The sequence below is a fragment of the Rhinopithecus roxellana genome, chromosome 8 (assembly GCF_007565055.1).
Source record: "Rhinopithecus roxellana isolate Shanxi Qingling chromosome 8, ASM756505v1, whole genome shotgun sequence".
Lineage (NCBI taxonomy): Eukaryota > Metazoa > Chordata > Mammalia > Primates > Cercopithecidae > Rhinopithecus > Rhinopithecus roxellana.
In genome coordinates, this window is record NC_044556.1 from 75,995,245 (window position 1) to 76,117,478 (window position 122,234).

Genomic DNA, 122,234 nt, shown 5'->3' on the forward strand with positions numbered 1-122,234 from the left:
GACCTGAATACACACATAATAGGCAGGGTAGGTTTCCCGGGCTTGTGCATTCACACAGGACCCCATACTCAGAAGGTACTCGGCTTAATGCTCTGCTGTTGCCATGTTGAAATTCCTAATAACTTTTGAACAAGAAGTCCTGCATTTTTATTTTGCTCTGGCACCCACAAATTGCTTAACTGTTCCTGGTAATAGGATTATATTAGGCCATTTTTACAGTGCTATAAAGAAATACCTGACATTGGGTAATTTATACAGAAAAGAAGTATAATCTTGCTCATGGTTCTGCAGGCTGTACAGGAAGCATGCTGCCGGTATCTGCTCGGCTTCTGGTGAGGCTTTAGGAAGCGTTTGCTCATGGGGGAGGCAAAACAGGAGCAGCACAGCACATGGTGAGAGAGGGAGCAAGAGAAGGGGTGAGGGGAGGCCCCAGATCTCATGTGAACTGAGAAATAACTCATTTAGCCCCCAGGGGATGGTGCTAAACCATTCATGATGGATGTCCCCACGACCCAATCACCTCCCACCAGGCCCCACCCTCAACGTTGTGAAACACATTTCAGCATGAGATTTGGAGGGGACAAACATCCAAACCAAATCAAGGATATTAAACTGCACTTTCTGGGGTTTAGAGGTCCTAAAGACAGAACAAACTGATAGGTGCCAGGCATCCACATCCTACCGCAAGATGCTGAACCACATGTACAGGGCTGTAGAAAGACACCATGGAGCTGGTCCCAGCAACAGCCCCGTGGGAATCTGTCCAGGCCAAATGAGGGAGGGAGAGAATCATCAGTGGCTGCAGAGCTCTCTGTGTCAGAGAGATGTCCCTGTGTTGTGGTCCCCTCCACTTGTCCCAGGGGACGGTAGACATCACTTTTTCCTCACTTTAAGCCAAGTAAGAGAAGGAACTTCCAGAAAGTCACTCAACAAGCTTGCCCTTTGTCTCAGATTTCTTCTGACCACAGGACACAGGTGTGCCTCCTGTGTCTAAATGCAGGGCCTCCACCTAGAGGGCCACCCAGAGGGGACTATGACCACAGAGCAGGGCAGATAGCCAGAAGTCATAGGCTTGTGGGTGGTGGCCACCAAAGGCCAGCAGAAGAACATGCAGTTCTCATAAGGAGAGAACGACAGCCATATATGTTAAAAATATATCTGGTAGGCAAAAAAGAGGCAGCCTTGGTCATCTGCCATGCCCAGAAAGCACCAAGGGCAGATCACAACTGTCTCATTCACCTCTCCTCTCCCCACTCTACCCAACCCTGCAGAGACTCCCAAACAGAAGCTTTGAACAGGGGAAGGGGTAGAGCAAAGCAAAAGACCCCAACCGTGCCCCCCTCCTCCATGACAGACTCCAAGCCCAGCTAGGAGAAAGGAGAAGGTTTCAACTGGGCATTGGACTGGACTGGATGTATAAGTTTAGACTAAGCGGGGCTTTTTATTATCCAGGAGAGATTATGAAAGCTACTATACATGAGATTGTGCCTGAGATTTCATCAAGGATCAGAGATATCCATGGAGAAGGTATGAAGAGGCAGTGAGAGAAAGAATAAACTTTGTTTCTGCTTGCACCCCATCACATTTAAGTCATCCAGGAAGCTGGCCATATATGTGGTTCAACTACGAATTGTCCTTATGCCTGTTGCCAAGCAGACATATTCACAGTACTGCTCATCTGTGCTTATATGGTGGCATTTGGTTGTTTCTGTTTCTATGGAAAAGTGACTAGTGTGAAGAATTTTGCAACCTCTGGTCCAGACAGGTACCCAGCAAGCAGAACGGGATTCTTGTGTTTCAGGGCTCCTCGTCTTTTGCACATGAAAGATACACTGATATGTTCTTACTGTTTAGCATCTCTCTTTTACATTCCATGCAAACCACAGCCCTTCTATCAGCGAATCATCACTGGTGTCCTGAAAGGGTCCTTGTTTATAATTGTGAATATTTTTGTATTTTAATGATAAATTATCATTTAATGTTATCGTCGGTGGCATCATTTGGACGGTGTTGTCTAAATCTACAGTGAGGAGTGACTGAGTGAGTGAGTGTCAGATGTTGCCTCAGCCCTTATACATGTGCTCAGATAGCATCATTTTAAACATCTGTATTGGAGCACAGGGGAACCATGCTCTGGATGGACCAGGATAGCACAGGGTAAGTGTTAGCTAAATAGTGGGTAAGATTATGATGACATTTTCATCTTCCATACCTTGGGGCAACATCGGCTTTCCCAATGGCTGAGTTCTGCCATTTCTATATTGATTCCGTTCCATGTTCACAGTGGCATTTTCTGACCTGACCCCTAATTCTGGCAGAGTTCAAAGCTCGTGACTCCCCAAACAGTGACTATGCTCACCACTCCCTCTCCTTTGACTTCCTTCTCTTTCTACAGCTCCAAATGCATTGAAGGGCTCAAGGCTGGTGTCTGGGGAGCCTGGAGGAGCTGTCACCATCCACTGCCGTTATGCCCCCTCATCTGTCAACAGGCACCAAAGGAAGTACTGGTGCCGTCTGGGGCCCCCAAGATGGATCTGCCAGACCATTGTGTCCACCAACCACTACACTCACCATCGCTATCGTGACCGTGTGGCTCTCACAGACTTTCCAGAGAGAGGCCTGTTTGTGGTGAGGCTGTCCCAACTGTCCCCGGATGACATTGGATGCTACCTCTGCGGCATTGGAAGTGAAAACGCCATGCTGTTCTTAAGCATGAATCTGACCATCTCTGCAGGTATGAGCTGATGGCTGATGGGTCAAGCTTGGTGAAGCACATTCTAGGAAGGAGGAAGTGCGAGAGAAGGCTCAGAGACCTAGAAGGGCTTGAAACATTAGGGAAGTGACAATGAAAAGCTGGGGCAAGGCAAAGACTTTAAGAAGTAGGCTTTCATTTCAGAAGAAGGCGACCTTCAAAAGAAAGGGAGATTTTAGGAAAAACTTCCCCCAGTGAATGCATGTACACTCTCCCACCCGAATCCCCCAAATGTCATGAAATATATATTTGGAGATGGCTCCAAGAATGGGATAATGTGGCTTCTTAGGATCCTGATAACTACATGTTCAGAAATGCAGAGAAGCGGCAGCACTGCAGAGGAGGTGTGACAGGCAGGACAGAAGAATTGCAACTGGGCTGTCCCTCACACAGACTCTTGCTGAGCCCCTCAGCAGGCCTCTGACAGATCCCAGGCCTAGGCCCTCTGTGGCAGGTTCTGGTTGTTGATCCCAAGTCAGGCACCCAGAGCATAGGAAGGGCATCCAGGCTGTGAAAGGCCACTTGGCAGAGGAGACAGCATGACAGGAGGCAGCCTGAGAGCAGGTTAATTCTATTAGATGCTGTTCTCCAGCCGCCTGCTGCAACGGGCTGCTCTGCTAGAACTGCAGTGTTTCTTTTGTCTTTTTTGAAGACCAATACCTGCTGGGAGGTGGGCCTCTGGAGAAAGCAGCTTGGGGGTTCAAGACAGCTGGATAGAAAATATGTGGGCATGGGTAAAGGAAATAGGAATATAACATGTCAGTGTCTGCCACAGACTAGAGAATGTCTGCCACAGACTGGATAATGAAAAATTTTCCTATTTTTAATTTTATCCAAACTATTGGTCAAAGACTGCATCTCTTAGTGAGGTTGCATTCCACTTAGCAGACATTTGAAACCTGGTGTCCTTTGCCAAAACCAGTAGGCCGCCTGCCAGCCTTCCCATGTGGCCTCCCTCTGCTGTCCACACAGGTCCCTCCAGCACCCTCCCCACAGCCACTTCAGCTGTTGGGGAGCTCACCATGAGATCCTATGGAACAGCATTTCCAGTGGCCAACAGATGGACCCCAGGAACCACCCAGACCTCAGGACAGGGGACAGCATGGGACACAGTTGCTTCAACTCCAGGAACCAGCATGACCACAGCTTCAGCTGAAGGAAGACAAACCCCAGGAGCAACCAGGCTAGCAGCTCCAGGGACAGGCAGCTGGGCGGAGGGTTCCGTCACAGTACCAGCTCCCATTCCAGAGAGTCCAGCTTCAAAAAGCAGAAGCATGTCCAATACAACAGAAGGTGTTTGGGGGGGCACCAGAAGCTCAGTGACAAACAGGGCGAGAGCCAGCAAGGACAGGAGGGAGATGACAACTACCAAGGCTGATAGGCCAAGGGAGGACACAGAGGGGGTCAGGATCACTCTTGATGCAGCCAAAAATGTCCTAGGAACCATTAGACCACCAGCTCTGGTCTCAGAAACTCTGGCCTGGGGAATCCTCCCACGAGCAACGCCAGTTTCTAAGCAACAATCTCTGGGCTACGTTGGAGAAACAACTCTAGCTGTAGGCGTGTGGACCTTGGGAACTCCAGCTGCAGGTGTGTGGACCAGCATAGAGGCAGCATCTGGGGAAGGAAGTGCTGCAGGGGACCTAGATGCTGCCACTGGAGACGGAGGTCCCCAAGCAACGCTGAGCCAGGCCCCGGCAGTAGGACCCTGGAGGCCCCCTGGAAAGGAGTCCTCTGTGAAGAGGTAACCCCCAGGCACTTTCTCCCAGTGGGGGCCCCACATTTGTCTCATCCCTGGCATGCAAGGGAGGCCCCTCTCCCTCTGCTCACTTCTCTCCCTTTGTACCCACAAGACAGTGACATACACATCAGATGCCCTCCCTCACTCAAGGGGCCTTGCTATGAGAACACTCCCTGAGTATTTCCATGTGGTTTTCAAGTGATATTTAAATGACAGAAAGACAATATTTAGGCTGGAATCTTCATTAGGATTTTCTGTTTTTAAAGATGAAGAATAGAAACTCTGTTTTTAAAGATGAAGATGCACTGAAGCATTTTTCTTCCTTCCTTCCTTTCCACAAGGAAAGGTTGTGGCAGAGCCCATTGCTGAGGCTGGAGTCACTGACTACCACTTCTTTCTCACTGGGAGGCATTGCAGGGTCCACACACAGATGGGTGGAAGCGGGAAAGGATTCGGGCTTGGAAGCCTGAAGACAGAGATTCTAGTCCCAGTTCTGCCACTAACCTGCCATGGGAACCAGGGCTGCCCACTTGCTTTGGCCTCAGCTCTCCCACCTGTAAAATGAGGACGTGGGCAAATGGTCTTTAATCTTCTGCCCAGCTCCAACCTCCTCTCTCCTGTGCTCTTTCCATCCCCGCTCTAGTGCTTTTCCTGAAGATGAAAGCAACTCTCGGACCCTGGCTCCTGTCTCTACCATGCTGGCCCTGTTTATGCTTATGGCTCTGGTTCTATTGCAAAGGAAGCTCCGGAGAAGGAGGACCTGTGAGTTCAGTAGCCTCAAGGCTAGACAGAAGAGTTCTGGTTCCCACCTGACACCCTCAAGGCTGGGTAGGGGTAGAGTCCTGCCAGGACTTTTCAGTGTAGAAGAGCTAAATTCTAGCCTGAGCCATTTAACCACTCTTGGCCTTGGTTTCTTTTCTTTCTTTCTTCTTTCTCTTTCTTTCTTTCTTTCTTTCTTTCTTTCTTTCTTTCTTTCTTTCTTTCTTTCTTTCTTTCTTTCTTTCTTTCTTTCTTTCTTTCTTTCTTTCCTTTCTTCCCTTCCTTCCTTCCTTCTTTTCTTTTTTTTTCTTTTCTTTTCTTTTTTTTTTTGACAGAGTCTTGTTCTGTCATCCAGGCTGGAGTGCAATGGTGCAATCTCGGCTCACTACAACCTCTGTCTCCCAGATTCAAGCAATTCTCCTGCCTCAGCCTCCCAAGTGGCTAGGATTATAGGCGTGTACCATCATGCCTGGCTAATTTTTGTATTTTTAGTAGAGATGGGGTTTCACTGTATTGGCCAGAATGGTGTTGAACTCCTGACATCAAGTGATTCTCGCCTCCCAAATTGCTGGGATTATAGGCGTGAGCCACCCTGCCCAAACTGCCTTGGTTTTTAATCAATAAAATCAGAAATTTTCTCTGTACTTATGTGTCAATGGCATCCCAGAGCATAAGGAGAAGTTCCTGGAGGATTACAAAGGCTGTGATGCCTATGTTAACCATAAGCCTCATAAGCAACCCTCACAGCAGAGAGCAGGAGTGCAGGGCCCAGACCTGGGATCAAACCTCGTATTTTCCCCCTTCTGCAAGGCCCTGCTAAGATTCTCTGAGAGCAATGTGCCCAGGTTTAAGTACTCTTACAGTGACGGCTCTGTGATATGTAGACCTAGTAAAGAAAGGGCAAGATTTTCTGTCAGCAAGTGGAGGAGGCTAAGGTTCTCAGACCCAGGTCCCAAAGTCCAAGCCCTATCAGGGGCTAGGCTGGCTTAACTTAACCAACTAGGGCTCCATTGCTACTGTGTCGGAAAGTTCTTGAAAACTTGCAGTGGGTGGGAATGGTTCTTAGGAAATCAAAGTCAGTGCTGTCCTTACCCAGAAGCCTCACAGTCTGCTCTGTGTCTCTGCAGCTCAGGAGGCAGAAAGGGTCACCCTAATTCAGATGACACATTTTCTGGAAGTGAACCTCCAACCAGACCAGCTGCCCCATGTGGAAAGAAAGATGCTCCAGGATGACTCTCTTCCTGCTGAGGCCAGCCTGACTGCCCCAGAGAGGAATCCAGGACCCTGAGGGACAGAAAGATGAACTGCTCAGTTACCATGGGAGGAGGACCAAGATGGAAGGCCTTCAGGACCCCAGCCTCTTTCCATCATCCTTCCTCCACCTGTGGGAAGAGAAGCTGATGAAGCCGGGGCTCCACCCACGGAAGAAAGGCTGGCTATCCTTGGGCCCAAGAAAGTCAAGCATTATCCACGTCCAAAGGTTACAAGACGACTCAAAGGAGACTTCAAGAAAGTTGTATGAAACATTGGAAGAGGTCACCTAGGAAAAGCGTGAAATTTCCATTCCTGAATGTTTGAAAATAGAAGAGGCTTCCAATCAGTGTGGAAAGTGACAAATCCTCTATCATCACTCCCAGCCCTCGCTGGGGGACCCTTTTCTGACTATTGTTAGCACTCAGCCTCCCACTCACATTTAATTATATTTAAGTGTACCAACCTTGCCTTCTCAAGTAGATTCTAAGCTCCTTTAGGGCAGTAATTGCTTTTTACCTGTCTTGTGATGTCCTCCAGAGAACTTCCAACTCAGTAGGACCCCAATAAATACCTGTGGCCTCTGGGCACCCTGCCCCTGCAAGAGCTCTGGGTCCCCCTGGGCTTCTGTCCCTCCTTTTCGGAGTCCCCTAGATGACCCCACAGGCAGCTGGTTTCTACACTGAGACCAAAAGGGCAAAACACCCATTCTTCACATCATCCCGCCCCATTTGGACCCAGGCTCATTTGGACCCGTAGACCTTTTGACCTGGCCAAGATTTTTTGGGATTTTCCTACATTCATGGAGGAGCAGGGTATTTTCAGTAGATTCTCGCCTTCTTCATAAAGCCCCTCTTGTTCGGCTGCTTATAAATCCTCGATATGGAGGACTGTTGGTGAAGCTGGAAGATGGTTCTTGGGGGTGAGGTGGGAGACAAAAGAGAGGAATTTTATGTGGATTCTGCCTTGTAACTACATCAGCTCATGCCTGTCAGGGAACTTAGGCTCCACCCTTGGCCCCACTGCCTTTCCAGGAATCACATCCACTCTTTTCTTTTGCCAGATCCACTGGCAAACTGTCTGGGCTCCATTATTGGATGGAACAGCCTGAGCAGTGGAGGCAGAAAGGAAAGATAGGCTCCAATATCGAGCTGAGAATTACCAGGTAGGCATTTCCAGAAGGCTTAGCCCTGCCTTCTAAGCTGTCAGCAGCACAGAAATCCTTCAGTAATACCTCTTCATATCTGGTTCTGACACAGACATTGTACCAAGAAAATCAAGGAGATGCAGCTTTCATGGCTTGTAAGAGAAACCTGTTGTTTTGGATAAGTAGGGAAGTTGCACACATCTAACCACATGGAATCACAGAATTTCAAAGCTAACAGATCTTTAGAGATTAACTAGTCTAAAGCCCTCATTCTAGAAGAGAGGGACATGAGGCCCAGCAGGGTTAAGTACAGGTGGGGGGCGCTTGTTTAAAGTCACCCAGTTAACCCAGTTAGTTATAGCACTGTGAGGACTAGCAAAGAGAACTCGTGACCATGGTTCAGAGCCTTTTTCACTTCACCATTGCTGAGCATTGTACCAAAGCAAAACTCACTGTCAAAAATCAAGGATACTACAGTCATCCCTTGAGACTATTTTCCTGTTCACTTTCTCGATGACCTGCCCCAAAAAATCCTGTAACAGAGATAGGACAGACATCATGGATCCCATTCAATCAATGAGGGAGCAGGCTCTGCAAGGTGTGTACTTCAGCAAAGGCCACGCAGAGCAGCCCACCTTCACAGCTATGTTCTGGATCACTGTGCCCCTTGCTTGGATTTATGGTCTAGGCATCTGGTCAGGTCCTTTCCTGTGTAAAGCTCGAAAGGCTTGCTTCTTTCTCTCTCTCTCTTAGGCTCGTGCATGGAAGGTTTCATGATCATTTCCAGGAATTGGTTCTCATTTGTGGCAGGGATGGGCCCAGTACCCAGACTGTTTCTAATGCTAGATTCTCAGGATGTGAAAAGGTGTTCTGAGGAAAAGGAGGTTTGGTAGATTAATGAAGTTTTGGAAATGCTGGGAAACCACAAACATTCTTCTATGCAGGATCTTTTGGACCCTTTGCTACATGAAGGTGTATTGTGGAACACCTTGGGCTTTCACTCCTCGGGGTGGGGACAGTATGTGTGTTTCCCAGATGTGTTGGATTATTGTGTTTCATTGAAGCAGTCTCACGGGGCTGGAGTTCCTCACATCACTGTTTGGGGAAGCCTGATGCACTAAACCAGGGGTTGGCCATGTCTTCAGTAAAGGGCCACATGGTAAATATTTTAGGCTTTGCAGCCCGTACAGTCTCTGTGGCAGCTACTCGGTTCTGCCATTGCAGCACAAAAGCAGCCAGGCAATCCAGAAACAAATGACCACAGTTGTGTTCCAACAAAACTTTATTTCCCAAAACAGGAGGGAGGCTGGATTTGGCCCTTGAGCCAGAATCTGCTAATCCCCGCACTAAGCCATGAAATTGTATAGGACTGTCTTGTTCCCACTGGGATCTGGAGATCAGATCCTATTCTTCCTCAAGGGCTTCCCTGACCACCTTTCTCTAGGACCTCTCCTTCCTCGGAATGGCTCTAATACTTTCACTGTGGAATTTAGCAGCTAGAATGTTCTGTCTGACTACCCCATCTTGGGGGAAGAAGAGGAGAGAGGAGACCATCAGCCCAGCAAGAGTGTTGGCCACATGGCTAGAGCCAGGAGCGTTTCTAGCAGGGAGGCCATTATAGGGAAAGTCAAGCCCCACCAGTGGTGGAGCTGGTAGGAGTTCAAAAGGCCAGAGCAGATCCAGATTAGATTCCCAGGGCCAACAGTTTGTAGGGGGCAGAGATAAGATCTGAGTAAGAACTTTCAGGGAAAGAAGCGGGGAAGCCCCAAGTGTTTACAGCTCTCCTTTATGGGCTAACTGATCCATGGAGTAGGCAGGAGTGTTGATTTAAAGGGCCAGAGACAAAACTGGCAGAGGAGAGTATTGTCAGTGCTTTTGTTTTTCATCTTATACCTCCGGCTAGCACGACTGAGATGAGGGGCAGGCAAACATCAAGAATCAGGGAAGCCTCCCTGGGGATTTCTAACCTAGACTCTAATTGAGGATGCAGGGAGAACATTGATATTCACAAGATCAAGCAGATTCTCACGTTAGGGAGCAATTCTGCAGTTCTCCTCACCCTGTTACTTACTAAGGCTGCTACTGCTTGTTAATGTGTTTCTGCACAGCGGGCACTATCCCAGGTGTTTTCACACTGTGTATCGCAGTTACGGCAACATTTCTGTAAGGTGGGTGTGATCATTCCCGTTTCACAGATGGGAAAACTGAGGACCAGATAAATTAAGTTACACTACTCAGGAAAGGGCACGCTGGGACTTCATGCAAAGCAGCCCATCTCCACAGCTTCATTCTCGATCTCTGTGGTGTCCCCTGCCTTCCCCCTTGCTTGGATGTATAGTCTGAGTATCTGGTCAGGTCCTTTCCTGTGTAAAGCTCTAAAGGCTTGCTTATTTCTTTCTCTCTCCCTCTCTTTCTCTTTTTTAGGCTCGTGCATGGAAGGTTTCATAATCATTTCCAGGAATTGGTTCTCTTTAGTCACCTAACTAGTTTATTACAATCCCGGCCTAATGAGGCACTATAAAAAAGTTCAGAGAGCCAGAACTAGAGCTAAAAATCCAGGCACCAGCCCTGAGGTCCTTGCTGGCATATGTATAAAAGGAGCTCAGATCTTTATTTGCGGGGATGTCTATCTGTCTCAGGTTACTTAGGGCAAATGCCTGACTCTCAGCCAACTTCTCAGAGCTCTCTGCTAACATGTTGGAGGTTTCTTCCTCTCCAGTAGCCCACTGTGGTCTGACACATAAAAAGTCAGTTTAATAACAGCCTCAGTCAGACCCTAGAGGAAGATACCGCACAGAGAGACCCATAGCGCACTTCAGCCAAAGAGACACAGGTTATTTGATTGTGCTCCCCTGGTACAGATACCCCAGAGCTGAAAGCATGACTAACGAGGAATGGAGAATGGAGATTCTACTCAGAAAGAAACAAACTCTGCATTCAGGGTGCAGTGCCACCAAGCCCTTCATTTTTCATACGGTGACACAGCTTGGCTCACAGGTGCTGGCCTTTCCGAGCCTGCCTGCTTCCTTCGCTGTCAGCAGGAGGATGAGCTGTCATCCTACTGCCTGCTCTCTAATGGGCCAGATGAAAGCCATGTGGGCAGCAGAGAACCCCATGCTGCACCTCTAGAGGCATGTGGAGATCACCGGTGCCAATGCCCCCAGCCTGCAGGCCTCCTGGATGCATTGCATCAAAGACTGTTTGCCTCCTGGATGCCTTGCATCAAAGACATTGATTGAAGCCAGGCACCGTGGCTCATGCCTGTAATCCCAGCAGTGTGGGACCCCGAGGCAGGAGGATCACTTGATGCCAGGAGTTAGAAACCAGCCTGGACAACATAGTGAGACCTCATCTCTACAAACAGCAACAACAAAAAGACACACATTTGCTGAATAGGATCTGAACTCTTCTATGTTCTGCCTCTGCCAACCTCTGGCCTTATTCCCACTCCTCACTTATTTGCTACCTCTATCCAGATCTACCAGTTCTGCTGTGAGCATAGAGGGTCAAACAAAGGCCACTTCTTTCCCTGAGTGGCAAAATTCTGGCTTCCTAACGTTGAGTACTTTAGAGAAGAGGAAGAAAGCTAGGACTATTGTATCCAAAGGTTTTTTCAGAATGCTTTAATGTGTCTGAAGATATTGCGTTTCATTTCAGACAAGAGTTCAAGAAAAAAAATTCAGAATGTGGCTTCTTTAGGGCCTGGCATGGGAAGATCAGACTGATTAGTAAATGCAACTAATCTAAACATTTTATGGGGCCAGCACTTTCCTTCCCTACCTCTGCTAGTGGAGTACAGACAACTACAAATTAATTACAATATACATCACCAAAAAGAGACAGACTCCCATTCTACAGATGGGGACATTGAGGCTCAGATGAACACAGGCTGCAGGGATTACAGGGGCTATTTTTCCAATCGCTGCCTGCCAGGCAAGCCTTGGGCTGAGAGCCAGGCTCAGACCAGGAACAAGGAAACAGCCAAGTCTTCCGGAGGACCCCAGTGGCTTATGAGAGGGGCTGGGCCCTGTCACCTGACACTCCACCTATTGACTTTGGATGCCTACTCTAAAAATCTTCCTCCTTCCGCTCCTCCCTAGCCAGGGTGTGGAGGTAAGAGCACACAGGACAATGGTTCGGTAACCTCAAAAAATGTTTGCTCATATGTCCCTGCCTCTCAGAAACAAAGAATCAAAGCTCTTTGGAGTGTAGGGACTAGGCCCAAAGAAGAATTGAGAGAGCTTTTGGACCATGGCTGACTTTCCATTTCCAGGGCCTTTTTCTTTTCTTTTCTTTTCTTTTTTTATTATTTTTATTTATTTATTTAATTTTGAGACAGACTCTCGCTCCCTCACCCAGGCTGGAGTGCAGTGGCACAGTCTTGGCTCACTGCAACCTCCACCTCCAGGGTTCAAGCAGTCCTCCTACCTCAGCCACCTGAGTAGCTGGGATTACAGGCGCACGCCAGCATGGCTGGCTAACTTTTGTATTTTTAGTAGAGTATTTTTCACCGTGTTGGCCAGGCTGGTCTCTAACTCTCGGCCTCAAGTGATCCGCCTCCCTTGGCCTCCTGAAGTGCTGGGATTACAGGTGCGGGCCACCACGTCCAGCCTCCAGGGCCTTTTATGTTCCACTTCACTCCCCACTCCCCAGGGCAGGCTCCTCAGGGCTGGACACGGCAATCTCAGGGGGCTCTTACCACAGTTTCCACCTTCACTCCTTCACCAGCCAAAATGAGAAAGGGTATCAACAACCTCCCCACGCTGGGAGCCCCAGAAGAAATGTTGTTTTCACTCTCTGACTGGGAGGCACCTGAGCTAGGAAAACAGGTGAAGGATGGAACATCAGGGCAGTGACACAGGGAGGCAGGTGGTCAAGGAGAAGGAGGTGCTTCAGTGTGTTCACAGAAGAAAGTGAAAAGATTTGAGCATCGCATGCATACATTTGGCCAGTAAGTCACCTCTCCAACACCAACTGAAGACTAGAGCTGCTAATCTGACAGCAGCCTTCCTTCCCTCTTCACGTCCCTGCACCCCACCACCTAGCTTGCCATCCTTTGACTTCCCTGATTAAGGTTGTTCTTAGAATTGACATAACGCTGCCCATTTGTAGATGCCATGTGCCCTGAGCTCCTTAGGAAGGACCCTAGGAAGCCCCTAGAGAATCACCAATAGTCAGGGTCTTTCTAATGAACTCTTCCCTCTCCCACCTGCTCCTTAACAGGGAGACTCACTGGGGGAAAGGTTTAGGCCTTTGAACATAAATCTGGGCTCAGAAACTCCCAAAAAACATGCCTAAATGCAGCCAACCAGAACATTCAAGTTCCAGCTCCCCTAGTGGGATTTCAAGTAGCAGCCTCACAAGGAAGCATGTTGCCAGCCAGCAGCATTGCCAACTGCGTAATAAGGGCAGTGGTCCCAACCCAATGCTCTTCTCCCCCAGCCCAAAAGGAAGAACTGAAACAGGAAGAACAAACGCTGTGCTCGTGCCACTGAGTGACAGCTAGGGTCAGCGAACTCCATATCACTATCTGCTAATGGGAATAGATGGCATGAATAATTCCAAACAGCCAGTATCCTTTAAAAGTGGGGAGAGTCTATTTAGCTTTGGCAGATTCAGTTCCAATTTTATTCTTCAGTGGTTGATTCTAAAATAACTATATTTTAGGCTTGATGAGGAATGCTGGATTGCAGGGCTGGCTGGCCTGAGATTAAACATTGACTCCAGACAGGGGTTAAACATTGACTCAGCTGAAGATCTGTACACAGGAGCAGAGAGTTGGCAGTAAACAGCATTTCCTCTGTTCCTCTTATCTCATTTTTATGGCAAAAGCCACACTCAGAGGAACCGTCCATGCAGAGGGATGCCCACTGATTAGTGGAGAGTGAAGAAGGGCTATCTAGCCTCCCTTTCTCTGTTGGTGATTGTGTCAACTCATGGTCATGGAGCATCAAGCTAATGACAGTCTGAAGGGTTGGATTTGTGTGAGCCTGTGGGCTTGATAATCTCCAGTATTCTCTGGCTAAACCAAGGGTGTAAATGGACATCCCTTGCTGTCTGTAGAAATATCATCCGACAGCAAAAGTTTTGGGAAGTGGAGGAAAATGCTTTCTGGAAAACCTTGATTCTAAACCCATCTATGCAATGACCTCCTGTGCAAACTGGGGCAAGTCATTTTCACTTTTCTGTTCTTGGTCCTTCATCATTCAGTGGATAATCACTCTAGTTACTCCACCATGTACTGGTACATGCTCCCAGTAGTCTCCAAAACTGTCTTAGCAGACGGTGTCAGACATGTATGCATGTACACACACACACACACACACACACACACACTTGCCTTTTGCTGTCCCATTTATTTGATGCTGAATCATAAGCACCTATTAGATGCTAGTCACTGAACATATTATAGCTAATCTTTTTTTAGATTTGTATTTTGGGGAGATAGGGTCTTGCTCTGTCACCCAGGCTGGAGAGCAATGGTGCAACCATAGCTCATTTCAGACTGCAACTCCTGGGTTCAAGCAATCCTTCCACCTCAGCCTCCCAAGTAGCTGGGACCACAGGGGAGTGCCACCACACCAGGCTAATTTTTTTGTTTTTGTAGAGATAATGTCTTGCTATCTGACCCAGGCTAGTCTCTAACTCTTGATCTCAAGTGATCCTCCCACCTTGGCCTCCCAAAGTGCTGGGACTAGAGGTGTGAACCACTGAGACTGGCGCATACTTAATCTTTATTACATACTTATACAGTAAGTATAATTTTCCCCAGAGACATGAAACAATTTGTTCAAGGTCCCTTGGCTGGCAGGTGGTAAGACTTGGATGTGAACCCAGGGCAGTCGAGGTCCAGAGCCCCTGCTCTTTCCCCAAGGCTACACAGGCTCTCCATGCTTGCTACCTCCTGGCTTGTGTTGTTCCTTGACAGTGTTGTTCCTTGACAGTGTTGCATGTGAGTGATGACTCCTCAATTGGACTACTTGCCCTTGGGGAACAGGGGTGCATGCTCCTGCATGTCTCAAATCTCCCTGGACCTTGAGCTGGTCATGGTCAATAGGCCGAGAAATAACCCCCCACCCCCCACTCCCCAAGGTTTGTCTATGTCTCAATCTGTGGAGCCTAGAAATGTAACATTTGGGAAAGAGTCTTTGAAGATGTGATTAAGTTCAGGATTTTGAGATGAGGACATCACCCTGGATTAGCTGGGTGGACCCTAAATGCTATCCATATAACAGAGAAACAGAGAGATATTTGAGACGTACACAGAAGCCAATGTGACTATGAAGGCAGAGGTTGGAGTGACACAGCTACGTGCCAAAGAACACTAAGGATGTCAGCCACAGCCAGAAGCTAGAAGAGCCAAGCAATGGATTATCCTCTGGAGCCTGGAGGATGGCCCTGCTGGCACCTTGATTTCAGGCTTCTGGTCTCCAGAAGAGAAAGAGCACACATTTCTGTTGTCTTAAGCCACTAAAGTTGTGTTAATTTGTTATAGCAGCTGTTGGAAACTAATACAGTGCTCAACCAAAACACAGAATCCTAGAACTGAAAGAGCCTGGGGAAGCATTTGGCACTGTCCTCTGATGAAACAAACAATCCTGCAGACTTATAGGATGAAGTGATCTGGCAAAGGTCACTCAGCAATTAGAGACAGAATCGGGAACAAAACAAAGGTGTTCCACAGTGACTTATGCTGAGTCCCAGAGTCAGGAAAGTCCAATGAGAAGCTGTTCTTCTGCTGGTGTATTTTCTTGTATGATTACTTTAAAAGAAGTGGGGAGGGTTGAGCAGATGAAGTGTTGTAAGTTTGGAAAGCATAATCACTGCTGTTATCATCATTATTACTGATTTGGGCAACAGACTCTCTTGGCCTGTTCCTTCTCCCACAGGGCTGGGAAATAGCACTATTTTAGGGCCACTGGGTTCCAGATGGGGAAACTACAGTGTGAGAGGGGAAGCGAGTGAGTCCAATCACACCACCGGCGTGTGGCTGAGCCCAAAGTAGGACGTAGGATTTTGACTCCCTGCCTTTTCCCGGGGCTCTACTTCTCATTTTCCCCTTTCTGTAAACTGGATCAGTACGATCAGTGGGCTCCAGGTGTGTGTGTGTGTGTGTGTGTGTGTGTGTGTGTGTGTGTGTGTGTGTCTGACATTGGTCAGCTAAGACAGTTTTGGAGACTATTGAAAACATGCAGCAGTGCATGATCTAGTAAATTACCCACTGTCATGAAATAGTAAAGCAGGGAAGGATATCTGCAACCTGCCCTCCACCCCCACCAAGGCAGCATGAGAAGCAATGATTTAATGAGTGTTCTCCCCTTCCTCCCTGCAAGCCTTCACTCGTCAAATTTCTATGCTAGTGTTCTGTGAACCTGCCTTGACTTCTACTCCAGCCAGGACAACTGGATGCAACTTATTTCTTGCTTTGGGAAGGAAGAAACAAACCCTACAAATATTTTCACTACTGAGTTCAAATGGAGAGAGGTGTAAACCGGGAACCCTTTAAAGGGAGTTATAATCTGACAGAACTAGGCTTGTCTCATCACTGGACCTGTACATCTTGTCTCCCCTCACATCCTCCCCCTAGACATTAACCCCAGAACTGGGGAGGAGAAAGACTGCTGACGATTAAGAAGGAGAGCTTAGTTACTGATGTGTCTTGGTGCTCTCCCAGACACCACCATGGGGCAGAGTCCAGGCTACAGTAGGGGAGAGGGGATTAACCATGATAGAGATATCCAGATGGCCTTGGAAATTCCAGATTGAGGGGCCTTCACCTTTGCCCATCCTGTATAGAACTTTGGTGGTCCACAGTCTTGCTGCTATCCATTGCACCCCCAATTGTATGGGAACACTGGTACACGGGAGGCCACAAGAGTGTTGAGGAAAATGCACCTCTGTTGCACAGGATCTCCCAAAGGCCTCAGGAGCCTGCGATCTGACAAGCTCACCCTGCACCCACAAGGAGAGTAAAGAGAGGCTGAGGGCCTGGAAGACCCACCCCAGGGAGCTCAGAGCATGCACTAGGAAGGCACAGTATGGACCACAGAGCCCTCAGGATGAGCAGGGACAAAGCCTACTGACCAAGCAGGGCAAGTCACATCTCAGTAGACAAAACGATTTCCTTCTGGAGCCCAAGGCCAGCAAAGCATCGTGACAAGGCAAGACCAAAATAATGGGCCACCCCCTTTCACTGCCTCAGCAGTAACATTGACCACCCCCTCACCCAAGACCATTCTCCCCAGACTGGACCCCAGAGGAGAGAAGGGAGACAAAAAGGAAGGGAACTCCATAATGAGGCTAAATTTTAAATCTGGAGTGAAGTGACTGAGAGATCATTGAATTGGGCTGAGCTTGCCTAGAAGTGACTAAGTAACTTGTTTTCTTTTATCGGATTATGGGTTTAGGGTTTGAAATTAAGCTACATCTGGAAGCCATCATCCTCAGCAAACTAACACAGAACAGAAAACCAAACACCACATGTTCTCACTCATAAGTGGGAGCTGAACAATGAGAACACAGGGACACAGGGAGGGAAACATCACACACCGGGGCTTGTGGTAGGGGTCGGGGGAGGGAGATCATCAGGACCAATAGCTAATGCATGTGGGGCTTAATACCTAGGTGATGGGTTAATGGGTGCAGCAAACCACCACGGCACACGTTTATCTGTGTAACAAACCTGCACGTTCTGCACACGTATCCCGGAACCTAAAATAAAATAAAAAAAGAAAATCCAAATGTGCAAACCACAAAAAAAGAAAGAAATTAAGCTACATAAAGAAGTTATGGGTTGTTTTGCTTGCCATTGAAATCTGTGATTGTGTGTTAATACCCACAAGTGAGTCAGTGGTTAGCTAAAATAAGACCCAGGGCTCTGGCTGCCTTGTGTTTCTCCAGGGCTCTAGTTCTCTATTTTTCCTTCCCCTTCTGGTGTTTGGCCTGTAGGACTCTGTAGTGAGAGCCTGGGTCAGCCCTGCACAGGTAGAATGGGGGAGCATTTCAGTGGGGGTTTGCAGTGAGGGGTCGGGGGGCATACGTGTGTGTGTTGGGGAGTGGGCTTCACTTTTGTCACAGGACTGCCACGATCATTTGGGGAACACTCCGGAGTCCCAACCAGGTCATGTCTTGGCAGCCCCCATGGACTGACTGAGATAGGGAAGGAGGTGCTACTTCAACTCAGCAGGTCGGCACCCTCCTTGCTACGTAGCCAAGCCCGGGTCCTAACAAGACTCTGAGGTCAGCCATGTTCAGGGGAGCCCAGAAGCAGTGAGAGTCTTTCATGACTCCGGGGAGAGAAACAGGAAGGGCCACAGTCCTGCCAGCTCCTGGACCTCTGGGACTGGTAAAAGGGGCTTGGCAGGAGGTGTGTAAAGGGCATTTTTAGTCCAGGCTAAGTAACCTAGGGAGTTGGAGGGGGTTCCCGAGCAACTGGGGATATGAGACCAAGGATTATGAGAGCCACTCCTGCCACCTGTGCCCCATCAGATGATGTCAACTTCAAATCAAGCATTGGGCCGGGTTTTTTGTAGCTAATATCTGGCTATATCCTCTACCTGTAGATTTGATAATACCATCCTTCTTTTCCAGATGAAAAGAAATAGGAAGGTGACTTGCCTAAGGTCTTGCAGCTACAAAGTGACAGAACAGCATCTTCACACTTGACATTCTGTCCCTCATCCTGAAGCTGCAATGATGGAGGATTCCCAAGTAATCGAGTCTCCCCAAGGTCAAAGGAAACCAAATGGAGCCAGCCAGGAAAGCTAAAATGAAAGGAAAGCAAGGGAGCTGTGAAAGTCACGTGACCCTGGCTGGCCACGGTGCCTGTGGGAGAGTGGCCCTTTAAGAGCCCAGGTGTGGGTCAAACACTGAGCAGAGTTTCAGTTTTGGCAGCAGCGTCCAGTGCCCTGTCAGTAGCTCCTAGAGAGGCAGGGGTTACCAACTGGCCAGCAGGCTGTGTCCCTGAAATCAGATCAACGGGAGAGAAGGAAGTGGCTAAAAGTAAGTGTTACTGCTCTGGGATCCCCAGACGGGATGCTATCTGGAAAGGGCTCGGGACGATGGCTCAGGCAACCCCCTCCATTCCCAACTCCCAGTCTCCCAGATAGTGGGGTGAGAAGGACAAGGAGGCAGACTGTGTGACTGTGTGTGGGTGGGGAGTAAGCGTGCATATCCCAGTGGGATAAGTAGGGATACAAGTGTGTGCAAGCCCCCCATCCTTTTCTGAGAAATATCAGCAGGTGGGAAGGGACCGCTGTGGTCAGCATATGTAGCTCTACTCTTTCAGCTTGGTCTGTGCCTGGGTTTCCTAACTCCTCACAGTTGATTAACTGTGTGGCCTTAGGCAAACCACCTAACCTCTCTGATCCTCAGTTTCTTAATCTGTAAAACAAAGACAGAAATAACACCTATCATTCAGGGTCAATGTGGGTTCAAATGAGAAAATACGTGTGAAATAGCTTTGTCACCTCTAGAATGAAATAGGAATTGTTTCATATTTTTCAGTTTAGTTTAATTAATCAAGGATGTATTGAACACCAGACAGACCTGGGATTAGATAATGCGCATAAAGTATGGCACCTAGCAAGTCCTCTTCCAGTCTTTGAGGTTTCCCGCTTGTGGCTTTCTGGCAAAGGCATGTTCAGCTCCTTTTTCTGGGCTTCCAAGAACCCCTGAAATCCTTTCCAATTCCACCTCGCTTTGCTCTAGCAGATTCCTGCCATGAGACACAAGTGTGTGTCATCACATCATCCTGCCCTTCCTAGAGGTAGAAAAAATGAGGTCCTCACGGAGTCACTGAGTGAGGTAGGGCTGAGCCCCACAGGCAGCATACTCAACTCCTGCTGCTCCTCCTGGCTCTGCAGCCAGCAGATCTCAGACATGGACTCCCCTCCCTTTGCCCATCCTGACAGCATCCCAAGCCAGCAGTGAGACCATCCGGCACAAGGGCAGCAGCTGGTCAAGCTCTGTCCCCGACCCCCAGTTTCCTTTGTGCAACTGCCATGGTGTCTGGGGCCATTGAAGCTGCTCCTATTTTGTGCCATCACTTTCCCCCTTCACTAGGAGAATTACAGATCCTTTAACATCTGGAGAGGAGATGCCAATTTCAGGGGTTTAGGGGTCTGGTGCCTGGACATAGGTCTTCCCAGAGTCAGACCTGGAATTCTCTCTCCATCCTTCTCTCTGCCCCTGGATGTGCTAATGTAACAGAAAGAACACTGAGCCAGGAGTCAGGAAAGCAACTCTCTCTGCCTATCTCCTAGTGCCTCTAGACCTCTGTGGCTTTAGGTGATAAAAAGTGGAGTCACACAGGCTTCCATTTAGTAAACCCACTTGCCCTGGGCTTTCACAGCTTCATCTCATTCTCCCCTGATACAAACGAGGAGGTAGGCAGGGCTGGTTTTGTGATACCATTCCCTAGTTGAGGAAACCAAGACAGCATGAGTCTATGTGAGTGGTGTAAAGTCACCAGCAAGTTTGAACAATGAGGTTTTGGTACAGCCATTTTGATATGGTCATGAGGACATTTTGATGTCACCTACAAAGCAAACTATCCAACTTTAAAAAAATAATACCTATGCATTGTGCTCAGCAGAGACCTTCATCTATGTCTCGCCCTCTCTCTGGAGGGGCTGGGGCTGGGGTCCCAATGCCACTGGCATCGACACAGTATGGTGGAGTGGAAAGAGGCTTTGGTGTCAACATGCCTGGTTATACACATGGTTATGTAACATATCCTACACATGGTAGGTGCTAAATAAATAGCAGCTAATATTTTACAGGAAGAAATTTCTCTGTTGACACCTACCTCTGGGTCCAGGTGTCTCTTCATTTTTTAATTTTTTGGAGTCTTGCTCTGTCACCCAGGCTGGAATGCAGTGGTGTGATCTCAGCTCACTGCAGCCTCCACCTCCTGGGTTCAAGCAATTCTCCTGCCTCAGCCTCCCAAGTAGCTGGGATTACAGACCCGTGCCACCACACCCAGCTAATTTTTACACTTTTAGTAGAGACAGGGTTTTACCATGTTGGCCAGGCTGGTCTTGAACTCCTGACCTCGTGATCCGCCCACCTCGGCCTCCCAAAGTGCTGGGATTACAGGCGTGAGCCACCACGCCCGGCCCCAGGTGTCTCTTTATAAGAACTGCCTTTTCTGTGAAAGGCAGAGAGGAAAGAACTGAACAAATTCTCTTCTCTAAGATTGGACATCCTGTTCCTTCCTCTCTCCACTGCTTCCTCTCAACAGCAAGACCCTCCAAGCTACAGCAGAGTGGCTAAGGGCCTATGCTCTTGATCCAGAATCCCATCTAAGTCACTTACCAACTGTGCAACCTTGGGCAAATGTTTCACCTCTCCGTGTCTCAATTATCTCACTCATGAAATGGGGGTGCCCATTTTGTCCTATCTCCTAGGGTGGCTGTAAAAATGAAACACATTAACACATGTAAAGCACCTGGAAAGGACTCAGTGTACGTTCTTCTAGCCTAGCCCATAGTGTTTGTCTCCTCTCTTATCCACATGGGTCCAACCTAAGTAGCTCACTCTCTGTCTTTAAACGATGCCCAGCAAGCAGACTTCTACTCTCATATCAAGTCCAGGGGACCCTTCTTCCTCTGAAAAAGAGAGAAATCTAAGATTAGATGGACAAAGGTTTGGACTCCACACCATGAGAGCTGAAGTGCAGTCACTTTAACTGAATAGGAGCTTGTTAAATACATTTTATAAAAAGAAAAACTATTCTTCAGCACAGCTTACACTCCTGCCCCAATCCACAATTGTGGGGCCATATATTACAAATATGTTGGGACACTAACCTAGTAAACTGAAAATGATCTAGCACATCCCAGCCTCAGCAGTGAAAAAACAACTGCTAGTTTAAGGACCAGAAAACGTGCCCTCATGCATGATATAGTGTCATATATATAAAACTCAATAAAGAAGGTCCCTCTGCTCATTTAAAGCGTGATAATGGGGTAATGACCTCAAATTCGGATTCTGCTGTGAGTCTTGGGGTCAAGAATCCCTATAACCCTTAGATTTCCGACCTGTGTCATGAGGATAACAATATCTACCTCTTGGGCTGTTGTGCTGATGGATGAAGTCATACAAGAAAAGAACCTAGCAAAGCATTTGGCACATAGCGAGTGCCCAACATTGTGTTCTTTTTCTTCCTTTCTTAAGCAAATCCTTTAAATCCAGCCCCAGCCACCCAGTGGGGTGGGTCTCCCTGAGATTTGAATCCCCCAGGTTTGGAAGAAAGTCTCTGGTTTTGAGAGGAAGGGGTCTCTAATGATTCTGAAAGCTTGGGGTCCTTCCAACTGTTACTAGAGAAATTGTGCTTCAAGTTTTAGCTTTGGGCAAAGAAGAGCTCCTGTTCCTGAGAGCAGGGGTATCCTCTCCTGCCAATCATCCCGTCTAGGACTGGACTGTGTGCATCCCGCCCATGTTGCCATCTGCTCGACCTGCCTGTGCATGCCTGATGCTCTCATCCCTGGCTTGAGACCATGCAGAGGGTAATGGGTGCACGCACATGTCCCCTCTCCACACGAACACGCACAGTCACCCAAACATGTCCCAAAATGAGAAGTCTGGGACAGAGGTCAGGGTCTTCACCTTGGAGAAGCTGGCATCTGACTCTCTGCAACTCAGGTCAAGTCCAGAAGAGGGCTGCTCAGCTTGTAGGAAGACCGCTCCTGTCTCACACAAATATTAGGCAGTTGCTTATCTAGAGGTGAGGACAGGAATAAGAAGCAAGGACAGCTGCTGCTGGTGTGAGTTCTTAAAAGCAGGCAGCATTTTGTCCTCCCACCTGTGACTGCACCCACCCTGTGCCAGCACAAGTAACAAATGGTAGATCTCTCAGGTCTTTGCAGCCAGCCCATCCCAACTGTTGCTGAGACTTCCTGGCCTCCTGAAAGCTGCTTCCACCTGGGAGCATCTCCCATGGCAGCTTGCAGTGCTTACGCAGGTGATGACACCCCAGTCAGCGTCCCCTGATTGCTTTCACGTTGGAGCTGACTGGTATTTGGCTAAGGCCCCACTCCAGGGATTAATCATTGACCTGGTAAGAAAGGTCTGGGACAATTAACCGGACTCAAGAGAGCCTCAACGTTGCCATCTGACACCCATATCTGTTCCCACTCCCTCCCCTTTCTCTTCCAAAGAACTGCAGAAACAAAATACCTTTATATTCACAAGGAAATAAAAGGTTCCTTGCTGGGAAATTCCCCTGCAACAAAGAAATAACCAAGATAAACAACTCTATTGCCTTTGGCTCAAGCTGAAGGGAGTCTGGGAGCAGGAGCAGGGGCCAGGGTGGTGAGGGAGGTCTGGGAGATAATGCCCAGCTTCCTCCTGCTTATAGCATCCTTATCTTTATGGCACTCATTACTGCCCAAACTTACGATCATTTAACACTCTCTTTGTCAAGATAACTCCATAAAATGTCAAGATATCCATAAAATGGTTGTGATTAGACCTCTCTGTCTTATTTCAAGGGAACATACAAAGCCCAAATGAAATAATGTAAATGATAGTGCTTTCATAAGCAACAGGGTCTCTACAAATAACACAAATAAGCATAAGGTAAAAGCATGCTCTTGTATTTGGGGTGCCATACAGCAGTGGAGAGTGTTTAGGTGAAGGAGAAGGGACAAGATGGAGGAAGGTAAACAAGAAGGGACCGCCCCTGTTGCTTCCAAGTTCTTCCTCACCAACTTAACCGCGCGCAGGAAAATACAGCCCGCGCCCGGGAAGATGCAGATCAACGGAGCATGCGCCAGGTGACGTCAATCCGAAGAGCTCGAAACTTACCAGGCCACGCCTATGGAGACGCCCCTATCACGCCCTTATCCCGCCCACTGCCCTCCCGCTTCCAGTACCAACGCACAAAAGTCCGCTGCCGGCAGTAGCCAGCGTGACTTCTTCGGCCACAGCATTCGTGGACCGGGGAACCTCACCCGAGAGCGCCGGCGCGACTTCCCTGGCCCCCCTATACCTGAGGACCAGGGAACCTCGCCCGAGAGTGTGTGCATATTTGCAATAAAAGGCTGCCGCTTTCTTATGTACTTTGGCCTCATGTTTAATTACTTAGCTCTCCTAAATTAAGTTACATTAAATTAAATTAAGACAGAGAGGTTAAGCACATGGACTTTGCAGTCAAAGATGGGCCTAAATCTTCCCCACCCCCATTCTGTGTACCCCCACACACTTAACCCCTGTGTGCCCTTGAGCAAACTACTTAACCTTTAAGCCTTCATTTCCTACCATGTGAATGTGAATAAGAATACTAACCTTATAGGGCTGATATCAAGTCCATATGAGATAATGCACATAAATTATTCAACACAGTGCCTGAGACAGAATAAGGGAGCAATCAATGGGGTTAGTAGTTAGGACCATCATAATTACATTTACAGCCTTAACAATCATGACACCTCCTCTGTGGGTCTTGGTTTCCTCATCTGAACACACCGTGAAATATGTCAGCCTGCTTCACCTCCCAGGAATGTCAGGAATGTAGGGAGGGCAGCTGAAACAGAAAGATGGGGCCACATATTGGTAGGAACCAATCACCCAGCGAGCCGTTCCTGAGATCTTACAGGGTGCCTGGGACTGTGTCTCATGGGCAGGGAAACAGAACAAATGATACAATATCTCTATCCCAAAGGAGCTTGCAGCTTAGTTGAGAAGACAAAAGCTACTTATAGCTATTAAGGAAATGTAAGTGTTGAAGGATGATAAGACTTCGAGTTGTTATAGAAAAGGTGGAGGCACTGATTCATTCAACAGGATTTATGTCAGTTGCTGGAGACACAAAGTCAAACAGATGTCACAGAAACTCTAAGGTCAACAGTCTTGGAAGACAAGGGGAGCTTCATCTCCTTGTGATTATTGTTTTTCAGCATTGCACACGAGAAGTCGGCCTGAGTGGTGCGGCGCTCAGGACCCACCAGCAATGCTGCTCTTCGTGCTCACCTGCCTGCTGGCGGTCTTCCCAGGTGTGTCTGCCAGGTCCCTACTCCCCAAGCTCTACCCCTCCAGCCTGCCTGACTCCAGGGTTCACCTCCCTGGGGACACTAAAATCAGACTCATCCCCAGGGATGTCCCTCTCAAAGTTGGCACTCCCTTGAGGAAGAGTCCTACAGAGACCATGTCTGTGAGCGTTGGAAATCAGGGACAGGAATGGCACTTCCTAATCTCAAGGCCAGGGGTCTGTGAAAGATCTTATTTGAGAATAACAAAGACCTTAACTTCAACCAACAATCTCTATGACCCGCTGTGAAATCTGAGGGAAATCACTTATCCTTCCTGGCTCTCAATATTTTTATCTGGGGAAAAACAAGAAAAGAAAATCATCTACAAAGTGTTTTTAGAAATATAAGGAAATAACACATGGCAAGTGCAAACTTGTAACACCTTACGAAAGTGGTGTTATTGTTTGAAAAACCAAAGGATGGCTGGATGCTGGCTCACCGCTGTAATGCCAGCACTTTGGCAGGCCGAGGCGGGTGGATTGCTTGAGGTCAGTAGTTCAAGACCGGCCTGGCCAACATGGAGAAACCTTGTCTCTACTAAATAGAAACCAAAATTAGCCAGCATGTGCCTGTAGTCCCAGCTACTCGGGAGAGTGAGGCATGAGAATCACTTGAACCTGGGAAGTGGAGGTTGCACTGAGCCGAGATCGTGCCACTGCACACCAGCTTGGGCGACAGAGTGAGACTTTGTCTCAAAAAATATATATATATATAAAATAAAAAACAAGGAATATCATAAATTTGTCATTCCCTTGTCCTTGTAATGGTTATCATTAATGAATTACAATTAGAATTTAATCATGAGTAAAACAGTCACTTTATTTAATCTCAGCAATTTTCCAGCTATAATATATGATAAATTATCAACAGAGGGCCTATGTGTCAGGTAGAAAACCACATCTCCTCATAGTGGATTATCTGGAACAGGTTGTACTTCCCAAGGGCCTCAGAAAACCTCTCTTTTCTGTACCCACAGCCATCTCCACAAAGAGTCCCATATTTGGTCCCCAGGAGGTGAGCAGTGTGGAAGGTAACTCAGTGTCCATCAAGTGCTACTACCCACCCACCTCTGTCAACCGGCACACCCGGAAGTACTGGTGCCGGAAGGGAGCCAGTGGCCGCTGCATAACCCTCATCTCCTCAGAGGGCTACGTCTCCAGCAACTATGCAGGCAGGGCTAACCTGACCAACTTCCCGGAGAACGGCACATTTGTGGTGAACGTTGCCCAGCTGAGCCGGGATGACTCCGGGCACTACAAGTGTGGCCTGGGCATCAATAGCCGAGGCCTGTCCTTTGATGTCAGCCTGGAGGTCAGCCAGGGTAAGGATCCAGGCTCCTTGGGCTTCTGGGGGAATGTTAGAGGGAATTCTCTAAGGTGCATGGAGGGCTGGAGGAGGAACTTCCTGACAAGGATGTGTAGCCCGGCCGGGGGTCAGAAGGCTCCCCTCTCCCCAGGCAAAGACTTCTTAGAACAGAAGAAGGAGACAGATAGGGCCTACTTGGGGGTGATGAGTGAACCCTTCTAGGACTTGGTGGCCTATAACATTTTAGGTTTTCTGGAGACCCCAGCTTAGAAGGGTATCAGGAGGACAAGTTTTCTTGTGTTTGCTACAGGTAGAAAGGGAAATCTGCCATCAGGCTAAGGAGATAGAAAAGGCAGGGAGAGATTTACAGGGATCCTGAAATTCCTATCGTTAATGCACCTTTTCATAAAGGTTTGGGCTGCCAAAAGGCTTCTTGTAAAATGTATATATATTTTTTTAACCCAGGAACCCTTAGTCCTTCAGTATTATCAGGATAAACTAGATTATTAGTTCTTGACCAAAGACCAAGATCCTGAAAGGATAGGTTGCTAACAAGCCTACTCTAGTTGGAGAAAGAGAAAAAAAGAAAAGCTGTTTCTGACAAGGGTTTAACAATGAGGCCATTTTAGATAGTCAAGGACAACTCAAAAGAGAGGTCTTACAGAGGAAAGAAATTCAGGGGGACTCCCAAAGACATGTTCTGCTCCTTTGGAATATGCATACTATTGTCTGTGGACTAAATGAGGAGGTCATTCAGGTGGGGATGGAGATTGCAAACCACAGAATCTTAAGAGGTGAAGAGGGCTTAGAGTTCACCCTGTCTGGATGCTTAGAAGAACGTGCCGATGGTGGGTATGCAGCCTCTGATTAAGCACTTTAGCAGAAACTCACTGCTCCACGAGACAGCCCATTTCACATTTACAGTTGTAATTTTTAGAAACTTCTATTGTATGCGTTGAAATCCATCACCCTGCGTTTACATTCGTTCTGTTCATTTCAACACACATTAATTTGGCCACCTACTATGCAGAGGCATTGTGCTTGTCACAGCAGAGGGGTCAAACATGAGAAAAACATGCTCCTGCCTTCAAGGTACTTCCAGTCCATGGAGAACATAATTAACCATACACCAGATTGGACGTAATAAGCGATGCAGATGTATCAAGAAAGCATAGGGCAGGGAGAGATTAGTGTCAGCTTGGGGAAGGTTTCATGGAGGAGACGGCCGTCAAGCTGGGCCTTGGAAGACATATTCTGACAGAGTTCCTCTGGGAAGGAGGGCATTCCAGATTATAAGTTCACCCACACCCTAATTAGGAATAGCAAATAGTCCTATGTTGCAAGAAAGTAGAATCACAGTTTGCCCGCCCCCTACCCTGCACCCCTCATCCTGCAGGTCCTGAGCTCCCAAATGACACTGAAGTCTACACAGTGGACGTGGGCAGAACGGTGACCATCAAATGCCCTTTCAAGACTGAGAATGATCCAAAGGTAAAGGCCTTGTACAAGAAGATAGGCGAGACCTCTGTGCTGGTCATCGACTCCAGAAATTATGTGAATCCCAACTATAACGGCAGAATAGGCCTTCATATTCCAGGTACTGGCCAGTTAATTTTCACTGTTGTCATCGACCGACTTAGGCTCAGCGATCATGGACTGTATCTCTGCCAGGCTGGGGATGGTTCCAGTCGTGATGAGAAGAATGTTGACCTCCAAGTGCTAAAGCCCGAGCCCGAACTGGTTTATGCAGACCTGAGGGGATCAGTGACCTTCCACTGTGCCCTGGGCCTTGAGGTGGCAAATGTGGCCAAATTTCTGTGCCGAGTGAGCAGTAGGGAAACCTGTGATGTGGTCATCAACACACTGGGGAAGAGGGACTCAGCCTTTGAGGGCAGGATCCTGCTCAACCCCCAGGACCAGGATGGCTCATTCAGTGTGGTGATCACAGGCCTGAGGAAGGAGGATGAAGGGCGCTACCTGTGTGGAGCCCACTCGGATGGTCGGCTGCAGGAAGGCTGGCCTATCCAGGCCTGGCAACTCTTCGTCAATGAGGGTAAGACCCTAGAGAAGGAGAGGGAGGAGGTGAGGCAGTCTTGCAGGTGAGAGCCAAGCTCAGCTCCCTCTGAGTCTATTTATCAATAGTCATCAATCAGCCAACAGCATCCACTCACTGACCAGCCCCAAGCTGGAGGCTGTGTGGGCTGCTGCCCAGGACAGCGAGAAAAAGCAGCCTCTGCCTGGTGGCAGCTCCTAATTACTCTTCTGTTATCAAAGTCCTTTTGATGGCTGTCCCTGCTTAACAAATAAGAGGTGAGTAAAGCTCTTGATTGAGGCAGGACTTATAGACTGTGTTTCAGGGCTGTGGCAGGCTCTGCAGGGGTCCTCTGTCCCCTTCCCTGGCCCCTACACAAGATGGGTGCCTCATCCCTCACATTCAGATGGAAAAAGGATTGGCTAATCTTGGTATCAATGCGTTCCCAGAAGTGCCCCAGCTTCTAAATGTTTCACTCCCACATTTGGTAGGGTTATTTGTGAATTTCAGCACCATCTGACCCACTCAGCCCTACTCTAACGAGCCATCAGCATGGTGAAAGAATTAAATCCCAGCTCCGTCTCACGCCAGAGCACCCTGCATAGAGTTGCCCTTGCTAGAAGCAGCAAACCAGTACTTGCAGGTCCAAGTATCTGTGCTTGTGACTTTTTTTTAAAGGGGCTTATGTTCCCTGCACGCCATGTTCATGTCCAGCTTGGGGTCCTCACCAGGACTCCCTGCATCTTTGGTCACCTGGTTCTCTCTGGACCTTGGCTTTAGCTGCCTGGTCAATGGCTATTGTCTTTGAGATGCCCCTTGGGGCCCCAACAATTAGCTCACCCTTGCTACATACTTTATATTTTACATAATACCTTTCTAAATATATTTTCTTGGTTTGGACATAATCCCATTTGGCCACTTTTGTGAAATACCCTTATTAGTGTATAAAACAGACAAAAAATTATACAGAGGGAGACTTTGTAAGAAGCCAAAGGAGAAGAGCTGATATTATCTCCTTCAACTCCTTCCATTCTCTGCTCAGAATAAGGTGGAGGAAAAGAACAACATGTCCAGGTTGACGGGGAGACTCCATGTCCCCGGAGTCTGGCCCTGGTGGCTCCAGCTGCAGGCTCTGTGACATTAGGAAAGTTCCTTTTCATTTTCTAAGGAGGGTAAGGTGATGCGTGTAAACTTCACTCCCCATCCTGGCTGAGACCCCGGGAAGAAGGCTTCTCAGGCCACGCAAGGCTCTTCCTGCGTGGCCATCCTCCCATCTCATCTCTGTCTGTGTTTTCAGAGTCCACGATTCCCCACAGCCGCACTGTGGTGAAGGGAGTGGCAGGAGGCTCTGTGGCGGTGCTCTGCCCCTACAACCCTAAGGAAAGCAAAAGCCTCAAGTACTGGTGTCTCTGGGAAGGGACCAAGAATGGCCGCTGCCCCCTGCTGGTAGAGAGCCAGGGGCTGGTTCAGGAGCAGTACGAGGGCCGCCTCTCCCTGCTCCAGGAGCCAGGCAACGGCACCTTCACTGTCATCCTCAACCAGCTCACCACCCAGGACGCTGGCTTCTACTGGTGTCTGACCAACGGCGATACTCACTGGAGGACCACCGTGGAGATCAAGATTATCGAAGGTAAGAGTTGAACAGGAAGGAAGAAAGCTCTAAGACCTCTCCAGCCAGCAGCAGCATCCCCAGCCACTCTTCCTCCTTTTTCACCCACCTCCACCCTGATGGGCCAGACCTCAGGAGGGAGCCCACCTATTCAGAGGTCACATTTTCATATCTGTAACACGCACCCTACACTCTGAATTACCATACATGGTACCTCCTACTATCAAGAACATGGGCCTCTTTCGCAGTGTGCAGGCGTCAGCTGAAGTTGAGGATTGCAGATACCTCTTTGTATTGAGTCTAGAAGAGAAGGAAGAGTGAGGAAAGCAAACTGAAGTCCATGTGCAAAGATCTATGAGTTATGGTAGACTCTGGATTGATCATGGTGCTCATCAATAATAATTATTACCTAGGCACACAATTATATTTCTTATGTAGTCAGAATCATACTTATTTCTAATGCTATACGAAGAGGAAATGTAGACTGAGCATGGTGGTACATGCCTGTAATCCCAGCACCTTGGGAGGCCAAGACAGGAAGATTGCTTGAGCCCAGGAGATGGAGGCTGCAGTGAGCTATGATCGCACCACTATCCTCCAACCTGGGTGACAGAGAGAAACCCTGTCTCAAAAAAAAAAAAAAAAAAAAAAAAAGGAAAAAGGTTGAGATATATACATACATACATATATATATATATATATATATATATATATGACATGTGGACAAAGGTTCCCACCAGAGTCACTTTCCTGCAGCATCTCCAAGTACCAACTTCTGTGCTTATTTCTACCTTCCTCCCTCCTCCAGGAGAACCAAACCTCAAGGTACCAGGGAATGTCACGGCTGTGCTAGGAGAGACTCTCAAGGTCCCCTGCCACTTCCCATGCAAATTCTCCTCGTATGAGAAATACTGGTGCAAGTGGAGTAACACAGGCTGCCAGACCCTGCCCAGCCAAGATGAAGGCCCCAGCGAGGCCTTCGTGAACTGTGACGAGAACAGCCGGCTTGTCTCCCTGACCCTGAACCCAGTGACCAGGGCGGACGAGGGCTGGTACTGGTGTGGAGTGAAGCAGGGCCACTTCTATGGAGAGACTGCAGCTGTCTATGTGGCAGTTGAAGAGAAGAAGGTAGCAGGTGAGTCTTCAAGGGCAGGGCCTGCACCCGTCAGACCCAGAGGCAGGACTTCCTGAAGGCCCCTGCCTACGAGCTTCTCAATCAGTGCTGGCCCGTATGTTTGGCTGTAAGAGGCTGAAAGTGAAGGGCGGGAAGGGAGGGGACATTTAGGTCCTATATAGCCTCATTGAGCCTTTCAGGGGACATCTCAAATAAACATACCAACTAAATAAAAATAGTGGGTTTGCAATTTAACCTCGGCATTAAGACAACTCCCAGCTGAATGTGGTGGCTCACACTTGTAATCCTAGCACTTTGGGAGGCCAAGGTAGGCAGATCACTTGAAGCCAGGAGTTCAACACAAGCCTGGCCGACATGGAGAAAACTTGTCTCAACTAAAAATACAAAAATTAGCTGAGCATGGTGGTGTAATCCCAGCTATTTCGGTAGCTGAGGCATAAGAATTGCTTGAACCCAGGAGGTAGGGGTTGCAGTGAATGAGATCATGCCACCGCACTCTAGCCTGGACAACAGAGCTAGATTCCATTTCAAAAAAAAAAAAAAAAGACAAGTCCCATAGTTGCCACTTCAACCCAGATTGAAGTCTCTTCTCTATCTGGAAATATTCTTCTCTGTATAGAAGAATAATATGCATACATCACTGTCATATGCAATATGTTCATCCCCCTTCCCCTTGCCAAAGCTTGCCCTCAAAAGAGGGCCAGGTACCTTCGTTTACAAGGTCTGATCAAGAAAATTAGGAAACATCTAGTAAATTTGCATTTCAAGTCCTCTTTTAAAATTTCACATGAAATGTTTTAGCCCTAATAAGGGTATTTCGTAGTCCCTCAAGAAATCCTATTGTGTCTGGACCCTGCCGGTGGGACTCACTGAGGGGCCCTTCGCCAGGCTTCCTCCAGGGGGCAGCACTATCACACCCAGTTGGGCAGTAGGGAAGCCTGGGGCCAGAGTCTTAGAGCCTTGAAAATCTCCCCAGCCTAAGTGATGGATCAGCCTTAGTGATAGGTGAGCCTTTATGCACAGCTGATCTATGACACGAAGCCTTGAAGGTCCCCAGCATACGTTTGGTAGTAATGGGGCAGAGATCATCTATGACAATTGAAGAAGGCCATCACAGCTCTGTTTCTAATGCCATCCTGGGTCCTACCCCAACAGTCTTGAGATCCAACCCTGACCCTGTGATTCCTCATGAAGTCTCCCCAGACTCCTTCACCTCAAGGAGTAAGACCATAGAGAAAAAACCACAACCCAGGCCCCACTCTTCCTTGCGGCAGGGTCCCGCGATGTCAGCCCAGCGAAGGCAGACGCTGCTCCTGATGAGAAGGTGCTAGACTCTGGTGTCCGGCAGATTGAGAACAAAGCCATTCAGGATCCCAGGCTTTTTGCAGAGGAAAAGGTCGTGGCAGATACGGGAGATCAAGCTGGTGGGAGCAGAGCATCTGTGGATTCCAGCAGGTGAGGAAGGATTCAAGGCTCCCCACTCGGAGAACATCCCAGAGCCGAGCACCTGAGGCTGGGCCACCAGGTCCAAGGAGGAAAGCCTGTCTGTCTCTTGAGCACTGGGGCAGCCCTTACTACCTCTGCTTATACAATAAGTGGGAGGGTCCCATGGTACCCTCTGCCCTTCTCCCATGGCTGGGGAGGTGTTTACAGTTCAGTTCAGTCTTCCAGGCCTGGGATGCAACAAGGCCCAGTGCTTGCCTTTGCCAGTCTGGGAAGGCTTCTTAGAAGAACACAGCTAGGGAGCTGCATCAGCAGGATGGGGTGGATAAACCTGGGAGGACAAAGTAGCCGAGTCAACCTTGGCAGCACATCCTCGGGCCCCCAGATCTCCTTTCCAGGGATGAACTAACTTAAGCCTTCTTCCAGCTCTGAGGAACAAGGTGGGAGCTCCAGAGCGCTGGTCTCCACTCTGGTGCCCCTGGGCCTGGTGCTGGCACTGGGAGCCGTGGTTGTGGGGGTGGCCAGAGCCCGGCACAGGAAGAACGTCGGTGAGTCCCTGGGATACTCCCTGCCTCCACCTCCAACCCGAGCCCTCAGTCCTGAATCATCTACCCATAGAGGAAGCTGCTGTTGTCTCTCCTTTTTCACGGGCTAAAACAAAGGATCCTGAGAAAGCAGGATGGGGAAAGACAAACCCACACATACTCGAAACTTAAATTCAGAGCTGCTGTCCAAATACTAACTCTGGAAAGTCACCTGCAATTACCCAGGGTCTAGGTTCAGAGGCAGGGCTGCCAGGAAGAGAAGATTGGGTTTTAGGAGACCCTGGGCTTGGACTAATTGGATAACGAATGAGCTGTGTGACATTGGGCCATCCTGATGCCATGCCTCAGTTTCCTCACGGCTCAAGACAAGGATGATAATCACTACCTCACAGAGCTGATGTGAGGACCAAAGGAGATGTTGTGCATTGAAAGATCCCAGAGTGACAAACAAAGATCAGGGATTACCAAGTCCTGATTACCCAGGAAAAGGGACTGGGGAGGAGACTCGGATCATTTCCATCCCCCTGGGTCATAGTCAGAGGTGCACCACCTCAGCTGTCCTGCAGGGCTACAGTGGATCAAGCAGCCCGGCCTGGCCTTCTAGGTCGCAACCCCTGTCCCTACACCAACTCCTCTTCCTCCTGGACAGACCGAGTTTCAATCAGAAGCTACAGGACAGACATTAGCATGTCAGACTTCGAGAACTCCAGGGAATTTGGAGCCAATGACAACATGGGAGCCTGTTCAATCACTCAGGAGACATCCCTCGGAGGAAAAGATGGTATGACCCTCACTCAAGGGAATGCACAGCCCCTGGGGAGAGCAAGAATTGGCCTCACATCTGGGTTGGGAAAAGGAGGCTAGTAAGGGCTCACCTACCCTCTTTCTTCACACAGAGTTTGTTGCCTCCCCTGAGAGCACCACGGAGAACCAAGAACCCAAGAAGGCAAAAAGGGTGAGGAGGAAGAAGGAAGCCCCACTATGTGCCAAGGAAATGCAGCATGAGGGGCTGCAGTTAGACTTCAGGAAGAACTACCTTAACATGGGGGCTGATCCCAGAATAGGGAGGATGGTATAAATAGTCCTCAGGAGTCCTCAGGACTTTTTGAGGAAGAACTATATCTTACTGGTGGTGGGATGCTGATGTGGATAAGACTCAGGAAGGAGGTGAGCTATATGATTAGGCTGGAAAATGGCAAGAGGGAGGCAGGCCGGCAGATGAGAAAAGCAGGTACATAAAAGATGGGAAGCCCCAATGCCAAATCCTGGTAATTAAATGGATGCTCTTCCTGGGTTGGGGGACCCAAGGACCTCAGGCCACCCATCCTCCCTTAAGGATTTGCTCAGGACCAGCTTTTTGCCTGGTCCTAGGAGACATTTGCTTGCTGTGGGCAGTTTGAGGCTAGAAGCCCCTGCTCACTTCTCTTGAAGCCCCAGCAGAGGCAACTCCTGCCTTTGGGTGCCACATACCATCCCCGCAATCTTCCCTAGGACTCAGGGGACCCAGAAAAATAACATCTCGTGCCTCTAATCCCGAGGTGATAGTTTTTGTTGTTGTTGTTGTTTTTATCATATCTACTTTTTCTTGAAACATCTCTGGCATTTAGCAAAGTTAGAACAAGTTATTCCTGGAGACAGCCTTCCCCTTTAACTCTGTGGTGCCAAAAAGCTACCTCTCTGGGCTGGTAGAGAAAGAAAAACATACACCACCATGGTTGACACCAGCCTAGGCCACCTTGCCCATGGACTGTGTGGGCAGCTTCCGGGGACAGGCCCAGGCAACAGAGGCGGTTCCACTCCACGTGTCAGAAGGAGGTAGTGAGACAGAAGGAGATATTTTTAGAGGCTGCAACTTTCCATTTCTCAAAATGCGTCCTGTTTGGTGAACACGGGGGCTGGGATGAGAACAGTGGGCCCCACAAGCTTGTGTTGCTTGGACCAAGATCATGAATTCAGGACATTGAGTACCTCCCCTCCCCCAACTCCACCCACTGAGCCAGTGCCCCCAACACTGACGCCTCTCCTCTTGCACCTTAGTCATCTAAGGAGGAAGCCGAGATGGCCTACAAAGACTTCTTGCTCCAGTCCAGCACTATGGCCACCAAGGCTCAGGAAGGCCACCAGGAAGCCTAGATGGTGTCGCCGCCTGCCTCCTGCACCCATGACAATCACCTTCAGAATCATGTCGATCCTGGGGGCCCTCAGCTCCTGGGGACCCCATTGCCTGCTCTAACACCTGCCTAGGTTTTTCCTACTGTCCTCAGAGGTGTGCTGGTCCCCTACTCAGTGACATCGAAGCCTGGCCTAATTGTTCCTATTGGGGATGAGGGTGGCGTGAGGAGCTCCCACTTGCAACTTCTTTCTGTTGAGAGAACCTCAGGTATGGAGAAGAATGGAAGTCCTCACAGGTCCCTTGAAGGAAGAGGGACAGGGGTGGGAGAGCTGATTGCAGAAAGGAGAGATGTGTAATGCCCCTCTGCACCCTTACCATGGGATGTCAACAGAATTTTTCCCTCCACTTCATCCCTCCCTCCCGTCCTTTCTCTCTTCTTTCCTTCCATCAAAAGACGTATTTGAATACATACTAGAATTCAGGTGCTCTGCTAGATGCTGTGACAGGTATGCCACCAACACCGCTCACAGCCTTTCTGAGGACACCAGTGAAAGAAGCCACAGCTCCTCTTGGCGTATTTATACTCACTGAGTCTTAACTTTTCACGAGGTGTGCTCACCTCTGCCCCTGTTGGGAGAGGTCATAAAATTTCTCGAGTCCTAAAGCCTCAGGGGTCGTGTATGATGAGCGTACATACAGGTAACTATAAACCCACATTCTTACCATTTCACACATGAGAAAATTAGGGTTTGGAAGAGTGAAGCATTTTTCTTTTTTTTTTTTGAGATGGAGTTTCGCTCTGTCGCCCAGGCTGGAGTGCAGTGGCACGATCTCAGCTCACTGTAATCTCCGCCTCTCGGGTTGACACCATTCTCCTGCCTCAGCCTCCCAAGTAGTTGGGACTACAGGCACCTGCCACCACGCCTGGCTAATTTTTTGAATTTTTAGTAGAGACAGCATTTCACTGTGTTAGCCAGGATGGTCTCGATCTCCTGACCTTGTGATCTGCCCGCCTCGGCCTCCCAAAGTGCTGGGATTACAGCCGTGAGCCACCGAGCCCGGCCTCTTTTTTTCTCTTCTTTTTTTTTTTGAGACATAGCCTCACTGTGTCACCCAGACTGGAATGCAGTGACACAATCTCGGCTCACTGAAACCTCTGCCTTCCAGGTTCAAGTGATTCTCGTGCCTCAATCTCCCAAGTAGCTGGGACTACAGATGTGGGCCACCACGCCTGGCTTTTTTTTTTTTTTTTTTTTTTGTAGAGACAGGGTTTCGCCATATTCACCAGACTGGTCTCGAACTCCTGGCCTCAAGTGATCCACCCACTTTAGCCTCTCAAAGTGCTGGGATTACAGGCATGAACCACTGCGCCCGGCCCTGAAGCATTTTTCTCAAAGGCCCCCAGTGAGATAAACTAGATTTGGCGTCTTCTGCCCTGGGCCAGGGATCTCTCTACAAGAGCCCCTGCCCCTCTGTAAGGAGGAGGAGGGAGAAGAGAAAATATAAAGGAGGGAGATCTTTCCCAGGCCCCACCATTTCTGTCACTCACATGGACCTAAGATAAAAGAATGGCCAAACCCTCACAACCCCTGGTGTTTGAAGAGTTCCAAGTTGAAGGGAAACAAAGAAGTGTTTGATGGTGTCAGAGAGGGGCTGCTCTCCAGAAAGCTAACATTAATTTCTTTTTCCCTCTGAGTTCTGTACTTCAACCAGCCTACAAGCTGGCACTGGCTAACAAATCAGAAATATGACAATTAATAATTAAAGACTGTGATTGCCACCAATGAGGCTCAGACTGTATTTGTCCCCAATACCTTCTGTCTCTCAGACAGCCCTTTCAGGGCTTTCTTTTCATTTTCTTTTTCTTTTTTAAGACAGGGCACTCTGTTGCCCAGGCTGGAGTGCAGTGGTGCAATCATGGCTCACTGCAGCCTCTACCTCCTGGTTTCAAGTGATCCTCCCACCTCAGCCTCCAGAGTAGCTGGGGCTGCAGGCATCCACCACCACACTGGCTAACTTTTTGTATTTTTTTGTAGAGACAGAATTTCGCCATGTTGCCCATGCAGGTCTTGAATTCATGGGCTCAATTGATCCTCTCACCTCTGCCTCCCAAAGTTCTGGGATCACAGACACGAGCCACTGCATCTGGCTGCCTTTTGCTTTGGTCCCGCTTTTAGGCACCCCGGGACCCCCTTGTCTGTCAAGATCATTCCTAAGTTCTGGTGCGAAACCATGCCATATCCTATAAGGACTGCCCAAGCTGTCTGTTGGCAGCTAGCCCCCCATCTCATCCCTAGACTCTTCCACAGGGCCTCTGTGTGTGGAGAGTTCTCTCCGCAAGAGAGTTCTCCCTAGTCTGCCATTCTGCCTGATGTGAACCTTTGCTTCCACCCAGGCCTTAAACATAATGCTGTGGATGCTATGAGCTTGCCAAGTCTACACTTTCCTGGGACTCAGACTTCAGTCCTCTTTTGGTCTTCCCTCCAGCCCCACTAACTGCAATACTCAGTCTCAGTTCCCAGACCCTAACCTGGGTCAGAGCCTTGGGCTTCTATCCAGCCAGAAGAAGGGGAATCAGAAATGTTTATTTCTGTCTTCTGTGATGGGGATGCGTAGCTTCTGGAATGATAGCAAATCGTTCCAGGAGGATCAAAATGACAAGGTGTGTCAGAACCTACCACTGTCTTACCCTTTCAGGAAGCTGTTCTCTGACTCACCAAAGGGCCATGTTTATGGTAGAGGACTAAGGTGCAACTTCTGTATGAATGCCAATAACCAGCGAGCCAGTCCTGAGCTCGTGTAGCCTATCCCAGTCCTTTGAAGCAAAGGTCAAGAAATGTCGCTAAAGCCAAAGGCGATCTTATATTATTCCTAAGTGATATTGTCAATACAGCCCAAAGTCCATCTGCTCCTCGTGTAGCATGAGAAACCCTTTTAAATAAGGAAGCTGGTTCATAGGTTCTGGTGGACATGAGTTTGGAGAAGATATGATTCATCTTAGTACAGGGGAGTGACAATAAACTGCAAGATTGATGATGATAAACCAATTAGCAACGGTCAGTGGCCCCGAGCATTCAAGGAACTATTTAAACATTTGATGACAAGGAAATCTTCCCCAAGTTCTTGAATTATCTTCATGTTTATTATTTTTTAAAGTCCAATATGTAAAGATAGGACTATTATTAAGGCCCAACTATTATTAATGCTCAACCACTGCTGGGCATTATTAAGGCCCAAGAGTGGTTAGGAATTATTTTTGTTTTGTTTTGTTTTGTTTTTGTAGAGACAGGGTCTTGTTTGTTGCTCAGGCTGGTCTGGAACTCCTGGCCTCAAGCAATCCTTCCACCTCTGCCTCCCAAAGCATGGGAACTACAGGCGTGAGCCAGTGCACGCAGCCAGGAATTTGTTTCTAGCAACTGATTTTGTTTTGTAAAGCTCAAAAATAGATCTCTGATTTAGACCTTTCCAAAACTCAAGACAGAACATCTCTCCTAAGAACATTAAACAGCAGCTAGAGGAACTGACTGTGCTATGGTCTATGAAACTGGCCCCCCAGGCAGAGAAACAAGTAGTTTCCCACCCCATCCCTCCCAGCTTTCCTAAAATAATTATCTCTACTAAGGAGTCTGTGCAACAAAAAATAAGAGATCATCTCAAAAAGGCTACATGTCTAAGTGGACAGTGGACACGCTGAGAGGCAGGCTGTGAGACTGAGACCAAAGGTCCCAGCAGGTTGTGGAGCAAGGCAGGCATGGAGAGAGGATCATCGGTATAGGAGCCAAGCAGCTCTGGAGTTTCTCTTCCAAGGCTGATTCTCAAAAGGGCAGCCAAGCCACTCTCCCTAGAGCCAAAAATCTTAGGCCTAGATACAGGGACATGAATATTCTAAAATCCAGGTTGTCGCTGTTAAGTCACATTGAAGTTGAACCAAAAGTCCTGCGTGTTTGGAGTTTTAACCTCAGAACTCCAATAGGAATATGGCCCTAGTCAGGAAAGAAATCTTAGTCACCAAAATCCTACCATTTATTATCTTCAAAAAGTCACATGGCTGGGTGCGGTGGCTCACACCTGCAATCCCAGCACTAGCACTTTGGGAGGCCGAGGCAGGCAGATCACAAGGTCAGGAGATCAAGACCATCCTGGCCAACATGGAGAAACCCCGTCTCTACTAAAAATACAAAAATTAGCTGGGCGTGGTGGTGGGCGCCTGTAATCCCAGCTACTTGGGAGTCTGGGGCACGAGAATCACCTGAACCCAGGAGGCAGAGGTTGCAGTGAGCCCAGATCGCGCCACTGCACTCCAGCCTGGGGACAAAGTGAGACTCACAAATGGGCTTATTGTTGTAAAGGTAAATGCTCCAAGGCCCTAATGCTGTGAAGTGGCTCACTTTGGGACAGGCAAGCCTGGGATCCTTTGGTGCTCGGAAGGACGGGACTACAGGGTGCCTGAGTCAGGTAGCTCTACCTGGGGCGGGGGCTTGTTCTTGGTGAGTCCACCAGACAAGGAGATTCTTGTGATCTGTCATTGCAGAGAACAGCATTGGGTCAGGGAGAGGACCACCTGAGGATGGAGGCCCTCAGTTTGGGAAGGCCCTGGAAATGGCCCTTCTAACCCAGCCATGTGGAGATTAAAGCAGAGAAATGCAATAACCAAGCAGAACCCATGACAACAACCTCCCCGCAGTGGCGGTGGCTAATCTCCACTGCACTCTGACCACATTGCAGGCTGTGTGTTGAGTCCCTTGTAACACTTACCTCATGTGATCCTCACAACGGCCTTATGAGAAACGTTCTTCTTAGCCCATCTGTAACACAGGGAGGATGGCAGAGCCTAAGCTAAAAGGTCATCATAGAGAGTGAATGAACACACCTCAAGGACTTACACTTTCCAGTGAGGCATTATTTATTCCCTCCACCCGCTGTTGGGGGGCTGTGAATGTCTTCCATCAGGTTCACCCCTTCTGGCCTCTAGAGGGTGTTGGGCCATTGACTCCCTTGCCCCATGGTGTGCTCCAGCCTGGCAGATGCTCCCCTGGGAGTAGGAGTGCCAGGGCACCATGGCAGCCCTGTGAGTCAGAAAGGAGAAATTGAGTTTAGACGAGAAAAAAAAAGAGGAGAAAATAAGGATGTAAGAAATGTAAACTTCACAATTTCACCAGCAGTCAGTCTTTCCTTGGGCCCCAATCCCCATGACTCAAGGGCAGCAGCTGAAGGTAGATGGAACAGGTCCAGTTCTGGGGGTTTTAATCCCCTCAAACTCCAAACATTCAGTTCCTGCCCAGCGGTCCTCAAACCCCTAACTCTTAGTCTTAACAACCTAACGGGATGTTTTCAAGGTTTCACTTCGGCCACACATGATGCAAAAGCTCCTGCCCACTCCCATCCCACACACCTTCCGCCGTGCCTGGCAGGCCCCAGCCTCAGCACAGCCACACACCACACACTCACACACTCATAACCACACACCACACACTCACACACTCCACAGAGCACACTCATGGACACACACCACACACACATAACCAGACACCACACACTAGACAGTGCACACACACACACTCATAGCCACATACCACACACACACAACCAGACACCACACACACTACACAGGGCACACACACACTCATGGACACATAGCGCGCACACACACAACCACACACCACACACACACTAGACAGTGCACACACACACTCATAGCCACACACCACACACTCACACACTAGACAGTGCACACACACTCATAGCCACACACCACACGCACTCCACAGAGGACACACACACACTCATACTCACACACCACACACACTCAACCAGACACCACACACACACTACACAGAGCACACACACACTCATGGACACACACCACACACACACAACGACACACCACACACTCACACACTAGACAGCACACACACACACTCATAGCCACATACCACACACTCACACACTAGACAGAGCACACACACACACTCATAGCCACACACCACATACATTCAACCAGACACCACACACACATAACCACACACCACACACTCACACACTAGACAGTGCACACACACACTCATAGCCACACACCACACACTGACACACTCATAACCACATACCACACACACAACACAGAGCATACACACACAACCACACACCACACGTTTACATACACATAACCACACACCACACACACGCTCCACAGAGCACACACACACACTCCACAGAACACACACTCATAGCCACACACCACACATTTACACACACTCATAACCACACACCACACACTCACTCCACAGAACACACACACACTTATAGCCACACACCACACATTCATACACACTCATAGTCACATACCACACACACTCCACAGAGCACACACACGGCCACACACCACACATTCACACACACTCATAGCCACACACCACACATTCACACTTACACACTCATAACCACACACCACACATTCACACTTACATACAACACACAGTGCACACTCGTACTCATAGCCACACTAGAGCCAAAAATCTTTGTCCTAAATATGGGGACATTAGTGAGTTTTGCTGATGTATCACATTCACACACACACACACTCCACATGGCACACACTCACATAGCCACACACCACATTCACACTCACACACAGCACACAGCACTAACACTCACATACTCATAGCCACACACCACACACTCACACTCATACACTTAGCCACACACCACACACTCACACACACTCATAGCCACACACCACACATTCACACTCACACACTCCACACAGCATACTCATAGCCACACATCACACGTTCACACACACACACTACACACATCACACACTCACAGCCACACATCCTACATTCACACACACACTACACAGCACATACACACTCATAGCCACACATCATACATTCACACACTCACACACCACACATCACACACCGCCACACATCATACAGTCACACAGACACACTACACATAACACATTCACACACTCATAGCCACACACCACACATTCACACACACTACACACATCACACACTCACAGCCACATACCACACATTCACAGACTCACATACTATACACTCACACACTCCACAGGACACACTCACATACAGCCACACACCACATAGTCACACACACACACTACACACATCACACACTCACAGCCACACATCCTACATTCACACACACACTACACAGCACATACACACTCATAGCCACACATCATACATTTGCACACTCACACACTACACACATCACACACTTACTGCCACACATCAAACATTCACACACGCTACACATAATACACTCACACTCTTAGCCACCCACTACATGTTCACACACTCACTACACACACACTATAGCCACACACCACACACACACCACACACATGTACCACACAACACACATTGCACCCTCACACACTGCACCTCAGTCACACACCACCCATACTTCACACGCTCAAACATCAGAGTCATACAACACACATCACACACTCACACATTCACACATATATTCATACTCACACACTCTTGCCCCCACACACATCACGTCCATTCACTCATATTCTCCTTCTCTGTCTCTCCAAGACAGCCCCAGGCCTCAAGCCCAGTGCAGGGTGAAGCCCAGCTGTGTGACAGCTCTGGGGCATTGGGAAGAGCCCACTAAGTAGGGCAGAGTGGGGCTGATCCCAGCTCGGAGCTCTGGCACTCACTAAGCAGAGGCCTGAGGCTGCCCTCTGCCATCTTGGCCCATTTCGGGGCTGGAGGGCATCACAACCACAGCTGCTCTGGGCCAGGGGAGACTCAGATAGGTATGGGGCAGGGCATGCTGCCCACCCCCCCACACACTTCCTCTGCACCTGCTCTGAGTCTCACATTCAACTTCCACTGCGGATGTTGTTGTTTTGGAGAACATGTGACAAGTCTGCTGTGTGGGGGCGAGCAGGGAGTGGCTTACATGACCACCGTGGAATCGGCTCTGTCAGTCACACCCTCCCCAGAAACAGTATGAGAATAACCTGGATCCTCCAGGGGCACAAGAGGTCCTTGCACCTGAGGTAGGGCCCTGGGAACTGACCTCCAGGGATGAAACTTCCAGAAACAGAGCCCTGGAATGCCCTTATAAGTAACACCCCTGCGCAGCTCACAGTGAAAGCTTCTTAAAGCACTTGCATGCCTGTGAGTTCTGCTGGGCCTCAGAAAAGCCATGTGAGGTGGGCAGGGCAGGGGCAATCCCTACTTTATCAAGGAAAAAACCGAGGCCCAGGGAAATTTGCCCAAAGCTAGAAAGTGCGAAGGCAGGACAAGACCTGAAGTCTTCTGACTTGCATCCAAAACTCTTCCCAAGATGCCCTGTGGCCTCAGCATCTCTCTCCATCAGTCATGGGCCTTACCCTTGGGCCCTTGGGGTCCTGAAGGAGGGCTCTACCAGGCTGCCGTGACTTCAGGCAAGGTGGCTGGAAGACCTGTCACAGCCCAGTTCTTGCATTGCCTTGGTGGTCACTGGACAGAGGCCTGAGCTCTTGCCACAGGGCAGCACCTTGTGGGGACAGTTGGGGGAGATGAAGGGTGAGGGATGGCTGAGGTGCTGCGGAGCTATGATAAAGTCCCTAGGAACTATTCTGCAGGAGGGAATGCCAGGGACCATCTAGTCCCAGCTTCATTTATTTCCTAGATTGAAGAAATTGAGGCTCAGAGAAAAGTAATGGATTGCTCAAAGTCCATAGTTAGTATCCCCACATAGTAGGTGCTCAAAAACGTTTGTAAAGATGAGTTAACTGGTGACTGGTAAGGACTACAGTCAGCATCTTCTGACTTCAGGCCCAAACATCTGCCCATATAGCCTTTCTCAGGTGGGGAAAATTGGTGATAAGGCTCTTTTATCCTGAAGGCCAAAGGAAAGCAAATGACCCCAGCTCGGAAACCAATGAGTATAAGGGAAGCACGGGAGGCTCTGCTAAGAAAAAGCACCAAGACAAAGGAATATCAGGCCTGGTCGCTGCTAATAGTCTGGAGGAACTTCCTAGATGCCTTTTGAGCGGGGTGACCCTTTCTTACTCCACATAACATGTTTTCTCAGCTCCTGACTTCCTCTGCGGTTTGTCAGCACTCTCTTTTTAGCCTAAGACTAGTTAGCAAACAAGGGAGGTTGTCATTTCCTCATCGTGAAGCTTTCTTCCTCGTGGGGCTAGAAATCTCTTTCTAGCTCCAGATTGTGAAGGCTTCCTGAGTAAGCAGCGTGTCTCCATCCCCCTCTCTAGGGGTGAATCTTGCACTCTAGAAGGAACAATGGACCTCTGGCTTTGGTCACTTTACTTCCTGCCAGGTAAGTACTATGGGGAAACACTTCAGACCTCTGAATGAGGTTTGAATTGGCCACAAGTAGAAGAGTTGCCTGGTAGCTCTAGCTCTGATGTTTCTGGATGGATTCAGTTGCAAACCAACACCTAGGGCAGGACAAGAATGGAGGCCACGTGAGGTGTTGGATGCCCTCCTCACTCATTCCCAGGGCTCTGCTAATGCTCCTTTCTCCACTCCAGACACTCTCCTGTTTCAGTCAGGTGTTAACTCTGTCACCCAGGCTGGAGTGCAGTGGTGTGATCACAGCTCACTGCAGTCTCATACTCCTGGGCTCGAGTGATCCTGTCACCCCAGACTCTCTAGTAGCTAGGACTACAAGTGCATGCCATCATGCCTAGCTAATTTTTAATTTTTTTGTAGAGTTGGGGTCTTGCTGTGTTGCCCAGGATGGTCTTGAACTTGTAGCCTTAAGTGATCCTCTTGGCTCAGCTTCACAAAGCTCTGGGATTACAGGTGTGAGCCACTGTGCCCAGCCAGGTGTTAACTCTTAAGAGTTGAAGGTGTCATCTCTCTTAAACGTATTGCCTATTATTATGGGATCTTGAAGCAAGTGTCTCCGTATTTCTTTCTTCTTACCTCTATGCTCTTTCTATAGATCTTTTTCAGTCCTAAATTTCCAACTTTCAACCCTAAATGAAAACTCTGTAATCCATTCAGTAGCTCTAATCTATTTCCTGAATTCCATATCTCAATTTACAGCTGTCTCCTGGGCAACCCCTACTTCAATATTCCACTGAGATTTGAAATGTAGCCCACCTAACCTTACCTCAAACTCCTCATTGATCACCATCCGAACCAGCTATTTCACCTGTCTGAAGTATCTCCGATCATCAGTCACAAAATGCCAGAATGGCTAATTACCACCTCTTCCCATTTATCCTCATTCAGACCTTGATCCAATCAATGGCCAAATCATGCAGTTTCTAGATCCATATCTACTGGGATAAGAAGCAGCAGCAATTGATACTAGGAAGGTAACAGAGGAAATGAACAGGAAAAGAACACACAATCCCCTCTTAACTATCTTTCCCCCTTCTTCTAACTCAGGATGCCTGCAGCACCAGATTAATTTTCCTTAACTTGACTTCTAATCACAGGATTACCTCTCCCAAGAACCTCTAATGACTTCTACTGCCTACTGAAGTCAATGTACACTCCTCCCTGTACCCCTCTTTCATACTCTGAGCCTACCACACTCCCCAACACTTTCCTAACCTCCGGCCAACAGGACTCCCCCTTGAACACAAGCCATACACTCCTGCCACCATGCCCTTGCCCATGCTGTGCCTTCTGCCAGGAACACCCTTTCTCTCACCTTCACCATTTTTTTTTTTTTTTTTTTTTTTTTTGAGACAGAGTCTCTCTCTGTCGCCCCAGCTGGAGTGCAGTGGCATGATCTCGTCACACTGCAACCTCCGCCTCCTGGGTTCAAGCGATTCTCCTGCCTCAGCTTCCCAAGTAACTGGATTACAGGTGTGCGCCATCGTGCCTGGCTAAATTTTGTATTTTTAGTAGAGATGGGGTTTTGCCATGTTGGCCAGGTTGGTCTTGAACTCCTGACCTCAGATGATCCACCCATCTGGATCTCCCAGTGTGCTGGGATTACAGGCTTGAGCCACCACGCCTGGCCACCTTCACTTTTTATGGGTTCTTCAAAGTTCATCTCAAACTTCACCTCCTTCTTGTAGACATTCCTGAGGCCTCTCTTCTGAGCCTAATAGCTGCCTTGTATTATGTTTAATGTGTGTCCATCTTAATTTGGTTTATTCAGTGACAAGTTCCTTGTGGGTTGAAATGGCTTCCTATTGATGTTTGCTTTCTTTGTGATGTCTCGAGTATGAAAGAAACTCAGGTATTTGTGGAGCTGAAGATTGAAAATCTCTAAAAGTCCAGTGGAATGGAGTTTACATGAAATATCAAACACTGTGAGAGGCCGTAGGACATAGGAGGGTATGGTGGATGGTTAACTAAACTTAGGCCTGAGGAGGAAGAGGGAATTTGGTGGGGAGTGGAAGACCTAAAGACATGAAGGATCCTCAAATTGCACCACTTCAGTCTGTCTTGAGAAATACCCCCATTCTAGGTGGGCCAAAAGGGATCCCACTATGGGCCCCACCCTCCTCCAGTCATGCCCATGCCCATGCCCACGCCCACAGGGTGAGGAGTTCGCAGGCCAGGGGGATGCACATACCCCAAGCCCACACCCAACCTCACTTTTTTTGAGACAGGATCTCACTCCTGTCACCCAGGCTGGAATGCAGTGGTGCAATCACGGCTCACTGTAACCTCAGCTTCCCAGACTCAAGTGATCCTCCCACCTCAGCCTCCTGAGTAACTGGGACTACAGGCACATGCCACCACTCCTGGCTAATTTTTGTATTTTTAATAGAGATAGGGTCTCACCATGTTGCCCAGGCTGGTCTCAAACTCCTGGACTCAAGTGATCAGCCTGCTTCAGCCTCCCAAAGTGCTGGGATTACAGGCCCCAGCCACCATGCCCTTCCCAAACTCTCTCTTTTAGAACTAGAATTCCCTGTCCACATGACTGTGGGCCCCCTTTCAATGACGGTGCAAGATTCTATCCTGGGTCTTCCTCTTGAGATTGACCCCTGGCCTATAAAAGGTGGCCACAGGTGGCTATTTGGGAAGAAGGTTGCGGGGGAAGAAGACTGTACTTGCAAGCTGAGGTGTCTACTATGTATATACCAGGACCCCTGTGCTGTGGGCAGGAGGAAGGGATGAGAAGGAAGGTGGGCAGAGGCTGGGGGCAGGAAGCTTGAGGTTGTTTTCCCTGCATGGCCACAGAGTAGAGTGAACATCCAAAGAGGGTGCATTTGTCAAGCTAGGTAGTAAAGCGAATTTTATTTAACAGTTCATTAACTTGATTTATAACTTAAAAATATTCAGATATACGGTATTTGGGCCTTAATTTGTACTCCTACTCCAGGTCCTGCAAATGCTGGGGTGGGCCTCCCTAGGGCCTAGTGCATAAGGCGCAAACTGTAGGCCACTTTGCCTGGAGCCCTGTCTGGAGCTCTTTAATAAAGCAAGGCAGTGTCATGCAGTGTGAGCTTTCAAACCTTTTTACCTTGACCAATAATACATACGTACACACATACATACATACAAACATATATACATATATACATTTGATGCTGGGACCCAGCGCGCACACACACACACACACACACACATACACTTAAAATTTATTCTTTATTCTTTGACATGAAGATGAGTTCTAGGCTTCAGCAGTTGGGTGGATGATGGGATCATTGGAAGAGTATGTGAAGGTTTTGGAAGAGAAATCAGTTCTTTCTTGGCTGTCCTAAGTTTGGCATATATCTTACACATTCAAGTAGGGTCCGAGTGGAGATGTCAAAGGCAAGTCTGGAGCTCAGAGGTAAAACTGGAGATCATGTTTTGATGGAATCTATAGCATTAGCTATAAAAGCCATGGGAGTCAATGAGCGAGTGAAGGCAGAGAGGGAGGGAGGACAGAGAAAAGAACAGGTGCGAGGCACAGGCCCTGGGCAAGCCCAGCATGGAGAGGTGGGAGAGAAGGAGAGGAAGAACACAGGCTGACAGGGAGCCACCACTGAGGGTGTGCACTGGGGAAGCCACACCAAGGGTGTGTTTCAAGATGGGCCAGCTCCATTCTGTCAACGGCTGCTGAGAGGATGAGGGGAAATGAAGACAAAGAGGCGACCATTACATGTGGCAACAGGAGAATTTCAGTGACTTGACAAGAGCAGTTTCAGTGGAGCACTGGACACGAAATTCTGATCGGAGTGGATTGAAGAGAAATTGGGAGGTATGGAAGTTAATCTGATTTAGCAAATTTGATGACTGGTTTGAGAAAGAGAATAAAGAGGTGTGTTGGCAGGTGAAGGGGAGGCAAAGGTCAACTGAGGAGTTTTTAAAGATGGGCAAAGCCAGGCATGGAGGCTCATGCCTGCAATCCCAACACTTTGGGAGGCCGAGGTGGGTGGATCATTTGAGCTGGGATTCAAGACCAGCCTGGGCAACATGGTGAAAGCCCATCTCTACCAAAAAAAATTAGCCATGCATGGTGGCAGGCGCCTGTAATCCCATCCATCTACTCAGGAGGCTGAAGTGGGAGCCTCAATTGAGCCCAGGAAGTGGAGACTGCAGTGAGCCAAGATTGCACCACTGCACTCCAGCCTGGGCGACAGAGAAAGACCCTGGCTTAAAAAAAGAAGAAGAAGAAAAGATGGGCAATAGCAGGACATGTGTGTAAGCTATGGCAATGCTAGATGAGAAGGCCATTCTTCTCCAATAGCCAGAGAAAGAAACAGGATCATTGCAGACAAGCAGAACTAAAACAGATGCAAATGATGGACTCAGGATACAGGTGGAGGGGCTGGCCTTTGAAAGGAGATGGATACTTCATTCGTTGTGACAGGCTGCAGGCCTAGACACACCCAGGCTACTGTATTTGGAAATAAGATGCTGAGTGGGATGTTTCTCATCCTTTAAAAAAAATCCATGCCCCTTTTGATAAACATAAAAATCACAGGCCAATTCTCCTCTTCCTGAGATCTGCTCTGATTTGAGTTGACTAGGTCCTCATTTGCACTTCCACTGGAAAATCACCCCTAAGTGGATGCCAGAGTCCCTCTCCAGAGCTCCCCAGCCACCAAGGACCTATGAACCTTGACCTTATTTTGTATGGTGAAAATGTTTTCCCATTTTCCAATCATGTATTTACATCCACTTATATATTGAGAGTGATTCTTTAAGCCACATATCTCCCTCTTCCCTATCATAAGCACTGAAAATCAAGTCACCAATTTAGAGATTAATGTCACTTAGCAGCCTCTCAAAAATATTACTATTGAACAGGTTAGTTCCTTTCGAAGCCTTCTCCAATTCCTCCTTTTCTTCCCCGGAATCATTTGTAAATGTTCTATAGCCCAGGATTGCAGAAATGCAAGGGCACCTGGGACACTTGTTGAAAAACATATGTTTCTAGACCATGCCACAGATAGATGTAATCACCATTCCTAAGCACAGGATCAGGTCATCTGCATTGTAGCCATTCTCCTCAGATGAGTCTCATGCACACTGTGCTACTTTAGATGCCTAAACCAGTAGCTTATATCTGTCTTTTCTGTTTTCAAAATCTGCTTTACTAAGTCTTGGGACTAGGTTAGAAGCTACCATGAACTTGAGGAGAACTAGTTTCTTTTTCTTGGGGTCTGGTCATTTTCACATCACCAGCTACTGCTTCCTTGTGGACCAGAGCTCAGCATAGCCAGTAGCTTTCCTTGCACTTCATCCATCCAGGGTCTGCACAAGGAGCTGAACAGGCAAGCCAGAGATTTACCGAAAGCTCAACCCTGGGTAGCCTGAGGCTGCTGGAGGTTGCTACATAGGTGATGACCCCATTTCTGCTATCTTCCCCCTGCCCATTTTGTACCATCTTGCTCTTGGGAAAGTGGCATTCACACCTCCTTCCTGGCTGGGTTAGTCTCATTCAAACACTTTCACGTGCTTCCACCCTCGGCGTTCAGCTTCCCACACAGGTGGGAGCTGTCTGGAAGCACAAGGTGATTCCTCCATACCTCCCTTTGATTGTATCTTTGTCTGTTGATTGACACTTTGTGACAGGTCACCTTTCCATTGCAATGTCTAGTTGTGAGGCTACCTCATGACTCGATTTCCAGTGGGTTTAAAGCTGTGCTGGGTTTTTCATGTGAGGGTTTCCATGTCAGAGTTCATGTTTTTGGCTGGTTCATCTGCCTTAGTTGGCAATTAATCAGACATGGCCTTACCCTCTTCTGTAGTCTTTACCACGTTTATGTCAGCTACACTTTTAGATCTCAACATGTTCCCGTACATCCTCCCTCTCTAACCCTCCCCACCCTCCCCAACCCCCTTTTCTGCTCCCATGATTGTTTTTACCTCTTTACCATTGTCAGAATTCTTCCCTTTGCCCAGAATGTCTTTATCCCAAAGTCTCAATCCCCACCTGTTTCCTAAGCTTTCCCTGACTCTCATTTGACTAAACTCCCTAGTGCTCTTCTTAATGCATGCCCTGTGATAAATCTCAGTATGTTTGCAAACTTCTCTCCGCCCATGGACATGCTATGTTCTCTCTCATATCCCGGCCTTTTAGGGGACTGTTTTGGCTGTTTGGAAGACTCTCTTCTCTTCCACTTCAGCCTTCCAGCCCCACCTCACCACACACACACACGCTTTACCCTATGAACTTTCTTCCCAGAAATATGCAGACACTTATGGGATCCACTTAGTTGGCAATTACTCAGGCATGGCCTTACCCTCTTCTGCAGCTGACTCAAGTGCATTAGACCTGACCTCTGTCACTCAAAGCATAAACTTTATGATGTCAGGGACTCATGAACCACATCTTTTATCCCTCCCCAGCACACATACAGTGTGTGCACACCTATGCACACATGCACACACACCCTCAACTCCCCTCCTATGTCCCCTGCCTCCATGATGAACATCGTCACTCTCTCAGTTGCCCTCCATACCCATTCCTTCAGGTCACAACTCAGACATCACTTATTCCAGAAAGCCTTCCTCCAACCACACCACCCCCTGCAACAGCCTACATCAGGTGCCCGGGTTCGCTCCTTCCAGGGAACCCCATGCAATCTCTCTCATGGGATGTATTACACTGCTCACTGGCCATTGATTGGTATCACTCACTAAATGATTTGTTCCTGAGGGAGGGATGCCGGCTGGTTTACTGTCACAGGAAAGACATTCAATAAACGCTTGTTGAATGATTTAATAAATAGAACTGCAGATGAATGGCTGGATGGATGCGGCTGAGCGAAACCAAACTGGAAAGGAAAACCTGTTGCAACATAACCGCACCATGCTGCCAGCATCATGCTGAGGTCACATGGGGGCTATATGCTGTTTGGGGTCACCTGAGGCATATTATGTCTCCTTGGAGTGGGAGATATACTTTTGATTATCATCTCAAGGGTTTGGTGTCTGGCTCCTCATGGGTCTGGGTTCGGTGGTGAGGCCAAAGCGGAGGGTTAAATTAAGGTAACACTAGGGCATAGGATTGGGGGTGAACATAGAGCTGGCCTGAGGTTGTGGGTAGGGTTGGGGATGGGACGAGGCTGAAGTTGAGACTAAGGGTAGAAATGAGAATAAGGGTCGGGCACAGTGGCTCAATCCCAGCACTTCGGGAGGCGGAGGCAGGCAGATCACTTGAGGCCATGAGTTCGAGACCAGCTTGGGCAACATAATGAAAACCCCATCTCTACAAAAAAGACAAAAATTAGCCAAGCATGGCAGCATGCACCTGTAGTCCCTGCTACTTGGGAGGCTGAGTTGGGAGGATTGCTTGAGCCCAGGAGGTTGAGGCTGTAGTGAGTCATGATCACACCACTGCTCTCCCGCCTGGGTGACAGAGTGAGATCCTATAAGAGGGAGGGAGGGAGAGAGAGAGAGAGAGAAGAAAGAGAGAGAGGGAGAGGGAGGGAGGGAGGGGAAAAGAAAAGAAAAAGAGAGGAAGGAAGGTAGGAAGGAAGGAAGGAAGGAAGGAAGGAAGGAAGGAAGGAAGGAAGGAAGGAAGGAAGGAAGGAAAGAGAGAGAGAGAAAGAAGGAAAGAAAAGAAAGAAAGAAGAAAAGAAAGAAAAGAAAAAGAAAAAAGAAATGAGGATAAGGCTATGGCTAAGGATAGGCTGAGGCAAGGCTAATAAAGGGGACAGGGCTGGATCTAGGGATGAATGTGAGGTTGGGCTGGGGCCTGGGCTACGGCTGGCGAGAGAGCTGGAGCTGGGAAATGGATGGGGCTGGGATATAGGTAGAGATGGGGCTCCCTCTGCATTAATCTCTTCTCCCTGCAGTATCAGGGGCCCTGAGGATCCTCCCAGAGGTAAAGGTAGAGGGAGAGCTGGGTGGATCAGTTACCATCAAGTGCCCACTTCCTGAAATGCATGTGAGGATATATCTGTGCCGGGAGATGGTTGGATCTGGAACATGTGGTACTGTGGTATCTACCACCAACTTTATCAAGGCGGAATACAAGGGCCGAGTCACTCTGAAGCAATACCCACGCAAGAATCTGTTCCTAGTGGAGGTAACACAGCTGACCGAAAGTGACAGTGGAGTCTACGCCTGTGGAGCAGGCAGGAACACAGACCGGGGGAAGACCCAGAAAGTCACCCTGAATGTCCACAGTGGTAGGTTCCTCTGCTGATTGGAGGCTCAGACTACCCAGAAAATGTTTCCACTTGGGAAGACTGGGACAGTCATCTAACTGTAACAGTCCCCTAGACTCTGACACTGTTGCCATATAAGCCACATAATGATTGAGATCCATATGAAACCTCGTAGTCAATTAACTTCATGGTCCACAGAATTTTCTACCCAACATGGATGTAAGGAACAAGATAGGCACTCTCTTTGTATTGTACATCCTACCCAGGGCATGAAGGGAATGGGGGCTTGAGATTGAGGAGAGGCTCTGAGATGGAGGAAATTGGAAGCAAAGGGACATAACTATCCTATGTAATTGTCCCATGAGAAATAAAGGAAAGACACTAATTTACCCAGCCACACTTACAGGCCAATCTTATTACTCTATGACCTGATCCTTTATTTCTCTGGAATCCTGCCTTTCTCCTTTCCTCCACTGAGTTCCCCACACATATGCAGCAGTAATTTAACAGCCTAGAATCCCAATGACCTCTGCTGATCTTGCAGGGAATGTTGACTGGACTAGGGGAACCAGTATTTTCTCCAGGGAAGCCCCCAACCCAGCTCCTGTTCTGCTTCTTTCAGTGGACTCTGCCCTCATCCCCTCACTGTCATCCACTCTGGCTGAATTAGTTTCAGTTTACACCAACAGGCCTTTCCCCAAGCCTCAGTCTCCTCCTAGAGATCACCAACATATTCTGCTTCCCTCCAATAGAATACGAGCCATCATGGGAAGAGCAGCCAATGCCTGAGACTCCAAAATGGTTTCATCTGCCCTATTTGTTCCAGATGCCACCATATGCCAGTTCTTCCAAAGTCGTAATCAGAGGTCAGTTCACCACAGTGAGGGTAGGAGAGGTGGGTGAGATGCTGTGGCAGTGTGAAAATGGAGGAGGGGGTCTATGTTCAGTTCATACAGTGGCTGGCAGAGCCGAGCTGAGTCTTAGGTATGTATTCCCTGCCTTTAGAGAGGGTACATACCTCCCTGAGATCTGCTGTCCATATCCTTCAAGCCTGTCCGACAGTCAGGTCACCTGGTCCTAGCTGCAGAACTTACATATTACCACCAGGTGGCACCACAAGCAATGACGTTTGCGCTCCACTCACAAAATCTAGCTCTTTTATGAATGACTGCGGAAACCAAGACTGGGCAGACATTTCCCAGCTGGAGATCATCATGTCCTGTGCTTCCCGTAGGGCTGTCTTCTACCTGCTGGCATCTAATGATTTTTAACTTTATTTTGCAACTAAAAGATTAAGGATGTTCATACTAATGATACCTTTACATTTTGATATCATTGTCCAGTTTTAAATGCATTTTGACATGCAATATTTCCATCATATTATCCCATACGCCGATGAAGTGGACACATTAACTGAACAATATTACACTAGGTAACCCTGCTGAGAGCCAAGAGGGATAGTGTAATTGAACAGATCGTGTAGCCAAGGTTGTGACTGATAGGTATGAGATGGGGGAGAACAAATTAGCACACAAATACAACACAAGGCAGAGTGGGAATAGAACTACAAAAAAGCTTCTCCCCCTGCTCAGAGGGGGGCAAGCTCTTCTACCTCGGAAGTCAGGGAAGGCTTCCTGGAAGAAATGGTATTTGAATTAAATATACTTGGAATTGACTAGGCCTGGATAGCATGTTAAGAAGGATTTTAGGCCATGAGGACTGCAAGAACAAAATAGTCTGCATAAAACGGAAGGGTATGTTGTGGAAAGAGGTGGTGACCTAATCCTGTTGGAGAATAGAGTGTATAAAAGGAACATCACTTTTTTCCTGCTACCTCCTGCAGTTACCACACCAGCTCAAAGGACCAAGGTCCCTCCAGTCCACCACTCCTCCCCCACCACCCAAATCACCCACCGCCCTCGAGTGTCCAGAGCATCTTCAGTAGTAGGTGACAAGCCCCCAACCTTCCTGCCATCCACTACAACCTCAAAGATCTCAGCTCTAGAGAGGCTACTCAAGCCCCGGACGGCCAGCTACAACCACCACACCAGGCTGCACAGGCAGAGGTAAGAGAACACTGTCCAGGATCTAGATGTAGGCTAGAATTAGGAGATCCACTGAAATCCACTGCAATGCCCATTATTAGACACCCTCCTTGGTTTTGTCTCTAGGCCACTGTGAAATATACTACCTATGAGTATAGCTCATTAACTCATTAGCTCTCTTTTTTTTTTTTTTTTTTTTTTTTTTGAGACAGAGTCTTGCTCTGTCGCCCAGGCTGGAGTGCAGTGGCCAGATCTCAGCTCACTGCAGGCTCCGCCTCCCGGGTTCACGCTATTCTCCCGCCTCAACCTCCGGCGTAGCTGGGACTACAGGCACCCGCCACCTCGCCAGGCTAGTGTTTTTGTATTTTTTAGTAGAGACGGGGTTCCACCGTGTTAGCCAGGATGGTCTCGATCTCCTGACCTCGTGATCCACCCGTCTCGGCCTCCCAAAGTGCTGGGATTACAGGCTTGAGCCACCGTGCCCGGCCACACTTGTCAGTGCCCCAGCATTGATCCCGTAGCAAGTAGTGAGACCCAGCTCTTCCAGTCACTCAGATTCATTCAAATCTATTTTGATGGGGAAGAACTAAATGAGAATAAAAATAAACTTAACTATTAAACTGGTAATATAAAATTACTTTCACCCATGTCCTTTTACTGTTTTAATGTGGCTCCTAGGAAATTTAAAATTACATATGTGACTCACATTTCTCCTGGACAGCACTGGTCTAAAGGCTGGGGTGCAGTCCAGGGAAGTACTGCAATATACCACTAGGGGGAAGCATTATAGCAGACTCCAAAAAAAAAAAAAAAAACCCAAAAAACCCTACAATAATCAAAACTGGTTTTGCATAAGCAAGAGGACCTCCAATATCATATGGGTTCTATAGGTAGGAGAAACTGGGGTCATGAGAACCAAGTGGTTTCAAATAGAACCAGAACTCCTGATTCCTAACCTATTAGTAGGGAAAACATCAAGTCCAACCAGCATTTTCTTACTCTCTACTATGTGGCGGGCATTGTGCTATGTTCTGAAGATACAAGAAGATGACAATATGCAATATCCAGATCTTATTAACATAAGTCTGACTGTGATAAAGCCTGAAACAGGCATGACCACAGAATTGGAAACCCAAAGCGCACACACACACACACACACACACACACACAAAGTCTGGCTTACCATAATTAGGAAGAAAAGAGGACTTACACAATGTCCTTTAAGAAAAGTAAGATTTCAATATGCAGAGAAAATTGAGGGGAGAACTTCTAGGCAGAAGGAGCACTATGAGAAAAACATCCTTTTCCCCACCATTATAAGGAACTAGCCCAGTCAATATCTGCAATAATCTCGTGAAGAAACTGACGTGCTGAACATTGGAAGGTGCGTTAAATTCCTTATATCCACTCATTTCATCCTCATAACAGTTCTGCGAAATAGATTTTACTATACCTATTTACGAAGAGATATAAGGCTCAGAGAGATTAGGAGACTCATTCAAGATCACACAACCAGTAAAAGGCAGAATATGAATTTGAATTCAAGTTTCGTGACTCCATAGGCAAGTCTTTTTGAGCGGGCAGTGGAGTGAATTCTGTTAACAAAAGGACCGGAACCTGTAAGTCATCTCCAAAAACGTTGGCCACACAGGAGCACGCCCTGAACCTACCTCCTTTAATAATCTCTTCCTCCCTCTCTACCTTTCCTTCCCTCCCCAGAGCATTGGACTATGGCTCACGGTCTGGGAGGGAAGGCCAAGGATTTTACATTCTGATCTCGACCATCCTGGGCCTTTTCCTGCTGGCACTTCTGGGGCTGGTGGTGAAAAGCGCTGTTGAAAGGAGGAAAGGTGAGCGGCTGGGCTGGGGGCTTGGGGAGGGAGTCCTGAGCTGCCCAAAGAGCCCAGAGCATTCGGAACCCTCTTTTGAACTTCCATGGGAAACTCAGAGAGCTTTCTGATGCCTGGGGTGTAAGGAAGTGGAGGCCCCTGGTCTGAGGAGGAGAGCGGCCTGGGCCCTTTGGTCTTCAGGACAGGGCGAGGCGGTGCCTCGTACATTCCCCACGCTTGGAGCATCTCCAGGTCAGACACTGCCAAGCCCGAGGGAAGAGGCAGCCTTTCGTTTGGGGAAGGTAGCACGGGCCTCTGATGCCATTTTCCTCCCTCTTCCTGTGACTTTGCGGGGAAGCCCTCTCCAGGCGGGCCCGCCGACTGGCCGTGATGATGCGCGTCCTGGAGAGCTCCCAGAGGACCCGCGGGTCGCGGCTACCACGCTCCCAAAACAACATCTACAGCGCCTGCCCGCGGCGCGCTGGTGGGGCGGACGCTGCAGGTGAGCGGCCGGGCGGGCCACGGGGAGAAGCGGAAAGAGTGCCCTGGCTCCGGGAAGGCCGGAAGCATCGGGGCGCGCTCCTAGGTGCCAGGGCTTCCCACAGGGTGGAGCTGGGTGTGGGGACGGGGATGGAGCTGGGGGCGGTAGCACGAGAGTGGGGCGGGAGCCTCGGCCACCGTCTCACCCCGCCCTCGCTGTTCCCTAGGCAAGGGGGAGGCCCCCGTTCCGGGTCCCGGAGCGCCGTTGCCCCCCGCCCCGCTGCAGGTAAGCTCTGCTCCTTCTGGGATTGGCAGCCGCGGCCCGAGTGGGCGGCCCCAGCCCTGGGCTGGGACCCGAGTGCTGCTTCCCGCGCCGCCCCCGCGATCCGGAGAGCGGGTTTCCCAGCAGCTCCTGGGCCCTGAGCCCAACAAGTTGTTTTAGTTTCGTCCTTCTTTGGTGTCGGGAGGTTGAATACCAGGAACTGTGGAAGACCTGGTTCCGTGGCTTCTAGCCAAGCAGTTGTCATGGGATACGTGCGTGCTGGATGCCGCTGGCTTAGCAGAGAATGATAGGTGGCAGCTCTACAGTTATGTGAAAGGCTTTCTCGTGGAGGAGATTAGATTTCTAGGAGGTCCTAGGGAGGTGGAAGCTACCTAGACAGTTTCACCTTCCTGTGCGCGAGAACTTTCTAGTAAACTTTCGAAGGTGAGAGGAAGTAATTTACGCTTCACTGGAGGCGGTTAGTCCTGGTCTAGAGGAGACTTGGGAGAGATGTAGACAAGGTTCAACACATTGAGTGAGGAGGATTCATCTTTAAATCTAGAGTGGACGGAGGGCACTCGCGTTTCCATTCATGGCCACTGATGGTTGGGTGGAAAGCCTTTGTACATTCATCTTTGTTTAAGAATTGGGATAAGAAAGCTTTTTATTCTCTAAAGCAGCCTGCAGTGTCCAAAACACGCAGAACCCAGAATAAAGTTTTTTTTTAAAGGGTGTGGTAAAATCCCTGGTTTTTTTTTCTTTAAAAATAATTTATTTGATTCTGATTACAAAATACAGATGAGGAGCACGGGCAATGCCTGTAACCCCTTGGTCACACATCTTCCCAGTCTATGCTGCTGTAAATACCCATTGTACAACAGCAAGCTCGTGTTGTCCCCAAGCGCTTGCACATTCTAACAGCTGCAGAGTTATATGACCAGGTGGAAAGTTAAACGGATGCTCCACTCACAAGGTAGGGCCCCTCCAATTAGTCTTCCGGCTCCCTTTTGCTAATAGTAACTGGTTGCTCTTCCTATTGGTCATAGATAAATTACACCTGCACAATTCTCCGCGTGCTTTCAAGTAACCTCAGAAAGCAGTGACTAAGCCCCTTTCCTTGCTTCCAGCTTCCTATGTCCCAGGCTGCCTGTGGCACCTGGACTGCTGCTGCCCCTAAGTCCGGCACATTCCAGGGCCACGATGGAGGAAGGGCAGGCCAGGCCAAGCATGAGGAATTAACTGTCTTTATTGGGCTCAGACCAGGAGTCCGTGGGTCTTGATGACCACTGTATGTCAGTTTTCTTCTCCACCTTCTCGGCCTGTTTTCGTAGCTTCATGAGCTGTTTCTTCTTCCGGTAGTGAATCTTGACCTTCTCCTTCCTCTTCTCCTCCAGCGTGGCTGTCATTGCCTGGTACTTCCAGCCAACCTCGTGAGCCAGGGGCCCCAGATAGGCAAACTTTCTTGTGAGCTTCATACGCACGACCTTGAGGGCAGCAGGAACCACCATCCGCTTTTTCTTGTTGTGGGGTGGTGGGACGCCGTCAAACACCTTGAGGCGGTCCGAGGCGGCCTGGCCTCACTTGGTCTCCTAGGACAGCAAGCTTTGCACGGTCTGCCAGACGATGCGACTGGGGGCTGGAAAGTGGTAGGGGCCTGGGGAAGGGTTGGTGTTCATCCACTTGCAGGGGAAAGCCAAGTACTTCAACTTGTTTCTGTAGAAATTGCCAGAAATGTTGATGCCCTCGCAGCGTATGACCACCACCTTCCGGCCCAGCAGTACCTAGTTAGCCACGATGGCCGCCAGGGGTTCCAGGAAATGGCCTCGACCATCAGGCACCAGGACCTGCACTTCCGCCATCTTTGGCAGCCGCCTGGGAAAAGAAAATCCCTGTTTTAATTCGAGTGTAGACTAACCTAATGCAGCAAGACTCCAAAAGATAGGGCCCACACGGTGGAATCCTACTTCCCCCTCCCCAAGTAAAGGCTCAGAGACAGAGGGACAGGAAGAGGTGGCCTGAGCCAGTGAGACAAAAGGTCGTCTCGGGACTGAAATTCCCTTCCGTCTGGTTGCTGCACCATCCTCTGGAGTCTTACCAGCTCCATGGTCAGTACTCAGGCACCAGGACGGTGTGCACGTCCCAGCTTACAGGAGGGAGGAAGAGAATGCTGCTTCTTAAGCCCATGACCCTGACTTTTCCCACCATTTCCAGTTGCATCCTACAGGCTGAAACTTAACCATGTAGTGACCCTCCCTTCAGGCAGGCTGAGAAATTTAATCCCCAGCTGGTCAATCGTGGGCCTGGCTACAAAGGGGACAGTAGTACCCAGCAACAAGAGGCAGTTCTGTGCAGTCCCCTCCGGCTTCTCCAACTTACCCTTCCCCACCCCCGCTAGAGAAGGTTCACACCTGCATGGCAGTGTTCAGCAGCCTGAACATAGTAGGCATTCAGTAAGTACTCATTGAAAGGAACTTCGGTATATTTGGTACTTTACTAAAGAGGGAAGCAGCAGCAGCTTGCTTCAGAAATATGTGCACACGGTCCTAGTACCTATGTATTGACTGTTGAGCTGGCAAGACTCCAGAGGATGGTGCAGCAACCAGTCCGAGGGACAGACAGGCGCAATACCGTCTGTCTAATCCATCTTTCCAGCAGCCCTTTTCTCTAAAACTGCCCTATGACCACACAGACCCTCACCTGGGCCTGCACCTTGTTCCAAGCTGACCCTGCCTTTTTACTTGAAACTCTCATTCCCACTATTAGGGGCAAAAAAACTTGATGGAACAAATTTACAACAAGGTGCCTATGCTTAATGACTCATTATTATAGCCTTTAATAATGGGGAGCATTTCCATTTCTTAAGCCAAATAAGTTAATCTCAAATTATAAACTATAACAGGCAGTGAAAGATAAATTTTGGGTTTTTTTTAAAGCAAATCTAAAACCCCCTCTATTATCAGACAAAGAAAGTTAATTAAAACATAATAGAAGAGATAGTGTGAGAAACTAACAAAGGGCTTACTTACTTTTTTCAAAGTTCATTTAATTTAACAAAAACAAAAAACCATGTCATACATCAAGGATTCCCTCTGCCTCATCCTCTTCCCAATCCTCTGTCTCATCCTCTTCCCCATCCTCTGCCTCATCCTCTTCCCCATCCTCAGCCTCATCTTCTTCCCCATCCTCAGCTTCTTCTTTGGCCTCTAAAGGAAGCTCGAATATTACTGCCTTCCTTCTCACCCTGGAAACTTCATCTTGATCATCTCTCTTTTTTCTCTGTGTCACCTCCAACTTCATGTATCGTTTCTCCTATTGTTATGTGCTGGTTAATTTGCTTCAGGTTGACATCTTGAGCTGTTCTGGGATCCAGGTCTTTCTTGACCGGTCTTACATCATCTAAGTGGAGTGCTACCTGCATGTGCTTTTTAGCTCTTTCATTGATTACTTGACTGAGTTTCATCCTCACTGACATTTACACCAGGACCATCTAATTTTGTTTCTTAGTTTTCTTTGCTCTCACTGTTACTTTTCTTCTCAACCTTCTCTTTTTTTTTTTCTTTTCTGTTTTGTGACTTCCTACTTCCTTGACTGATGGAAGACGTATTTTCAAAGCAAGCTGCTGCTGCTACTTCCCTCTAGTAAAGTACAAAATATATAAAAGTTTCTTTCAATGAGTGCTTCCTGAATGCCTGCTATATTCAGGCTGCTGGAAGTCTAATTCCCAGAGCTTGTGTTTAAATACATAACTGTCCACCTTGTGACCTTCTTCAGTGGATGCAATAGTAACTATGCCATGTGGGGGTCATTGGCACAATCTTGTCCTCTAAGAACTGACCATCCTCAAGGTGGATGATCCTGAAGTTTCCCTCTGGGGAAGAGGAGCACCAGTGTGCCCTGTGGGCTGCCATCTTATTCCCTTCACCACCCATCACCTTCCTGAATGCGCTGTCACAACGCCACATCACAGCGTATCTGAGCCCTTACAGAGGTGCCGAGGGTGACTCACTCTACTTCTGAATAACTCCCTAAGAAGATGCATGTTTATTCCATAAGTCACAGCATCTTATCCCCGAGGGGATACTCCTCTGGCAGCTGGGTCTCTTTCAGGCCCATGCTTAGCCACATGATTTTACTCTGAGCCCTATTTAAGGCATTTCCTGCCCACGTTAGGTCTCAGTGTTTTCCAGTTATCTCGGGTGAGGCACTACCCTGAAAATCCCCAGGGCTGCTCCACTTGATGGAGCTGAGCCATCTCTGTGTCTTTGCCTTCTGGAACTCAGCAGCCATGCCCATGCTCCATTGCCCGCTATGAAAATCCACCTGGGAAGATATTAAAATCACCCTACCCAGATCCAGTGATGCTTCTTTCATTGTCTCCAGGTGTCTGAATCTCCCTGGTTCCATGCCCCATCTCTGAAGACCAGCTGTGAATATGTGAGCCTCTACCACCAGCCTGCCACCCAGATGGAGGACAGTAATTCAAACGACTACATCAATGTTCCTGCCTGACAACTCCCCAGCTGTCCCCCAACCTCAGGCTCAAACTGTGGTGCCAAGGAGTCTTGTCTGTCTGCCGATATCCAATACCTGCTTCGTGTGTTCTTACAGCCCTCGTCACTTCCCATGCCCCATCTTGACTCCCGTCCCCATCTATCTGTGCCCTGAGCATGGCTCTGCCCTCAGGTCCTCTCGCACAGCTTGGCAGCCTCCTGTAGTTGACAGGTAAGCTGTAGACATGCAGAGCAATTGTCCCAATGCCACTTGCTTCCTTTCCAATCTAACAGGCTGTGGGATTTGCAGAGCATTTCTTCCATGTCTTTGACCACCAGGTTGTTGCTGCCCAGACTCTAGATCGCATGGCATCAGGCTGGGACAGAGGCATAGCTATTGTCTTGGGTATCCTTCCCAGGCTTGGGTCTTACACAAATAGAAGGCTGTTGCTCTGAGTTATGTGACATGCCTCAGCCCCATGGACTAGGCAGGTGTCTAGTATAAAAACATTCCCGGAAACGCCTTTGCCCTGATCCAGAAGTTAGCACTTCTAGTGAACGTCTACTTATCTCAAGTTCTATGCTAAAGGCAATTTATCTTGATGTGATGATGTATTCTAAATTTCAGAACCAAGCTTGAGTGAGATATGCATATGTATCCATAAACTCTCTTTACTTTGTCTCCATCACTTGATGCACGTAAGTGCCCTGACCTCAGCATCTCCCCTCAAAAAAAAAAAAAGTATTTGTCATCTCTTTATCTTTCTTCCATAACCTGACACTGATGTTTGTGCACTTACCTTAACTTTGGTCTATTTTAGTCATCCAAAACTATTACATTTCTTGGTTTTCACAAATGTTGCCCATTTCTTAGGCAGTTTCAGACAATGTATAGCAAGGTGGCGAAGGAAAGCAACAAGAAATTTCTGGGTGGCCAGGGCTCTGCAATAGCACTTATGTCATGGAAGAAGAGATATTCCACCTCCTACATATACTGTTTGTCTAAGTTTTTGGAACAAGGTCATAGTCAGACATTATATCTTTAGATTGATGTCAACCACAAAGTTCAGCCAGAGCTTGAGGCTAGATGCTGAGCTTTGTGCTGGGAAGAAGGCCTCTTCTGGCTATACTGTACAGTCTCACTGGGCATTCATCCAGAAATAGAGAAGAAAGGCTGCCAGACTTGAGTTGTGTTGTCTTTTATTAGCAGGGAATGTCATCACAGATTGGACGGTACATCCAGGTGCAATGTCACCATCAGCAAGGTCAGCTTGACACTCAAGTGGCACATTAGGGAAGAATGACTAGGACCAAAAAAAAAGGAGGCACCAAGGGAAAGGGATGATGGGGTAGGTTGGTGAGTGTGGGTGGGAAATGAACTGTTTAGTGAGGATCTGCTTTGTGCTGGGCACTTTAATCCACATTTTATCATTTGCTTTTCAAACCGATGCAACTTACCCCCACCCCAATGCTCTGTCCCTGCAGATATCAGAAGACAGTGTGATTTTCACACTCTAGAGTTCAGTTTTACATCCCATCATCCCTCTCTGTTTTTTAACAATCCAAAGACAGACCAAAAAAACCACCACAGTTTATTAAGTACTTACTGAGCACCCATCCACTGCCCCACACTGTGGCAAGGATTGTGAGGGGTAAAGAAGCATGGGGCACAATATTCTGCTGCCTTCATGTAACTTACAGTCTCACAAATAAATAGAACTTCAGTTGAAATACTGACATTAATTAAATAGAGTTGTAATAAATACAGAAATCTTCTTTGTAGACTCTTCACAGCATCCAGAGGCACCTTCCCTAACTGTCACTGGGGCTGCTTAAAGAATGACTTCTTTGACAATAATCCTGGGCCAAAAATGGGACCCGTGGCCAAGGGTATGAAGTATCCAGTGAACAGCATAGGAAGGGAGACTGTTTGAAATCACACAGGGAAGGAACTGGTAGGGGAAGGGGGGTCCTGCTCTAGACATTCAGAGCTTGTAGAATTGCTGCATCCAGGTCAGAAGAATGTCCACTTCCCCAAGAGCTTTGGTCAGAGCTGCTTCTATGTCCAACTAAAGGGAAAAGAGAGTTGAAGGTCAACCATGTTAGCTATGAGAATAGTCTTTCTTCCAACTCGCCATGCCTAAAATAGACCTGACTCCAATCCATGGGATGGGTCACATTTGGGATGGCCTCTGATGAGCTCACCTGCTTGTCACTTTTCCTCCATCTACATGTGTTTGTCTGCTTCAGGGGTGAGGACAAACAGGCTAGTGAGTATCAGTGGGCAAGGAACAAGGAAAAGGTACATGGCACCCCTAACAACAGGAATCACAAACTCCAGTATAAGTCCCACCACCTGAATCCACTGCACAGGTGAAATGAGCCCAGGTGGCCAGTCTCCATCAGATGTTATTGCTCTTCACCATTTATTTACAGGCTGATGCATCTCTTCCTCAAATAAAAAGTGATCAAAATCATTTATGTTCTGAGGGGAGCTGGGGATGAAATTTGGGTTTTCTTTGTTGTCATAATTTTGGAAAAGCAAATATTTTTCTTTGTTGTCATAATTTTGGAAAAGCAAATATAATTTCCTGTAATTGTTTTTCACAACTAGACCAGTTGAGCATCGTGGAAAATACGGGGTAGGGGTGGGGTGTCTCCCTCTTTTCTGACTTCAGTTGCCCAGCTCAAGTACCTACAAAACACAGGGAAATTTCCTCTAGCAAAATTATCTTGTAGGAAAATATAAAAGCACTTTAACTTGAAAACTGGAAGAAAAAAGACCACTTAGTTTATGATGCTTCTGCAAATATACCTGTGCTCCTGCTAAGTCAGGGGGGGCTTTGGGGCAAAGCGGATGGCGTCCCCTGCTTTACATTCTGCATTGGGTCTCTGAAGCGCCCTCATGTGATGGTTCAGAATAGTCTATTCTACTGGATGGGCAAGCTCTCAGCTCTTGGCCTTACCTGTTTGAATGCTCTCCGGAATAGCAGAAACCGCCTGTGTGCACTGTCTCTGATGGAAAACATCTCATTTTCCTGCTGCATAACATGGGAAAAGAAGTTGTGCCAAGTTTTAGGTAGGAGCAGATGCAAGCTCCCTTCACTTTTCCCTCTCACTTTTCCCAAAAGCCTGAGAGCCCAAGGCTGAATCCTGCATCTCCAAGGTAGCTAATTCCAAACTCCCACCTTGTGAAAGGGGCTGCCTCCTTTAATTCTTGCAGCAATCCTGCCAGGCAGGAGTGATCATCCCCATTTTACAGATAACAAACAGAAGCCCAGGAAGGTGGAGGTCTTTGCAGAGGGTCACCCAGCAGATTGGAAGCAGACCTAGACTTGAACCCAGAGTTGCCAGTATCCAGAGCCTGTGCTACTCACACTGGGTTGCAGTTGTGACACGATGAGAACAAAGTTGTTGGCCAGAGTAGAGAATGACTTCAGAGTCCTGACTTCAAATGTTCTATTGTGGTAGTTTTTGAAAACAGTTTTCAAGTAGAACTCCAGCAGGGTGTGGACAAGGTAACAGCTCTCAGCATCCTGGGGAAGGTCTGGGTCACTGCTGAGCCAAGGCCTCTGGCCACCCTGACCCCCTGAAGGAGCAACCCACATGCCACCCAAGGCAAGATAAGCACAGCAGAGACAGGGATCTTCTAGGAGGTGATGACGAACCTAAGATCTGTAGGAGCCTTCGGGGGGCATGGAGAATAGCATCTTTGTTTGACAGGAGGAACCAAGACCCAGGGAGATAAATGACCTGCCCCAGGTCACACAGTCAGTCAGTGGCAGACACAACCTAGCTCCCAGGATTCCTGACTGCCCATCTGGTTAATATTCCCTTTCTTCTATGCCGCATGGTCTCTTTAGCAGCTATGGGGATGTGATGGACCCTGAAAGGGGCTTGAACTTGGACTTGGTGATAGAGAGTTGGCTGGAAAATGACTGAGAACAGAAGAAATGAGGAGAAACTAATATCTTTGGACACAGCAATTGCACTCTAACCCCCTCAAGCTCCTGAAGTGCCACATCTTTCAGGGCTCAGGGCTCCGCAGGTTTGTGCCCACGATGGGTGATGAGAAGATGGTGACCCATCCTTGATAACATACTCTACCTGATCATGATGAAAGAAAGGATAAATCCTTTTGTTAGGTATTATTTTAAGTCATGAGCTCACTTCGCAAACAGAAAGAAAAGTTGTCTCTGGGTTAGGGGTCAACATAGAAACCAGCTCGGCAAATATGTGTTGCTTCCCTAGACCCCTAAATCTATTCAGTCTGTGAGATACCAAAAGCCAGATGGACCAAAGGAGGACCCAGGAAAATGGACACAGAGAAAAGGATGAAAATGGAAGAGGGGATGTGAACCTGAATAGATGCCCATTGGGCCTACAGAAGTAAAAGAGAAATATATAATTCTCTGGCTAAATGGAGAAAGATGTTTACAAGCCTCCACCCTCCCCATCTCCCAGTACCACTGCACACACATACCACATAGCAATAACCCCAGACACTGACTTCCCTGGCTCACAGCCTAGCCCTGTCCTGTGTAAGGTCAGTCCAGGGAAGAAGTGAAGGGCTTTCATCAACCTTCCCTAAGAAAACCTTGCACTCCCACCCACACACAGTAGACCAGACCCACAGAGGGTGGTGTCCCCGAGGTCTGATTACCGAGACATTCTGCAGAACCTCCTGCTGCAGCAGCCGGACACTCCTGATGTTATCCTGAGCTTGCTTTGCAAACAGAAAGAAAAGACGTCTCCAGGTTAGGGATCAGCATAGAAACCAACTCTGCAAATATGTGCTGCTTCCCTAGACCCCTAAATCTATCCAGTCTGTGAGATCTCAAAGGCCAGAGGGACCAAAGGAGGACCCAGGAAGGGCTGGGCTGAACTGGCCCATGGGGAGGGGAGACAAGGTTGCAGCCATGAAAATAACTAAGCTTGGCCCCCCAGGAGCAAATGGAGTCCCAGGAGTTCTTATTCTTAGAGCCTGAACACAGATTTGATAAGGAAGCAGTTTGATGCCTCTGGTCATTTGATATGGGAGGAAATAAGCCTATCTGCTTTAAGAACCACTACAGACAGGATTTGGGCTCCATATTGAACATGGCGAGGAAGCAGGACGTGAGGGAGGACAGCCTGCATGCCAGAACTGCCTCTTGCCCTTGGAGCTTCCTCCACAGCCCAGCCACTCATTCCAGTTCTCAGATTTAGAGCCAAAGACTCCATTCGGGATGAAGCCTGGATGAATCTAGCTCTCTTCATGGTTTCCCCTGGGCTCTGTTTATTTCACTGGAGGCTGCTCACATTTTTTCTGAGCCCCAGTTTCCTCATGTGTAAACGGGGCTTGTGGTGCCTTCTGACCTCACAGAGTTATCACATAGGATACTGGAAACTGATTAGGAAGCTGCGAAGGACTCAAGAATCATAAAATAGCTTCCCCCCACCCCACCAGCCCACTGCCCCTGGGAACCCCCACGGCTGAGTCCAGAACAGCTCTTTACTCACCACAGTGTCTTTCACAGCCCAGAAGGCTTCCCACAGTTTCTGGGGAACAACCCCCTTCACTTGGCAGGGCCCAAATTGGAATTCTCGGCCCTGGGCCCCTGGCACCTGGCTCCAGAGAAGCAAGATAAGACCCAGGCAAGGGAGCACAGCCATCTGCATTTGGGAGACCGTCACCAGCAAAGGAGGGCAGAAGGGTCTGCTGAAAGAAAGGGAGGCAGCCTGTGAGGCCGGCCCTGTGACCCAGAGTGACATACCCTGGGAAAATGCTTTGAGGGTCTCCCCAGGCCAATCCCGGGGGCTCTCCAATGGGAAAGTTGAGACTATTGCAAACTGGCAGCCTTGCTAGGGTGCCTGAGGGTGAAGCAGGGGTCTTTCTGCCCCTCAGACTTAAGGCTGCTGGTCTTACCATCAGTCTACCTGCTCTTCCCCACCTTGCCCATCCATACCCACATGCTCTGCACCTCCTCCTTCTCCATTGCAGTTCTCTCTAGCCTCCAACCTACGAGTCGGAATTTGACCCTGAAGAGTGGAGAAATGGGAGGTTCTAATGTGCCTCGTCTGGGGAGCCCAAACCTAGGAGAACAAAGAGCTGAACTAGACATGTGCTTGTCCAAGTTCTGCCCTGAAGTCACTAGGCACACATAGACAGGCAGGTCTTTTTCTCCTCCCCAGGAGATGGCTGTCCCTCACTCCTCATCACAAGGGAGCAAGGGGTTAATCCTGGTCCCAGGGAGGGACACAGAGGGCAGGTCAGGGTCATACACAGACTCTGCCACCTCCACTAACCACTCATTCTTGAGTCTAAGAATTCACTTTTTTTAGTAACCAAATAAGAGAGAGGTGTCAAATTTCCCAATGAATCTTCTCTAAAGCCTTCCTCTGAAGTGCCAGTTGGGAAGGACTGTGTGAAGAGCCTCCAAGCTGGGGAACTTAATGCCATTATGTATTTATCATAACTGATTCAGAGAATGTCTTTCCACCTGCCTTCTTTGCCCTTTGCTCTTTCCCTCCCTCTCTCCCTCCCTCCCTCCTTACCTTTCTTTCTTCCTTCCTTCCTTCCTCTCTGGCTCCCTCCCTTTCTCACTTTCTCCCTTTCTTTTGTGCTTCTTTACACAATCATTTAAGAACCTTTCTTACTCCAGGCACTGGTCTGACACCTAAAGAAACTGCCTCCCACCCCTACACCGGGAGGAAGACCAGAGAAGACCTGGTTCTGCTGGCACCTGGGCTAGGGAGGTGGCCACCCCTGGGTTATGGATCACGGGGGACAGGGGCTGTGCTTCAGCATCTCTCACAATGTCTTTTCATTTCTGTTCTTCAAACTCCACAGGCTTTTTTTTTTTTTTATAGGATTTCACTCTGTCACCCAGGCTGGAGTCAATGGCATGATCTCGGCTCATTGCAACCTCTGCCTACCAGGTTCAAGTGATGCTCATGCCTCAGTCTCCCAAGTAGCTGGGATTTTTGTATCTGAAAATATCGAAAACACATGCCCAGCTAATTTTTTTTTTTTTTTTTGTATTTTTAGTAGAGACAGGGTTTCACCATGCTGTCCAGGCTGGTCTCGAGCTCCTGACCTTAAATTATCTGCCCACCTCAGCCTCCCAAAGTGTTGGGATTACAGGCATGAGCCACCGCACCTAGCTAAACTCCACAGGCTTTGCAGCCTCTGTTGAAAATTCATCTCTCAGTCTCGTGTTCCTCCTGGCCTTCCTCCCAAGCAGCCTCGATTCTTCTTGGTGTTAAATTGGCAAAAGCAGCTCCTCATCACAGTCATGTCTTGTCCCTACATCAACACTCAAAAAATTGACTTCCGCTGTCTCCGCCTTGACCCCCTTTCACAAATAAAGCAGAGGTCTAGTCCTTCAAAGAAAAGTACCTGAGAATCCCCATGCTCACCTCTGGTCCTGTAAGTGATGCTTGCAGAAAAGAAAAGTTGGACAGGCACCCTCACCATTCATCAATCAGAGGCGTAGCTGTGAGTGGAAGGTTCCTGTCCCAGCTGTGGAAGTCGTTTCGGAAGTAAATGTTTGCAGGCAAGCAAGGCTTTGTGGAGATTTGGGCATATATATGGGGGCTGAGGGGGGAGGGGTGGAGGAAAAAGAGGGAGGTGGAGAAAGGGAAATTGGTCATGCTTTCCTAGCAAATTACTTCATTGCCTAGTCACCCATCACTTTAAGACAATAGGGCGATGGGGAAAGCAGCCCCTGAGGTGAGATGAGACCTGGGTCTGAGTTCAGGCTCTACCACAGGCTGTGTGGGCAGGGACAAGTCTCTTAGCTTCTCTGAGCTGCAGTCTCTGCATGTATAAATTTTTTAAAAACTTGTCCCACCTCCCCCCAAGGGCAAGTATAATAAACAAATGCAAAAACAACACAGAGGTGCTTGGTAAACTGTACACACGTTAATACATTATAAGTGTGCAGCATGCACCAGTCTCCTTCCTGTCAAAATAATTCAATAATGATGCCTTATTCATGCTGGGATAGTAGTGCACAGAGAAGGAATAACCTGTAAATACCTCTCCTTTAATCCGTCAGGGCCAGGAAGTTGAGGAGTGTTTCCTGACATGCAGCTACCCTTGGTCCTTAGGGTTATAATCACTCAATCAAAATGTGCCTCTCCTCAGGTTCTGGAAACCTGGAAGAATAAGGAAGTGTATGCATGGACAAGCCCAGAAAGCTGGGAGGCCTGGTGCTCTGGTGGGCTAGTCTTGGCCTGTGTGGCTCTGAACCACTCAGGGGACACCGAGAGTGTGATGTGTCAAGAGTGCCAGTGCAGTCAAGAGCTCTGACCCTATCTCCAGCTAGCAAGGCACTCAGCTCTAGATTCTACCATGTGCCCAGTGAGAGCATCAAGCAGAGCAGTGTTTCCCAAAGCACAGTCCTCAGACTCTAGGCTTGAGGAATTCTGGTCTTGCAAGATCCTCCATGAAACAGATGAATCCTAATGAGGTCAGTTAGAGAGCCCTGGCATGTGCTAGCCCGTCCTGGAAATGTCTGATGCTTCTTAACTCTGTTTAATCCAGCATTTCCCATAAGTATTTGCCCACATCCCTGAGGAATACATTTTGGGAATCAGGGATTGGCCAACTGTAGGTCCCAAGCCAAATCCAGCCTGCCACTGCTAAGCTGAGAATGGCTTAACCTTGTGACCTAGGAGTACTTTTTACATTTTTTAATGATTGGGGAAAAAAATCAAAAGAAAGACATTATTTTCAGGTTTCTGTATCCATAAATAAAGTTTTCATGGGTCACATGTGTTTGTTGACATATTGTCGCTAATTGCTTTCGTGCTACAGAGGCAGAGATGAGTAGTTGTGACTGAGACCATATGGCACACAGAGCCTAAAATAGTTCCTGTCTGGTTCTTTACAGGAAGAGTTTGCCCAACCTGGGTCCAGGCATGGGAAACGGGAGTAGGAATGTGATGTGGGGGACAGGATAACTGCCTCCAGCTCAGTGGAGATTAAAGAAAAGAGGAGAGTGAGTAGAACACTCTCTTGGCAGACTCTTCCCAATCTCTCTGGCACCAATACCCCCTCCCTCCATCTCATACTCAGTGTTGTTTATTTTCTTAAGCAAACAAAATACTCCTGTGCAATCCCTGGCCAGCATCTTGCTCGGCTATAGCTGCCACCAGCCGGAATCCTTTGTTCCTGGAGGGCCCAAGTCTTACCCTCCAGAAGTAGGCACAGCTGCACAGCGCACTCTCTTCCTCCACTCCCCTCCTCCTGCCATAAGGATTTAGGGCATTACCAAGAACCCCTAACTAACTACTATGAGATAAAGATGTCAAGAGGCAGTGATGAGACAGAAAAGACAAGGTGAGAGTGCTGGAGTAATAGGTGAGTGGGAGGCAGGAGACGACTAAGGCAGGAAGCTGAGGAGGAAAATGAGCCCCCGGGGCAGCTGCAATCCTAGACTACCGTCTGCAGATAGGCAGGGAGGGCAGGCAGGTGGGATGAGCTGTCAAAGGGCAGGCTGGAACAGAGGCATGAGGTCATGGGTACACCTTGGCTGGCCTCAGGATACACCTGGGATCGTGAGTAGCTCACTCTGTCTGAGGAAGGAATCATAACATGGATAGTTCAGGCAAACATGTGCCTGGGCCTCAGCCTCCGATGAGCGTATCTTAGCATCATTACTTGAGAAGGAAGGTCAAGGAGAGAACCTAGGCACCTTGGCCCAACATCAGCTGAGAATCTAGTTATGAGCACAAGCTTTGGAGGCAGGCAGACCTGGGTTCAAAATGTGATCGAGCCACATATGAGCCCTCTGAGCCTCAGCTTCCCCATCTGTGAAATAGAGTCCTCATATGACCATGAGGATGTGATGACCTGCAGCTTTGCTCACCGAGTGTGGCCCATGAGCCAGCAGTAATAGCATTATCTGGGACCTTGTTGGAAATGTAGAATCTTGGGCTGGGTATAATGGCTCATGTCTGTAATCCCAGCACTTTGGGAGGCCAAGGTGGGAGGATTGCTTGAGCCCAGGAGTTTGAGGTCAGCCTAGGCAACATGGCAAGACCTTGTCTATGAAAATAAATAAAAATTAGTTGGTTGTGATGTCACATGCCTGTGGTCCCAGCTACTTGGGAGGCTGAAGCAGGAGGATCATTTGAGCCAGGGAGGTCAAGGCTGCAGTGAGCCATGATCTTGCCACTGCATTATAGCCTGGGTGACAGAGCAAGACCCTGTCTCAAAAAAAAAGAAATAAAAGTAAAGTAGAATCTCAAGCTCTTCCAAAAAAAAAAAAAAAAAAATGACTGAATTAGAATATGCAGTTTAAGAACCTTCCAAGGTGATGCTTATGTTCATTACATTTTGAGAACCATCAGCATAAAACACATGAAAGATTTAATTCAGTGTCTTCTCTGGGGAATGCTTAATAAACAAAAGCCCCAGATGAAGGGAGAAAGGACTGGTTTAGGGGATCTCAATGAAGTGACTTCATACTCAGGGGACACTGGGCAATGTCTGGAGACATTTTTGGTTGTCATAACGTGGAGGTGCTATTGGTATCTAGTAGAATGGCCTGGGAATGCTACTAAACATCCTATGGAGCACAGGACAGCCCCTCATCACAAAGAACTGTATGACCTAAGGTCAATAGTGCTGAGGGTAAGAAACCCTGGATAAGAAGGAAGCCGTGGCTATGGGGGAAATAGCTGGAATACAGACAGAGGAAGAGAAGAACATGACCTTTATTGGGAAGGGAGGCAGTAGGCTGATCAGATGATCAGGGGAGTGGGAAAAACAAGGTGGCAAGTTGGAAGGTAGTGCCCAAAGGCCACCAGGTGGAAACGGTGGGGAGGCCTGGCTCACTGGTCCACCTCTGGGGAAGCCCCAAGTCTCAGACTTTAAGAGGTTGAAGGAAGTGGGGTTGGCCTTTTTGTCCAGATTCATATATTTTTATCCAAACTCTCTCCTGTACCAGACCAAGGTCTGGGGCTCTACTAACCTCTACGAAAGGATGGAACTTGGGGAGTTTTACAAAAATGTTGCATGGAAGATAAGTTTATCTAAAGATAAGTCTTCACATGCAAGACCATTTTTTTTTCCAAAATACTCCTTATTAGATTCAGAGGTTTTATTCTAATAATCTCATCCCATCTCTGTCCTGTATATCTCTCTACAGAGCCTGAATTTCACATTTGAGAAATAAATATACTCACATTCCTCCTACAAAGTCTTCTAAACCTAAAGGGAGAGAAAGGGACTGAGCCACCATGGACCAGAGTTCCTTCTCCACTTCCACTCCTGTGTGAGGCAATAAAGAGCTCACTCTTAAACCTGAATCTCCCCTCTTTCTGATGGATGCAAAGAACCTGTGAAACAGAAGTAATTAGCATATTAATTAGAATTTCCTGAGAGCAAAAAGATAAGAGGAAATTATATCATCATTTTTATTCCAGTGAATTGAGTTTAATTTTCACTTGAAAACAGATTTTTATCTCCCCATTTGGCTGGGAAATGTTTGTGGTAATGGATATAGGATAACCAGGGCATTTGTTAGCTCTTTTCCCTGATTTAACTGCAGTCATTCCAGGAGCCGATATCCCACCGGTTGATTCCCTTAGACTGGCATTCTGTCGTTCTTCCTTCTCCCTGTGTCATTCATGTAATAAGTGATTTATTTTTATAGGCATTTCAAGGGGTGAGAGTAAACACAAACATAAATTATTCTTACATCTATACAGCCTGCTTAGAGCTATATAAAATATTTCCAAGTGATTTTTTTCACTTGACACTTACTGTGAACTTTTGAAATAAGGAGGGCAGATATTATTATCCCTCCTTTACAGACTAGAAAGCTGAGAGTCAGAAAGGTCAAGTGATTTTTGCTAGGTCACATAACCAGGCCTGGAGTGCAGGTCTTCTGGCTTTTGGTCCAGTATTCTTTCCCCCTTGCCACACTTCCTAGCAGTCTCTCAATCTTTAGTACATTCATTCATTCATTGAACAAACATTTCTTAAGCACCTACTGAATGGCAGAATAGAGTGTATAAAAAAAAATTACTATGAAAACATGTATGTAAAATGTCCAGAAAAAGGCAAATTTATAGAGACAGAATACAGATGAATGGTTGCCCAGGGCTGAGAGTTAAGGATAGGGTAAGTGGGAGAAAAGGGAGTCACTACTAAGGAATACAATGCTTCTTTGGAGAGTAACAGACTGTTTTAAAATGAGATATGGTGATGGTTGCACCACTCTGTGTCTATATTTTTTAAAAAAATGAACTGTACACTTTAAACAGATAACCTATGGTATGTAAACTGTATCTTTAAAAAGCTATTTTAAAATAAATTAAGACACAGTCCTTGTGCTTTAATGACTCAGTAGAGTGGAGATACACTTGCAAACAGATAAATGGCAATGCTGTGTCATGGGTACCCCTATGGTTTGAACATTCCCTCCAAAACTCATGTTGAAACTTAATCCTCAGTGTGGCAGTATTGAGAGGTGGGGTCTTTGAAAGACAATTGGGTCATGAGGGTTCTACCCTTACAAACTGACTTCTCTATTCACGGATTAATGGGTTATCATAGGAATGGAACCGGTGGCTTTATAAGAAGAAGAAAAGCTGAGCTATCACACTCAGCCCCCTTTCCATATGATGCCCTGTGCCACCTTGGGACTCTGCAGAGTCTCCACCAACAAGAAAGCCCTCACCAGATGTGGCTCCTTGACCTTGCACTTCCCAGCCTCCATAACTATAAGAAATGAATTCCTTTTCTTTTTAAATTACCGAATTTCAGGTATTCTGTTATAAGCAACCAGAAGCAAACTAAGACAGGTGCCATTAACAGAAGGATGGAGCCTGTAGCAGCAGCAAGGTGAGGCAGAATCTCCCTCAGTGCTGGCACAGTGCTGGAAGGTGTGGGAAGGCTTTCCGATAGAACTGACATTCAGTCTGAAGTTTGAAGCCTGACTAGGTGTTCACCAGCAAAAACAAAGCCAGGAGAGGTGCTTGCTGGAGACCCTGGCAGCCTCCACATTCAGCATCCACATAGTTACTGGACAGGACCAAAGAGAAGGCAATTCTGGAAGCTGCTAGAAGAGAGAGGACCACTGATTTTTCTTTCGTGTCATAATTCATGGAAATCAATGGCAACAAGCTATGTAAACACAACTTCAGGGGTCCCAAGGGGACCTAGGGTGCTATTGACCCCACAGGGCTGCAGACAGGAATGGGGAGGGGAGAAGAAGAGCCAGGGTATCAACTTTCTAAGCCAAGCCTCCTGTACAATTGCTGGAAAAAAGAACCACAAGAGAAGGCAAGTTCTGAACTGCAACTGCCTCCCAAGAGTCAGGATCCTGTACCTCCCACGACCTGTAGAACATCAACTTTGAGTCACAAGGACATGAGTATTCAAATAAATACATGGCATGGTACATGTTGGGGAAATGGTAGCTACAGAGTCTTCTGAGTAGATCCAGGTAAAGGATTGTGGTTCATTTCCCCTGTGTCACCCTGTCCCCCTGTCTCATATATCCAGGGTTGCTTTTTTTTTTTTCTGAAGGAGAATTTTTTAAAAAGGAAGAAGGAATGGAAGAAAGGAAAAAAGCTTTGATGTGAATGAAATAATATCCCATTCTCAGGCATTAATCAGAATCAATACAGTAGACTCCCCTTAACCATGAGAGACACGTTCCAAGACCATCGATCAGCAGATCATGCCCAGTAGATGTCTGAAACTGCAAATAGTACGAAACCCCACGTATCTGATATCTTTTCCTATACATACATATCTATGATGAAGCTTAAACACAGAAAGAGATTAACAAGAATAACAAATAGTAAAATAGAACAATTATAACAATATGCCCAGCATCACTACTCTTGTGCTGTAGGGTCGTTACTAAGTAAAATAAGAGTGACTTGAACACAAGCACTGCCGTACTGTGACAGTCGGATGCGCTGGACAACGGGAGGACTCACGTTCCAGGCAGGACGGAGCGGGATGGCCCGAGACTTTATCACGCTACTCAGAGCAGCACGCGATTTAAACTTATGAATTGTTTATTTTTGGAATTTTCCATGTAATAAATATTTTCAAACCACTGTTGACGTCAGTAACAGAAATCACAGGAAGTGAAACCATAGATAAAGGGGGGACTACTGTACTCTTAAAATCGCACCCTCCCTTTCCTCCTATCCAAGTCCATTCTCCACACCTGCAAAGAGATTTTCAGATTCCTGGACAGTGTTAGTCTCCCCTCTCCTGTGCTCCTAGGAGTGCTGCTGGTTCCCCTTTGATGGCACCCAGGCGATCCTTCCCCGCACCCTGGTTGTGTCTCCTTCACCAGGCTGTGAACTCCCTGGGCACCAGAACTGAGTTTTATCCATCTCAGAATTCCGCTCAGAACCTGGCACAGGACAGAAGCTTAGTAAGCATCTGTTGAAATAGTTAATTTTATTTGGCTGGTGTGACATAACCCTCTCCCTTTCTTGGCAGCTTTTAAAATCCTTGGAATCTCACCAATGATAGTGTCTTTTTTATGCTAATTCGTGACTGACGACTGGGGGTTCCTGGATAGCCTAGGGATGGGGGCTGTTTGCCAGAGAATCAACCATGAGATGAGAGGGTTGTAGCTTTCAGTCCTACTCACTCCATCCCACCCCACCCCATCCCACCTCCAGGAAGGGGAGAGAGACTGAAGGCTGAGTCAATGATCGATGGCCCGTGATTTAATCAGTCATGTCTGTAATGAAACCTCCACAAAAACCATAAAGGAAGACGTTTGGAGAGCTTCTGGGTTGGTGAACATGTGCAGCTACTGGGAGGGGGGGTGCCCCAGAGAGTGCACGGGGACTCGGTGCCCCTTTCCCCATACCTTGCCCAATGTATCTCTTCTGTCTAGCTGTTCTTAAGTTGTATGCTTTTATAATAAACTGGTAATCTGATAAGTAAATTATTTTCCTGATTTCTGTGAGCCATTTTAGTATATGATCAAACTAGAAGATGGTGTCATGGGAACCTCCGATTTATAGCTGTTGGGTCAGAAGCACAGGTGATAACTGGGAATTGTGGTTGGTGTCTGAAATGGGAGCAGTCTTGTGAGACTGAACCCTTAACCCGTGGGATCTGATGCTATCTCCAAGTAAACAGTGTTGGACTTTAATTGAGTTGTAGCCGTCCATTTGGTGTCCACCAAGAACTGGAGAATTGGTTAGTGTGAGAAAAAAGCTCACACATTTCGTGGTGGAAAGTATTGGTGTGAGTCTGGTAGCATAATTACTACTATGAAATTAGACTGGTTCACAAATCTAATTATGTACAAGGTCAAATTATCTCCCAGGCTGTTTGCCCAGAGATCTTTGCCAAATATTTCTCATATTTGCTCAGGCAATGGCTACCGGCTGAGATGTGGCCTGCATCCAATAGCATACATACATATTAAACACGAATCCGCTTTGCACGTGCTCCCAATGTAGGAGTAAAAACCCAAAAGTGATGCTGTGACCACCCATCTGGACATAAAAAGCCAGGGAAACAGAATCTGCAATTAGGCCAGCACAGGAGAGAGTTCTGGGTCTGTGGATGAGGATATCATAGTCTTATCCCTAGAGCAATCATATCCTGCTACCTTGAACAAGTCACTTACTTTCTCTGTGCCACCTGCCTCATTCTGTCCAAGAAGGAAAATGATCCCTATCCCATCTATCTTATAGACTCTCTTCCAGTTTCATTCCCCTTTAAAATCTCTCTCCCTCATTTAGGAGATTCTTCTAAATGCGCAAGTCTGATCATATTATTCCTCAATCCCTAAATCATTTTTGGTTTCTGATAAGGAAAGTTCCTTCCTCCTCTCTCCACCACCCATTGCTCTTTTGTCCTACTTTTGCAAACCCTCCCCACACACAGCACACTGGGTCGGTGGGAGGGGTTTATAGAATGTATATGTTCATGAAATTCATGTTCATTAAATGTTCATGAATGAATTTTTAATTTCAAAACCAGGTAAATGAAGTGTATTTAAGGAAGAGGGTAATTCAGTTGCTTTTCCTTTTGTGTGATCCTTAATCAGTTATTTCTATGGACAAAAGTCCATGTAATAGGATGCTATTCCATCACGCAAAATAATTTATATTTGTATTCTTAAAAAAACTTTTATAAAATTTTAGGTTTTAAAAAATCAGGTTACAGATGGCATATGCAGTAGTATCCCACTTTTGTAAAAGATAAAATGGGCACAAGTGTTGAAAATGATCTAGAAATAAAAATGCTGCGATGTTAACAAGATTATCTTTGAGTGGTGAGATCATGGGAGTTTTCTTTCTCTATAGCTTAACTGTAGTTTCCAAGTTATACAAAACGCGAGGCTTTTAGAAAAGTTATTGTAAATTTAAATAAACCTTTAGCTTCACTATTGCCCACTGAAAATTGTTGAAATTCCGCTACCTGGCACTGCACATTCTCTGAGACCCAATCCATTCTCCTTCCCAGATTTCTCTCTTCCACACTTCCACACACCATGATGTCAGCCAAACTGAGCAGTTCATCTTCACCTCGTGCTTCTATGCCTTTGTTCAACTGGATCTGAAATGATCTTGCCACCAACCAAACACTAGCCACCCCTTTATTACTTCAACATAGAAACATGGCATATGTTGCTGACTGTCAAAGGCAGATTACATGTATATGTATGTATATGTATATATATGAATATATAAGCATATGTGTGTGTGTACATATGTGTAATGCACACTCACACACACACACCTTTTTAAGGATGCTTATTTTGAAGGAATAAGATTGCAGGCTTGGCAGGCTTTTATTTTCATCTTTAAGCTATTTTGTATTTGCAAAAAAAAGAATAAAAATTCTACAAACACCAATTTAGAAAGAGAGGTTGAGACTTACATTAAAATTTGTTTTAGCAGTACTTCAAGGCTGATTCCTTGAAGCCATTCCCAAAAGCTGCAAGGAATTTCTGTCACCTCTAAACAATGTAGCAATTTGAAATTCTTTTTTGTGGCGCTTAGTCTTCTCTCTCTCTTTCTCTCCTGGGCTAAGATCATGGGAGGGCAAAGGAACAGATCTGATGTTCTTCTCTTTTGCTTACACTGCTCAGTACAGTGTAGCAGCTTGTTAAATAAACAAATCGTGGCCGGGTGCGGTGGCTCAAGCCTGTAATCCCAGCACTTTGGGAGGCCGAGACAGGCGGATCACGAGGTCAGGAGATCAAGACCATCCTGGCTAACACGGTAAAACCCCGTCTCTACTAAAAAATAACAAAAAACTAGCCGGGCGAGGTGGCGGGCGCCTGTAGTCCCAGCTACTCCGGAGGCTGAGGCAGGAGAGTGGCATAAACCCGGGAGGCGGAACTTGCAGTGAGCTGAGATCTGGCCACTGCACTCCAGCCTGGGCGACAGAGCCAGACTCCGTCTCAAAAAACAAACAAACAAACAAACAAACAAAAACAAATCGTGAGTAAGATACTCGATGTGAGAAGTGTTCAGGATGACTTGAAATCTGCATTTGACAGGTTAATATCACTGCAGGAATAAAGACTTTTAAACCTGAAGGTATTCAAGGCTGGATATCCACGTAAAGGTATGATAGACATTGCAGTTGTTCCCTCACATTTATAGTTTTCTACTTCCTGGAACAAAGGAAAATTGCACTTCACTGTTCCGTTGAAGTTAGACGTGGCCATGTGGCTGTATAGACCAATGAAATGTAAGTGAAAGAAACACGTGTCATGCTTGGAGGAAGCATTTAAGAGCCAGCACACAATTGTCCACACTCTCTCATCCCCTGCCATGTTGAGATGGCAGCATTATTACAGGATGGTAGCATTTCCTGCAGCCTGTCCCTGAGTACCCATGATGAGGAGAGTCCCCATGCTAACATCTATTCCACATATAAAATAAGTGAGAAATAATTTTTGTTGTAATATGCTGCTGGGAGACCTTAAGGAGTTGTTTGCTACTACAGCATAACTTAGCCTAACCTGACTAATGCAGAAGGGATGTTAGAAGGGAGAAGGATTCTAAGCACTTTACATGTTTAGAATGAATTTAGACTTTGCTATGAGCAAATGAATTTAGACTGCTCTGGATAAAGTTCTACAAAGCTCAATGAATTTAGACTCTGCTATAGGTAAAACTTTGATTCTATATGGTATTTAGTCAACTCATTATAAGTCACAGAGATTCTCAAATTCCTTCTTTAATGGAAAGCATTGCTTTCTCCTTGAACGCAGAGTTAATGATGCATTCAGCTGGGTGAGGTTAGGTTATAGCATGATGCTGACCACTTTAGGATTTAGTAATGGGCTGCTCAGTTCACTTAGGGGTCACATAATGAGAAGAAAGCTCTGGAAGGGATGATGGATGGAAGACTGAAAGCTGACCTGCAGAAAAGGGTCTTTTGCTCCTGGTAGGAGTGATGTAGAGCAGCAGTCTGCAACCTTTTTGGCTCCGAGGACCAGTTTCATGGAAGACAATTTTTTTCCACAAACAGGAGTTGGAGGATTAGGTTTCAGGATGATTCAAGCATAACATTTATTGTGCACTTTATTTCTATTATTATTATTACATTGTCACATACAGTGAAATAATTATACAACTCACCATAATGTAGAATCGCTAGGAGCCCTGAGCTTGTTTTTCTGCAACGAGCCTCATCTGGGGGTAATGGGAGGCAGTGACAGATCACCAGGCATTAGATTCTCATAAGGAGCGCACAACCTAGATCCCTCACATGCACAGTTCGCAATAGCATTTGTGCTCCTATGAGAATCTAATGCTGCCACTGATATGATAGGAGGCAGAGCTCAGGTGGGAATGCAAGGGGTGGGGAGTGGCTGTAAACGCAGATGAAGCTCCACTCACTCAGCCACCACTCACCTCTTGTGCAGCCTGGTTTCTAACAGGCCACAGATGGATGCTGGTCTGTGGCCCAGGAGTTGGGGACCCCCTAATGTAGAGGGCCTTCTACTTGCAGAAGACTAAGATGCCAGTAAAAACTTTAGGATGAGCCAGCAGCCACAAACACACACACTCATACACACAAAGACTCACAGCACACACTCACTTACTACATGGATTTTAAAACTGGCAAAGAAAGGCTGGATAAGGCCTGGCGGGTTCCAGCTTGCCCCAGAATAAGAGCAACTAGAGTTTGTGTCCTGAAAAAGCTTACATATGGTACTTGAAATGCAAAATGACTTGGGTTCTTACACTGAAATCTTATCTTTTGGATTCTCATCTCCAGCCTTTGCCCGCCGCTAAATAATCAGATCCAGGGAAGCATCAAAAGTCGAAGAAAGGATGAAGAGAAGTTGCTTCCAGCAGCAGTGGGTGGGGCTTTCCATTTAAACTCTGCCTTCAACTTCCAAAAAATATCCTCTTGGAAAACTTATTACTCATGAAAATGAAGAGAGGGTGTTTTCCTCCATGGAGTAATCTCTGCCTTGAAACATTTTCATCCCTCTTCCCAGCCCAGAGAGGTGATCCCACAAGGAAGTGGATTTTGTTGCTTAATCCTGGTTGACTGAATTCTGTTTTCCCACAATACAATAATAAAAATAATTTGGAATAGCATAACCTAAATGTTCATATTTCCACAGCCTGTGATTAAAAATTAGAAATGAAAAATCTTGAAATTCTGTGGTTCCATCTGCTCATATAAACATAGCAGGTTCTTGCAGAGTCTGTCCCTAGAGTGTTTTGAGAATTCTCAAAGGGATGTTTCTTCCAGGCCCATGATGCAGTCTGTGCCTTCAGGGCTGGCTGAGCGAGCTATTGCAAGCTCCTTGTGTGACCCCACTGGTGATGAGAAGTGGATTCTCTTCAGCAGCTTCTCAGTGCTAATTTGCTCCTGCCAAAAAATTGTGTGAGGTCACATTCACCCCAATAAGGAGATTGAGTTCAAAGTGTTGCAGAGTTCAGTGAAGCAGCTTTCTCAATGTACACTCTGAGCCGTTCTTGGCCTCAGGATGCCCACATACCTCCATAGTGGTTGGTTTGGAGGAGTTTCTGGTAACGTGGGACCGGAATTCATCAATATCAGTGACATTGGTTTCTGTTACTGAGCACAGTTCACCATGTCACACTCCTTTCTTTCTCAAGGTGTATCCTCTTTAAGGGGTAGGGGTTGCCATTAACCCCCTGTAATCTGGATTCTGTATGCTCTGATCTATCAGCCATGTCTGTGAGTGTTGAATCCCAAGTATGAATAGAGTTCAAGCCTTTTCCCCAGAAAGTTCTTCAGCCCCACTGTAATTCAGTGGAGGCAAATTAATACTTGTAGTGGAAGGGGAGCTAGCTCAACTGGCTGGGTTTCTTTGAGGCAGGGAGCAGGGGAGTTTCCGCTCTAGTCCAGTGAGCCAGTGGGTCGTGTAATGCTTTACAAAGTACTTCTACAATTTGATATCCATATGCTTTACAAAGTACTTCTACAATTTGATACCCATAAAAACCCTATAAGATAGAGCAGATATCACTATCTCTATTTTATGATTATAAAACCAAGGCAAAGAGAAACTTGGTGGTTTGCCTAAGCTCATAGAACTAGAAAATGGAACTACCTAGAATTCATTCCAGGTCTCTGACTCCGAGTTTAAATACTTGGCAGGCAGTACAGTGTTCTGGAAAACATGCAGATTACGGAGTCACACTATGTGTTTGTATTCCTGGCTCTGTAACTTACTAGCTATGTGACTTTGAACAACTATTCAAATAATTGAATAAATTACTTGATTCTTCTTTGATTTGGTTTCCTCATCTGTGAAGTGGGAATAACAATATCACCTACTTCTTAAGTATTTATAAGAGTTAAATGAGAAAATACAGGCAAAGCACAGAGAAGAGAGCTGGACACATTAGTAAGCACTAGAAAGAGTAAGCTATTATTGGCTGGGAGTGGTGGCTCACACCTGCACTTTGGGCAGACCAAGGTGAGCAGATCCCTTGAGTCTAAGAGTTTGACACCAGCCTGGGCAACATAGAGAGACCCCCTCTCTATGTTTTTAATACTTAAGAAAAAAATTAAAATTAGCTATTATTAACAATTGCTAATTTTATTTTTATGTATTCCTGTGCCACGTTCAATGCCTTTCCCTAACAAAAAGAGCCTAGATCAGAGAGGCTAGACAATTACAAGCAACTTTTCACCCTGTAACTATATGATTTTTAAAAGATAACTACCCGATTAAGTGTTCATAATAGTAACCCAGATAGAAACAACAAAATATACTGTGGTTAATCCCAGTTCTTACCAGTCTGTTTCAGGAGACTGTAAATTTGCTTTAAAATGATAACAGGAGTCTAATACCAAAACAAGTCATAAGAGAATATGACATGAAAACTTCAGGACCAAATTCAATGAGCAAGCTCTTTTTTGATTAACAATAGTAATGAAAGTAGATGTGAATGCAATCATTTTCTAACAAGCCAAATCATTTTGTTCTAAAATCATTGCAAATTAAATGACTATTTCTACTTTCCCCTAATGTTTGATGATCTGAAAATGTTTTTATTTCATATTCATTTTTTAATAATAGCTTTACTGGGCCATAATAACATATCATAAAATTCATCCTTTCAAAGTATACAGTGGAGCAGTTTTTAGTAGTTTCACAGAGTTGTGCAATCAGCATCACTAATTTCAGAACATTTTCATCACTCCAGAAAGAAGCCTCATATCCATTAGCAGTCATTCCCGACTCTTCCCATTCCTCAGTCGCTGGAAGTCTGGTTCACTTTTTGTCCTGTTCTGAATGTTTTGGCTGTTCTGAATGTTTCATGTAAAAGGAATCCTACAATATATAGTTCATATAAATGGAATCATATTACAAACATTTCATATAAATGGAATCATACACTATGTAGCTTTTGTGACTGGTTTCCTTCACTTAGCTTAATGTTTTCCAAGTGTATCCATGTCGTAGCATGTATCAGTTCTTCATTTCTTTTTATTGCTGAATAATATTCTATTGTATATATGTACCACGTTTCATTATACACTCATCAATTAAAGGATTTTGCATTGTTTCCACTTTTTGACCATCATGAATAACACTGCTATGAACAGTTGTGTCCATGTTTTTGTGTGGGCATCTCTTCAGTTCCCTTTCAATACCTGGGAGTGAAATTGCTAAGTCACATGGTAACTCCATGTTTCACATTTTGAGAAACTGCCAGACTGTTTTCTAAAGTTTCTGCACCATTTTACAATCCCACAAGCAATAAGACTGTAAAGCAATGCATGGGGGTTCCAACTTCCCCACATTCTTATTAACACTAATTGTTGTCTACGTTTTTGTATCTGAGCCATCCTAGTGGGTGTGTAGTGTTACTGCGTTGTAGGTTTGATTTGACTCTCCTTAATGACTAATGATGTTGAGCATCTTTTCATGTGCTTATTGGTCATTCATATATCTTTTTTTTTTTTTTGGTGAGATGTCTATTCAATCTGAAGTGTCTTTTTATCACTGAGTTTAAATGTTCCTTATATTTTCTGTAGGCTAAGTTCCTGTATCAGGCTATTCTTATGCTGCTATTAAGAAATACCAGAGACTGAGTAATTTATAAAGAAAAGAGGTTTAATTGGTTCATGGTTCTGCAGGCTGTACAAGTATGGTGCTGACATCTGCTTGGCTTCTGGGGAGGCCTCAGGAAGCTTTTATCCAGAGCAGGTGAAGCAGGAGCAGGCACTTCACTTGGCAAAAGCAGGGGCAAGAGATAGAGAGCTGATGGGGAGGTGTCACACACTTATAAACAACCAGATCTCACAAGAAGTCACTCACAGTCATGAAGACAGCACCAAGCCATGAGAGAATGCTCCCATAATGCAAACACCTCCCACCAGGCCACACTTCCAGCATTGGGTATTACAATTCAACGCGAGATTTGGGAGGAGACAAATATCCAAACTATGTCAGTTCCTCATCTAATATAATCTGCAAATATGTTCTTTCATTCTGCCAATGTCTTTCACTTTCTTGTTGTTGTCCTTTATCTATGTGTGTGAGATGGAATCTCACTCTGTCACCCAGGCTGGAGCACAGTGACATGATTTCAGCTCATTGCAACCTCTGCCTCCCAAGTTCAAGCGATTCTCCTGCCTCAGCCTCTAAAGTAGCTGGGATTACAGGCACAGGCCACCATGCCTGGCTCATTTTTGTACAAAAAATTCAACTAAAAAGTGGAGATGGGGTTTCACCATATTAGCCAGGCTGGTCTTGAACTCCTGACCTGAGGTGATCTGCCCGCCTCAGCTTTCCAAAGAGTTGGGATCACAGGTGTGAGCCACCATGCCCGGCCAATGGTGTCCTTTAAAGCACAACAGTGTAAAATTTTCATGAACTCCAATTTATCTATTTTTTTTCTCATGTTGCTTGTGCTTTTAGTGTCATATCTAAGAAATCTTTGCTTAATCCAAGATCATAAAGAATTGCTGCTTTCTTATATAAGTTTTATACTTTGGGTTCTTACTTTTTTTTTTTTTTTTTTTTTTTTGACATAGGGTCTCACTCTGTCACCCAGGCTGGAGTGCAGTGGTGCGATCGCAGCTCACTGCAACCTCACTCTCCCGGGCTCAGGTGATCCCATCACTTCAGCCTCCTGGGTAGCTGAGACTACAGGCACGTGCTGGCACCTCCGGCTAGTATTTTATATTTTTTGTAGAGATGGAGTTTCACCATGTTGCCAAGGCTGGTCTCAAACTCCTGGGCTCAAGCAAACTGCCTGCCTCAGCTTCCCAAAGTGCTGAGATTGCAAGAATGAGCCACCAGACCCGGCCATTTTGAGTCAATTTTTGCGTATGTTGTGAATAGGGGTCCAGCATCATTCTTTTACTTGTGGATATCCAATTGTCCCAACACCATTTGTTGGAAAGACTATTATTTTCCCCATTGAATAGTAATGTCACCCTTGTTGAAAAATCAAGTGACCATAAATGTAAGGATTTATTTCTGGGCTCCTAACACTATTTCATTGATCTGCATGTCTAGTCTTTTACCAGTACGACCCTGTCTTAATTACCGTAGTTTTGTAATAAGTTTGAAACTGGGAAATGTGACTCTTCCAATGTTGTTTATCTTTTTCAAGATAATTTTGGCTGTTCTGGATTCCCTTAATTTCATATGAATTTAAGATCATGTGATGTTAATTTTATGTATCAACCTGACTGGGTCACAGGATATGCAGAAATGTGGTTAAACATTATCCTGGGTATGTCTATAAGGTGTCTCTGGATGAGGTTAACATTTGAATCAGTAGAATGAGTAAAGCAGATTTTCCTCCCCAATGTAGGTGGGCCTCATCCAATTTGCTGAAGGTCTGAATGGAATAAAAGCTCTGAGGCTGGGCACAGTGACTCATGCTTGTAATCCCTGCACTCTGGGAGGCTGAGATGGGAGGATCACTTGCACTCAGCAGTTCAAGACCAGTCTGGGCAAAATGGTGAAACTCTATCTCTATAATAAATATAAAAAATTAGCCAGGTGTGGTGGTGTGAACCTATAGTCTCAGCTACCCAGGAGGCTGAGGTGGGAGAATCACCTGAGCTGCCACGAGGTCAAAGCTGCAGTGAGCTGTGACTGCGCCACTGCATTCCACCATGGTTGATAGAGTGAGACCTTGTCTCCAGAACAAAAACAAAAATAACAAAACAACCCTGAGCAATGGAGAATTCACTCTCTGCCTGACTGTCTTCAAGCTGAGGTATCAGTTTTCTCCTGCCTTCAGACTTGTACTCAGACTGGAACTTATAAAATTGGCCCTCCTGGTTATCAGGCCTTTATATTGAAACTAGAATATGCCATTGGCTTTCCTGGGTCTCCAGCTTTCCAGCTGCAGATCTCAAGACATCTCAGCTTCTATAATCCATATATACTATTTGTTCTGTTTCTCTTGAGAACTCTGACTAAGACAGATCAATTTGTTAATTTCTACAAAAAAAAAATATGCCAGTTGAGATTTTGATAGAGTATATTATATCTGTATTCACCATCATTTATGAAGCATATCTCCTCTGGTTATAGAACTTTAGGTTGACAGTACATGTTTTTCTTTTTAGTTGTTTTTCCTCCCAGCAATTCAAAGATATCATTTCCTTATTTTATGGCTTTTCCTGTTTTTGTTGAGAAGACAGTTGCTAATCTTAGTCATTTGAAATTAGTTTTTCTTTTCTTCTGATTATTTCTGAAATTATATTTTTGTCTTTAATTTTCAGTAGTTTTACTATAATGTGATTAGATGTGTTTTCTTTGTATTTTGATTGGCTGGGGTTGTGGAGTTTTTAAAATCTGTGATCTTATACCTTTTATCAGCTTTTTAAAATTTCCAGTTATTATCTCTAGAAATATTGTTTCTGCCCCACACTTTCTCTTGCCTCTTTTTCAGGGAATTCAATTACATGTATAAAGACTTTCCACTGTGTTCTCTATTTTTTGTATGATTTTCTATATTTTCCATTTCTTTGCCTCTCTATTTCTTTTCTGGATATTTTCTGTCTTTATCTATATCTAATCTCTGTCAAGTTTCATCCATTGAATTCTAAATTTGTATTATCTTTTCAGTTCTAGAATTTCAAATAAATTTTTTTTATAGTTCCCAGTTTTCTGTTGAGATGGTCTTGCTTTTTATTTCCTTACATATATTTTTCATAGCTACTATAAAGCCTATATTTGATAATTCTATTATCCACACTCCCTGTATACCTATTTCTATTGTGTTTTTCTTTGAAAAATAACATTATTTTTTCCATTATTTTGTCTCCTCATATGTTATTTGTCTTTGAATTCCAGATATTGTATATGACAAATTATGAAAATAATGTTAAACTTGGAATAACATTATCTTCCTCTGAGATGGATTTACATTTGCTTCTGGAAGGAAGCTAGGGGTTTAGTAATCCCATATTACCTTGATCTAATCATAGACTGAGATGATTTAAAGCTGGTTTTCTGTTCCTGGGATAACTAGCCTACTTATGAATTACCATTTCTCCTGTTACCACCAGGTAGGTTTTTCTTGTCTGCACAGATAAAGCCAATTCACCAAGACAGTGATACTGCAGCAGAGAAAGAGTTTAATAATCATAGGGCTAGATAGCCGAGCAAATGGATGGGAGGAATTATTGCTGAAATCAGCCTCCTCAAACACTCAGAGGCTAGGGCTTTTCAAGGATATTTGGCAGGCAGGGGCCTAGGGAATGGAGAATACTGATTGATTGGGTCAGGGATGAAATCATAGGGGATCAAAGCCGTCTTCTTATGCTCAGTCAGTTTCTGGGTGGGGGTCACAAGACCAAATGGGTAAGTTTCTTGGTATGGGTTACTGGTTCAGATGGACCATCAGCTCCATCAAAATGCAGGGTCTGGAAAATACCTCAAATACCAATCTTAGGTTTGACAACCGTAATGTTATCTATAGGAGCAATCAGGGAGGTTATAAATTTTGTGACCTCTGGCTACATGACTCCCGAACTATAATTCTAACCTTATTGCTAATTTTAGTTTTGCGCAGGTAGTTTCAGTCCCTGAGCAAGGAGCGAGTTAGTTTCAGGAAGGGGGTATTATCACCTTTGTTTTAAAGTTAAACTGTAAACTAAATTCCTCCCATAGTTAGCTTGGCTTATGCCCAGAAATGGACAAGGGCAGCTTGAAGATTACAAGAAAGATGGAGTTAGTTATGTCAGATTTATTTCACTGTCATAATTTTTCTGTCAGATTTCTCTCACTGTCATAATTTTTGCAAAGGCAGTTTCACTCCTAGGTTGTAGCACTTTGAGATTCCAACTCAAAGCCTGGAAAGGAGGTTACCAGAGCCTTCCTTAGTAGGCTCTGAGAAAAATACCTTTATTCACAGCCTCTCAGTCTTCCAAACTTACATTAATGTTTGTGAATTTAGATTACATCCCTAGGGCAAAAGCATCCCCCAACACTGGACTCACTTCTGTGAGTTTTCATCTCCCAAACTTGGCCCTATAGTTATGCCTGTCTTGTTACCTCTCTAATACTTCCAGATTTTTTTCATATTGTAATAATATTATCTTCCTCTGAGGTGGATTTACATTCGCTTCTAGAAGAAAGCTAGGGGATTAGTAATTCCATATCATCTTGATCTAATCATAGATTGAGATGATCCAAAGCTGGTTTTCTTTTCTTTTCTTTTTCTTTTTCTTTTGAGATGGAGTCTTGCTTTGTTGCCCAGGCTGGAGTGCAGTGGCACAATGTTTGCTCACTGCAACCTCCACCTCCCAGTTCAAGAGACTCTCCTGCCTCATCATCCCAAGTAGCTGGGATTTCAGTTGTCCACCAGCACACCTGGCTAAGTTTTGTATTTTTAGTAGAGATGGGGTTTTGCCATGTTGATCATGCTGGTCTCAAACTCCTGGTCTCCAGTGATCTGCCCATCTTGGCCTCCCAAAGTGCTGGAATTACAGGTGTAAGCCATTGTACCCGGTCCCAAAGCTGGTTTTCTATCTCTGAAAAGAATTTTTCAGATTATTTCTGAATCCTTCTCAGTGAAAAGATTAATTTAAAGACCAGCAGCGGTTCCCTCCTTTATGCAAGACAAAGAGGGAGCTACTTCCATATATTAACCATCTCCATAACAGCTCCAGAAATCACTGATCTCTGCCATCAGTTGTAAAGATAGGCCCACTGTTCAGAGTATGTGAGGTTCGAATGAGAGAACCTAGACAAAGTGCTTGGTAAGTTGTTCCGTTTTTCTTTTCCTTTTCCAAGTTGTTGGAAAGAATGCTTGGTACTTTTTGTAATGATCATGCTTCTCTCTTTGTTCCATCCTTTAGAAAGTTCAGAGCCAAATTTTAATCCTTCTACCAACTTATGATTCAGAATCTTATCATATATCCTTTGTGGAATGATCTTAGCACAATTTCATTATATTGTCTGTATTCCAAGTATTTCATCTATTTGCCTCAACTCTTTTTGTATTGTGTGTGTTCATGTAAGTCTCTCTCAATCACTTTCATAGGAGGTGGTACATAAAGAAGCAAATTAAATAATTTAAAGAAAAGTATTTTGAACTAATCTATGCTATAAATGTGATAGGGAATATTGATATTAGTTCAGGATTGAGCCACTTTCCTGGGCTAACAGGACTTCAAAGTCTCTGTCTTCCCATGCTACTCACTGACATCAAATTGGACCTTCAAAGTCCAATCCAAGGAGCCATTTTACAGAGAGCCTTCCCTGACCTCCCTGCATGAACGTCTTGCCTTAATCACATTGGGCCTCGTATTGCTGGACAGTGACTGCCCTACCACATACTCTCTTTATGCATTTGTAACATCTGCAATACCTGGAAAAGAAATTATCTTGAATTGAATTTTTCACAGCTTTACTGGGCAATAATTAGCATGCAATAAACTGCACATATTTAAAGTATACAGTTTGATAAGTTTCAGCATATGTATACACCTATAAAATCTTCACCACCATCAAGATAATGTACATATCTACTGCAATTAGTTTATTCACTTGTTAATGACATTAAGATTGTTTCAAATTGCTGACTTTTAAAAATAAAGCTGACATGAGCATTCATGTATAAGTGTTTGTATGGACATATTCTGCCTTTTCTCTTGGATGAATATATAGAAGTGGAATGGTTGGGTCATACAGTTTTTTAAGAAATCACCAAACTGTTTTCCAAAGTGGTTGTGTTATTTTACATTCTTATCATCAGCACTATAAGACAATTTTAGTTCTTCCACAACCTCTCCAACACTTAGTGTGGTCATTCTTTATAATTGTAGCCATTCTAATAGGTGTGCTATCTTATTGTGGCTTTAATTTGCACTTACATACTGACAAATGATGGTGAGCATCCTTTCATGTGTTTTTTGGGGGAGGGGGGAGGTGGAGGCAGGCATTTGTTTATCTTTTTTGATGTCCAAACTTTTTGCTCATTTAGAAAATGGCATTGTTTTCTTGTGATTGAGTTCTGAGTATTCTTTATGTTTTCTGGACACAAGTTCTTTATCATATACAGGATTTATAAATGTTTTCTCCCTGACTATGGATTATCTTTTCATTTTCTTAGACGTCTTTTGAATAACAGAAATTTTTAACTTTGATGAAGTACAACTTATCAATTTGTTATTTTATAGATTGTGCTTTTGCTGTCATATCTAAATAATTTTTGACTAATCCAAAGTCACAAGGGTTTTCTTGGAGAAGTTGTATAGTTGTACATTTAGATCCAGGCTCTATTTTTAGTTAAGTTTTAATTATGAAGTGAGATATGAATCCAAGGGTTTTTGCTGTTGTTGTTGTTTGGTTTTGGTTTTGGTTTTTGGGGTTTTTTTTGTTTTTGTTTGTTGGTTTCTGTTTTGTTTTGTTTTGTTGCTGTTTGGCTACCCAACTACTATAGCACCATCTCTTTAAAAGACTATTTTATCTTAACCAAATTGCCATTGTACTTTGTTGAAAATCGATTGTCCATATATACATGGGTCTTTTCAAGACTTTCTATTCTGTTTCATTGATCTATTTGTCTATCTTCTCTCTTTACATCAATACTATACTGTCTGAATTGCCATAGCTTTATATAAATCTGAAATCAGGTAATATTAATCCTTCAATTTTTTTCTTTTTAAAAGTTATTCTGGCCATTTTCAATCTGTTTCATTTTATATTAATTTTAAAATTGGTTTATAAATTTTACCTAAAACAAAGTTTCTGGAATTTTTATTGTGAATGCCTTAAGTTTATAGATCAATTTGGGGAGAACATCTTAATAATGTTGAATCTTTTAACCCATTAATATGGTATATATTTATTATTTAGATCATCTTTAATTTCTCCCAGCAATGGTTTGCAGTTTCCAGTAGAGATCTTTTAAATCTTCTGTCCCTAATTTATCCTCAAGTATTTTCATTTTTTTATGCTATTGTAATTAGTAATCTTTAAAAATTTCAAGTTCCAATAGTGTGTTGTTGGTGTATGGAAATACAATTTGTTTTGGTATATTGATCTTATATTCTGCAACTTCACTAAACTTTCGTATTTGTTTTAGTTGCTTTTGTTGTTGTTGTTGAGACTGGGTCTCCCTTTGTCACCAAAGCTGGAGTGTACTGGTGGGAACATGGCACACTGCATCCTCAGCCTCCTGGACCCAAGCAATCCTCCCACCTCAGCCTCCTGTGTAGCTGGGACCACAGATGCTTGACACCACACCTAGCTAATTTTTTGTAGAGATGGGGCCTTACCCTGCTGCCCAGGCTGGCCTCGAACTCCTGAGCTCAAGTGATCCTCCTGCCTTGACCTCTCAAAGTCCTGGGATTACAAGCATGAGCCATTGCACCTAGTCTGTTGCTTTTTGTAAATTCCACTGGATCTTTCTACCTAGATAATCATGTCATCTATGAATAAATACGTTCTTCATTTGTAATCTGGATAACATTTAGTTCTTATTGAATTGAACTGAGGTTTACTGGACCTGGAAGTACAGGGACTTGAATTTTTTTTTTCCTGAGGCTTACTCTGTCACCCAGTCAAGAGTATAGTACAGGATCACGGTTAAGTACAGCCTTAATCTCCCAGGCGCAAGAGATCCTCTCGCCTAATTTTTATTTTTTTATATATATATTTTTTCCTTTTGTAGAGGCAAGGTCTCACTATGTTGCCCAGACTGGTCTCAAACTCCTGGCTCAAGCAATCCACCCCCTTCATCCTCCCAAAGTGCTGGGATTACAGGCATGCGCCACCATGCCCAGCCAGGAATGGAATTTTATTGCTAACTCGGCCATAACTCACTGTATAACCTTTGGCAAATCGCTTTTCCTCTCTGGACCCTCGAAAATGATCTGCGTATTCTCCATGTAGATCTGCATATTCTCTATGACCGTTCCCTCCCACTTCTAACATTCTATAAGACTAAGAGTGTACACAGAAAGGTGTGAGCACTCTTACAATTCATGGCTTCCTGCCTCCAGGCCTCTGAGTCCTACTCTCTTCCCGTTAAGTGATTGACTCACTGTGCTCCTGACAGTTGAATTGAACTGGCCAAGTCACCTTTTTTGTTCCCAATCTCCCAGTGAAATAAGGGAGTGGCTATATTCAGTCATTCTTTTGCCATTTATTGTACTGCCTCCCGTGAGCAAGGCCCAGTTTGCAGAGCAGGGTGGATTATCTGTTTTCTAACAAAGGCCAAAGGCCTTTAACTCATGAAAAAATTAGCTAACAGCCATTTACAAATAAAAAGCAATTACATTTGATATATTTTTTAAAAACACTTTCCATTATCTTGCTTTCAGATTTAGTCTTTATTAATAATGTAGTATTATACTGTGCTGAGATTGGGTAAGGTGTGGCAGGCTAAAAAGCTAAAAAGACAACATAGCTCTATCACCAGGAACTTAAGAGTCCAGCGAGGGAATGGTTCATTTGTTCTTCATCCATATGGAGAGGGACAGGCAGACAAAGTTACAGTGGAATATGTTAGAAAAGACCTGAATCTTTGCAAATAGGGAATCTGAGCAACCCCAAGCCATGGTGGAAATGAGGGATACAGTAGACTTTTTTAAGTCTTTTTGGTCATCTGGGCATGGACCTCATTCCTAAGTTTGGGATGTCTCTCCTTTTGAAAAAGAGCCTGTCTCCCATCAGAGGAAGCTTGTCCAGCCTTCTTGTCATCCAGAGCACATGACCTCACCTCAGCCTGTGCAATCAGATGCATTCATCAAACTCTGAATCCGAAGCTGTGATACAGAAACCATGCAGGTTCCTTTTCGCCAATGGAAGGCAGTGGTGGCAGCAGCTACATCTGGTTCCCTGAGACAGTGGTAACACATCTAGTTTCTAGAACCCAGAATCATCTGTCCCAACCCTGTCATTTTACAAAGGCAGTGTGGAAATAATTGAAAACCATCCAAATGAGAAAAAGCAAAGTCTGTTTATTCAGAACTTCCTCTAGTGAGGGAGTCAGCTATCATCACCTGCATTTTGGCAGAGATGTCAAGGCAGACAGAGGAGTAGGAAAGCTTTTGAGCTGGATGAAGAAAAGCTTCAGGTATCCCCTGATTGGAGGCTGTTTGCATGGAGAAGTTGTAGGCATGCTGACTAGAAGTGAACATCCTATGTGATTGGGGTTTATATTTTTTACTTTCTCTGGCTGATCCTAAGTTGAAAGCAGGGACAAAAATTAGGGAAGCCATCAATTATTAATCAAGTCCTGCCCATTTGGGGGCAATTGTTAAAGGTGTTATTGCTTCCAGGGCTCATTGCTGGTGACAGTGATCTTACTTCCTGCGAGTCTGACATAGTGAGAGCAGGCTGGCTTCCTAGACTGGTTACTGTAGATAATGGATTGGTTTCCTGGGCTGGTTGTTGCAGATTGTGGGTCAGAGTTCTATTTTTAGATATGGCCTGGCCACTGTCTGTTTGTATATTCAGTCTCTCAGCAGAATATGTACTCCTTCCAGAGAAGGGGAGCAGCCTATTTAAGGTCTAACCGCTAATATTAACCAGAGCTGACAGGTCAACCTGAGATTTAACATGTTTATCTTGTCATTGCCAAAGGAACTTATACTCTGCTTGTTGAAGAAACAAGATTTGAACCCATAGAGAAACAAAATTCAGCACAGATGTCACAGAGGTAAGTTGCACCAGGAAGTTAATTGTTAGTGCTATAGCTTGGTAGGAAGCCTCGTCATTTTCCTCTGATAATGGCCAGAGCTGCTACTGGTCAGGGACTTTCTATGTACTGGCATTCTACCCATCCAGCAAAGTCAGGGGATTAAAAGCATAGCTCTCCATTCTTCCCACCTGCATAGGTATTTTATCTCCACCATTGGTAGCTAGTGAACTGGAACATGATATTTTACCTCTCATCTTCAATTTCCTCATCTGTATGGAAATATCTCATCATACTCTTGTGCAAATTAGATGGGTGGATATTTGTAACACACTTAGAACACTTACATTATAATTACTGATACAAATTAGCTATTGCAATCTCATTTAGTCCTCATATCCATTCAGTCTGGCAAGTAATATCCCCACCTTGCAGATAGTGAGAGTCAGAGTCAGAATGTTTACTCATGTCTCTAAGAAACCAAAACTCATTATTCCTTTCTGCTGTGCTTCTGAATACAAGATGCCATTGCTGGGAAAAAGGACAAGAAAGTCCAAAAGTATGTAGGGTTGTAGTATCAGACCACCCATATTCATATCTTGGTTCTGACTTCTATTAGCTGTAAAACCTTGCACAAATTACTTACCACTTGTGAGCACACTGTCATTTGCAAACTGGTAACAAGATTAGTTGTTTTAATAAGACTAGGGTTGTTTTAAGGATTAAATAATGTACTATACGTGAAGTTTCCATTACAATGCCTGGCACATGCTAAGTGCTTAATACTTGACAATAATCGTTTTGGTTATTGTAATCAGAAGTGACTACCATAAAACATTCTTTAGTGTTTGTCCTCAATGGTCCCATCTTCGTGCAGTTTTCCCTTAACCTCCAGTCTAGTTTGATGTCTCCATTGTTGAATTCCTCGTTATTCAACATTGTTGAGTTCCCTTAGGTAGTGCTACAGTAAGTCAAAGAGAAAAGAGACAAATGACTCAGAGGAGAAAATGGGTTCTGCAGGGAAGAGGAATAGACAGGCAAAGAGGTAACAAGTCAGTGGCAACATAGTGACATGGAGTCCCCAAAGACCAAGGCTTCCTATCCTCCAGACTTTCAGAGAGTCAAAAATGCTTCCTGAGGCTGGGCATAGTGGCTTCAGTCCTGTAATCTCAGCATTTTGAGGAGGCCGAGGCAGGTGGATCGCTTGAGCTCAGGAGTCGAGACCAGCCAGAGCAACAGGCTGTCTCCACAAAAAATACAAAATTGGCTGGGTGTGGTGGTACGCACTTCTAATCCCAGCTACTTAAGAGGCTGAGGTGGGAAGATTTGTTGAGCTTAGGAGTTCAAGACCAGCATGGGCAACAGAGCAAGACCTGTCTCAAAAACAAACAAACAAACAAAAACAGGTTTCCTAGGAAGCAAATAGAGTAGCTGTGTCTTTAGCTCTGTGGTCAAACTCAGACATGGCCATCTGGGAGACACCACATCCCTAGCAGATGAAAGCAGCTTCCTCCTTGCCATGTAGCATCCCTTGGAGGTGATTGTTTTAATTTCAGCACTGAGTTCCATGCAGTTGACCTCTCAACTCTGTTTCTTCAGAGTTGAAGCCAAGTTGTTTATCAGATTGGTCAGAGAGAATCAGGAAACATGCAACTGAAAAATATGATAGATAACAAGTGAAAAGGGTAAAAACCTGATCAAAAGTGGGCAACAATAGTGGGGAGTAAGAACTTACAAAAGCAAGGGAGTAAATCAAAGGAACATAAAAGACCACCTCTTCCGTCACCCTGTAAAGTAGATATTACCATTCTGTTTCCCAAAGGAAGAAACTAAGTCCAAATAAAGTTCAGTTTTGCCCCCACAAATTGCTCGGGTAATGAGAGCTGAGTCATGATTTGAACCCATCAAAAAAGATCTGGAAAAAATAAATGTAAATGTTAAAAGGTGGTTGTCTGCGGGTGGTGAGATTATGGTGATTTTAATATTCTTCTTTATATTTCTGTTTTCTTCCAAAATTTTTTTCTGTTGGGCAGTTGTTACTTGTATAATGAGAGTTATTAAAAGTTAAAGTCATTGAATCTATATCAGGGCCTGGACTAAGAACAGGGAGTAGAAATTAAAGCAGTAAGGAGAGCTATCTTTAGGACCCAGGGAATCAGCGTGAGACTGTTGTTTCTGAGACTGAGAAAACTAAGCACCTAGACTGGGGGTGCACTTCAGAGTGAGGTGGGGGAAGAAGGAAGGAACCAGGCCAGGCCAGAACTGTGGCTTCTTGATGTCCAGGGACACTCAACCGGAAGTGGGCCTGGAAAGAAAACACTGACATAATAGTTGGACACAAAGATAAAGACTTAATCTGGTAACAACCTAAACTCTGAGGCTCAACAGAATCCAAAATGGGAGGGCCCCAAAAGGGGGCTTATACACCCTGGGCAAGACTCTAGACCTACACTTTGCACCTGTGTGTTTTTAACCTTTATAATAGAGCCTCATGCCCGTTGTAATTTGTGTTGCAAGAGTATGGGGTGAGAAAGGAAACAGAGGTATAGAGAGGTCAGTGCTCCAAGCCAATGAGGTGAAAGCAGAGACGGCTGAAGCCCCTCACTCTGTCACAGTCCTTTTGAGAGGAGGGCAGTCATGGGGTCAGAGCAGTGTGAATTAGGAGACAGAGCTGAGGATGAAATCTGCAGGACAGGGAAGGTTCCTACATCTTCTTCCTCAAAGGAGCAAGAGGACCTGGGGTGAAATGAGATTCAAACTTATCCTCAACATGGTCTCTGCTCTTGAAACATTTGCAAATTCCAAGCAGATGTTATGCAAAGAAAACTTTATTTGTAGAAATACATGCTGGCCATGCAGGATTCCGGGCTGGAAGATACACAATTATGGGACTGGGGAGTCTACTGAGGATGGTCAGTAATTGTAAGGTAGATGAGCAATTCCACATCAAAACTTATTCCACGACCCATCCTGAGAAGTCATTGGTTCAATTTCAAATATCTCACACAGCATTAGCAATAAGTAAATATGTCCTTAACTGAATACAAATGAATAACCCTCCTAGCCACTCTTCTAGAATTTACAAGGTTTTGTTTTACTGTACAAAAATACATCACCTGCTCTAGTCAGGTTATAAATATAATCTGTGAATTTTTTTAAAGTCTCATGTCCAAGTACAAAAATAAATACATTAAATAGCAAAAAATAAATAAATATATTAACTAATAAATATGTCCAATAGTAGAAAGATATTACAAAAATCTTGTACAAGTATGATCTCAATTAAGATGGGGAATGCATAAAGATAATCATGAAAGGAAACAATACATAAATAAGATACACTGTGACCAGTACTAGACTAATATGGTAAAGAGCTGGTGGTTTGGGGTCATGCCTCTGCAGGAATTGAGGACTGGAGCTCTTGACCTCGAATACTCTTAGCAGCATCATCACTTTCCTCCTATTCTGTCTCCTCCATCCATTGCAGAAGAATGTCTAGTTCCCCCAAAGCCTTCACAACTGCTGCCTGAGGCTCCAGCTGAAACAGATACACACCCATGTTGTTAGCAACTCATGAGACAACATTTGCTCCACGGTTAATTCTCTCTTTTATGTATAGGTCTGCTGACAATTGTGAGCAGAGCATTCTTTTCAAGATGAAGCACTTGAAGAAGTTATAGAATCTCAAGATCTCACACAAGGAAGGGAAATCATTGAGTTCATCACCCTGGGCTTATGTACAGAAACTGAGGTGCAAGGGGGTAGCAGAAGCAAAACTGCTACCTAAGACTCTTGTATCACAGAGATCAAAGTAATCAAGCTATTTTCTTTAAGAAATGTGTGTGTGTGTGTGTGTGTGTGCCTGTGTGTTTGTGTGTGTGTGTGTAGGGGTTGCCTACTGTGCATACATCAGTTGAACAGATATTGATTATGCCAATCACCTGGCTGATGGCTAGGGATGAAAAGGTGAATGGCACAATCCCTATCCACAGTTGAGTGAGGAGATTGGCAAAAACAGGCAACTAAAATGTAGTGTGGTGAATAAAGGGATGAAATTCCCACAGGATGATGTGGGAGGCCTCTAACTCTGAGAGAAGGAGCCAGCACCTTCCTGAAAGTGATGCCCAGGCTGAGTCTTTAAGGATGAGTAGGATTTAGTCAGTGAGGAGTGAATTCCAGGCCTTCCTGGCAGACATGAGAAGGTGTGAAGGTGAGAAATTGAATGGCATGGGTGTGTGTGAAATTGTGAGGTTTCAAATGTACGTACAAGTGTGTGAACATCAAAAAACTATGGCCTCTGGTTTGTGCAGCTAAAAGATCCAAATGTCACTGTAGTGACTTCTGGAATCATGGCCATTCCCTTTCCATTTCCAGAGCATCACCCAGAGAGGGTACTCTTCTAGAGCCTGGATGGGTGTCCCCTGGGTTAAAGCAAGGGCTGGTCATCATGATTTCAGAGGGCTATGAACCTGAAGGCTACAGGATGTCTAAGAGATGTCTGCAATATCCATCCCACCCACCTATGATCTCAGTTCTTAAAACACACCCATCCCAATCAATGCCAAAATTGCATATACCTCTTCAAAGTGACTCAGAATCTGGCCGTATTTCTTCATTGCTTCCTCCCCACAATGGCATGTCATGTGGGCATGCTGGAAAGCACCCAAAGAATAATAGATTATATTACAGATTCTGATTTTTTACCCTTGCCATTGACATGAAGCAGGTAGAAATTATACTCTTTCACCCACAACCGTGAGGATGCCTATTCCTATAGAAAAGCTCTTTCAGACCTCACATTTGGAATCATTAAGTTCATCATCAGCTAGGAGAGGAAGCTACCTTTTAGGCTCAAACATGGAACTCATTGCTTCTTTTTTAGAAACAGGCAGGCAGTGCTGAAGGCATTTGCCATTCCCGTACCCCATCTGGCCTCCCCACAACCCCCAGCTGTACTCTAGGAGCTCTATCCCAGAGCTCTTTGAGTCTCCATGAAGGAAAAAAAAAAATTGAATTCCTAGGTCCTATTCAGACTATATTCTGAGGTCAAGTTCAATGGTCTATTAATTGACTGCCTAGACAGAGGATACACTAATATACTGTAAAATACCTCACCTACAGAAAAAGTATAATTTCAAAAATAGAGTTATCATTAATATCAAATAGTTAGCACCTTATAGTTCTTTAGACTTTGCAAAGTACTTTTTGCCCAGAGCATATACCCAAAAGTCAATAAAACTGAGTTCTTATTACCTAGTCACATGTCTCAACACAGATTATTAGAACTTTTGGACTCAGTTTCTCCATCCATTAAATGGAGGCAGGAAAGAGAGTTTAGTTGCTAAGCCATTGAAGCTGTGTGCTGAGAGGCATCCTGTTACCCAAGATCCACACTCACACAGAGCTGGAGGTCCTTCTTGATGGTAAGAAAGGAATTGGCGAGGCTGCTGATCTTCCGGAGAGTATAATGGTCGGGGGTCTGGTAGTTTTTAAATACTCTGTCCAGGTAGAGTCTTAGCAAATGGCGTAGAAGACAGCACTGATCCCCAGGCTGCAAAAAAAAAACACAGGTGTGCTGGTGAGGGGAAAGGGGAGAGCAGAGACAAGAGCAGGGTGATGGAGATGCTCCCATTCCACATCTCCTCCCAGAGTTGGTCTGGGCCAAGCGCATACCTTTGTGTCTTGCAAAGACTCAGTCCTCCTTAAGATTCTGATGTCAGTGTTTCCATCTTTGGCTTGCTAAACAGAAGAAGACAAAGTGAACAAGGATGAGTCAGTGACTGCTGCCAGGCTCTTCAATATCAAGACTTCTCATCCACTGCCTGCCAAGAACTAGTGGGAGGTGTCCTTTCCCAAAACATTTTACATATTTGAACTACAGTTATTTCTTGGGAATACACCCCACACCCCCACCACCGGGTAACGAGTCCCCAGCCTGCCTCTTTTCATGATTACACTGTCAGGACTGCCAGGAAAGAGAAACGGACAAGGAAGGAAGAGGCTTCCAGGAGAGGTAGATACCCGCTTACGTACCACACTGCCCCGTATCTCAGAAAATCCATTTCGTATTTCCTGAAGGTTTGTGGCGATCACACAGCTTCCCAAATTGAGTGTCTTCAGTCCAGTGGAAGGAGTCCATAGGAGGTAAAACGCAGCAGAGAGAAGGCTGAAGGCAAGACTAGAGGCTTTCATCTTATGCTTGAATTCTGGAGACCACAGGAGCTAGGAATTCAAAGAGAGCGTGACTTACTGATTTCCCCTCCTCCAAGTGTCCACGGGGTGGGGGGTGGGGGGACAGGGCAACAGAACAGCCTTATCTGGCCTCAGACAGTGTGGCCCATCCATGTAACTTACTAAGAAAAACTGCCAAGCCTCCCGTGAAGAGAAGCTTTCAGGTCTAAGTTCAGAGTCTGAGTGCGAGTTGGTGCCACAGGTCGTGGCTCCTTTATTCTGTCCCCATCCTGGCTCCGCCGTTAGTGCCCAGCAGGTAAGGCCTGGAACAGCAGGCACTTGCAGTGACTAGACAGAGGATGACATTTCAGGAGAAATGTCAAAACTTGTTTTAGGGAATTGACGCATATAGCCTCCCCTTCCAGAATGCCAACGTAGCTCACCCTTCTGGTCCCCTCACACCCACAGGGGAACTGCGGAGAAACGGAGTTTCACTGAAGCTGCGGCTGCGCTATGGAAAACACCTGGGGGGAAATTGTCTGGATTTTATGGCCACACACAGGGCAAATAAACTGAGCTCTGTTTGGCATTTGTCTGAGATCAGATAGGTTATTTGAGAATAACAGATTCGCTTAAGCCCCAGAGGCAAAAGAAAGTCAATGATTTCAATAACAAGCCTACTGCCAGGGAAAGGCAAGACGTGGATGGGCAATCAGCCGGATTCCACCTAACCCTCAAGTGTCTGGGACTCCACAGCGCCCTCTGCAGCAGGACTGTAGTCAGGCACTCCTGGGTGGATTCGAGAGTACACCCTTTTCTGGCCCTGTAACTCAGGTCCTAGACCAAGCAAAGGGTCCCAAAAGTCAGAGAAGAAAGGTGATGACGGAATTCTTTATTCTTGGGTGAGGCTCCTCAGTAAGAGAGCAGGTTAGGGTGTTTGCTGAATTTTAAGATAAAATGATAATGGGCTGGGGTTAGGGTAAAACAATTGCACTCATTTTGGGTGCAAAATTTAAGGGAGCACTAAAAAACTTCAGTAATCAAGATAAAAATATTTTAATGCAATATCAAAAAGAATTAAAAAGTTTATGAGGAACAAAATATCAAAATTTTAAATAAAGACAAAATATAGACTATGCCATGCTGAGCAATATTGAAGCAAAAGGAAAAATATGTACCGCTATTCACATGTTTTCATGTTTCATTCTTAATGGTTAACTTTGTTTCTCAAAAGCATATAATGAAAATATTAGGAACAGCTCCAGTCTCCAATTCCCAGCATGAGCGACACAGAAGACCGGTGATTTCTGCATTTTCAACTGAGGTACTGGGGTCATCTCACTGGGGAGTGCCGGACAATCGGTGCTGGTCAGCTGCTGCAGCCTGACCAGAGAGAGCTGAAGCAGGGCGAGGCATCGCCTCACCTGGGAAGTGCAAGGGGGAAGGGAATCCCTTTTCCTAGCCAGGGGAACTGAGACACACAACACCTGGAAAATCGGGTAACTCCCACCCCAATACTGCGCTTTAAGCAAACGGGCACACCAGAAGAATATATCCCTCACCTGGCCGGGAGGGTCCCACGCCCACGGAGCCTCCCTCATTGCTAACACAGCAGTCTGCGGCGATCTAACCGCAAGGCAGCAGCGAGGCTGGGGGAGGGGAGCCCGTCATTGCTGAGGCTTAAGTAGGTAAACAAAGCCACTGGGAAGCTCGAACTGGGTGGAGCTCACAGGAGCTCAAGGAAACCTGCCTGTCTCTGTAGACTCCACCTCTGGGGACAGGGCACAGCTAAAAAACAACAGGGGAAGCAGCAGCAGAGGCCTGTGCAGATGCGAACGACTCTGTCTGACAGCTTTGAAGAGAGCAGTGGATCTCCCAACACGGAGGATGAGATCTGAGAATGGACAGACTGCCGGCTCAAGTGGGTCCCTGATCCCTGAGTAGCCTAACTGGGAGACATCCCCCACTAGGGGCAGTCTGACACCCCACACCTCACAGGGTGGAGTACACCCCTGAGAGGAAGCTTCCAAAGTAAGAATCAGACAGGTACACTCGCTGTTCAGCAATATTCTATCTTCTGCAACCTCTGCTGCTGATACCCAGGCAAACAGGGTCTGGAGTGGACCTCAAGCAATCTCCAACAGACCTATAGCTGAGGGTCCTGACTGTCAGAAGGAAAACTATCAAACAGGAAGGACACCTATACCAAAACCCCATCAGTACGTCACCATCATCAAAGACCAGAGACAGATAAAACCACAAAGATGGGGAAAAAGCAGGGCAGAAAAGATGGAAATTCAAAAAATAAGAGCGCATCTCCCCCTGCAAAGGAGCGCAGCCCATCGCCAGCAACGGATCAAAGCTGGTCAGAGAATGACTTTGATGAGATGAGAGAAGAAGGCTTCAGTCCATCAAACTTCTCAGAGCTAAAGGAGGAATTACGTACCCAGCGCAAAGAAACTAAAAATCTTGAAAAAAGAGTGGAAGAATTGACAGCCAGACTAATTAATGCAGAGAAGGTCATAAACGAAATGACAGAGATGAAAACCATGACATGAGAAATACATGACAAATGCACAAGCTTCAGTAACCGACTCGATCAACTGGAAGAAAGAGTATCAGCGATTGAGGATCAAATGAATGAAATGAAGCAAGAAGAGAAACCAAAAGAAAAAAGAAGAAAAAGAAATGAACAAAGCCTGCAAGAAGTATGGGATTATGTAAAAAGACCAAATCTACGTCTGATTGGGGTGCCTGAAAGTGAGGGGGAAAATGGAACCAAGTTGGAAAACACTCTTCAGGATATCATCCAGTAGAATTTCCCCAACCTAGTAGGGCAGGCCAACATTCAAATTCAGGAAATACAGAGAACGCCACAAAGATACTCCTCCAGAAGAGCAACTCCAAGACACATAATTGCCAGATTCACCAAAGTTGAAATGAAGGAAAAAATCTTAAGGGCAGCCAGAGAGAAAGGTCGGGTTACCCACAAAGGGAAGCCCATCAGACTAACAGCAGATCTCTTGGCAGAAACTCTACAAGCCAGAAGAGAGTGGGGACCAATATTCAACGTTCTTACAGAAAAGAATTTTAAACGCAGAATTTCATATCCAGCCAAACTAAGTTTCATAAGTGAAGGAGAAATAAAATCCTTTACAGATGAGCAAATGCTTAGAGATTTTGTCACCACCAGGCCTGCCTTACAAAAGACCCTGAAGGAAGCCCTAAACATGGAAAGGAACAACTGGTACCAGCCATTGCAAAAACATGCCAAAATGTAAAGACCATCGAGGCTAGGAAGAAACTGCATCAAATAACGAGCAAAATAACCAGTTAATATCATAATGGCAGGATCAAGTTCACACATAACAATATTAACCTTAAATGTTAACGGACTAAATGCTCCAATTAAAAGACACAGGCTGGCAAACTGGATAAAGAGTCAAGACCCATCAGTCTGCTGTATTCAGGAGACCCATCTCACATGCAGAGACATACATAGGCTCAAAATAAAGGGATGGAGGAAGATCTACCAAGCAAATGGAGAACAAAAAAAAAGCGGGGGTTGCAATCCTAGTCTCTGATAAAACAGACTTTAAACCATCAAAGATCAAAAGAGACAAAGAAGGCCATTACATAATGGTAAAGGGATCAATTCAACAGGAAGAGCTAACTATCCTAAATATATATGCACCCAATACAGGAGCACCCAGATTCATAAAGCAAGTCCGTAGAGACTTACAAAGAGACATAGACTCCCATACAATAATAATGGGAGACGTCAACACTCCACTGTCAACATTAGACAGATCAACGAGACAGAAAGTTAACAAGGATATCCAGGAATTGAACTCATCTCTGCACCAAGTGGACCTAATAGACATCTATAGAACTCTCCACCCCAAATCAACAGCATATACATTCTTCTCAGCACCACATCGCACTTATTCCAAAATTGACCACATAATTGGAAGTAAAGCACTCCTCAGCAAATGTACAAGAACAGAAATTATAACAAACTGTCTCTCAGATCACAGTGCAATCAAACTAGAACTCAGGACTAAGAAACTCAATCAAAACCACTCAACTACATGGAAACTGAACAACCTGCTCCTGAATGACTACTGGGTACATAACGAAATGAAAGCAGAAATAAAGATGTTCTTTGAAACCAATGAGAACAAAGATACAACATACCAGAATCTCTGGGACACATTTAAAGCAGTGTGTAGAGGGAAATTTATAGCACTAAATGCCCACAAGAGAAAGCTGGAAAGATCTAAAATTGACACTCTAACATCACAATTAAAAGAACTAGAGAGGCAAAAGCAAACACATTCAAAAGCTAGCAGAAGGCAAGAAATAACTAAGATCAGGGCAGAACTGAAGGAGATAGAGACACAAAAAACCCTCCAAAAAATCAATGAATCCAGGAGTTGGTTTTTTGAAAAGATCAACAAAATTGACAGACCGGTAGCAAGACTAATAAAGAAGAAAAGAGAGAGGAATCAAATAGACGCAATAAAAAATGATAAAGGGGATATCACCACCGACCCCACAGAAATACAAACTACCATCAGAGAATACCATAAACACCTCTACGCAAATCAACTAGAAAATCTAGAAGAAATGGATCATTTCCTGGACACTTACACTCTTCCAAGACTAAACCACGAAGAAGTTGAATCCCTGAATAGACCAATAGCAGGCTCTGAAATTGAGGCAACAATTAATAGCCTACCCACCAAAAAAAGTCCAGGACCAGATGGATTCACAGCTGAATTCTACCAGAGGTACAAGGAGGAGCTGGTACCATTCCTTCTGAAACTATTCCAATCAATAGAAAAAGAGGGACTCCTCCCTAACTCATTTTATGAGGCCAACATCATCCTGATACCAAAGCCTGGCAGAGACACAACAAAAAAAGAGAATTTTAGACCAATATCCCTGATGAACATCGATGCAAAAATCCTCAATAAAATACTGGCAAACCGGATTCAGCAGCACATCAAAAAGCTTATCCACCATGATCAAGTGGGCTTCATCCCTGGGATGCAAGGCTGGTTCAACATTCACAAATCAATAAACGTAATCCAGCATATAAACAGAACCAAAGACAAGAACCACATGATTATCTCAATAGATGCAGAAAAGGCTTTTGACAAAATTCAACAGCCCTTCATGCTAAAAACGCTCAATAAATTCGGTATTGATGGAACGTACCTCAAAATATTAAGAGCTATTTATGACAAACCCACAGCTAATATCATACTGAATGGGCAAAAACTGGAAAAATTCCCTTTGAAAACTGGCACAAGACAGGGATGCCCTCTCTCACCACTCCTATTCAACATAGTGTTGGAAGTTCTGGCTAGGGCAATCAGGCAAGAGAAAGAAATAAAGGGTATTCAGTTAGGAAAAGAAGAAGTTAAATTGTCCCTGTTTGCAGATGACATGATTGTATATTTAGAAAACCCCATCGTCTCAGCCCCAAATCTCCTTAAGCTGATAAGCAACTTTAGCAAAGTCTCAGGATACAAAATTAATGTGCAAAAATCACAAGCATTCTTATACACCAGTAAGAGACAAGCAGAGAGCCAAATCAGGAATGAACTTCCATTCACAATTGCTTCAAAGAGAATAAAATACCTAGGAATCCAACTTACAAGGGATGTAAAGGACCTCTTCAAGGAGAACTACAAACCACTGCTCAGTGAAATCAAAGAGGACACAAACAAATGGAAGAACATACCATGCTCATGGATAGGAAGAATCAATATTGTGAAAATGGCCATACTGCCCAAGGTTATTTATAGATTCAATGCCATCCCTATCAAGCTACCAATGAGTTTTTTCACAGAATTGGAAAAAACTGCTTTAAAGTTCATATGGAACCAAAAAAGAGCCTGCATTGCCAAGACAATCCTAAGTCAAAAGGATAAAGCTGGAGGCGTCACGCTACCTGACTTCAAACTATACTACAAGGCTACAGTAACCAAAATAGCATGGTATTGGTACCAAAACAGAGATATAGACCAATGGAACAGAACAGAGTCCTCAGAAATAATACCACACATCTACAGCCATCTGATCTTTGACAAACCTGAGAGAAACAAGAAATGGGGAAAGGATTCCCTATTTAATAAATGGTGCTGGGAAAATTGGCTAGCCATAAGTAGAAAGCTGAAACTGGATCCTTTCCTTACTCCTTATACGAAGATTAATTCAAGATGGATTAGAGACTTAAATGTTAGACCTAATACCATAAAAACCCTAGAAGAAAATCTAGGTAGTACCATTCAGGACATAGGCATGGGCAAGGACTTCATGTCTAAAACACCAAAAGCAACAGCAGCAATAGCCAAAATTGACAAATGGGATCTAATTAAAGAGCTTCTGCACAGCAAAAGAAACTACCATCAGAGTGAACAGGCAACCTACAGAATGGGAGAAAATTTTTGCAATCTACTCATCTGACAAAGGGCTAATATCCAGAATCTACAAAGAACTCAAACAATCTACAAGAAAAAAACAAACAACCCCATCAAAAAGTGGGCAAAGGATATGAACAGACATTTCTCAAAAGAAGACATTCATACAGCCAACAGACACATGAAAAAATGCTCATCATCACTCGCCATCAGAGAAATGCAAATCAAAACCACAATGAGATACCATCTCACACCAGTTAGAATGGCAATCATTAAAAAATCAGGAAACAACAGGTGTTGGAGAGGAAGTGGAGAAATAGGAACACTTTTACACTGTTGGTGGGATTGTAAACTAGTTCAACCATTATGGAGCACAGTATGGCAATTCCTCAAGGATCTAGAACTAGATGTACCATATGACCCAGCCATCCCACTTCTGGGTATATACCCAAAGGATTATAAATTATTCTACTACAAAGACACATGCACACGTATGTTTATTGCGGCACTATTCACAATAGCAAAGACTTGGAATCAACCCAAATGTCCATCTGTGACAGACTGGATTAAGAAAATGTGGCACATATACACCGTGGAATACTATGCAGCCATAAAAAGGATGAGTTTGCGTCCTTTGTAGGGACATGGATGCAGCTGGAAACCATCATTCTTAGCAAACTATCACAAGAACAGAAAACCAAACACCGCATGTTCTCACTCATAGGTGGGAACTGAACAATGAGATCACTTGGACTCGGGAAGGGGAACATCACACACCGGGGCCTATCATGGGGAGGGGGGAGGGGGGAGGGATTGCATTGGGAGTTATACATGATATAAATGATGAATTGATGGGTGCTGACGAGTTGATGGGTGCAGCACACCAACATGGCACAAGTATACATATGTAACAAACCTGCACGTTATGCACATGTACCCTAGAACTTAAAGTATAATAAAAATAAATAAATAAATAAATAAATAAATAAATAAATAAATAAGAAAATACTGTTGATGAGTTTCCTTCCCTTAAAACCAGGACAGTAAAATTATAATAAATTTTGATTGGGGCATAAATAAAATATTTACTCTTAAAGTCATGAGTTGTAATAAACCTACTTTTTAATTTTTCAATTTTCTCAACTATTTTAATATTTTTGAAAGAAATAACATACATAAAATGTATAAAGACATATATATACACACACATTTTATATATATATGTATGTACACATCCATATATATATGACTGGCTCCATAGCTTGGCACAGCACTGATAATCATTATCACTTACTGAATTTTTCCTATGTGCCAGGCAATATGCTAGACATTTTTTACATTTGTGACCACTCGAGATACTGTCAAATGTAGGAAAAGGAAAAAAGCAAACCAAACCCAAAAGAATCAGAGAGAACTCTGTGTTTGGAGACAAGAGAGCTGGGTCCAAATAAATCCTTGCTTTACTAGTTCCCATTGATGTGGGTCATTCCAGTTTACCCAGGACTGAGGTTGGGGGGTGGGGAGTGGTTCCTGAGATACAGAAATTTCAGTTTTAAAACTGGAAAAGCCACAGGTAAACTGGAATGAGTTGGCCACCCTACCTCTATGTGATCTTGGACAAGTCAGCTCACCTCTGAGTTTCATTTCCTTAACCCCAAAATGGTGATAATTAAACTTAACCCAGAAATTGTTTTGACATTTAAATAAAATAATCTATGATTTATACACTTAGTACAGAGTAAGTGATCAATTCATTGTAAGTAGAGATCGATGTTAGTTGTCTTGAACTAACAATTTGATGAGCATTTAATGAGCACCCACTGTCTTGAATGTTGTGCTAGGCACTGAAGTACAAAGATAAACATGATGATTATTTGTCCTCAAAGAGATTTTGTCCTCATGGAAAAAGGTCCTTTAGATGTAACCTTGAACATACCTGGGTAAATGATTGGGAGAAGTTGGTGATCCCCAGAACAATGTGAGCAGTGTCAGTAGAGGGTAAGGTCTCTTACCTGAGCTCAGGAAGGCCTGCTGCTTCTGGTCTCCTAGAAGCCTGTTTCAAGTTGAAAGGCTTCCAATTGTTTGTATCTATATATATATATGTCACATGAAGGAAGTGAGCTCAGGCAGGTGAGGGCTGGAACTCCCTTGGAATTTCTCTGGTGGCATTGCTCTTCCTCAAGCGCTTCAGCAGCTTAATTGCAGGACAGATTACCCCAACACCTTCCTCCTGGAAGAAGCACTGCCTGAGGGGATTACTGGTTGTACTGTGGATAAAGGATGTGCCTCCTTCTGGCTCCACCTTCCTGCTTGGTAAAATGATAGGACAGAGAAGATCTGAGTTACTGAACCAGAAAAGAATTCGGGGGATTCTCTTGCCCTCTCCTCTAAACCCAGTTCCCGTTAACCAAGTTTCTCCGCAACTCCAGACACTTTGGGCTCATTCCTGCTGTTTTTCCTCAGCCCTTGCTATCCCCACCATTGCTCTCCAACATGGCCACCCTTCCCTCTAGTCATCATTAAAGAGGAGACCCAAATCTTTTTTCCTGAACAACTCCGGGTTACACCAATCCCTCCCTTCTCTGACTTCCAATAGCAGATTTTGTATTTGGCAGTGAAAGCATCTAATGTTGTCCTCTGTTTCATGGAATTTGGTCTTTTCTCCCTAGTGACATTAGAAAATTTTTTTAGATTGGGACTAGTCCATCATGTAGGACCATGCTCCTGGACAAAATTAAATTCAAAGAACCTGGGATGAATTACAGACAACACTTTGAAAATCATAAAAGTGGTAGAGACTATCATATGCTCTTTATCAACTTTTTAAAAATTAAATATCTAAAACTCTGAAGTCTTATATTTGAGTCCAAAGATTCCACAGTTTAAAGGATGACTTTGACAAATGATTGTGTCTTTCTGGATCTCAGTTTACAAATCTGTAAAAGGAGAGAAACAGACTAAACAGTGTGTAATGTCTTTTCCTGTTCTGACATTCAATGACTCTTTGTGTTTCTACCTTTTGGATCAGAATGTTCTTTTCAGCATCTTTTGATATCTTCTTAAAGTTTCCTGAAAATAAAGACCATGGCTTTTTATTGTAATGCTTGATAAATGTTGAAAATATGTACAAATAACTAATCTAAATATCTCTTAAGCTACTTAAGCTCATGCCTATTTTTTCCATCATTGGTGTCAAGTCAATCATTTCTCATGATCATCCTTAAGTGTGATTAAAGTAAAATTGGGAGATGTGGTCTGATGAGAATAGTTGAAATCAAGATTTTCAGTAAATCTAGGTTTGCATAAGCCAGTCGTGTCAGTCAATTCCTTTTCATTACCTGAGAACAACCCAATTGCATTGTTTTAAATTACCTGTAATGATTACTTAAACTTAGTATTCACACAAAATCCCAATTCTATTTTTTTTTTTTTTTTTTTTTTTTTTTTTTGAGACAGAGTCTCACTCTGTCACCCAGGCCGGAGTGCAGTGGCGCGATCTAGGCTGACTGCAAGCTCCACCTCCCGGGTTCATGTCATTCTCCTGCCTTAGCCTCCAGAGTAGCTGGGACTACAGGCGCCCACCACCACGCCCAGCTAATTTTTTTTGTATTTTTAGTGGAGATGGGGTTTCACCATGTTAACCAGGATGGTCTCGATCTCCTGACCTTGTGATCTGCCCATCTTGGCTTCCCAATTCTATTTTAATCATCAAGTCTCCCCTTTTCCTATCTCAAAATACTTTTTTTTTTTTTTTTTTTTTTTTTTTTTTTTTTTTTTTTTTGAGACCGCTGTCGCCCAGGCTGGAGTGCAGTGGCCAGATCTCAGCTCACTGCAAGCTCCGCCTCCCGGGTTTACACCATTCTCCTGCCTCAGCCTCCCGAGTACCTGGGACTACAGGTGCCCGCCACCTTGCCCGGCTAGTTTTTTGTATTTTTTAGTAGAGACGGGGTTTCACGTGTTAGCCAGGATGGTCTCGATCTCCTGACCTCGTGATCCGCCCATCTTGGCCTCCCAAAGTGCTGGGATTACAGGCTTCAGCCACCGCGCCCGGCCTTGAGTTGTTTTTAAGACAGGGTCCCTCTCTGTCTCCCAGGCTGGAGCGCAGTGGCACAATCACAGCTCACTGCAATTTCCTGGGCTCAAGTGGTCCCTGGTCTCAGCCTCCGGAGTATTTGGTACTACCGTGTGTGCCACCATTCTTGGCTACGTTTTTTTTATATTTTGTAGTGATGGGGGTTTCATCATGTTGCTCAGGCTGGTCTCAAACTCTTGGGCTCAAACAACCCACCCTCCTCAGCCTCCCAAATTGTTGGGATTACAGGTGTGATCCCACACCCAGTTCAAAATACTTCATTCTTTTAAAATTCACTGCCCACATTCCATATCACATTCTGTAGAGATACCAACTTACCTCATCTCCTCTGCAAAACTTCCCCTGCCTCACCCTAATGTCTCTCTTCACCCCCGTTTCCCAAGGCGAAACTAATTCCTCCCACCGTTTCACCTTAACTTTACATTGTATATTGCTTTTTGTATTTATCACAGTCAATTATAATTTTTTAGTTGCATCTCTCACAAATAGAGAGCTCCTTGTTCATCTTCTTGGTCCCAGCACCCAAACGCTCCTGGTAGGTACTCAGTGAACACTTGATGACTATGGAATGAATATATTGATTTCTCACTGTTCCTTCTTTCTGCTGTGTTCTAAAGCATGAGCTCTATGATTTAACTTATGAGGGGACCCTGGGGCTCCCCTGACACACATCTTCTCCAGTAAGTCCTGGAAGGTCCACAAATTTTTTCAATTAAGGAATTCTACCTCAATGGCTAGAATTTCCTTATCTAATGATAGACTGTTCCTCCTGGACTGTTAGAGCAAGAAGTGAGTTTTAAGAACAACAAGTCTAATTCCTTCATTGTATAAATGGGGAAACCATAGTTCAAAGAGGTGAAGTAACTTGCCCAAGGTCATTCAGCTGGTAAAAGGCAGACCCCAAAGTTGTATTCAGCAAGTGTTCATTCCACTACATGACACTCTTAACGCATGAGAAACTCCTATAGTAAATAGCTTTTCTTAAAATGAGACTGAGAAGGAAGCTTTTCCCGTCTCATAATTCTGGTAGAGAAATGAGGCTTCAGTGGAAACAGGGTAGAGGGTATTAGCACTGAAGATCACATGGGACCGAGAGCCAGAAGACCCAGTCCTAATACTCTTTCTTACCAATTTTCAGGGTGAACTTGGGTGACCCAAGTCTAGTTTTTACACCTTTCAGGAATTCAGAGTTTCATTAATAAAATGGAGATAACACCTACATCATCTGTCTGGCTCATCCAGTTGGCAGGAGTTTCATATATATATATATATATATATATATATATATATATGCATATTTATATAAACCTATACACACAAAAGATCATTTTTATCATCCTTGTGTCTGATAGATCTTAAAAGCCATCCTTTCAATAAATATTTATTAAATGCCTATTATGTGCAAGACACTGTGCTGAATGCTGTGAGGATTGCAGAGATGCCCCAGGCAGGTCTCTGGCCACTGCCTGCCTACAGCCTTGGAGGATATGTGGTATGCTTGCAGAACCATGATCAATACTGCTGAGCGCACAGAAAGTTAAGTGCCAAGGGGCACAGAGGAGGGCACTATCACATAAGAGAGCTTGAGCTGAGCCTTGAGGGGTGGGCAGAATTTAAATGAGCAGAGATGCTGGGGAGGGGTAGAGAGGAGGGTGACGTTGAACAAAGGACATTCAGAATAGAAATGAGAGGACAGAAAGACCCACAAGGTACTTGAGGACTGGCAAATAGATTTGTTAGGCTGGAGCTCAGTTTCATGGGGAAAAGCCACGGAGAATCAAGTTGGAAATATGGCTGTAATATTAACGACCAAGAATACCATACCAAGGAATATAAATTTGACCTGGGAGTCTAGAAACTTAAGTTCTAGCTCTAGCTTTACCTTCACCTCATTGTGTGATCTTGGTAAAATCACTTCCCTTCCTTATCTGTAAATTATGGGAAAATAAATTAAATGATTTATTAAACCCCTTTCTACTTGGCTTTCTTAATTCTGTAATTCTTGACTTTTCCCCCTTAAGGCCATAGGGCCACTGAAGACTCTTACAGTGGGGGAGAGATGTGGGAATAGCTGTGCACGAACCATGGGGTCTTCAAGGGCAGCAAGTGCTTGGCACCTTGCTAGTGCTCAAATGGAACAGATTGGGGATGCAGCTGTGTTAGAGAAGCCAGGGGTATATTTCATGGGCACTTCAAGCCAGCTTGAGAAAGTGAGGTTCCAAAGCCGGGAGTCAGGCTATAATCGGTGCCAGTGGCATTGTAAAGGTAAGCCGGGCAGAAGGAAGAGAAGAAGAATCCCTTCCTAGGAAACAAACTTAGCTTCCTAACCAAGCCATTTTTGGGCAGGAAACAATTTTCTAGACAGCAAGGAGAAAATCCAGCTGCTCCTTTTTTCCCAAGCAAGACCTGAGTTTGCAGTGCAGGGTTTTCCCTGTCTAGGACGTCACAGTTGCTGACATCTGAGCTTCCTGCCCAGTTGCATCACTTTGCAGGGAAGTACATGGGCCTTCAGTTCTGCTGGAGGAAAAAAAACCTCAGTTCACAAGGTGGGCAGGTGAAGGCCCTTGCCACTCCCAGGCGGGTAGTGCTGGGAGCTTTGCCCCGCCTGCAATTCCAGCTACCTTCCTGGGAGACAGCAGGGTGGGATGGGCGGGGTAGCTGACTATCAAAAGCGTACATTTTCGGTTCCTTGTCCTCAAAGCTGCCAGCATGAGTGACGTCATTTCCCTTTCCTGCGTTTTTTCATCATGCTCTGTTTAACCAGCTCAACTTGTTTCCAGGCTTTCTCCTGAGACTTCCTCTGGCATAGCTGGATCCCCAAAGTTGGTTAATTCCTCCCGCCCCCTGCCTGCAGAGCAAGAGACACTGGGCATTTATTTCCTCCTCTGGAATTGGAGTTGGGAACAAAAATCCAGAGAAGGACTTGATTTAACAGTTTCTTCACCTTAGAGAGCAGGGATGTACCAGTTACTTTCCTTTTATTTTATTAATTTATTTTTTTGAGAACGAGTCTCACTCTGTCACCCAGGCTGGAGTACAGCGATGTGATCTCTGCTCACTGCAACCTCCGCCTCCTGGGTTTAAGTAATTCTCATGCCTCAGCTTCCCAAGTAGCTGGGATTACAGGTGCATGCCACAATGCCTGGCTAATTTTTGTGTCTTTAGTAGAGACAAGGTTTGACCCTGTTGCCCAAGGTGGTCTCAAACTCCTAGGCTCAAGTGATCCACCTGCCTCAGTCTCCCAAAGTACTGGGATTACAGGCATAAGCCACCACGCCAGGCCAGTTCTTTTCCTTTCAATTTCACAAACAAGCACATAGAGTCTCCCATGTGTGAGCACTAAGCTGGATTGACCCAAGGGCTACCAAAGTGGAAAAGACATGGTCTCTTGGGATCCCCCTCCATGGGACCTCATAGTGTCATGAAGGCAACAGACCCTCTAAGGCAGGAGTTCTTAACTTGGGAGAAGGTAGATGGGAAGACACTACATCTTTTCTTTTAGCTAACCCCTAATTGAAATTCAGCATTTTCTTCGATTATAAGGATAGGCAACAAATACAAACCACAATAATATTAACAATACCAATGACTTTGTCACTGATGGAAATCACAAATATTTTTGTATCACATTACAGTGGTTTCACGTATCTCAAAATATCACTTATAGTCATTACTACTTAGAAATGTCAGCAGTTTGTAGGCCTACTGCTAGATCATGCATTAATGCATTAGTAAAGAAGCACATATATATTACCTATTTGTCATTTCCATATTTTGATAGCTATATTTTACTACTGCTAGTTTCCTTTATAACCCTATTTCTTTTATTTTATGCATTTAGAAATGTTATTCTGAGTTCATAAGCTTCACTGGCATACCAAAGGAATCCATGGCACACAAAAGGTTAAGAGGCCTTGCTGTAATACCTGTGGGCATGGTGACCACAACTCCCCAGTTGTGACACACAGTCTGAAAACAATGAGACGATATTAAGGGGATGATGGGAAGGAATTCGTTATCAGGACATTCCTAAAAAATTCAGAGTCTATGTTCATAATAGGCATTTGGGTGAGGAGAGGAGAAAGGCACTGAGATTCCTTCTGAGGGACAAGGAGGGTATCTGAGATTTCTTAGAGAAAGTTTGGTTTGAGCAAGGCCTTGACAGACTAATGGGTTTGTGAGCTTTGAGGATGGAGAATGTGGCAGGGTCAGAAGAACGCTTACTCCTTCCAGCAAGAAAAGATGGCACAAAATTCCTGAAGCCAGAGAGCACTTCTACCTCCCGTATCTGAGGGATGGCGACTTGTGGATGTTGGGTGGGGTTCAGGAGCAGGTATTGAAGAAAGTTTAAAAAAATCCTGGAATTGCAATGAACTGTGGGCATGAATTTGAGAAACTACACTCTGAGATGCTCTAAGAATCAGTAACTGTTTTCCTTTGGTAACCCACTCAGAATCTAGGCCAACATCATACATCACAATAGGTCAACTGACTTGCTTACTGATGTGTTTCCCTAATTTCAAATTCAAAGCACCTTTTTTTTTTTTTTTTTTTTTAGAGAGAGAGACATATAGAGACAGGGTCTTGCTTTGTCATCCAGGCTGGAGTGCAGTGGTGTAGTCATAGCTCAATGTAACCTCAAACTCCTGGGTTTAAGCAACCCTCACATCTTAGCCTCCTTAGTAGCTAAGACTACAGGCATTCACCACCATGCCTGGCTAATTTTTTATTTTTGTAGCTGTGGTGTCTTGCTATGTTGCCCAGGCTGGTCTCAAACTCTGGCCTTCAAAGTACTTTTTCGTTCACTGGTTTCCTGCAGAGACTGAGCTCTCTACTATCCAACAACTTTCACATTAGACACGATTTCTAGCCACCTAGTGGTACTGGAAGGACCCTGCCTGCACTCTGCCTAAGGGGTATCTCATCTAGACTTACACCTTGCTCTTCTTGAGCCAGGTGTGAGGGACATTTTGGAGCCACTGAGGAGGTGAGGAAGAAGAGGTGAAGTCTTGAGTTCTTTCTCCCCACTCATAGGGTGGCTGGTCTGAAAAAGCTGAGAACTTCTGGCCCAAGTGAGAAGGTGCTGCTTCTGCTGCTGCTGCTGACCTTGTTGGAGCAGATGATGCCCTCTAGCCTGCAGACTTGGGACTGCACCACTCCTAGGTGAGAAGGGCCCCGGTTAGCAAGACACCCAGAGCCCTGGCCAGCCGAGAGTTGAGTGGAGACATTAATCTTCAGGCTTCAGGATGTGAAGTTAAGGACTATAGGACAATAATCAGGGGTGAAAGAGAAATGAAAGGCAAGAAGGACAGACAGAAAATTGACTCCTTTGCCATGGAGCTAGAAACAAAGGACGTGGAACAGAGGTAGAGGATCCAAGTGGAGGATAAAAGGAAGGCTGAGAGGTTCCAAAACCAACGACAAAGTCACAGGCTTCCTTTAAGTGGGCTCTGCCTTTGCTTCATGCATGCATTCATTCATTCAATGAACATTTATATACTGAGTGCAGCCATTTACAAAGTGGCTGTGCCCTCAGAAGCTCAGAATCTGGAGATAGGAAATGGATACTGAGATATCTCTGACTTGTCAAGAACAGGAAAACCATTCCGGGTCCCAAGGAACACAACGAGGAGTGGAGGTAGAGAGGAAGGAGCAAGAGGAAGATTGCTTTCTGCCCTGGGGGAAGGGCTGCAGTTCTTGGGAAGTTAAGCCTGTGCTGGGGGTAGAGTTAAGATGCACTAGAAGGTGACCACAGGCTCTTTTGTGGTTTGTTTGTAGCACTTACTGTGTGCCAGGCACTATGTACTTCATGAAATATTAGTTCCTTTAATTCTCATGCAACCCCATGAAGTATGTGTGCTTATTCTCTTCATTTTCCAAATAAGGAAATTGAGGCACAGAGTGTTGTTAGAATGTCTAGGGAAGTGATCAGCAGAGGCGTCCAGACCAGAGTGTGCTGAGTCATACTTATCTCCTGATATGAAAGCTAGATTCTGATTCTGAACCCACTCCCACTCCCTGGTGCTGGATCCAGCCTCATTTACAGCACTTGAATCTTCACTGAAGGTGGTTCTTTGGCAGAGCTCTGAAACTGAACTAATTGAATGTCTTTCAGTAACAGAATGCGAAGTATATAGACGTCTGTAGAATGCTCTAGAGCAGGGGTCCCCAACTCCCAGGCCATGGACCAGTACTGGTTGGTGGTCTGTTAGGAATGAGGCCATAGTAGGAGGTGAGCTGCAGGCCAGCGAGCATTAAAACCTGAGCTATGCCTTCTGTCAGACCAGTGATGGCATTAGATTCTGATTGGAATGTGAACCACAGTGAACTGTGCATGTGAGGGATCTAGGTTGCACTCCTTATGAGAATCTAACTAATGCCTGATGATCTGAGGTGGAACAGTTTCATCCCCAAACCATCCGCCCTCCGCACCCTTGACCTGGTGGAAAAATTGTCTTCCACAAAACCAGTCGCTGGTGCCAAAAAGGTTGGAGACTGCTGCTCTAGAGAATGCTCTATCTCGGGCCAAGTGCTGTGGCTCACACCTGTAATCCCAGCACTCTGAGAGGCCAAGGCTGGGAGATCACCTGAGGTCAGGAGTTCAAGACCAGCCTGGCCAACATGGTGAAACCCCGTCTCTACTAAAAAAAATACAAAAATTAGCCAGGTGTGGTGGCGCACACCTGTAATCCCAGCTACTCGGGAGGCTAAGGCAGGAGAATCACTTGAACCTGGGAGGTGGAGCTTGCAGTGAGCCAAGATCATACCACTGCACTCCAGGCTGCTAGAGAGAGTGAGACTCCATTTCAAAAAAAAAAAAGAACACTCTATCTCTGGAATGCCTTGTCTCGCTACTTAAGAAACAAAAACAAACAAAAAAAACTCATGCAACTTGAGCTCATAGCAACTTGTAAAGAATTTATCCTCTCCCAAAGGCCTTGGCCAAATGTGGTATGCTGACCCCTACTGTGGACCTACATCCAGGAATAATTGCTTTGCCCTGCTACCCACAGTCAAGCGTTGCTCATGGCTGCATGGGAGGTACTGAGTGCATCTTATGTGCCAAGGGTTATTCTAGGCATGACAATCAGTGCTGAACAAAGCAGGGATCCGTATAGAGTCAGGGGAAGAGTCCTACACTGATGAGTACTGTGATAGAGGAAGAACAGAGCACTGGGTCAGCCTGCAGGAGGGGTACCTGAGTAGCAGGGAGAACCAGGAAGGCTACCTGGAGCCTGACTGGCCATGCAGAAACTGCAAGAGCCATTGCCAGGATGCGGCAGAGAGCCATCTGGAGATGCAGACCTTGAGGAAAGTACAGCTGCCCTGGGCCAGAGTCTCTTGCCTTCATACTTGCTAGTTATAAATAAATAAATAAATAAATAAATAAATAAATAAATAAATAAATAAATGTACAAGTAAAACTCTCCTAAAACAACACTGTTATATGGGAAATAAAATCGTAAAGTTGAGAATCATTAAATACTAAAATCATCTTTTATTCAAATGTTTATTTTTTGTGAGTACACAGCAGGTGTACATATTTATGGGGCACATGAGATGCCGTGATACAGGCATACAATGTGTGACAACCACATCATAAAAAATGGGGCATCCGTCCCCTCAAGCACTTATCTCCCATGTTATAAACAGTCCAGTTATACTCTTCTAGTTATTCTAAAATGCACGAATTACTATTGACTATAGTCACCTTGTTGTGCCATCAAACACCAGGGCCCATTCATTCAATATTTTTTGTTATTTTTACCAATTAACCATCCTCCCCTCCCCTCAAGCCCCCTACTACTCTTCTCAGCCTCCGGTAACCATGCTTCTACTCTCTATCTCCATGGGTTCAATTGTTTTGATATTTTAGTCACACAAATAAGTGAGAACATGTGATATTTGTCTTTCTTTGTCTGACTTATTTCACTTAACATCATAACCTCCAGTTGCATTCAGGTTGTTGTAAACGACTGAACCTCATTCTTTTTTATGGCTGAATAGTACTCCACTGTGTATATGTACCACATTTTCTTTATCCATTCATCTGTTCACAGACACTTAAGTTATTTTCCAAATCTTGGCTGTTGTGAACAGAGCTACAGCAAACATGGGAGTGCAGATATCTCTTCAATATAATGTTTCCATTCTTTTGAGTACATACCCAGCAGTGGGATTGCTGAATTGTATGGTAGCTCTATTTTTAGTTTTGTAAGGAACCTCCAAACTGTTCTCCATGTGGTTGTACTAATTTACATTCCCACCAACAGTGTATGAGGGTTCACTTTTCTCCACATCGTTGCCAGCATTTATTATTGCCTGTCTTTCGGATATAAGGCATTTTCACTGGGGTGACATGATATCTCATTGTAGTTTTGATTTGCATTTCTCTGATGATCAATGATGTTCAGCACCTTTTCATATGCTTGTTTGTCATTTGTATGCCTTCTTTAGAGAAATGTCTATTCAAATCTTTTGCCCATGTTTTGATTGGGTTATTAGATGTTTTCCTAGAGAGTTATTTGAGTTCCTTATATATTCTGGTTATTAATCCCTTGCCATATGGGTAGTTTTAAAATGTTTTCTCTCATTCTGTGAATTGCCTTTTCATATTGTTGATTGTATTCTTTGCTGTGCACAAAAACTTGATGTGATCCCATTTGTCTATGTTTGCTTTGGTTACCTGGGCTTGTGAAATATTGCTCAAGAAATTTTTGCCCAGGCCAATGTCCTGGAGAGTTTCCCTAATGTTTCCTTGTAGTAGTTTCATGGTTTAGGGTCTTAGATTTAAGTCTTTAATCCATTTTTATTTGAACTTTGTATATAGTGAGAGATAGGGGTCTCATTTCATTCTTCTGCATATGGATATCCAGTTTTCCAAGCACCACTTATTGAAGAGACTGTCTTTTTCCCAGTGTATGTTCTTGGCACCTTTGGCAAAAATGAGTTCACTGTAAGTGTGTGGATTTGTTTTGGGGGTCTCTATTCTGTTCCATTGGTCTATATGTCTGTTTTTATGCCAGTATCATGCTTTCTTGGTTACTATAGCTCTGAAATATAATTTAAAGTCAGATAATATGATTCCTCTAGCTTTGTTCTTTTTGCTTAGGATGGCTTTGACTATTCAGGGTCTTTTGTGGTTCCATATAAATTTTAGAATTGTTTTTCTATTTCTATGAAGAATGTCTGTATTTTGATAGGGATTCCATCGAATCTGTAGATTGCTTTGGGTAGTATGGACATTTTAACAATATTCGTTCTTCCAATCCATGAACATGGAATATCTTTCCATTTTTTGGTGTCCTCATCAATTTCTTTTAGCGGTGTTTTATTGTTGTCATTATAGAGAACTTTCACCTCTTTTGTTAATCCCTAGGTATTTAATTTTATTTGTGGCTAGTGTAAATGAGATTACTTTCTTGATGTCTTTTTCAGATTGCTCACTATTGGCATAGAGAAATGCTACTGATTTCCGTATGTTGATTTTGTATTCTGCCACTTTACTGAATGTGTTTATCAGTTCTAATAATTTTTGGTTGAGTCTTTAGGCTTTTACAAGTATAAGATTATGTCATCTGTAAACAAGAATAATTTGACTTTTCATTTTCCAATTTGGATACCCTTTATTTCTTTCTCTTGCCTGATTGCTCTAGCTAGGACTTCAAGTACTACATTTAATAACAGTGGTAAAAGTGGACATCCTCGTGGTGTTCCAGATCTTAGGAGAAAGGCTTTCAGTTTTTCCTCATTCAGTATGATACTCGCTGTGAGTATGTCCTATATGGCTTTTATTAGGCTGAAGTGTTTTCTTTCTATACCCAGTTTTTTGGGGATTTTTATGAAGGGATGTTAAATTTTACCAAATGCTTTTTCAGCATCAATTGAAATAATCATACGGTTTTTATCCTTCATTCTGTTGATATGATGTATCACATGGATTCATTTGCGTATGTTGAAACATCCTTGCCTGCCAGGGATAAACCCCACTTGGTCATGATGAATGATCTTAATGTATTGTGAAATTCGGTTTGCCAGTATTTTGTTGAGAAGTTTTGCATCAATAGTTATCAGAGATATTGGCCTGTAGTTTTCTTTTTTGAGGGGTCTTTGTCTGGTTTTGTCTTTAGTGGTCCATAGTAGCCACTAAATGATCCTTTGAATTTCTGTGGTTCAGGAGTGTATTGTTTAATTTCCATGTATCTGTATAATTTCCAAAATTCCTCTTGCTATTAGTTTCTAGTTTTATTCCATTGTGGTCAGAGAAGATGCTTGATATTTTCTTTTTTTTTTTTTTTTAATGTTTTAACTGGTTTTGTGACCTAACATATGGTCTATCCTTGAGAATGAGCCAAGGATAATACTGGCCTCATAGAATGAGTTTGGAAATATTACCTCCTCCTCTATTTTTCAGAATAGTTTGAGTAAGGTTGGTACTAGTTCTTCTTTAAATGCTTGTAGAATTCAGCAGTGAAGCCATTGGGTCCTGAGCTTTTTTTTTTTTTTTTTTCCACTGGAGACTTTTTATTACAACTTTAATCATGTTACTCATTATTGGTCTGTTCAGGTTTTGGATTTCTTCAAAAGCTTGATAGGTTCTATGTGTCTAGGAATCTTTTCATTTTTTCATTTCTTCTAGATTTTCCAATTTGTTGGCATATAGTTGCTCATAGTAACTCGCTAATGATCCTTTGAATTTCTGTGGTATCAGTTGTAATGTCTCCTTTTTCATCTCCGATTTTATTTACTTGAATCTTTTTTCCTAGTTAGTCTGGCTAAAGGTTTGTCCATTTTGTTTAACTTTTCAAAAAACCGACTTTTTGTTTCATTGATCTTTTGTATTGTTTTCTTCATTTCAATTTCATTTATTTCTGCTCTGATTTTATTATTTCTTTTCTTCTACTAATTTTGGATTCGGTTTGCTCTTACTTCTCAAGTTCTTTAAAATGCATTGTTCAGTTATTTAGTTGACATCTCTCTTCTTTTTTCATGTAGGCATTTATAGCTATAAACTTACCTCTTAGTACTGTTTTTGCTTATCCCATAGGTTTTGGCATCTTGTGTTTCTGTGATCATTTGCTTCAAGAAATTTTTCAATTTCCTTCTTCATTTACCCGCTGGTTATTAAGGAGCATATTGTTTAATTTCCATGTATTTGTATAATTTCCAAAATTCCTCTTGCTATTAGTTTTTAGTTTTATTCCATTGTGGTCAGAGAAGATGCTTGGTATCTCAATTTTTTTAAATGTTTTGACTTGTTTTGTGACCTAACATATGGTCTATCCTTGAGAATGAGCCATGTGCTGGGAAAAGAATGTGTGTTCTGCAGCAGTTGGATGAAATATTCTGTAAATATCTATTAGATTCTTTTGGTCTATAGCGCAGATTACGTTTTTTTGTGGATTTTCTGTCTGGAAGATCTTTTCAATGCTGAAAGTGGGATGTTGAAATCTCCAGCTTTTATTGTATCAGGGTCTATCTC

The 122,234-nt window shown here is 45.3% G+C and overlaps 5 protein-coding genes, 1 long non-coding RNA gene and 1 pseudogene across 9 annotated transcripts in view; 3 read left to right on the forward strand and 4 right to left on the reverse strand.

Moving 5' to 3' along the window:
- FCAMR (Fc fragment of IgA and IgM receptor) overlaps window positions 1-6,570 on the forward strand; it is an 11,723-nt gene extending 5,153 nt beyond the window's left edge. The window contains 4 exon segments of the mRNA XM_010365657.1: window positions 2,396-2,734; window positions 3,725-4,496; window positions 5,137-5,255; window positions 6,380-6,570. Of these exon segments, the coding sequence (XP_010363959.1) occupies window positions 2,396-2,734; window positions 3,725-4,496; window positions 5,137-5,255; window positions 6,380-6,540 (1,391 nt within the window). The 3' untranslated portion in view covers window positions 6,541-6,570.
- Window positions 6,571-18,523: 11,953 nt separating this feature from the next.
- PIGR (polymeric immunoglobulin receptor) lies at window positions 18,524-36,649 on the forward strand. The gene is made up of 11 exons (XM_010365658.2): window positions 18,524-18,651; window positions 24,552-24,647; window positions 25,660-26,004; window positions 27,385-28,041; window positions 29,318-29,650; window positions 30,438-30,764; window positions 32,039-32,219; window positions 32,634-32,755; window positions 33,402-33,533; window positions 33,649-33,707; window positions 34,790-36,649. The coding sequence occupies exons 2-11, from the start codon at window positions 24,605-24,607 to the stop codon at window positions 34,883-34,885; spliced, it is 2,295 nt and encodes a 764-aa protein (XP_010363960.1). The 5' UTR covers window positions 18,524-18,651; window positions 24,552-24,604; the 3' UTR covers window positions 34,886-36,649.
- LOC115899192 lies at window positions 32,210-42,646 on the reverse strand. 2 transcript variants are annotated; one of them, XR_004058889.1, is made up of 3 exons: window positions 42,562-42,646; window positions 39,749-39,931; window positions 32,210-32,538 (listed from the first exon to the last, which is right to left on the reverse strand). It is a non-coding gene; the product is annotated as an uncharacterized LOC115899192 (long non-coding RNA). The 2 variants fall into 2 exon arrangements; XR_004058888.1 differs by having other exon boundaries at window positions 39,621-39,931.
- Window positions 42,647-43,884: 1,238 nt separating this feature from the next.
- Window positions 43,885-64,096, forward strand: FCMR (Fc fragment of IgM receptor). 3 transcript variants are annotated; one of them, XM_010365663.2, is made up of 8 exons: window positions 43,885-44,174; window positions 52,069-52,404; window positions 53,136-53,249; window positions 54,227-54,449; window positions 56,148-56,278; window positions 56,616-56,759; window positions 56,965-57,023; window positions 61,380-62,676. In XM_010365663.2, exons 1-8 carry the CDS (start codon window positions 44,138-44,140, stop codon window positions 61,506-61,508), a joined length of 1,173 nt encoding a protein of 390 aa, XP_010363965.1. In that variant the 5' UTR covers window positions 43,885-44,137; the 3' UTR covers window positions 61,509-62,676. The 3 variants fall into 3 exon arrangements, with proteins under 3 accessions (XP_010363965.1, XP_010363966.1, XP_010363967.1); XM_010365664.2 differs by lacking the exon at window positions 56,965-57,023 and having other exon boundaries at window positions 61,380-61,522; XM_010365665.2 differs by lacking the exon at window positions 43,885-44,174 and having other exon boundaries at window positions 52,202-52,301; window positions 61,380-64,096.
- LOC104664192 lies at window positions 58,247-58,858 on the reverse strand (annotated as a pseudogene).
- On the reverse strand, window positions 62,673-67,243 carry IL24 (interleukin 24). The gene is made up of 5 exons (XM_030934934.1): window positions 66,992-67,243; window positions 66,153-66,215; window positions 64,867-65,025; window positions 64,456-64,530; window positions 62,673-63,558 (listed from the first exon to the last, which is right to left on the reverse strand). Exons 1-5 carry the CDS (start codon window positions 67,241-67,243, stop codon window positions 63,475-63,477), a joined length of 633 nt encoding a protein of 210 aa, XP_030790794.1. The 3' UTR covers window positions 62,673-63,474.
- A 29,624-nt stretch (window positions 67,244-96,867) lies between these two features.
- On the reverse strand, window positions 96,868-100,743 carry IL20 (interleukin 20). Its single transcript, XM_010365667.2, has 6 exons — window positions 100,412-100,743; window positions 100,091-100,279; window positions 99,731-99,796; window positions 99,456-99,608; window positions 98,635-98,709; window positions 96,868-97,595 (listed from the first exon to the last, which is right to left on the reverse strand). Exons 2-6 carry the CDS (start codon window positions 100,247-100,249, stop codon window positions 97,518-97,520), a joined length of 531 nt encoding a protein of 176 aa, XP_010363969.1. The 5' UTR covers window positions 100,250-100,279; window positions 100,412-100,743; the 3' UTR covers window positions 96,868-97,517.
- Between the last annotated feature and the right edge of the window lie 21,491 nt (window positions 100,744-122,234).

Bases quoted from the DNA above. Each gene is read 5' to 3' on its own strand.
- FCMR (XM_010365663.2), top strand. From the start codon at position 44,138: ATGGACCTCTGGCTTTGGTCACTTTACTTCCTGCCAG. The intron at 44,175-52,068 runs GTAAGTACTATG...TTCTCCCTGCAG, and splicing joins GTCACTTTACTTCCTGCCAG to TATCAGGGGCCCTGAGGATC. The intron at 54,450-56,147 runs GTAAGAGAACAC...TTCCCTCCCCAG, and splicing joins ACCAGGCTGCACAGGCAGAG to AGCATTGGACTATGGCTCAC.
- IL24 (XM_030934934.1), bottom strand. From the start codon at position 67,243: ATGTCACTCTGGGTCACAGGGCCGGCCTCACAGGCTGCCTCCCTTTCT. The intron at 65,026-66,152 runs GTAATCAGACCT...GACCTTCCCCAG, and splicing joins AGGTTCTGCAGAATGTCTCG to GATGCTGAGAGCTGTTACCT. The intron at 63,559-64,455 runs GTAAGGCCAAGA...TTTTCCCTTTAG, and splicing joins TCCGGAGAGCATTCAAACAG to TTGGACATAGAAGCAGCTCT.
- PIGR (XM_010365658.2), top strand. From the start codon at position 24,605: ATGCTGCTCTTCGTGCTCACCTGCCTGCTGGCGGTCTTCCCAG. The intron at 33,534-33,648 runs GTATGACCCTCA...TTCTTCACACAG, and splicing joins ATCCCTCGGAGGAAAAGATG to AGTTTGTTGCCTCCCCTGAG. The intron at 33,708-34,789 runs GTGAGGAGGAAG...CTTGCACCTTAG, and splicing joins AACCCAAGAAGGCAAAAAGG to TCATCTAAGGAGGAAGCCGA.
- IL20 (XM_010365667.2), bottom strand. From the start codon at position 100,249: ATGAAAGCCTCTAGTCTTGCCTTCAGCCTTCTCTCTGCTGCGTTTTAC. The intron at 99,609-99,730 runs GTATGCGCTTGG...TTTTTTTTGCAG, and splicing joins AGTCTTTGCAAGACACAAAG to CCTGGGGATCAGTGCTGTCT. The intron at 98,710-99,455 runs GTGAGTGTGGAT...GGTGCTTTCCAG, and splicing joins AGAAGGACCTCCAGCTCTGT to CATGCCCACATGACATGCCA.